A 144,179-nucleotide genomic window follows, 5' to 3' on the forward strand; every position below is an offset into this window, starting at 1 on the left:
CACAACTTTATGTATGCTTGGGGTCATTGTCAATTTGGAAGACTCATTTGCAAACAAGATTTAACTTCCTGACTGATGTCTTGAGATGTTGCTTCAATATATCCACATCATTTTCCTCTTCCTCATGAAGCCATCTATTTAGTGAAGTGCATCAGTCCCTCCTGCAGCAAAGCATACATACAACATGATGCTGCCACCCCGTGCTTCACGGTTGGGATGGTGTTCTTTGGCTTGCAAGCCTCCCCCTTTTTCCTCCAAACATAACGATGGTCATTATGGCCAAACAGTTCAATTTTTATTTCATCAGACCAGAGGACATTTCTCCAAAAAGTACGATCGTTTTCCCCATGTGCAGTCGTCTGGCTTTTTTTATGGCGGTTTTGGAGCAGTGGCTTCTTCCTTGCTGAGCGGCCTTTCAGGTTATGTCGATATAGGACTCGTTTTACTGTGGATATAGATACTTTTGTACCTGTTTCCTCCAGCATCTTCACAAGGTCATTTGCTGTTGTTCTGGGATTGATTTGCACTTATCACACCAAAGTACGTTCATCTCTAGGAGACAGAACGCATCTCCTTCCTGAGCGGTATGATGGCTGCGTGGTCCCATGATGTTTATACTTGCGTACTATTGTTTGTACAGATGAGCGTGGTACCTTCAGCCGTTTGTAAATTCCTCCCAAGGATGAACCAGACTTGTGGAGGTCTACAATTTGTTTTCTGAGGTCTTGGCTGATTTCTTTTGATTTTCCCATGATGTCAAGAAAAAGGCAATGAGTTTGAAGGTAGGCCATGAAATACATCCACAGGTACATCTCCAATTGACTCAAATGATGTCAATTAGCCTATCAGAAGCTTCTAAAGCCATTACATCATTTTCTGGAATTTTCCAAGCTGTTTAAAGGCACTTAGTATAAGTAGACTTCTGACCCACTGGAATTGTGATACAGTGAATTATAAGTGAAATAATCTGTATGTAAACTATTGTTGGAAAAATTACTTGTGTCATGCACAAAGTAGATGTCCCAAATGATTTGCCAAAACTATAGTTTGTTAACAAGAAATTTGTGGTTGAAAAACAAGTTTTAATGACTCCAACCTAAGAGTATGTAAACTTCCGACTTGAACTGTACATGGACCCCCCCCTTTGTTTTTACACTGCTGCTACTCACTGTTTATTATCTATGCATAGTCACTTTACCCCTACCTACATGTATAAAGTACCTCGACTAACCTGTGTCCCCGCACATTGACTCGGTACCGGTACCCCCTGTATATAGCCTCGTTATTGTTATGTAATTTTATTGTTTTACTTATATAAAATGTTTTACTTCAGTTTATTTAGTAAATATTTTCTTAGCTCTATTTCTTTAACTGGAGTGTTGGTTAAGAGCTTGAATATAAGCATTACGCGGTAAGGTCTACACCTGTTGTATTCGACCCCCCCTCAGAATAGTCTCAATTTGTCGGGGCATGGACTCTACAAGGTATCGAAAGCTTTCAACAGGGATGCTGGCCCATGTTGACTCCAATGCTTCCCACAGTTGTGCCAAGTTGGCTGGATGTCCTTTGGGTGGTGGTCCATTCTTGATACACACGGGAAACTGTTGAGCATGAAAAACCCAGCAGCGTTGCAGTTCTTGACACTAACTGGTGCGCCTGGCACCTGCTACCATACCCCAATCAAATTCACTTAAATCTTTTGTCTTGCCCTTTCACCCTCTGAATGGCACACTTACACAATCCATGTCTCAATTGTCTCAAGGCTTAGAAATCCTTCTTTAACCTGTCTCCTCCCCTTCATCTACACTGACTGAAGTAGATTTAACAAGTGACATTAAGAAGGGATCATAGCTTTCACCTGGATTCACCTGGTCAGTCTATGTCATGGAAAGAGCAGGTGTTCTTAATGTTTTGTATCCACAGTGTACTGTACATCATAAAGTCTGGGTGGTGAAGAAGGAAGAACATTCTGGCTGTGCCCACAATTACACAATAATCTATCAACTCTTCTCTATTTCAAAGAATACAATATAGTGTCATTTAATAACCCACACCATCTGAATCAAATCAAATGTATTTATATAGCCCTTCTTACATCAGCTGACATCTCAAAGTGCTGTACAGAAACCCAGCCTAAAACCCCAAACAGCAAGCAATGCAGGTGTAGAAGCACAGTGGCTAGGAAAAACTCCCTAGAAAGGCCAGAACCTAGGAAGAAACCTAGAGAGGAACCAGGCTATGAGGGGTGGCCAGTCCTCTTCTGGCTGTGCCAGGTGGAGATTATAACAGAACATGGCCAAGATGTTCAAATGTTCATAGATGACCAGCATGGTCAAATAATAATAATCACAGTTGTCGAGGGTGCAACAAGTCAGCACCTCAGGAGTAAATGTCAGTTGGCTTTTCATAGCCGATCATTGAGAATATCTCTACCGCTCCTGCGGTCTCTAGAGAGTTGAAAACAGCAGGTCTGGGACAGGTAGCACGTCCGGTGAACAGGTCAGGGTTCCATAGCTGCAGGCAGAACAGTTGAAACTGGAGCAGCAGCACGGCCAGGTGGACTGGGGACAGCAAGGAGTCATCATGTCAGGTAGTCCTGTGGCATGTTCCTAGGGCTCAGGTCCTCCGAGAGAAAGAAAGAAAGAAAGAAAGAAAGAAAGAAAGAAAGAAAGAAAGAAAGAAAGAAAGAAAGAAAGAAAGAAAGAAAGAAAGAGAGAAAGAGAGAAAGAGAGAAAGAGAGAATTAGAGAGAGCATACTTTACCTTTTAGGGACAGACGTTCCGCTAGCGGAACGCCTCACCAATATCCAATGGTAGAGTGTGGCGCGAAATACAAATACCTCAAAAATGCTATATCTTCAATTTCTCAAACATATGACTATTTTACACCATTTTAAAGACAAGACTCTTGTTAATCTAACCACATTGTCCGACTTCAAAACGGCTTTACAGCGAAAGCAAAACATTAGATTATGTCAGGAGAGTACCCTGCCAAAAATAATCACAGAGCCATTTTCAAAGCAAGCATATATGTCACAAAAACCACAGCTAAATGCAGCACTAATCTTTGATGATCTTCATCAGATGACACTCCTAGGACATTATGTTATACAATACATGCATGTTTTGTTCAATCAAGTTCATATTTATATCAAAAACCAGCTTTTTACATTAGCATGTGATGTTCAGAACTAGCATACCCACCGCAAACTTCCGGTGAATTTACTAAATTACTCACGATAAACTTTCACAAGAAACATAACAATTATTTTAAGAATTATAGATACAGAACTCCTTTATGCAATCGCGGTGTCAGATTTTAAAATAGCTTTTCGGCGAAAGCACATTTTGCAATATTCTGAGTAGATAGCTCGGCCATCACAGGCTAGCAAATTTGACACCCACCAAGTTTGGTGCTCACTAAACTCAGAATTACTATAAGAAAAATTGGATTACCTTTGCTGTTCTTCGTCAGAATGCACTCCCAGGACTTCTACTTCAACAACAAATGTTGTTTTGGTTCGAAATAATCAATATTTATATTGAAATAGCTCCGTTTGTTCGTGCGTTGAGGTCACTATCCGAAGGGTGACACGCGAGCGCATTTCGTGACAAAAGAATTCAAAATATTCCATTACCGTACTTCGAAGCATGTCAAACGCTGTTTCAAATCAATTTTTATGCCATTTTTCTCGTAAAATAGCGATAATATTCCAACCGGGCAACGTTGTATTCATTCAAAGACTGAAAGAAAAAAATGGAGTAGTCTCGTGGATGCGCATCTCCAGTGTCACTGTCCCCAGGCAGGCCAGTAACAAACAGAGCTGCTGTACTTAGCCCAGAGACTGCAGACCTCTCATTCCACTTTCTGGCGCCTTCTGAGAGCCAATGGAAGCCTTAGAAAATGTCACGTTATAGCACAGATGCTGTATTTTCGATAGAGAGGCTACAGAAGGACAATAAATTGTCAGACAGCGCGTTTCCTGTATGGAATCTTCTCAGGTTTTGGCCTGCCATATGTGTTCTGTTATACTCACAGACACCATTCAAACAGTTTTAGAAACTTTAGAGTGTTTTCTATCCAAATCTACTAATAATATGCATATTCTAGTTTCTGGGCAGGAGTAGTAACCAGATTAAATCGGGTACGTTTTTTATCCGGCCGTGAAAATACTGCCCCCTATCCCAAACAGGTTAAATTCACACAGGACACCGGATAAGACAGGAGAATTGCTCCAGATATAACAGACTGACCCTAGCCCCCGACACATAAACTACTGCAGCGTAAATACTGGAGGCTGAGACAGGAGGGGTCAGGTGACACTGTGGCCCCATCCGACGATACCCCCGGACTGGGCGGAAGGATTATGAAGGATTATGCATCAACATGAAACATGATTCACAACATTGGTGTACTACATTTGGACTTTTGAATGTGAGGGGAAATACATTTAAATCCCTAGATTCAGCCAGAGCCACATAGAAGTCTTTCTGACTGAGAATAAACACTAAAATCATATTGGTTTCATTATGAAACCATCCTTTCATTTTACTGTGCTTCATTGTGCTACTGGAGTCACGAAGGCTTTCTTTCTTTATTTCTGCTGAACTAAGTCTCCTGAACAACTTTCTTTCTTTCTCTTTTCTCAACGTATACATGGCTTTATTAGTCAACATGAGATGGACATTTGTCTTCTGCTTTAATCTAACCCCCAAATACACACACACACCCACACAAACATTAGGTTGGTGAGGCTGGAGCAGAGGGTAGCCTCAGGGCAGCCGCAGTGCAGCACCCAATGAGCAGTTTAGGGGGAACACTCGGGAACATCGGTGGTAGGTGGCCGTCTCCCCACCACACCTCATCAGCACTGGGATTCAAACTGCTTCTCTAACCTCGAGGCTACTGCTACCTCCTAAAAATGATCTCATCTTAAAATGGCTTAAACTGATCTCATCTGTAACTCTACTGTAAACTTCTCTAAAGTTTGGATTTGTTTGGACATTGTTGGATGATGTTAAAAACCTTTCATGAGAAACATCCCATATTTCCAAACATGATTCATTCTGTCAATAACATTGCCGATGTTCTGATTACATTCTACAATTTCTTTGATTATATAGTGAGGATTGTGGCAGGGCGTTGTGGTGTGTGAGTGGATTGCATGCCAGACAGTATTCTGGAGCATGATCTCATATGCTGACAACGTGTGGTTTACAGTAACACACAGACACACACGCGGAAGAGGACGAGACACAGCTCAGCACACAACTCCCTCGCTCTCCATGCGTCCATGCATGTGTGTGTGTCGACCATGCGTACTTGTATCCATGCTTGGTTGTGTGTGCGTCAACCGTGAGTCCGTGCATCCATTTGTGTGTGCGTATACACATGATTTGTGTGAGAGAGAGCAGTTCCAGCAATTTTTAAGAATTCATCCTTTCTCCATGTGAAATAGGTTACGTAGAGATGCAGTCTTAGGGGCAGATATTCAGGAGGCAGAAAGTTCAGGTGCAAAGGTGTCCACATTTATTGTGTTCAATAGTGACAGCCAGCGATTAATATTTACAAAACAGTTAGACAATAGACTTCTCAAGCAAAATAACAAACCGCACTTAGCTTAAAACAGGCTTACCCTTTACCTACCATAGGTATTACAGGTTGGGGGTGTACCTGGCTCACACAGTCTCCCCACTTGCTCTTCTTCTTCTTCTTCTTCTTCTTCTTCAGTTTTTAAATGGTGGTTGGCGATCACAAGGTGCATTACCGCCACTAACTGGACTGGAGTGTAAATCCATTACAAAAAAAACACCCCTCCGACTAACCCTACACTCATTATATACCCACTACCACATTCCACTACTTTGACCCTCTCTGCTCCTACACCACTGGGAGGACGGAACACCACCACTCAGAACACCCTGTAACTCTTCTGAAGTCAAATCTCGTACACCCAAGTACTTCTCTGTCGCTGCCACCACAACATCTATTTTCTGTGATTTACGTTCCATTTCTGCGGTACAGTTGATAACTATTCCAATGCACACTAAGATGCTAAGCTGTTTCTGCCTGGAGACAACGGGCTGGGAGATGGGGGTTTAATTGTAGATACATGGAAATTGGGATCTATACAGAGGGTGAGGGGCAACAGAAGGAAAATAGCAGAGGGGTTAAGGACCTTAAAGATGGGGAAAGGGCCAATAAAATGGGAGAATGTTTGCGGGACTCCACCCGGAGGGGCAGATCCCAAGTGAAAAGCCATACGTTCTGCCTAAGCCGGTAGCAGGGAGCAGGGGTCCGGTGGCGGTCCGACTGTTGTCGATACCTGGAGGTGGTCTTGAGAAGAGCAGCCCAGGCTCTCTTCCAGGTCTGGCGACAGTGATGGATGAACATCTGGACAGAAGGTATGCTGACCTCTCGCTCCGGGAAGAGCGGGGGCTGATTTCCCAGGGAACATTCAAAAGGTGCGAAACCAGCAGCAGAACAGGGAAGGGTGTTGCGAGCATATTCCACCCACATGAGTTGCTGGTTCAAAGCGGTGGGATTGGTGGAGACGAGGCAACGAAGAGTCGTCTCTAGGTCCTGATTGGCTGGCTCCAACTGGCCATTAAACTGGGGATGAAAAGCAGAGGACAGGCTGGCCGACGACCCACTAAGGGTGCAGAACGCCTTCCAGAACTGGGATGAGAACTGAGGACTGCGATCAGAGACCATGTCGACTGGAAGTCTATGGATCCGGAAGACATGCTGCACCATGAGCTGGGCTGTCTCCTTAGCGGAGGGCAACTTAGGAAGCAGGATAAAATGGGCGGCTTTGGAAAACCTATCCTCCACAGTAAAGATGGTGGTGTTGCCATCAGACGGAAGGAGACCCGTGACGAAGTCCAAGGATATATGCGACCAGGGGCAGTGAAGTACAGCGAGTGGTTGAAAGAGGCCAGCCGGAGCTTGCCGCGGAGTCTTGTTCTGCGCACACACAGTGCAGGCGGCAACGAACGCGGAGATGTCAGGAACCATGGTGGGCCACCAAAAACGTTGACAGACGAAACCCAAGGTCCAACGGGAGCCAGGATGACAGGTGAGTCTCGAGGAATGTGCCCATTCCAGGACCGGAGCATGGGCAGAGTCCAGGACAAACATCAGGCTATCCGGAAGGCGCAGGGGTGCAGATGGAATATCGGGAAAAATGCACCAAATTATCTTTTAATCTTCAACATAGAAATACTACCAAAAATGATTTACTGAAACTTGTTACAAGTGACAATAACACATGACTAAAATCCAAGATGGTGTAGCAGTGCAGACATTTTTGTCATTGTCCCATGTAAAAAAAAAAAGGTTTGTTTTTTGTATATATTTCAATCTCTTTTTCCATTTTTTATTTAAATATACCATCCGGCAACCAGCCTCAACCAATGTGATACGTATCTGCTATTTTTAGACCCTATAACTGGAACCGCCATCAGAAGCTAGCCATCAGATGCTAGCCATCAGATGCTAGCCATCAGATGCTAACCAGCTAATTAGCTACTAGCTATTTAGTCAATGTTAGCCACTGCTCAGACACCAGATGCTTTTAGCCTGGATAATACCCGCCAGTCTGCACAGCGCGATATCAACCCTGAGCATATCGGACTGCTTTTCTCCACTACATCACCAGATTCCTGCCATAAGCTCTGGACCATTACTCCAGATCATCACAGCTAGCTAGCTGCTACCGAGTGGCCCAGTCCCGAAGCTAGCTTTGAGCCAGGCCCATCTCCCGGCCTGCTCAGTGGACCCTATGATCACTCGGCTACACAGCTGATGCCTCCCAGACTCTTCACTAACACGACTAGAAGCCACTACATCACCGGATTCCTGCCGTAAGCTCTGGACCTTTGCATCGAATCATCGCAGCTAGCTAGCTGCTACCGAGTGGCTATAGTGGTTAATGCCCTTGTCCCAAAGCTAGCACCAGTTAGCCTCGAGCCAGGCGCATCTCCCGGCTAGCAAACAACATTTGTCGACACGGAGCCCCGCCGATCCATCACGACTGGTCTGTCGACATATTTCCATCCGATGTGCCCTCAACCGGCCTTTGTTGTACATCGGTGAAGACGCTTCTGCTAGCCCCGGCCTGCTAACTTTATGAACACCGGGTCTCCCGCTTGCTAGCGTAGTAACGACTACCTAACAGCTTCCCTGTTTCATCTATTGCTGTTCACTGGACCCTATGATCACCTGGCTACATAGCTGATGCCTGCTGGACTGTTCATTAATCACGTACTCCATTTTTGTTTATTTTGTTTATCTGTCGGTCCCAGCCTTGAGCTCAGGCCCTGTGTGTAGTTAACTGACCCTCCCTGCCCATTCATCGCCATTTTACCTGTTGTTGTTGTCTTAGCTGATTAGCTGTTGTTGTCTTACCCGTCGTTGTCTTAGCTAGCTCTCCCAATCAACACCTGTGATTGCTTTATGCCTCACATTATGTCTCTCTCTAATGTCAATATGCCTTGTATATACTGTTGTTTACGGTAGTTATCATTGTTTTATTTTACTGTGGAGCTCCTAGCCCCAATCAACATGCCTCAGATACCTCTTTTGCTCCACCTCCCACACATGCAGTGACCTCACCTAGCATAACTAGTGCCTCCAGAGATGCAACCTCTCTTATCGTCACTCAATGCCTAGGTTTACCTCCACTGTACCCGCACCCTACCATACCCCTGTCTGTACATTTTATCCTGAATCTATTCTACCACGCCCAGAAATCTGCTCCTTTTATTCTCTGTCCCCAACGCACTAGACGACCAGTTTTGATAGCCCTTAGCCGTACCCTCATCCTACTCCTCCTCTGATCCTCGCGTGATATAGAGATTAACCCAGGCCCTGTGTGTCCACAGGCGTTCTCATTTGTTGACTTCTGTAACTGTAAAAGCCTTGGTTTCATGCATGTTAACATCAGAAGCCTCCTCCCTAAGTTTGTTTTACTCACCGCTTTAGCACACTCCGCCAACCCTGATGTCCTAGCCTTGTTTGAATCCTGGCTTAGGAAGGCCACCAAAAATTCTGAGATTTACATCCCCAACTACAACATTTTCCGTCAAGATAGAACTGCCAAAGGGGGAGGAGTTGCAATCTACTGCAGAGATAGCCTGCAAAGTTCTGTCATACTTTCCAGGTCTATGCCCAAACAGTTTGAGCTTCTAATTTTAAAAATGAATCTCTCCAGAAATAAGTCTCTCACTGTTGCCATCTGTTATAGACCACACTCAGCTCCCAGCTGTGCCCTGGACACCATATGTGAATTGATCGCCCCCCCATCTATCTTCAGAGTTTGGTCTGTTAGGTAACCTAAACTGGGCTATGCTTAACACCCCGGCCATCCTACAATCTAAGCTAGATGCCCTCAATCTCATACAAATGATCAAGGAACCCACCAGGTACAAACCTAAATCCGTAAACATGGGCAACCGCATAGATATCACCCTGACCAACTTGCCCTCCAAATACACCTCTGCTGTTTTCAATCAGGATCTCAGCGATCACTGCCTCATTGCCTGCATCAGTTATGGGTCCGCGGTCAAACGACCACTCCTCATCACTGTCAAACGCTCCCTAAAACACTTCTGGGAGCAGGCCTTTCTAATCGACCTGGCCCGGGTTTCCTGGAAGGATATTGACCTCATCCCGTCAGTAGAGGATGCCTGGTTGTTCTTTAAAAGTAATTTCTTCACCATCTTAAATAAGCATGTCCCTTTCAAAAAATGTAGAACTAAGAACAGATATAGCCCTTGGTTCACTCCAAACCTGACTGCCCTCCACCAGCACAAAAACATCCTGTGGCGTACTGCACTAGCATCGAATAGTCCCCGCGATATGCAACTTTTCAGGGAAGTCAGGAACCAATACACACAGTCAGTTAGGAAAGCAAAGTCTAGCTTTTTCAAACAGAATTTTGCATCCTGTAGCTCTAACTCCAAAAAGTTCTGTGACACTGTAAAGTCATGGAGAATAAGAGCACCTCCTCCCAGCTTCCCACTGCACTGAGGCTAAGAAACACTGTCACCACCGATTAATCCACGATAATCGATAATTTCAATAAGCTACCCCAACCCCGGCCAACAGCTCCGCACCCCCCGCAGCTAGTTGTCCAAGCCTCCCCAGCTTCTCCTTCACCCAAATCCAGATAGTAGATGTTCTGAAAGAACTGCAAAACCTGGACCCGTACAAATCAGCTGGGCTAGACAATCTGGACCCTCTCTTTCTAAAATTATCTGCCGCCATTGTTGCAACCCCTATTACTAGTCTGTTCAACCTCTCTTTCATATCGTCCGAGATTCCTAAAGACTGGAAAGCTGCTACCAAGTTAACAAACAGATCACTGACCATTTCGAATCCCACCGTACCTTCTCCGCTCTGCAATCCGGTTTCCGAGCTGGTCACGGGTGCACCTCTGCCATGCTCAAGGTACAAAACCATATCATAACCTCCCTCGTTAAAAGACAGTACTGTGCAGCCGTCTTCATTGACCTGACCAAGGCTTTCAACTCTGTCAATCACTGTATTCTTATCGGCAGACTCAACAGCCTTGGTTTCTCAAATGACTGCCTCGCCTGGTTCACCAACTACTTCTCAGAGTTCAGTGTGTCAAATCGGAGGGCCTGTTGTCCGGACCTCTGGCAGTCTCTATGGGGGTACCACAGGGTTCAATTCAACTCTTTTCTCTGTATATATCAATGATGTCGCTCTTGCTGCGGGTGATTCCTTGATCCACCTCTATGCAGACGACACCATTCTGTAAACATCTGGCCCTTCTTTGGACACTGTGTTAACAAACCTCCAAACGAGCTTCAATGCCATACAACACTCCTTCCATGGCCTCCAACTGCTTTTAAACGCTAGTAAAATGAAATGCATGCTCTTCAACCGATCGCTGCCCGTACCCACCCGCCCGCCCAACTAGCATCACTACTCTGGATGGTTCTGACTTAGAATATGTGGACCACTACAAATACCTAGGTGTGTGGCTAGACTGTAAACTCTCTTCCAGTCTCACATTAAGCATCTCCAATCCAAAATGAAATCTAGAATCGGCTTCCTATTTTGCAACAAAGCCTCCTTCACTCACGCTGCCAAACATACCCTCGTAAAACTGACTATCCTACCGATCCTCTACTTTGGCAATGTCATTTACAAAATAGACTCCAACACTATACTCAATAAACTAGATAAAGTCTATCACAGTGCCATCCATTTTGTCACCAAAGCCCCATATACCACCCACTACAGCGACGTGTATGCTCTCGTCGGCTGGCGCTCGCTACATATTCGTCGCCAGATCCACTGGCTCCAGGTCATCTATAAGTCTTTGCTAGGTAAAGCTCTGCCTTATCTCAGCTCACTGGTCACCATAGACACACCCACCCGTAGCACGCGCTCCAGCAGGTATATCTCGCTGGTCGTCCCCAAAGCCAACACCTACTTTTGCTTCCTTTCCTTCCAGTTCTTTGCTGCCAATGACTTGAACGAATTGCAAAAATTGCTGAAGTTGGAGACTAACTTTAAGCATCAGCTATCTGAGCAGCTTACCGATCGCTGCAGCTGTACACAGCCCATCTGTAAATGGCCCATCCAACTACCTACCTCATCCCCATATTGTTTTTATTAACTTTTTTTTGCTCTTTTGCACACCAGCATTTCTGCTTGCACATCGTCATCTGCACATCTATCACTCCAGTGTTAAATTGCTAAATTGTAATGACTTACTACCATTGGCCTATTTATTGCCTTACCTCCTTACTCCATTTGCACACACTGTATATAGATTTTTCGATTTTGTTACTGACTGTACTTTTGTTTATCCCATGTGTAACTCTGTGTTTTTTGTCGCACTACAAGTTCTCATTTACAACTGCGACCTGGCCAAGATAAAGCAAAGCAGTGCGACACAAACAACAACATAGAGTTACGCATGGAATAAACAAACATACAGTCAATAATACAACTGTTTCATCATACCAGAGGACATTTCTCCAAAAAGTACGATCTTTGTCCCCATGTGCAGTTGCAAACCGTAGTCAGTTTTTTTATGGCAGTTTTGGAGCAGTGGCTTCTTCCTTGGTGAGCACCCTTTCAGGATATGTCTATACAGGACTCGTTTTACTGTGGATATAGCTACTTTTGTACCTGTTTCCTCCAGCATCTTCACAAGTTCCTTTGCTGTTCTTTTGGGATTGATTTGCACTTTTCGCACCACCAAAGTACGTTAATCTCTAGGAGACAGAACGCGTCTCCTTCCTGAGCGGTATGACGGCTGCGTGGTCCCATGGTGTTTATACTTGCGTACTATTGTTTGTACAGATGAACGTTGTACCTAAAAAGCGTTTGGAAATTGCTCCCAATAATGAACCAGACTTGTGGACGTCTACAAAACGTTTTCTGAGATTTGGGCTGATTTATTTTGATTTTCCCATGATGTCAAGAAAAGAGGCACTGAGTTTGAAGGTAGGCCTTGAAATACATCCACAGGTACACCTCCAATTGACTCAAATGATGTCAATTAGCCTATCAGAAGCTTCTAAAGCCATGACATCATTTTCTGGAATTTTTCAAGCTGTTTAAAGGCACAGTCAACTTTGTGTATGTCAACTTCTTACCCACTGGAATTGTGATACAGTGTATTATAAGTAAAATAATCTGTCTGTAAACAATTGTTGGAAAAATTACTTGTGTCATGCACAAAGTAGATCTCCTAACCGACTTGCCAAAACTATAGTTTGTTAACAAGAAATTTTGGAGTGGTTGAAAAACTAGTTTTAATGACTCCAACCTAAGTGTATGTAAACTTCCGACTTCAACTGTATATAGTATATATCAGCTGGAAGTAGTAGCCTAAGTGTTGTTTTCCATTAGTTTACTCCTATTAGGGGAGGGGTGGTAGGGTAAGGAGAACATAATAAATAACAAATATTTACATTTATTTACCAAAATATATATACACTGCTGAAAAAAATAAAGGGAACACTTAAACAACACAATGTAACTCCAAGTCAATCACACTTCTGTGAAATCAAACTGTCCACTTAGAAAGCAACACTGATTGACAATAAATGTCACATGCTGTTGTGCAAATGGAATAGACAACAGGTGGAAATTATAAGCAATTAGCAAGACACCCCAATAAAGGAGTGGTTCTGCAGGTGGGGACCACAGACCACTTCTTAGTTCCTATGCTTCCTGGCTGATGTTTTGGTCACTTTTGAATGCTGGTGGTGCTTTCACTCTAGTGGTAGCATGAGACAGAGTCTACAACCCACACAAGTGGCTCAGGTAGTGCAGCTCATCCAGGATGGCACATCAATGCGAGCTGTGGCAAGAAGGTTTGCTGTGTCTGTCAGCGTAGTGTCCAGAGCATGGAGGCGCTACCAGGAGACAGGCCAGTACATCAGGAGACGTGGAGGAGGCCGTAGGAGGGCAACAACCCAGCAGCAGGACCGCTACCTCCGCCTTTGTGCAAGGAGGAGCAGGAGGAGCACTGCCAGAGCCCTGCAAATTGACCTCCAGCAGGCCACAAATGTGCATGTGTCTGCTCAAATGGTCAGAAACAGACTCCATGAGGGTGGTATGAGGGCCCGACGTCCACAGGTGGGGGTTCTGCAACACCGTGCAGGACGTTTGGCATTTGCCAGAGAACACCAAGATTGGCAAATTCGCCACTGGCGCCATGTGCTCTTCACAGATGAAAGCAGGTTCACACTGAGCACGTGACAGATGTGACATAGTCTGGAGATGCCGTGGAGAACGTTCTGCTGCCTGCAACATCCTCCAGCATGACCGGTTTGGCGGTGGGTCAGTCATGGTGTGGGGTGGCATTTCTTTGGGGGGCCGCACAGCCCTCCATGTGCTCGCCAGAGGTAGCCTGACTGCCATTAGGTACTGAGATGAGATCCTCAGACCCCTTGTGAGACCATATGCTGGTGCGGTTGGCCCTGGGTTCCTCCTAATGCAAGACAATGCTAGACCTCATGTGGCTGGAGTGTGTCAGCAGTTCCTGCAAGAGGAAGGCATTGATGCTATGGACTGGCCCGCCCGTTCCCCAGACCTGAATCCAATAGAGCACATCTGGGACATCATGTCTCGCTCCATCCACCAACACCACGTTGCACCACAGACTGTCCAAGAGTTGGCGGATACTTTAGTCCAGGTCTGGGAGGAGATCCCTGAGGAGACCATCCGCCACCTCATCAGGAGCATGCCCAGGCGTTGTAGGGAGGTCATACAGGCACGTGGAGGCCACACACACTACTGAGCCTCATTTTGACTTGTTTTAAGGACATTACATCAAAGTTGGATCAGCCTGTAGTGTGATTTTCCACTTTAATTTTGAGTGTGACTCCAAATCCAGACCTCCATGGGTTGATAAATTGGATTTCCATTGATTATTTTTGTGTGATTTTGTTGTCAACACATTCAACTATGTAAAGATAAAAATATTTAATAAGATTATTTCTTTCATTCAGATCTAGGATGTGTTGTTTAAGTGTTCCCTTTATTTTTTTGAGCAGTATATATATGGGGGATTGGAAATAATGCAGACAATTACATTGATGGAAGCTACAATCTATCTGCAATATTAAAGCTGATCTACCTCCTACCCCCCCAAAAAAATAAATAGGACTTACTGAAGCAGACAGTGCCTTTGGGAACTATTCAGACCTCTTGACTTTTTCCACATTTTGTTACATTACAGCCTTATTCTAAAATGTATTTTTTTTATCACACAATACACCGTAATAACAAAGCAAAAACAGGTATGTAGATATTTTTGCAAATTTATTAAAAATAAAACAACAGAAAAACCTTATTTACATATGTATTCAGACCCTTTGCTATGAGATTCGAAATTGAGCTCAGGTGCATCCTGTTGCCATTGATCATCCTTGAGATGTTTCTGCAACATGATTGGAGTGTACCTGTGGTAAATTCAATTGATTGGACATGATTTGAAAAGGCACAGACCTGTCTATATAAGGTCCCACAGTTGACAGAACATCAACTGTTCAGAGGAGACTGCTTGAATCAGTCCTTCATGGTCGAATTACTGCAAAGAAACCACTACTAAAGAACAACAATAATAAGAAGAGACTTTCTTGGCCTAAGAAACACAAGCAATGGACATTAGACGGTGGAAATTTTTCCTTTTGTCTGATGAGTCCAAATTTGAGATTTTTGGTTCCAACCACCGTGTCTTTGTGAGACACAGAGTATGTGAACGGATGATCTCCGCATGTGTGGTTCCCAGCATGGAGGAGGAGGTGTGATGGTGTGGGGGTGCTTTGCTGATGACACAGTCAGTGATTTATTTAGATTTCAATGCACACTTAACCAGCATGGCTGCCACAGCATTCTGCAGTGATACGCCATCCCATCTGGTTTGTGCTTAGTTGGACAATGACCCAACACATCTCCAAGCTGTGTAAGCGCTATTTGACCATTCAGGAGAGTGATGGAGTGTTGCATCAGATGACCTGGCCTCCACAATCACCCAACCTCAACCCAATTAAGATGTTTTGGGATGACTTGGACCGCAGAGTGAAGGAAAAGCAGCCAACAAGTGCTCAGCATATGTGGGAACTCCTTCAAGACTGTTGGAAAAGCATTCCATGTGATGCTGGTTGAGAGAATGCTAAGCGTGTGCAAAGCTGCCATCAATGCAAAGGCTGGCTACTTTGAAGAATCAAAAATCTATTTTGATTTGTTTAACACTTTTTTGATTACTACATGATTCCATAATGTGTTATTTCATAGTTTTGATGTCTTCACTATTATTATACAATGTAGAAAATAGTCACAAAAAAAACTTGAATGAGTGGGTGTGTCCAAACTTTTGACTGGTACTGTATATTTGGACTCGTGTTTTAGTTAATTGTTGAATTGCAGAAAGGTGAATTCGTCAGCCAGTGTCAGTTGGAAAGCAGATTAAATCAGGTTTTCAGGGTTTTGCCTGTGCTTCTCTCCATTCCATAACATTTTTTATTTTGAAAACTCCCCAGTTCTTAATGATTACAACCATACACATAACATGATGTAGCCACCACATTGCTTGAAAATATGGAGTGTGGTACTCAGTAATATGTTGTATTGGATTTGCCCCAGACATAACACGTTGTATTCAAGACAAAAAGTTACTATTGCTTTGCCACATTTTTTACAGTAGGTCTTTAGTACCTTGTTGCAAACAGGATGCATGTTTTGTAATATTTTTATTCTGTACAGGCTTCCTGCTTTTCACTCTGTCAATTAGGTTAGTATTGTTGAGTAACTACAATGTTGTTGATCCATCCTCAGTTCTCTAATATCACAACCATTAAACTCTAACTGTTTTAAAATCACAATCGGCCTCATGGTGAAATCCCTGAGCAGTTTCCTTCCTCTCTGGCAACTGAGTTAGGAAGGACGCCTGTATCTTTGTAGTGACTGGGTGTATTTATAAACCATCCAAAGCCTAATTAATAACTTCACCTTGCTCAAAGGGATATTCAGTGTCTGCTTTTTTTATGTTTTACACATCTGACCTTGAAAAACCTCCCTGGTCTTTGTGGTTGAATCTGTGTTTGAAATGGCATGATATCCAATATTATTGAACACAGAATGAGTCCATGCAACTTATTATAAGATTTGTTAAGCACATTTCTAATCCTAAACTTATGTAGGCTTGCCATGACAAAGGGGTTGAATAATTATTGACTGAAGACATTTCAACTTTTCATTTTTAATTAAATTCAAACATTTCTAAAAGAAAATCCACGTTGACATTATGGAGTATTGTGTGTAGGTCAGTGACACAAAATCTAAATGTAATCAATTGTAAATGCTGGTTGTAACAAAACTACATGTGGAAAAATTCAAACGACAGGGACAGACAGAGACACACGGAACTCAGACACAACATGGGAAATATGAACAAAGGAAAACATTAACAGAATGAAATAAACAGAGATTTTAGCTCCTAAGTGTTACGATGATTATGTTCACCAAAATAATGTTTCACTCTGGTAAGCTAGACTCAGGTAAATAACCGCATTTATTTGGGGAACAGATTATACTAAAATACCTTTCCATACAAACATTTTCCTTCCCAACTGGGCATGAACTATAAACGGTAGCTAACAAAGGAGCTAAAGAATAATATGGTAATGTGCAGTATAATGCTTCTAGAAAGAAATTGCAAAATATATAAGGGAAATAGGACACATTATTTCAGACAGTACATGTTCATTACGAGGGCATGAATCCACTTTGTCACACTCCAGATCAGCATACCTGTCAGGTGATGGCAGTCATTACAGTAAGTCAGACAGTCTTATACAGAACTGCTGATGATAACAGCCTTCAATGGAGAAGCTGGCTAAATGAAATGTGCCCTGAAGTCTGCATGGACATAAATCATTCACATAAATCGTGCATCGCTATCAGTGGAACACTTGCATGGTCATCGCAAGGATTTCACCCTCTATCCCCGTCAGTCTACCTGTTCATCAGTCAGTGTAATCTACTATGGTATGTTACTGCTCAAAGTGTGTTTGTATATCTGTCTGAGCAATTATTATCTGTCTAGGTCATGGTCTGGTTGTGTATGCTATGAGGGCTGATGGATAATGTCTGGTAAGCTACTGACAGATGAGTGATGTTCTGTCTTACAGCCTTCAACAAAAGACCTGTCTCAGATGTTTAAATGTAGAACTCAAGACAATCCACTTGTCATGGTCACTTTTCCCAGAGGCAAAGAAAGCAGCCAGAAAGAAATCAAATCAAATCAAATGTATTTGTCACATACAAATGTATTTGTCACATAGCAGATGTTAATGCGAGTGTAGCGAAATGCTTGTGCTTCTAGTTCCGACCATGCAGTAATATCTAACAAGTAATATAACCTAACAATTTCACAACAACACCTTATACACACACAAGTGTAAAGGAATGAATACGAATATGTACATACAAATATAAGAATGAGTGATGCCCGAACGGCATAGGCAAGATGCAGTAGATGGTATAGCGTACAGTATATACATATGAGATGAGTAATGTAGGGTATGTAAGCATTATATAAAGTGGCTAGTGATAAATTGATTACATACATTTTTCCATTATTAAGTGGCTAGAGTTGAGTCAGTATGTTGGTAGCAGCCACTCAATGTTAGTGATGGCTGTTTAACAGTTTGATGGCCTTGAGATAGAAGCTGTTTTTCAGTCTCTCGGTCCCTGCTTTGATGCACCTGTACTGACCTCGCCTTCTGGATGATAGCAGGGTGAACAGGCAGTGGCTCGGGTTGTTGTTGTCCTTGATGATATTTTTGGCCTTCCTGTGACATCTGTTGGTGTAGGTGTCCTGGAGGGCAGGTAGTTTTCACCCGGTGATGCGTTGTGCAGACCTCACTACCCTCTGGAGAGCCTTACGGTTGTGGGCAGAGCAGCTGCCGTACCAGGCGGTGATACAGCCCGACAGGATGCTCTCGATTGTGCATCTGTAAAAGTTTGTGAGTGATTTTGGTGACATGCCGAATTTATTCAGCCTCCTGGACTTCCTGCGGCCCGTCAGGAAGTCCAGGACCCAGTTGCACAGGGCGGGGTTGAGACCCAGGGTCTCGAGCTTAATGACGAGTTTGGAGGGTGCTATGGTGTTAAACGCTGAGCTGTAATCGATGAACAGCATTCTTACATAGGTATTCCTCTTGTCCAGATGTGTTAGGGCAGTGTGCGGTGTGATGGCGATTGCGTCGTCTGTGGACCTATTGGGGCGGTAAGCAAATTGGAGTGGGTCTAGGGTGTCAGGTAGGGTGGAGGTGATATGGTGGTTGACTAGTATCTCAAAGCACTTCATGATGACGGAAGTGAGTGCTACAGGGCGGTAGTCATTTAGCTCAGTTACCTTAGCTTTTTTTGGGAACAGGAACAATGGTGGCCCTCTTGAAGCATGTGGGAACAGCAGACTGGAAAACTTTAGTACAGCCCCATGTTCTTCCAGGAATGAGGTGGATTAAGTGAGTCAGTTACAGGCTTGAGCTGTCATCCTACATGGTTAGCCCCTCTGTCTGGCTGTGGCATAGATGAGCTTCAGTGGGAGGTCCTACAGTCTTACAGCATGCTCAGCAGAGGATCACCAATCCTGCAGACACAGATGTTGAATTTCTGTCCGACTAGATGAGCAGGACGTTGCACTGCATCAACCAATGGTTGTGTGCCACGTCATCGACTCTTCAGTCGGGCATCAGATTGCTACAGTGCCTTCAGAAAGTATTCACACCCCTTGACCTTTTCCACATTTTGTTGTGTTACAGCCAGCATTTAAAATGGAGTCAATTCAGATTTTTTTTCTCTGACCTACACACAGTACTCCATAATGTCAAGGTGAAATTTGGTTTTTCGAAATCTTTGCAAATGTCTTGAGTCAATAAGTATTCCAACCCTTTGTTATGGCAAGCCTAAACAAGTTCAGGAGTAAAAATGTGTTTAACAAATCACATAATAAGTTGCATGGACTCACTCTGTGCAATAATAGTGTATAACATGATTTTTTAATGACTATCTTATCTCTGTACCACACACATACAATTATCTCATACAATTATCCCTCAGTCGAGCAGTGAATTTCAAACACAGATTCAACCACAAAGACCAGGGAGGTTTTCCAATGCCTCGCAAAGAAGGGCACCTATTGGTAGATGGGTAAAATAGTAGACACTGAAATTCCCTTTGAGCATGGTGAAGTTATGAATTACACTTTGGATGGTGTATCAATACACCCAGTCACTACAAAGACACAAGCGTCCTTCCTAACTCAGTTGCCAGAGAGGAAGGAAACTGCTCAGGGATTTCACCATGAGGTCAATGGTTACTTTAAAACAGTTACAGAGTTGAATGGCTGTGATAGGAGAAACCTGAGAATGGATCAACAAAGTTGTAGTTACTCCACAATAATAACCTAATTGACCGAGTGAAAAGCAGGAAGCCTGTATATAATAAAAATATTCCAAAACATGCATCATGTTTGCAACAAGGCAAAACATTTGGCAAAGCAATTCACTTTTGTCTTGAATAAAAGATGTTGTGTTTTGCGCCAAATCCAATAGAACACATTACTGAGTACCACTCTCCATATTTTCAAGTATAGTGATGGCTGCATCATGTTATGGGTATGCTTGTAATTACTAAGAACTGGGGAGTATTTCAGGATAAAAAAGAAACGGAATGGAGCTAAGCACAGGTAAAATCTTAGAGGAAAACCTGGTTCAGTCTGTTTTCCACCAGACGCTGGGAGATTAATTCACATTTCAGCAGGACAATAACATAAAACACAAGGCCAAATCTACACTGGTGTTGCTTACCAAGAAGACAGTGAATGTTCCTTAGTGGCCGATGTAACAGTGTAGGTTCCGTCCCTCTCTTCGCCCCAACCTGGGCTCGAACCAGGGACCCTTGCACACATCAACAACTGACACCCACGAAGCATTGTTACCCATCGCGCCACAAAAGCCACGGCCCTTGCAACGCAAGGGGAAACCCTACTTCAAGTCTCAGAGCGAGTGACGTCACTGATTGAAACGCTATTAGCGCGCACCACCGCTAACTAACTAGCCATTTCACATCAGTTACACTCACTCCCCTTTTGACCTCCTCCTTTTCCGCAGCAACCAATGATCCGGGTCAACAGCATCAATGTAACAGTGTAGGTTCCGTCCCTCTCTTCGCCCCAACCTGGGACCCTTGCACACATCAACAACTGACACCCACGAAGCATCGTTACCCATCGCGCCACAAAAGCCGCGGCCCTTGCAACACAAGGGGAAACCCTACTTCAAGTCTCAGAGCGAGTGACGTCACTGATTGAAACGCTATTAGCGCGCACCACCGCTAACTAACTAGCCATTTCACATCGGTTACACCGAGATACAGTTTTGATTTAAATTTACTTGAAAATCTATTGCAAGACCTGAAAATGGTTGTCTAGCAATGATCAACAACCAATTTGACAGAGTTTGAAGAATTTTGAAACGAATAATGTGCAAATGTTGCACAATCCAGGTGTGGAAAGCTCTTAGATATTTACCCAGAAAGACTCACAGCTGTAATCACTGCCAAAGGTGCTACTACAAAGTATTGACTCATGGGTGTGAATAATTACACTACCGTTCAAAAGTTAAATGTTCTTGTTTTTGAAAGAAAAGCTACATTTTTGTCCATTAAAATAACATCAAATTGATCAGAAATACAGTGTAGACATTGTTAATGTTGTAAATGACTACTGTAGCTGGAAACGGCTGATGTTTTATGTAATATCTACATAGGCGTACAGAGGTCCATTATCAGCAACCATCACTCCTGTGTTCCAATGGCACATTGTGTTAGCTAATCCAAGTTTATCATTTTAAAAGACTAATTGATAATTAGAAAACCATTTTTCAATTATGTTAGCACAGCTGAAAGCTGTTGTTCTGATTGGGGTATGTCTCTATAAGCTTGGCAAATCTAGCCCCTGGAAATTTTACAGATTCTTCAAGGCAAACTGCTCCAGCTCCTTAAAGTTGGATGGGCTCCGCTGGTGTACAGCAATCTTTAAGTCATACCACAGATTCTCAATTGGATTGAGGTTTGGGCTTTGACTAGGCCATTCCAAGACATTTAAATGTTTCCCCATAAACCAGTAGAGTGTTGCTTTAGCAGTATGCTTAGGGTCATTGTCCTGCTGGAAGGTGAACCTTCGTCCCAGTCTCAAATATCTGGAAGACTGAACCAGGTTTCCCTAAAGAATTTCCCTGTATTTAGCGCCACCCATTCCTTCAATTCTGACCAGTTTCCCAGTCCCTGCTGATGAAAAACATCCCCACAGCATGATGCTGCCACCACCATGCTTCACTGTGGGGATGGTGTTCTCGGGGTGATGAGAGGTGTTGGGTTGGCGCCAGACATAGCATTTTCCTTGATGGCCAAAAAAGCAACATTTTAGTCTCATCTGACCAGAGTACCTTCTTCCATATGTTTGGGGAGTCTCCCACATGAACACCAGAAGTGTTTGCTTATTTTTTTCTTCAAGCAATGGCTTTTTTCTGGTCACTCTTCCATAAAGCCCAGCTCTGTGGAGTGTAGACTATGTGGAGTGAAGACCCCAGCCACCCCAGTCATAGACTGTTCTCTCTACTACCGGAGCGCCAAGTCTAGGACCAAAAAGCTTCTCAACAGCTTTTACTGTCATGCTCGTCGTACGAACTGGAAGCATACTCGGACCAACGTGCAGCGTGATCTGGGTTCCACATCTTTATTAGTGAAACGCACAAAACAGTAAACAGCAAACGAAATGTGAAGTCATGGAGTGCTCACAGGCAACTACACAGAAACAAGATCCCACAAAACACAGTGGGGAAATGGCTGCCTAAATATGATCCCCAATCAGAGACAACGATAAACAGTTGACTCTGATTGGGAACCATACCAGGCCAACATAGAAATAAATAACCTAGACTAGAACACCCCCCCCAGTCACACCCCGACCTAACCAAAATAGAGAATAAAAAGGCTCTCTATGGTCAGGGCGTGACATTTACCCCCAAGCCATAAGACTCCTGAATAGATAATGAAATGGCTACCCGGACTATTTGCATTGTGTCTCCCCCCCCCACAACCTCTCTTTTACGCTGCTGCTACTCTCTGTTTATCATATATGCATAGTCACTTTAGCTATACATTCATGTACATACTACCTCAATTAGCCTGACAAACCGGTGCCCCCGCACATTGGCTACCTGGACTATCTGCATTGTGTCCCACCACCCACCACCCACAACCCCTCTTTTACGCTACTGCTGCTCTGTTAATCATATATGCATAGTCATTTTAACCATACCTACATGTACATACTACCTCAATTAGCTTGACTAACCGGTGCGTGTATATAGCCTCGCTACTGTTATAGCCTCGCTACTGTATATAGCCTCGCTACTGTTATTTTTCACTGTCTTTTTACTGTTTTTTATTTTTATTTCTTTACTTATCTATTGTTCACCTAATACCTATTTTTTACTTAAAAATTGCACTGTTGGTTAGGGCCTGTAAGTAAGCATTTCACTGTTAGGTCTACACCTGTTGTGTTCAGCGCACGTGACAAATAAACTTTGATTTGATTTGTACGGCTTAAAGCGGTCCTATGGACAGATTCTCCAATCTCCGCTGTGCAACTTTGCAGCTCGTTCAGGGTTATCTTTGGTATCTTTGTTGTCTCTCTGGTTAATGCCCTCCTTGCCTGGTCTGTGAGTTTTGGTGGGCAGCCCTCTCTTGGCAGGTTTGTTGTGGTGTCATATTCTTTCCATTTTTTAATAATGGATTTAATCGTGCTCTGTGGGATGTTCAAAGTTTCGGATATTATTTTATAACCCAACCCTGATCTGTACTTCTCCACAACTTTGTCCCTGACCTGTTTGGAGAGCTCCTTGGTCTTCATGGTGCCGCTTGCTTGGTGGACTCCGGCGCCTTTCAGAACAGGTGTATATATTTTGAAATCATGTGACAGATCATGTGACACTTAGATTGCACACTTCATTTAACTAATTATTTGACTTCTGAAGGTAATTGGTTGCACCAGATCTTATTTAGGGGCTTCATAGCAAAGGGGGTGAATACATATGCACGCACCACTTTTCTGTTTTTTATTTTTGAGAATTGTTTTTAAACAAGTACATTTCTTCATTTCACTTCACCAATTTGGACTATTTTGTGTATGTCCATTACATGAAATCCAAATAAAAATCTATTTAAATTACAGGTTGTAATGCAACAAAATAGGAAAAACACCAAGGGGGATGAATACTTTTGCAAGGCACTGTAAGAGGGATGGTTGCGGATAATATGTTGATATATTCCATAAAAAAATCTCCTGTTTCCATCTACAATAGTCTTTTACAACATAAAACATTTCTACACTGTATTTCCCATCAGTTTGATGTTATTTTAAAGGACAAGAAATGTGCTTTTCTTTCAAAAACAAGGACATTTCTAAGTGACCCCAAACTTTTGATGAGAGTTTTCTGTATTTAATTTTCAATACATTTGCAAACATTTCTAAAAACATGTTTTCACTTTTTATTATGGGTTATTGTGAGTAGATTCCATTTTGAATTCAGGCTGTAACACAGGAAAATGTGAAATAAATCTTGCGGTGTTGGCTGTAGTTGTCACACCTAGGGTGGGCATTCTATGTCCTTTTTTCTATGTTTTGGTATTTCTTTGTTTTGGCCGGGTATGGTTCTCAATCAGGGACAGCTGTCTATCGTTGTCTCTGATTGAGAACCATACTTAGGTAGCCTTTTCCCACAGGGTGGGGTGGGTAGTTGTTTTCTGTTTGGTGTGTTCACCTGACAGAGCTGTTGCGTTTTGTTCCACTTTGTTTTTTGTTTCAGTGTTCAAGTTATAATAAACATCATGAACACGTACCATGCTGCGCTTTGGTCTACTCCTTCTTCCACAGACGACCGTTACAGTAGTCAATCAGTCAGTGTGTTTTTCCATAGACAACATCTCGAATGCCTCTGGCTGTAACCCACAAGACTCTAAGACTCCCAAATTGCACCCTATTCCCTACCCCCATGTGCACTGGTCAAAACAAGTGCACTACATAGGAAATAGGGTGCCATTTAGGACTCAGCCTAAGTTCATCAGCTCTGGGCTCTGAGATGTATTCATTTTTTAATTTATTTAACTAGGCAAGTCAGTTAAGAACACATTTTTATTTACAATGACGCTTACCCGGGAACAGTGGGTTAATTGCCTTGCCAGATTTTTACCTTGTCAGTTCAGGGATTCGATCCAGCAACCTTTCGGTTACTGGCCCAACGCACTAACTACTAGGCTACCTGCCGCCACAAAGCACAGATAGAGATCTAAACAGTGGAATCATCACAATCATCTTCGAAATGACAGAACAGAACGTTCCTGCAGCACTTTTACCCAGTTGACCTGATTATGGCTGGCCTATGATTTGGAAACGGCTGCTGGAATAGTGGGGATAAGGTGCAGAAACTGTAACATTGGGGGTTATAGTTGTGATATTGGTGTAGGGATGTAGTAACACTGGGGTTTATAGATGAGATATGGGTGTTGGGTGCAGTAACACTGGGGTTTATAGTTGAGATATGGGTGTAGGGTGCAGTAACACTGGGGTTTATAGATGAGATATGGGTGTAGGGTGCAGTAACACTGGGGTTTATAGATGAGATATGGCTGTAGGGTGCAGTAACACTGGGGTTTATAGATGAGATATGAGTGTAGGGTGCAGTAACACTGGGGTTTATAGATGAGATATGAGTGTAGGGTGCAGTAACACTGTGGTTTATAGATGAGATATGAGTGTAGGGTGCAGTAACACTGGGGTTTATAGATGAGATATAGGTGTAGGGATGCAGTAACACTGGGGTTTATAGATGAGATATGAGTGTAGGGTGCAGTAACACCGGGGTTTATAGATGAGATATGAGTGTAGGGTGCAGTAACACCGGGGTTTATAGATGAGATATGGGTGTAGGGATGCAGTAACACTGGGGTTTATAGATGAGATATGGGTGTAGGGTGCAGTAACACTGGGGTTTATAGATGAGATATGGGTGTAGGGATGCAGTAACACTGGGGTTTATAGATGAGATATGAGTGTACGGTGCAGTAACACTGGGGTTTATAGATGAGATATGAGTGTAGGGTGCAGTAACACTGGGGTTTATAGATGAGATATGTGTGTAGGGATGCAGTAACACTGGGGTTTATAGATGAGATATGGGTGTAGGGTGCAGTAACACTGGGGTTTATAGATGAGATATGAGTGTAGGGTGCAGTAACACTGGGGTTTATAGATGAGATATGGGTGTAGGGTGCAGTAACACTGGGGTTTATAGATGAGATATGGGTGTAGGGATGCAGTAACACTGGGGTTTATAGATGAGATATGGGTGTTGGATGCAGTAACACTGGGGTTTATAGATGAGATATGGGTGTAGGGTGCAGTAACACTGGGGTTTATAGATGAGATATGGGTGTAGGGTGCAGTAACACTAGGGTTTATAGATGAGATATGGGTGTTGGGTGCAGTAACACTGGGGTTTATAGATGAGATATGGGTGTAGGGTGCAGTAACACTGGGGTTTATAGATGAGATATGGGTGTAGGGTGCAGTAACACTGGGGTTTATAGATGAGATATGGGTGTAGGGTGCAGTAACACTGGGGTTTATAGATGAGATATGAGTGTAGGGTGCAGTAACACTGGGGTTTATAGATGAGATATGGGTGTAGGGATGCAGTAACACTGGGGTTTATAGATGAGATATGGGTGTAGGGTGCAGTAACACTGGGGTTTATAGATGAGATATGAGTGTAGGGTGCAGTAACACTGGGGTTTATAGTTGAGATATGAGTGTAGGGTGCGGTAACACTGGGGTTTATAGATGAGATATGGGTGTAGGGTGCAGTAACACTGGGGTTTATAGTTGAGATATGAGTGTAGGGTGCGGTAACACTGGGGTTTATAGATGAGATATGGGTGTAGGGTGCAGTAACACTGGGGTTTATAGATGAGATATGGGTGTAGGGTGCAGTAACACTGGGATTTATAGATGTGATATGAGTGTAGGGTGCAGTAACACTGGGGTTTATAGATGAGATATGGGTGTAGGGATGCAGTAACACTGGGGTTCATAGATGAGATATGGGTGTAGAGTGCAGTAACACAGGGGTTTATAGATGAGATATGGGTGTAGGGTGCAGTAACACTGGGGTTTATAGATGAGATATGGGTGTAGGGTGCAGTAACACTGGGTGTTATGGAGGGTTGAAAGAAAGAAGGAGAGAGGGAGTGAGTGAGTGAGTGAGTGAGTGAGTGAGTGAGTGAGTGAGTGAGTGAGTGAGTGAGTGAGTGAGTGAGTGAGTGAGTGAGTGAGTGAGTGAGTGAGTGAGTGAGTGAGTGAGTGAGTGAGTGAGTGAGTGAGTGAGTGAGTGAGTGAGTGAGTGAGTGAGGGGGAGAGCCTGAGGGATAAGAGAGAGTGAGGGAGAGAAAGGGCTGAGGGAAAGAGTTCTCCACATGTGTTCTCCTCGTTACCCTGAGCTGCATGCTGCTCATTCTGCAGGAATGTGCTGCTAACGTGTCTGTAACCTCCACCTTCACACACACAGAGATGTACGCGCGCGCGCGCACACACACACACACACACACACACACACACACACACACACACACACACACACACACACACACACACACACACACACACACACACACAATGGTGTAAAAAGTACTAAATTGTCATACTTGAGTAAAAGTAAAGATACCTTAATAGAAAAAGTGAAAGCCACCCAGTAAAATACTACTTCAGTAAAAGTCTAAAAGTTTCTGGTTTTGAATGTACTTAAAGTACAGTGGTGGAGAAATTATTCAGTCGTCATACTAAAAGTACAAAATACAAGTAAATGCAATACATCAGATTCCTTATATTAAGCAAACCAGATGGCACTATTCTTGTACTTTGATTTATTTACAGACAGCCAGGGGCACACTTCAACACTCAGACATAATTTACAAATGCGGTATTTGTGTTTAGTGAGTACACAATATCAGAGGCAGTAGGGATGACATTGTGTTATATTGATAGATGCATGAATTGGACCATATTGCATCATGGTCACCTAATCTTCCATTTGGCTCATTCATCCCTCCTCCTCTCCCCTGTAACTATTTCCCAGGTCGTAATTTACAGTTGAAGTCAGAAGTTTACATACACTTAGGTTGGAGTCATTAAAACTTGTTTTTCAACCATTAAGTTCTTGTTAACACACTATAGTTTTGGCAAGTCGGTTAGGACATCTACTTTGTGCATGATATTGTTTACAGACAGATTATTTCACTTATAATTCACTGTATCACAATTCCAGTGGGTCAGAAGTTACACTAAATTGACTGTGCCTTTAAACAGCTTGGAAAATTCCAGAAAAGGATCATGGCTTTAGAAGCTTCTGATAGGCTAATTGACATCATTTGAGTCAACTGGAGGTGTACCTGTGGATGTATTTCAAGGCCTACCTTCAAACTCAGTGCATCTTTGCTTGACATCATGGGAAAATCCAAATAAATCAGCCAAGACCTCAGAAAAAAAATTGTAGACCTCTACAAGTCTGGTTCATCCTTTGGAGCAATTTCCAAATGCCTGAAGGTACCACGTTCATCTGTACAAACAATAGTACGCAAGTATAAACACCATGGGACCACGCAGCCGTCATACCGCTCAGGAAGGAGACTTGTTCTGTCTCCTAGAGATGAACATACTTTGGTGCGAAAAGTGCAAATCAATCCCAGAACAACAGCAAAGAACCTTGTGAAGATGCTGGAGGAAACAGGTACAAAAGTATCTATATCCACAGTAAAACGAGTCCTATATCGACACAACCTGAAAGGCCGCTCAGCAAGGAAGAAGCCACTGCTCCAAAACCGCCATAAAAAAGCCAGACTACGGTTTGCAACTGCACATGGGGACAAAGATCGTACTTTTTGGAGAAATGTCCTCTGGTCTGATGAAACAAAAATAGAACTGTTTGGCCATAATGACCATTGTTATGTTTGGAGGAAAAAGGGGGAGGTTTGCAAGCCGAAGAACACCATCCCAACCGTGAAGCACGGGGGTGGCAGCATCATGTTGTGGGTGTGCTTTGCTGCAGGAGGGACTGGTGCACTTCACAAAATAGATGGCATCATGAGGAAGAAAATGATGTGGATAAATTGAAGCAACATCTCAAGACATCAGTCAGGAAGTTAAAGCTTTGTCGCAAATGGGTCTTTCAAATGGACAATGACCCCAAGGGTACTTCCAAAGTTGTGGCAAAATGGCTTAAGGACAACAAAGTCAAGGTATTAGAGTGGCCATCACAAAGCCCTGATCTCAATCCTATAGTTAATTTGTGGGCAGAACTCAAGAATCGTGTGCGAGCAAGGAGGCCTACAAACCTAACTCAGTTACACCAGCTCTGTCAGGAGGAATGGGCCAAAATTCACCCAACTTATTTGTGGGAAGCTTGTGGAAGGCTACCCGAAACATTTGACCCAGGTTAAACAATTTAAAGGCAATGCTACCAAATATTAATTGAGTGTATGTAAACTTCTGACCCACTGGGAATGTGATGAATGAAATAAATGCTGAGATATATCATTCTCTCTACTATTATTCTGACATTTAACATTCTTAAAGTGGTGATCCTAACTGACCTAAGACAGGGAATGTTTACTAGGATTAAATGTAGGAATTGTGAAAAACTGAGTTAAAATGTATTTGGCTAAGGTGTCTGTAAACTTCCGACTTCAACTGTAAATTAAAAACGACTTAACAAACACACACATGCACACACACAGAGCATGGTGAGAAAACATCCTCCAACAGTGTAGATTTTAACACTTTATTTTGGATAGTCTACAAACTATCTAGTAACCCTAGCTCTAACCCTAACCTTAACCTTTAACCTAACTCTTATTCTAAACCTAACCTTGCTTATCAACAGATAATTTGTGGATAGTATGACCATCTGTAGAGCCACTACAGATGGAATATCCTGACTATCCAAGTAGTAAAGTGTGACTGAGATTAATTGTTGATCTCTGCTGTGGAGGGCCAGAGAGAGGGAGGGAGGGGAGGGGAGGGGAGGGGAGGGGAGGGGAGGGGAGGGGAGGGGAGGGGAGGGGAGGGGAGGAGAGTGGGAAACACTATGACTTTCAGAGGGAAAAATAGCCAGGGAACCAACCCAATAGGAGGCTTGTCCACTGAGAAGGAGAGAGGGAGGGAGAGGAAGAGAGGGGTAAGGGTAAGAGAAGGGTAAGAGAGATAGAGAGCAGAGAGACAGAAAACTCTCAACTTGATTAAAGAGGGCAGGTACAATTGGCAGGTAAGACAATATTTGTTGTTTCTTTTCTCCAGGAGGGATGCTATTAGATGTGACACGCTCGATAACAGCATGTAAACAGAGCAAGACCAGGAGAGAGTGTGTGTGTCTTACAGTGTGTGAGGTGTATGTGGGACGAGGAGTGTGTGTTTGTGTGTGCGTGTCTGGGCAGAGAGGCGGACGTGAACAGAGCCTGACAGTGTGTGTTTCTATAGAGATGCTGAATGAGAGTGGTACTGTCCTCTCCTCTCAAAGAGAGAGCTTGCACTAGAGCGTTTGTTGCTTCTGCTAAAGTTCTCTCACAAAGCAGATTCTAGAACGCTGCTGCTCTGCGACATTCAGACAAATAGCGACACACCTCTCCATTTAGTTCAGCTAAACATGCTGCTTTCTTGTTGCAAGTTGATAGAAGGGTAGTACTGTGTGGCAAAAAGACTGAACTGAAAGTAAAGTTATGTTTCACAGTCAGACTTAGGAAAACATTGCTTTGCTGTGTTTGGCTATATCACGCTACTTTCTACAGCTCTAAGCTTTAAATCAGATAGGGCTTGACAACTGTCCAGGTGTCTGTCTGTCTGCTAGGATTGGTAGGTCACAATTATATACAGATTTTTGTTGATCAATGTCTTTGAAAAGAGAGGAGAAGCTTTCTGAAATTTCCAGAAACATCTCAGGAATGTTCATTCCTTCATAATGGTCTGTGGTCTGGACTGGTTCTGTTGAATTGGATGTCTGTTTTTACACAGCAATAAAACTGTCAATTGAATTCATTATTGACAAAATTTTGGCTGCATGGGAAACATTGTTAAAACGGATCATTGTTGATCATACAACATTATCTGTTGTCTAACACTTGCTATAAAATATCTATATCATTCTGCCAAAACAAAGTTTCTTATTTGACATTTGGCGATATTTCCTTTTGAATGTGGGTCACCCAGGAGTTTAGACATCCAGGCTATATATCTGCCTGCCATCTCAACCAGGCTTAATAGTGCAGACAGTCCAATGATTTTCCTTGCATGTCTGCAGACCCTCCTCTGTCTGTCTCAGTATTTTCCAAATGGTATTTCAGAGCCAAGCGTTCTTGGGCTGGAGCTATAGCCTGTAAGGTAAACCAGTAAGGTTGACGTGTTACCAGTCACATTTCTGCCTAGACTTTATAGCGCCCCTTAATAGAGTTGCCAACCCTCTTCTCCAGTGGAGCAGAAAAGATATTCCGGGAGATTTAATCGACAATGGAAAAGTGAATAAAGTTGAAGGATTCTTATCATCGTTCCAGGATGAACTTGGAGCAAGTGGGCAACGCTTACTCAGATGTGCTGAACCCTGAGTATTAGAGTGCTATTTATCTATACGGGTGTTATCTATCTATATACTTTATATATATATACAGTACCAGTCAAAAGTTTGGACACACCTACTCATTCAAGGATTTTTCTTCATTTTTACTATTTTCTACATTGTAGAATAATAGTGAAGACATCAAAACTATGAAATAGCACATGGAATCAAGTAACCAAAAAAGTGATTCTTCAAAGTAGCTACCCTTTGCCTTGATCACAGCTTTGCACACCCTTGGTATTCTCTCAACCAGCTTCAGGAGGTAGTCACCTGGGATGCTTTTCCAACAGTCTTGAAGGAGTTCCCACATACACTCAATTTGGTTGAGGTCGGGTGATTGTAGAGGTCGGGTGATTGTGGAGGCCAAGCCATCTGATGCAGCACTCCATCACTCTACTTCTTGGTCAAATAGCACTTACAAAGCCTGGAGGTGTGTCGGGTCAATGTCCTCTTGAAAAACAAATGATAGTCCTACTAAGCGCAAACCAGATTGGATGGCGTATTGCGGCAGGGTGCTTCACATTGGGAACCACACATGTGGAGGTCATCTATTCACCTACTCTGCATCTCACAAAGACACGGCGGTTGGAAGCAAAAATCTCAAATTTGGACTCAACAGACCAAAGACAGATTTCCACCGGTCTAATGTCCATTGTCCGTGTTTCTTTGCCCAAGCAAGTCTCTTCTTCTTATTGCTGTCCTTTAGTAGTGGTTTCTTTGCAGCAGTTCTACCATGAAGACCTGATTCACGCAGTCTCCTCTGAACAGTTGATGTTGAGATGTGTCTGTTACTTGAACTCTGAAGCATTTATTTGGGCTGCAATCTGAGGTGCAGTTAATACCGATTTCTAAGTCTGGTAACTCAAATGAACTTATCCTTATATATATATATATCTTGATGACTAACAACCCTAAGTCACAGACACATAGCTGTGACAGTAGTATAGATGTGCAGAACTCTGTCATCTCTCCCTTGTTGTCTACCAACAGCCCTAGTTCTCTGTCCTGAAGTCGTAACATCTGATTATAGCTGTTGGAGTTCTGGACTACTGAGAGAGGAAAAGTGAAATCACACTCTGGGCTGAGTGGCATTGCCAGGAACATGATTCGTTTGGGAGGAAGGGAAGTTCAGAACTGTTTATCCTGGACTGGACAAACTCTGGCTAGGAGAATAGTTTTGCAATGACTCTCAGCTATTTATCAGACTCGACAGAAGGCTTTCTCACAACAAACAAAGCACAGAAAAACACAGTCAATCCCACACTGTTGTAAGATGCTGATCCATAACACCTTGTATTTTTGTGAGTAGTCACTTGTTGTATCTTGGGAACTCTGTCAATTACTAACTAATGACCAACAGCTGGTTTGATGTGGTCTCCTGTATGCTAGGTTGTAAGATTGCCAGAGAGTGAGAGAGACCAAGAGAAAAGAGAGGCAGACAGAGAGAGAGATGGAGAAAGAGACTACTTAGGGTCCCCTGCTGGGCTGGGCGTCTCAGAACTCCAGCCACTCTGTTCCCCCTCGTTAGGATCCCCTCACACTAGACCAAGAGCTCTATTCAATTCGCATCTCAGAAGTTCAGCTTTACAGTGTGATTGAAAGGCAATGTTCCCGCTTTACCGTAAACTGCATTCACAGTAAATGCTGCACGTGTCGGCTCAATCTGAAATGACCTTAACATTTCTAGCACGGGAATCTGTAATGCTGCAGCGATCCAGATTGAATAGAGCCCCAAAACACACAATGGAGACTTTATCGTTCAGCTCCCTCTTAAAACTAACCCTTCACTTCTTTCTTTCTTTCTCTCTCTCTTATTTTTAACAGCTGTAAAGGAAAAGCTAGTGCTTCACCCAGTCATTAATGAGAACCATGTTTGTGTGCTTTGCCTGCACAGGTCACTGCTCTCAACTCAGCCTTTATATAAGCAGATTACCAAAACCCTGCAAAAGGCTAGAGGAAAACATTTACTGTAGTGGCTGCTAGCAAGTAATCCACTTTTAACTGTGATCACTTTTAAGGTTTAACAACGCAATCATAACTCCCATTTAAACTGCATCATAAACGATTTAGAAACAAAGTCATACTAAATAAAGGGGCATATATAAAAGGTGCTTATATCTGGTTCTTTACCAAATATCACATTTCCCATAACCCTTTTGCCACAATCTCTTTTTCCTCCCTCCCACTCTCTGTCTCGGTCTCTCTGTCTCTCTGTCTTTCTGTCTCTCTCTCTCTGTCTCTGGGTCTCTGTCTCTGGGTCTCTGCCTCTCTGTCTCTCTGTCTCTGTCTCTCTGTCTCTGGGTCTCTGTCTCTCTGTCTCTATCTCTCTGTCTCTGGGTCTCTGTCTCTCTGTCTCTCTGTCTCTGTCTCTGGGTCTCTGTCTCTGGGTCTCTGTCTCTGTCGCTTTGTCTCTGTCTCTAGGTCTCTGGGTCTCTGTCTCTCTGTCTTTCTGTCTCTATCTCTCTGTCCCTCTGTCTCTGTCTCTGGGTCTCTGTCTCTCTGTCTCTATCTCTGGGTCTCTGTCTCTATCTCTTGGTCGCTCTGTCTCTATCTCTCTGTCTCTCTGTCTCTGTTGCTTTGTCTCTATCTCTCTGTCGCTCAATCTCTGTCACTCGGTCTCTGTCTCTGTCTCTCTGTCTCTGGGTCTCTGTCTCTCTATCTCTGTCTCTATCTCTGGGTCTCTGTCTCTCTTTCTCTATCTCTCGGTCGCCTTGTCTCTATCTCTCTGTCTGTCACTCTATCTTTGTCGCTCTGTCTCTATCTCTCTGTCTCTGTTGCTTTGTCTCTATCTCTCTGTCGCTTTGTCTCTGTCTCTGTCGCTCGGTCTCTGTCTCTGGGTCTCTGTCTCTCTGTCACTGTGTCTCTGTCTCTGGGTCTCTGTCTCTGTCTCTCTGTCTCTGGGTCTCTGGGTCTCTGTCCTCTCTGTCTCTCTGTCTCTGGGTCTCTGTCTCTCTGGCCCTGTGTCTCTGGGTCTCTGTCTCTGTCTCTCTGTCTCTGGGTCTCTGGGTCTCTGTCCTCTCTGTCTCTCTGTTGCTCGGTTTCTGTCTCTCTGTCAATTCAATTCATTTCAAAGTGGCTTTATTGCCCTTGGGAAACATGTGTTTACATTGCCAAAACAACAATGACAAAAACCAACAAAGGGAATTAAACAACACAAAGACAAAAGCAATCAGACATTAACAGTAAACATTACTACACAAGCAAAAAGTTTCAAGAGAGTAGCATGGGAGGGGGCGTGGGGGGGATTGTCACACATTTCGCTGCTGGGATTGATTTGTGTTCGAATTCTTTGTGGGTTTGTGTAATTTGAGGGAAATATGTGTATCATATCATTTGACAGGAGGTTAGAAAGTGCAGCTCGGTTTTCCACTAACTTTATGGACAGCGGTCACATATCTTGTCTTCTCTTGAGAGCCAGGTCTCACTGAGTCTGTACATAGTGAAGGCTTTTCTTAGTTTTGGGTCACTCACAGTGGTCAGGTATTCTGTCACTGTGTACTCTCTGTTTAGGGCAAGGTAGCATTCCAATTTGCTCAATTTTTTGGGTTGATTCTTTCCAATGTGTCAAGTAGTTCTCTTTTAGTTTTTTCATACTTTGGTTGGGGCTAATTTTATGTCTGTTAACAGAGCGACATAACCAGCTGGCTGAGGGGACTCTTCTCTAGGTTCATCTCTCTGTAGGTTAGGGCTTTGTGATGTAAGGTTTGGCAATCGATTTCCTTCAGGTGGTTGTGGAATTTAACAGTTATTTTCTAGATTTGGATAATTAACGGGTATAGTCCTAATTCTGATCTGCATGCATTATATGGGTTATGCATTGAGGATATTTTTGAAGAATTCTGCATGCGGAGTCTCAATTGGGTGTTTTTCCCATTTTGTGAATTCTTGGTTGGTGAGTGGACCCCAGGGCTCACCACCATAGAAGGCAATGGGTTCTATAACTGAGTGGAGTATTTTAAGCCAGATCCTAATTGGGATGTCAAATTGTATGTTTCTTTTGATGGCATAGAAGGCCCTTCTTGCCTTGTCTCTGTCTGTCTGTCTGTATTTGTCTCTCTCTCTTGCTCTCTCTCCATCTCTCTGACTCTCTCTCAATTCAATACAATCTCTCTCTCTCTCTCTTTCCTCCACCCCTTCTCTCTCCATCCAGGACAATGAAGGCAGGTGTGGGACTCTACTCTGCCCTGGTGCTCTGTCTCCTGATGGGGGCAGTGTTCTCCCAGAGACCGAGACCTAAAAAACCTCCTAAGCCTCCTAAGGCCACCAAGCGGCCTTCTTTCAAGCCTAGCCTGCACCCTGATGAACTGGAACCCCAGGAGCCCACAGACTTCCCCCCTCCCATCCTTGGCCCCCCCTCCATATTCCCTGACTGTCCCCGCGAGTGTTTCTGCCCCCCCTCCTTCCCCAACGCCCTCTATTGTGAGAACCGGAACCTCCGTACGGTCCCTGTGATCCCGTCGAGAGTCCACTACCTTTACCTGCAGAACAACTACATCTCTGTGGTAACAGCGGAACCCTTCAACAACGCCACAGAGCTGCGATGGGTTAACATGGCCAACAATCGCATAAAAAAAGTAGAAAAGCAGGTGGGAGCTTTTTTCTATTTATTTATTTAGTTAATTTATTTAGTCATGCATTTGCTTATTTTCATTATTCCATCTTTCTTTTTTCTTTCGCTATTTGTCTCTGTCTCTCTTTCTCCCTCTCTCCCTCTCACTCTCTCTCTCTTTCTCTGTCTCCCTCTCTCCCTCTCCCTCTCTCTCTCTCTCTCTGTCTCTCTCTCTCTCTCTCTGTCTCTCTCTCTCTCTCTCTGTCTCTCTGTCTCCCTCTCTCTCTGTCTCTCTATCTCTCCGTCCGTCCGTCCGTCCGTCCGTCTCTCTCTCTCTCTCTCTCTCTCTCTCTCTCTCTCTCTCTCTCTCTCTGTCTCTCTCTCACTGTCTGTCTCTATGTATCTCTGTCTCTGTCTACGTCGCTATCTCTCGTTCTGTCTCTCTGTCTCTCTGTGTCCCAGGTGTTTGAGAAGGTACCTGGTCTGTTGTTTCTCTACATGGAGAGGAACCAGCTGAAGGAGGTTCCTGATGACCTGCCAGCTGGGTTGGAGCAGCTCATTCTCAGCCACAACCAGATCTCCAAGATCCCCTCTGGAGCCTTTGGCAAGATGGAGCACCTCGCTCTGCTCGACCTGCACCACAACAAGGTACATACACACACACAAATGCACAAACATACACACGCATGTATGCATGCACACACACACACATACAAACGCATGCACACAGGCATGTATGCACACGGACTCGCACAAACACATGCTTGCACGCGTACACAAATGCACTCACTCTCACGCTCACTCAATGATAATTCTCCCTGTGTATTCTCTGTTGTGTTTAGTTGAGTGACAGTGACGTGGGGAAGAACACTTTTAAAGACATGAAGAACCTGGTTCAGCTGAACTTGGCCCACAACATCCTGAAGAAGATGCCAGCTAACATCCCCAACGGCATCACACAACTATTCCTGGACAGGAACAACATCGAGGACATCCCTAAGTAAGCACACATGCATGCACACACAATGCAGGTACGCACACGTACGCACACACACATTATCTATTGACCGAAACATTGGTGTGAGATCCAGTAAAGCACACAAGAATGACAGTGTGCTGAACTCTCTATCCTCTAAGCACTTGGAAAATACTGCATCATCCCACTATTTACAGTAACCCACTTGTCTTCCCAATCCAGAGACTACTTCCAAGGCTTCTCCAACCTGGCGTTTGTGAGGCTCAACTTCAACCAGCTAAGTGATAAGGGAGTACCTAAGGCTGTGTTCAACGTTTCCACCCTGCTAGACCTTCACCTGGCCCACAACCAGCTCACCTCCGTCCCCCTGTTCAACCCCCAGCTGGAGCAACTGCACCTCAACCACAACAGCATTGAGAGTGAGTAGCCTAACATAAGGCCATAATAGGTCTGTAACATGACCACGACACAACCACATCACAACTTTAACAGCATTGAGAATGAGTAACATGCAATGGAGATGCAACCATTAGTAACATAACCACGACAGCATTGATTAACTTATATGTGTGTGTGTGTGTGTGTGTGTGTGTGTGTGTGTGTGTGTGTGTGTGTGTGTGTTCATGTGTCAGGTATTAACGGGACCCAGCTTTGTCCATTTAGTCTGTCCTCTGAAAGTCTGACTGATGAGGCTCTGATGCCCAGACTCAGGTAATATAAATATTCACGACACAATAGGTACGATAGATGGATTGATTTATTGATTTGTGTCTTTGATTGATTGATTGATAGTTTGTTTGATTGATTGATAGTTTGTTTGATTGATTGATAGTTTGTTTGATTGATTGATAGTTTGTTTGATTGATTGATTGTTTGATTGATAGTTTGTTTGATTGATTGATTGATTGATAGTTTGTTTGATTGATTGATTGATTGATTGATAGTTTGTTTGATTGATTGATAGTTTGTTTGTTTGATTGATTGATTGATACCCAACAGGTACCTACGTCTGGATGGGAACCACTTGAGCCCTCCTGTCCCTCTGGATGTCATAATGTGTTTCAGACACCTTAAGTCTATTGTCATCTAGAGTCAGGCCTGGAGTTAGTACACACACACACACACACACACACACACACACACACACACACACACACACACACACACACACACACACACACACACACACACACACACACACACACACACACACACACACACACACATGCAGCAAACGGCAAAAAACACACACTGATGCACGCAAGGCCACACACAGACACACAAACATAGGCAGTCACACGCAAACGCACAACATCACACGCACACACACACACACACAACCACACACCACACAACACACACATAACCACACACATACACATTAGTATTTTAGATGGGTGAAATGGTGCCAGATAACCTGAGTAAAATGCTAACTGTATGGCTTTGACAACATCAGGAATATTTCACAGCTGAAAGATTTTAAAGGGTTCAAATAAATATTTATAAAACTAGGTCTTTGGTGCATGGATGTATATGCAGTTCCAGTAAGATAGGAGTTGTTTTGTCTGTAAGTTGTGTTTCTAATATTAAGGCAGTATAAGTACCATAGAATAATGGAACAAGTGGCAGATGAAAAATAAAGGTAGATTGACTGACATGCTACAAATATAGTGTAGTTACAATTAGGGTATGATTACTCTTTGCATATTATGAATGTACTGTAACACTACATCTGGGGTAGGAACGAAGCATAATAATGGTTTACAAGGGCCAATACACAGGTAAGGCATTTGGTGAATGAAAAACAGGTTAAAAACGTGACTACCATGTAGTTTAAAAGGTCCTTGGTGTATTTGTGTTTTGGAGGTACTTTCGATAAAAGTAATTGTATCCCTTTGTTTTGTATGAAGCAGTTCTATACAAATAAAATAAATAAAATGTGCTCTTGGGCTGATCATGTATCCTTTCCTAGCCACATCCTTCCTATCCTTCTGAGTGTGTTCACTGTCCTCCTCTGAAAGCACAGCCTCCACTACCTCCTCATGACCATGAACCTATTATCACTGTCATCCCTGTTCCTGGCAACCCATTCTTGCTATATCGTCTGGAAAACCCAGAATATGACTGCTGCTGTTATAGGGAGCCAGCGAGAGAGCCAGGGAGAGAGCCAGCGAGAGAGCCAGGGAGAGAGCCAGCGAGAGAGCCAGCGAGAGAGCCAGCGAGAGAGCCAGCGAGAGAGCCAGCGAGAGAGCCAGGGAGAGAGCCAGGGAGAGAGGCAGTGAGAGAGGCAGCGAGAGAGCCAGGGAGAGAGGCAGGGAGAGAGCATATTGTGCTGCATGTTAGAGACAGACAATTTGCCCATGTGAAGTGAATTATTATCTCCTTATCCACCTGTCTGTCTGTCGAACCATACTGTATGTACAGAATATATAAACAGACACACACATGTATGTGCATACACACAGGAGAATGAGTCAGTTTGTTGTCTTTTAGAAAGAGATGTTTTGGAAGGGTTTTCTGGGTGAGGAACGACCAATTGGTGAGTGTCCCTGTGGGTGCTGCTTTTTGTTACTCATCCATGGGCTTATCAACACTACAGATAACAATTATATCATTAATATAACATTCATTTCTGAAAAACAATGGCAACACTAGGAATTCTGTCTTGGAATTTGAAAGGCCTAAATTGTCCTATCCAATGTTACAACTGTATTGATATACTGTAGCAACGCTCCAAGAAACACACCTGCTCCATAAGGACTTTGGCATCCCGTAATCCGAGCCATCAAGTTATACATTTTACATTTGTTCACAGACTATGTATCACAAAGGAAACATTTTACAATGAAATTGGACCCATCTCCAAGCTGTTCAGTGTCCCCTAAATGATGTGGTAGTGCCTTGCAGTTAAATGCTTCTGGGACAAAGTAAAAAAATATTTTTTAGAAGTGCATGAACTTAATATATTCAAACGCGTTCTTAAATGGAAGAAGTTTGGAGCCACCAAGGCTGTTCCTAGAGCTGGCTGCCCGGCCAAACTGATCAATCGGGAAGAAGGGCCTTGATCAGGGAGGTGACCAAGAACCCGATGGTCACTCTGACAGAGCTCCAGAGATTCTCTATGGAGATGGGAGAACCTTCCAGAAGGACGATCCTCTCTGCACCACTCCACAAATCAGGCCTTTATGGTAGAGGAGCCAGACGGAAGCCACTCCTCAGTAAAAGGCACATGACTGCCCACTTGGAGTTTGCCAAACGGGACCTAAAATTGTCTCAGTTATTGAGAAACAAGATACTCTGGTATGATGATACCAAGATTGAACTCTTTGGCCTGAATGCCAAGTGTCACGTCTGGAGGAAACCTGGCACCATCCCTATGGTGAAGCATGGTGGTGGCAGCATCATGCTTCTGAATGTTTTTCAGCGGCAGGGACTGGGAGACTAGTCAGGATCGAGGGAAAGATGAACGGAGCAAAGTACCTCAGGCTGGGGCGAAGGTTCACCTTCCAACAGGACAACGACCCTAAGCAAGCCAAGACAACGCAGGAGTGGCTTCGGGACAAGTCTCTGAATGTCCTACAGTGGCCCAGACAGATCCCGGACTTGAACCCAATTTAACATCTCTAGAGAGACCTGAAAATAGCTGTGCAATGATGCTCCCCATCCAACCTGACAGAGTTTGGGAGAATCAGCAGAGAAGAATGGGAGAAACTCCCCAAATACAGGTGTGCCAAGCTTTTAGCGTCATACCCAAGAAGACTTGAGGCTGTAATCGCTGCCAAAGGTGCTCCAACAAAGTGCTGAGTAAAGGGTCTGAATACATATGTAAATGTGATATTTCCATTGTTTTTTGTTTATAAATTAGCAAACATTTCTAAAAAACGTTTTTGCTTTCTCTGTCAATGGTGTGCGTGCAGGGAGCGGAGTCAGGTGCAGCAGAGCAGAGAGTTGTGAACAGGCGCACACTTTATTTAGGCAGGCGAAACCAACAGACGGACGCCACTGCATCAAAACCTCCATCCAATATGCCACAGTGCAAAAACGCGCAAACAGTCACAATAATAAAGTACAAACAAATAAACATACCTCGTGATATAAAACACAGAATAAACGCACACCAGAAATAGCGCGTCAAAAATGACACAACACGAAACAATCACACACAAAGACATGAGGGGAACAGAGGAATAAATACATGTAGTGTGATTGGGGAATGAAAACCAGGTGTGCAGGGAACAAGACAAAACGAATGGATAAATGAAAAATGGAGCAGCGATGGCTAGAAAGCTGGTGACGTCGACTGCCGAACGCCACCTGAACAAGGAGAGGAGCCGACTTCGGCGGAAGTTGTGACATTCTCATTATGGGGTATTGTGTTTAGGTAGAATTTTTTGTATTTAATAGATTTTAGAATAAGTCTAACCTAAAAAAATGTGGAAAAAGTCAAGAGGTGTAACGGGTGTCGTAAGGATTAGACCAAGGTGCAGCAGGAAGGTGTATACTCATCTTCTTTAATTGGTAAAAAGAAGGAAAAAAACAAACATAACACGTATACAAACACAACAAACGACACTAACAGTCCTGTCCTGTCCTGTCATGTCCTGTCATGTCCTGTCCTGTCCTGTCCTGTCCTGTCCTGTCCTGTCCTGTCCTGTCCTGTCATGTCATGTCATGTCATGTCATGTCATGTGCTCAGACACTAAACAAGGAGACAACTACCCACAAATCCCATTACAAAAACACCCCTCTTAAATAAGACCTTCAATTAGAAGCAACGAGAGGCAGCTGCTTCCAATTGAAGGTCAACCCCATTAACTAACATAGACATAGAAAGACTAGAAATAACATAGAAATAAACTAACAAGAACATAGCCCAAAAACCCCGGAACACTCTAAGCAAACACCCCTCTTACATAATACATAGCCCAACAAACCCCGAACCACATAAAACAAACACCCCCTGCCACGTCCTGACCAAACTACAATAACAAATAACCCCTTTACTGGTCAGAACGTGACAAGAGGTCTGAATACTTTCCGAAGGCACTGTAATTGTTAAGGACTGGGGAGTTTTTCAGGCAAAAAAAAAAGGAATGGAGCTAAGCACAGGCAAAATGGGTGGAGACTTGGGATTGTGGGAATGAGATGGGAGTTGGGGGTGGAGTCTCACTTTTTTAGTTTTTTCCCTTTACATACTACATCTATTATTATTTTTTTTTATCATAATGATCAATACTTTGTATGTATGTAAAACATGTTTCTATGTTTTTTATTTTTAAGTGGAAGCTCACAGGTGAATATGAACTATTACCCCCCAAAAACTAAAATAATTGGTCCCAAAAAGAGAAGAACACATGTATGCAGTCATGAGAAGTTCAGTCTACACCTGAAAAACAAAGGAAGGAAGAATGAGTCCTTGCTGAGGATGCATATGTGTCTCATATGAAGAAATATTTTAAATTCATACCGCACCATTCATTGTGCTGAAAAGGGTGTAGTTTCACAGGTCAAAATGACTGCAGAAAATGGCAGCTTCTCCACAAGCTGTCTTGGCCATCCCTGCTTACCTGGATCCTTGTGATGAGTAGTATAAAAGGTGAAACTACAGCACAAGGAAAGGAGAAAGATCATTTCCATAAGTTTTCAAATGTAAACCTCCACCCACACCTATTCACATAAGCATAAACTCACACCTATCCACGTACTGAGTGAATTAGATGACGTCCTTCAAGACTTAGGTCTAACCTTTCTCCTCATGACACGCCAGCAAAAATAAACTGATCACCCTTTGTTACTCGACAGTTGACGTAGACGCTTTCTTCCTTCTCTCTTGTTGTGCCATAGCTATGATCTTTTGCCAAGTTCTATATACTTCTATTAAATGCCAAAACATACCAGCTAATCCAGCATGAGTCCTGGAAATAACACGTTTTACAACAGTAACTGTAAGCGTCTCGTTCACTCCAGGAATCCTGTATAGCTTGGCCTTAGGGCTTAAATACCGTCAGCCCAACAGCCCAACCTTATTTGTGTCTTGAACTATGAGATCAGTCTGCTGCCAGGAAGTGGTTTAGTGAGGAAGACTCTTTTAGGGACACATTACGGTAAACCTATTCCTAGACTAAAAAGCACGTTCAATGGAGTAAATGAATGAAAGCGTTGTAAACCTTCATGTTCATGTCACAGTGAGACTGTCAAATAAAGTATAACCAAAGTGCTTTAGAGTCCAGGAGTAGTCTTTATTATTCTGGGTTCCGCAAAACTGGCCTAGAGAGTTCTAATCAGAAGTTTTCAATCTCACGAAGCTGCAATGGGCTACAATACCCTGAGGGGCCAAACAGCTTTTATTCAAGGGAACTGTAACTCACTCCCATAAACACAGTAAGGCTGACCTCTTATGGTTAGGACATGTATTACATCAATGGAAAAGGAAAGAAAAACAGCACACCCTCAAGGTGATGTGCTGACTAATTGAAGACAAACTATGCAATGAAAAAATAAAGTTTCACACTAATTTTGGTAACACTTTACTTGACACCCAGCATCATAACACGTTATGACACAGTCATAACCATGTCATAAGATTTCATAACAGCTGATATAACTTGTCATAACCTGTCATAATATGGTCATAATATTGTCATGACACATATATTTACACCTGTAGTGACATATATTGCATTATTTTATGGCTGGTTATGACACCTACATAAGAGTGACAAAACATGCCCTTATGTCAGTAATCAGTCAAAATGAAGGTGTCTTGTCCTGCTCCTGAAATCTGCTCCTGCATTCATCCCAGTCATCAGCGACAGAGCACTGGGGTAGATGCATGTCTGGCATCAATGCGTGCACAATTACAATTACAATTTAATATGGTCTATTTCAGGAAATGTTATATAACATAAACATACTGTTGATAAGTAGTTTATGGTGTCATGGAATGTTTTGCCTTGTGTGGTACGTGTTGTGGGTTTTGACAAGCTTATGTACACTACCGTTCAAAAGTTTCGGGTCACTTAGAAATGTCCTTGTTTTTGAAAGAAAAGCACATTTTTGGGCCATTAAAATAACATCAAATTGATCAGAAATACTGTGTAGACATTGTTAATGTTGTAAATGACTATTGTAGCTGGAAACAGCAGATTTCTTATGGAATATCTACATAGGCGTACAGAGGCCCATTATCAGCAACCATCCCTCTTATGTTCCAATGGCACGTTGTGTTAGTTAATCCAAGTTTATCATTTTAAAAGGCTAATTGATCATTAGAAAACCCTTTTGCAATTATGTTATCACAGCTGAAAGCTGTTGTCCTGATTAAAGAAGCAATAAAACTGGCCTTATTTAGACTAGTTGAGGATCTGGAGAATCAACATTTGTGGGTTTGATTACAGGCTCAAAATGACTAGAAACAAAGTACTTTCTTCTGAAACTTGTCAGTCTATTCTTGTTCTGAGAAATGAAAGCTATTCCATGCGAGAAATTGCCAAGAAACTGAAGATCTTGTACAACGCTGTGTACTACACCCTTCAAGGAACAGCGCAAACTGGCTATAACCAGAATAGAAAGGGGAGTAGGAGGCCCCGGTGCACAACTGAGCAAGAGGACGAGTACATTAGAGTGTCTAGTTTGAGAAACAGATGCCTCACAAGTCCTCAACTGGCAGCTTCATTAAATAGTACCCGCAAAACACCAGTCTCAACGTCAACAGTGAAGAGGCGATTCCGGGATGCTGGCCTTCTAGGCAGAGTTTCAAAGAAAAAGCCATTGGAACACAGGAGTGATGGTTGCTGATAATGGGCCTCTGTACGCCTATGTAGATATTCCATTAAAAAATCAGCCGCTTCCAGCTAAAATAGTCATTTACAACATTAACAATGTCTACACTGTATTTCTGATCAATTTGATGTTATTTTAATGGACAAAAATTAGCTTTTCTTTCAAAACAAGGACATTTCTAAGTGACCCCAAACTTTGGAATGGTAGTGTAGGTGTCATAACCAGCCATAAAATAACGCAATATATGTCACAACAGGTCTAAATATATGTGTCATGACAGTGTTATGACCATATTATGAGAGTTTGACACGTTATGTCAGCTGGTATGACATACTATGACATGGTTATGACTGTGTCATAAATGTGTTAAGTAGTGTTACCCTAAGTTTTCCTTGAACGTGGATTTATGAGGGGATGATAGCTATTGAGCCAAACCGGCAAGGAGAGATGAGTCCGCAACTTTCTTTTTTCTTTGCTCATGTATTACACCAAACATGCATCAAATGTTCTGCCCTACATTTCCTAGAGGAGCGCTGAGTCACTTCTTTACAGTTAGAGAGGAAGTACTTTTTTCTGTTATAGCAGTATATTCTGGTTCCACTGTGTGCTTTGATTTCCTGGACCTGCAGCCTGCTTCCTATAGACTTCTTCTCATCCCACATAGCTGAGCAGGTGATGGCTTCCCATAAGCACCTGTCTGGTGGGAGAACACGTCGAGAGCTACAGGCAGAAGGGTGTGACATCATACAGAGAGCTCTGCTGTGGGTGGATGGAGATTCCGTACATATTTATGTCACAAGATGACGAGATGACAATCATTCAATAATGCCATTTTCAGTTCATGGAGGAAAGAGATGCTGCTGGGAAATGTTCTGAAAATACAGCAGAGATGGAGCCAGAGCTTTCTAGCCCCAGCCCCAGCTCAAGCCTCAGCCTGAGTTCCAGCCTCACACCCAGACCCTTGGCCTTCTTGGAAGGTCAAAGAAAGTTAGGGAAGCACCTCACTGGGGCAGTGTATTGTTGTGTGCTTCATGGATGTGTTCTATTTAGGAAACAACATGGAAAGTTACTGTACGCAGAGGTGAAATTGGGGTGGAATAGCAGGGAACGGAATTCTCAAAGTGAAATGATTTTGATTTTGACAGAAACGTACAGTTGTTAGTGGTTAAGGCCTGCAATATAGTAATAATGTGGGTGCTTATATTTGTCCTAGTTCACACATGTACAAGTGTGTGTTTTTGCATCTCCCAACTCACCATGAGACACCCTTGGAGAGTGGAGTCACATCCAGGGTCAGCCATTATCAATGGCAAACCTGGAGCAATTAGAGTTAAGTGCCTTGCTCAAGGTCACATCGACAGATTGTTCACCTTGTTGGCTCAGGGATTCAAACTAGAGATGTTTTGGTTACTGGCCCAACGCTCTAACCGCTAGGCTACAGGCTGTCCATAGACAGGCTGTCCATATATATCGTTAACTGACGAGGATATATTACGCAAGCCTTGATATTAAATCCCAGAACTGTCATCAGTTCCTTCCTCTTCCTTAAAATTACTCATGTAGAGATGAGCTGTTATTCCTTCCTATGCTGCTGTATTTCCTTCTACCTATTTCTGTGTGACTGTGCATGTGAACACCTTGTGGAGTATCTGGCGAAATTCCCCTCTCTGCCCTATAAGAGCCAGACATGAGAGCCAACATGGACACAGAGGACTGCTCATCAGATAGATCGAGGACACACACACAGAGGACTGCTCATCAGAGAGATAGAGGACACACACACAGAGGACTGCTCATCAGATAGATCGAGGACACACACACAGAGGACTGCTCATCAGAGAGATAGAGGACACACACACAGACACACAGACAGGTGAGTTGGAACACCTGCCACACACCTAAGGATTTGTTGGGGGCATGTGGTCGAAGGGGGGGAAGGGGGGGGCGCATGGCGTAGAGGCCGGGGGAGATTTTGACTTGGACGCGGGGAAGACTTTTTAAATTGATTACTGGATGCTGCACTGAACTGACAATACGCTATAAACATGGATATGTCACAAATTATAAAAATGTAGCCACCGAGTCATTTCAGGAGGCTTGAAGCAGCGTTACTGTAGCAATAACTCTAAGCAATAACTTAATAACTCTAGCTAACTTAGACTGAGAAGACTTAACATGAATGTGTATGTTGTGATGTCAGTGATGCTCTATCTAAAAGTTGGACTTTTCCTTTTATCAAGTATACTTTTTACTCCATACACCTGTCAGTAAAAAATTGTTTTATAGTCACATACACCTGAAAAGTGTTGTTTTGTACAGTCTCAGCCATAGTAGTACGGCACCCCTGGAGCAAATTAGGGTTAAGTGCCTTGCTCAAGAGTACAACAACAGATTTTGTTACCTTGTCGGCTCAGGTAATCAAACCAGCAACCATTTTGGTTACTGGACCTACGCTCTAACCTCTAGGCTATGTGTTACCAGTACGTAAGGTGTGTGAGTTTACTTTCTAAGTGATGCTCTGTCTGTCTCTAGGTTGACATAGAGATGAAGCTGCTGTTAAGCCCCACCCTCCCCAGGCTCCTCTTCCTGTTAGCGTGTCTCAGTGGGTGTGGCTTGGGACATGGCACACACCTGGGAACCTGCTCTGTCACCGTACACACTCACGAACTACGCAAGCACTACACAGAGATACGGAGCTCTGTGGTGAGCACACAAACACACACACAAACACAGTCATTTCCATGTCACTGTATTAGAACAAGAAGCCTACCCTGAGGCTCTCAGTCTCTACCTCTCTTTTACTCTCTCTCTTCTCACTCTCTGTCACACTGTCTGTTTTACATATAAATATTTTATTAGAGTGAATAGAATTTTGTATTGACTGTGTTGTTGTCGGTTAAATGTGTGCAGATAGCAGCAGACAGTCAGATGGGAGTGAGACTGCTGAGGGGAGACATGATGAGTAACATACAGGTAAATTGTTCTCACTACCTTAATTTGCATATCAATGTTCTTTAAAAGGCACTCAGTCTAGTGTTGTCCATTACGGGAGGACTTTTCCTGGTGCAAAAAAACACATACATGTATCTGTACAAAAAATACAGTAAACCCTCATAACCTAGCAGCATGATATAATTTGGAACATTTCTTTAACAACGTGCTGCAGTAAATGTAACATGTAGTGTGTCCTCCCTTTCAGGAGGGGGAGCACTGTTGTTTCCTGCGTCTATTGCTGCGTTTTTATGTGGAGAGAGTGTTTGTTAGCCACGGCTTGTCTCAGCCACTGCACCGACGCTCAACCAGCGCTCTCGCTAATAGTTTCCTCACAATCAACAAGGACCTGAGGCACTGTGTAAGACACGCACACACTCAGGCATGCACACATGCACACACACATACATATTAACACACAACAGCACACATTTTACACCTAAAATCTCACACATAAACAAAAGCTACTACTATAGTTATCTAATGACATCTCTTTATGTCCTCCAGCACTGCCACTGCGGAGAAGACACCAGGAGAAAAATGGACTCCCTACAGGCCCAGTTTGACAAGGTAACTACACACACTGACATATAAATATACATATAAATATAGAGAGAGAGCGAAATAGAGAAAATACTGTTTGGCGAGTGTATGGTGAAAGAGGCTTAGACAGTCCAAGAGAGGAGAGTGAGAGAGAGGAGATGAATCAATAAGATCCAATGTTAACCTCTCTCCGCCTCTTCTCCATCCTCTCACCCTCATCTCTCCCTCCTCTCCCCCTCTTTTCTCAACCTCATCTATCCATCCTCTCCCCTCATTTATCCCTCCTCTCCCCCTCACCTCTCCATTCTACCACCCCTCATCTCTCGATCCTCAACTCTCCATCCTGTAGCTGGAGATCTACCAGGCAGCAGTAAAGGCTATAGGAGAGCTGGACTCTCTACTGGACTGGCTGGAAGAACTCAAGCACAACTCACACACAACTCACACAGACAGATAACACAGTCATATATATGTTTATATGAAAATGTGTAAAGGTTGCAGTACAGATGATATGTTACATTTCTGTTACCACATGTAATTTATTTGATGAGATAAGTTTACCTGAAAGGAATATTTATTAATGTGTGTATTCATGCTTCTGTATGTATTAAAGCAGACATATGTCAGTCTCAGATGGTTGTCTAAGTTCCAGAAATAATGGTTCTGTGATAGTATTATTAACCAGTGTGAATTTGACCAAATTGTCGATTTTCACTACAAATGACATGTACAGTGCCTTCGGAAAGTATTCAGACCCCTTGACTTTTTCCACATTTTGTTAGGTTCAACCTTATTCTAAAATGTATTAAAAAAATTTACAAAATCATCAATCCACACACAATACCCCATAATGATGAAGCAAAAACTGTTTTTTAGACATTTTTGCTAATTTATTAAAAATAAAAAATAAAAATATCACATTTACATAAGTATTCATACCCTTTACTCAGTACTTTGTTGAAGCACCGTTGGCAGCAATTACAGCCTCGAGTCTTCTTGGGTATGACGCTACAAGCTTGGCACACCTGTATTTGGGGAGTTTCTCCCATTCTTCTCTGCAGATCCTCTCAAGCTCTGTCAGGTTGGATGGGGAGCATCGCTGCACAGCTATTTTCAGGTCTCTCCAGAGATGTTTGATCGGGTTCAAGTCCGGACTCTGGCTAGGACACTCAAGGACATTCAGAGACTTGTCCCGAAGCCATTCCTGCGTTGTCTTGGCTGTGTGCTTATGGTCATAGTCCTGTTGGAAAGTGAATCTTCGCCCCAGTCTGAGGTCCTGAGCGCTCTGGAACAGGTTTTCATCAAGGATCTCTCTGTACTTTGCTCCGTTCATCTTTGCCTCGATCCTGACTAGTCTCCCAGTCCCTGCCACTAAAAAACATCCCCACAGCATGATGCTGCCACCACCATGCTTCACCGTAGGGATGGTGCCAGGTTTCCTCCAGACGTGACGCTTGGCATTCAGGCCAAAGAGTTCAATCTTGATTTTATCAGACCAGAGAATCTTGTTTCTCATGGTCTGAGTCTTTAGGTGCCTTTTGGCAAACTCCAAGCGGGCTGTCATGTGCCTTTTACTGAGGAGTGGCTTCCGCCTGGCCACTCTACCATAAAGACCTGATTGGTGGAGTGCTGCGGAGATGGTTGTCCAGAGGAACTCTAGAGCTCTGTCAGAGTGACCATTGGGTTCTCGGTCACCTCCGGTCACCTCATGTCCAACTGCTGAGGATTTCTTTGTTATTTGATCAATTTTAAAATATGACTGTAACGTAACAAAATGTGTAAAAAGTCAAGGGGTCTGAATACTTTCTGAAGGCACTGTAAGTGTGCAATTGCTGGTACCTGGGCTGTCGTCCTTAAATGTAGTTGATTATAATTTGACAGGCACCTTGCCCTCATTAAGCTCTCGGAGTGCACACTGGATGCTCTGGCCGAGGAGTAGGGTTGTTCTGAGCGTTCTGACCTTACAATGGCAGTCAAGCACCCAAGCTTACTGGCTAAATGTTGGCTAACTAGCTAACTACTTCCAGACAAATGAGAGAACACCTCACTCGGACCATTTTACTCGCCCTAGCAGAGCTGGTTAGGCTGTTTTTATGTTATCCAGAGCGTTGATTACTGTATCTGTGCTGCTGGCAACAATTTAATTACTCTTTTTTTGCCAACGTTTATTGACACTGGCCATATTCAACGGGTGTTGAACCTTCGTAAATGAATCAGTTATTCAGACGAGAGTGCTCTGATATTGGAGTAGATAGCCAGAGTGAATTTACGAACGCACCATCTGGCTGTCCCTTCGCCACAGAACGCAGTAAACGTAGTGAGCGAGGCTAAAAAAGCTGCATTCTGAAGCTGCCTTACTCAACAAAAAAAATACCAAAACAATAATACCAGAGGTGTGGAGTATGCTGCTTTATTAACTCAATCAATGATTTTGTTTACATTGTTTTCTAACTGATATGATATAATATTGTGACATGAATTAATGCGAGAAGTACACGCAAAACACCGCCATCTCCTGGATACTGTTGGTCCCAAAACAGATGCCGCTCTAAAGAAAAAAGGTATACCCAAACACGCTTCAGCCCAATTGAAACGAAAAAGGGGGGACCCGGTGCTCGACTGAGGGACTTGAAAATCCCCAAAACATTCCATACCTCAGGATACTTAAACTGGTGACTATCCGGGAGAATAAAGAAAAAGGAGCACTCTAACCCAATTGTTTGTACTGTCAATAAATCAGATTTATGCAGAAACATGTTTATTCTCCGCGATAGTCACCAGTTGAAGTATCTGGGATAAGGAATGTTTTTGGGATATGCCAATCCAACACACAGCAAAAGTTATGCAGTAATGTGAAATATCATACATCTGTACCTGATAGTATTTATAATAATAAATAAAGGTTGAGAACCTATATTTATTTGAGAGAAAAAAAATGGCCTTCTTTAACAAAGCCTGAAATGAAATCAAATTATTAAAAATAAAAAGCTTTATTTACAAGAAGCATGATATACCAATCCACTCTAAGATGCTCACAACAACATAGCATGACATTACATGGACTGGGGCAATGTCAGGTTTATGAGAAAGAACACCATGCAGTGGTGTCAAACCCACTACACAGACATTAGAGGTAATGGCAGACTAGAGCTGGTGAGGTGACACTCCAACATTTGAACAAGGAGCCTTGTTGAAACCAAATATGTGCTGCTTTCAGTACAGCTAGAAGACAGTCACTGATATGCTTTGTGTATAATTCAAAACTAAATGAGATGGCAACTACATATGCTTAAAAATGTATGGTTCTGTTAGGCACACTATTTTGGGCTTCTACAATGTTGTGCATGTTTATTCCTCAATACATTCACAATATAAAATGCCTTTGGAAAGTTTTCAGACCTGTTTACTTTTTTCACATTTTGTTGGCTACAGCCTTATTCTAAAAATGTGTTTACATTTTTTTTTTTTATCCTCATCAATCTACACACAATACCCCATAATGACAAAGCAAAAACAAGCTTGGTCTGAGTATTTAGGTGCCTTTTGGCAAACTCCAAGCAGGCTGTCATGTGCCTTTCACTGAGGAGTGGCTTCCGTCTGGTCACTCTACCATAAAGGCCTGATTGATAGAATGCTGCAGAGATGGTTGTCCTTCTGGAAGGTTCTATCTCCACAGAGGAACTCTGGATCTCTGTCAGAGTGACCATCGTGTTCTTGGTCACCTCACTGAACAAGACCCTTGTCCCCTGATTGCTCAGTTTGGGCGGGCGGCCAGCTCTAGGATGAGTCTTGGTGGTTCCAAACTTCTTCCATTTAATAACGATGGAGGCCACTGTGTTCTGGGGACCTTTAATGGTGCAGAATTTTTTTGGTACCCTTCCCCAGATCGGTGCCTCGACACAATCCTGTTTTGGAGCTCTATGGACAATTCCTTTGACCTCATGGCTTGGTTTTTGCTCTGACATGCACTGTCAACTGTGGGACCTTATATAGAAAGTATTTCCAAATCATGTCCAATCAATTGAACTTACCACAGGTGGACTCCAATCAAGTTGTAGAAACATCTAAAGGATGATCAATGGAAACAGGATGTAACTAATCTCAATTTTGAGTCTCATAGCAAAGGCTCTGAATACTTATGTAAAAAATGTATTCTTTTTTTTATTTGCTAAAATTTCAAAAAACGTGTTCTCGCTTTATCATTATGGGGTATTGTGTGTAGATTGCTAAGGATTTGTATTTACTTAATCAATTTTAGAATAAGGCTGTAACGTAACAAAATGTGGAAAAAGTCAAGGGGTCTGAATACTTTCCAAAGGCACCGTATATTTAACCAAGATCATTGACCTGATGGGTTTGTTTGTCCTGCCACTACAGGTATAAGGTAGCATGTCTTCAAATCTGAAGCACTTTCCCATCAAAATGTAAACATCCTTTATGTATATAGATAACACCAATGTACTAGTTTGCTGTGACTTTAAGGTGTAATCCAAATGGGGGACTCATATGTTGGGAAAAACTTTAAAAGCTTACTGTGTAAACTAAAAATACTAGTTCTACAAAACATACTATCCACTTTTGTGCCATGCTCAGATGGGTTATGAAACATCATCTTTTTACTATCGAAAGGTCTTACTGCACAAGTGAGAGAAAGATTTTGCCCTAAGCAGCAATGTCATGTTTCTCACTCTGTGTTCATCCTCATCCTCAGTTCTTACAAGTGAAGCATTAACCACAAAAAGTCAGCAACGTGGTTGTTCTCTGTGAATCTGTTGGTGCTGTTTTAGAAATCGTGCTGCCCTGAAGCATTTTACACACATGGGGCACTTATATGGTTTCTCACCTGTGTGAATACTAATATGTTCTTTCAGGCTAAACTTCTGAGTGAAGCATTTGCCACAATAACAACACTGATATGGTCTCTCTCCTGTATGACTCCTCATATGCTTTGCCAGGGATTTGGTGTAACCAAAGCATTTGCCACATTCTTTGCACTGATATGGTTTCTCTCCCGTGTGTATCCTCATATGGACTGTTAAGTTATGCTTGAGGCTAAAAAATTTACCACAGTCTTCACATTGATGTGGTTTCTCTCTTTTGTGAGTCACCATATGTTCTTCCAGGCATATCTTCTGGCTGAAGCATTTGCCACATTCACTACACTGATATTGTTTTTCTCCAGTGTGTGTCCTCATATGATCCCTCTCTCTGTTCTCCGCCGTTTGGGTTTGGTAAAGATGTGAGAGCTGAGGTGGGTCCTGATCACAGTCACTTTTCACAAAGGAAGGATTGTTTATGAACTCTTTGATATCAGACTCCAGCCCCTGAAGCTGCTCTTCCTCCTGACCTGTCCCAAACTCCTCCTGTTCCTCTTTAATCTGAGTGGGCTCTGGGTCCTCCTGCCCCAGACTGGTGCACCACCACTCCTGCTCACAGTGCTGCTGCTCCTCCTCTTCAGGGACAGGGAGTATTAGCTGCTGGGGATCTAAAAGGAAAAGGAAAGTCAATCAATCAATCATTATATTACAATCGATCATGACATTATTTTCAAGAAACAATTGTCTATTGGTTGTTTATTGGCAATGTGGCTTGCCTGCTTGATTGATGTGATAGTCGCTACCAACCTGCTTTATGCAAATGTATCTTTGGTTGGATAACGACATCCAGCAGCATCCGTAGACGATCGATCTCCTCCTTTGAACGGGAGATTTCTTCCTGGTACTCTGATACCGTTTTTTCTACGACCACAAATATCTCAACAGCCGCCGCTGTCAATCGCTCGGTAAGAAACACATTCAGCAGATGAAGTTTGGACATTTTGTAGAATGAACGTGTATCAGTTCCTATTGTTTAACTCACGTGGATTAGTAGTATTATGTTGTGTGTGTAAACCGTGAACCATAGACTGGGAAAGGAAAGCGGATGAACGTCACAAGAGTAGCAGAGATTGCAATACCGCCCCCTTTTGTGTGGGTTGATTACGATAATGTTGCTGTCAATGAATGGATGTCTACAAACGTAAGTGCTGTCAAAAATATGTGGAATATTAAAGAGTAAGGTTAAGTCATATTACATTTAGGATTACTCAGCGCTGCATCCATCCAAAATGTGTGGTTGGTTTGTTTATGGCTTTATCTCACTCCAGTCCGACAGGTGGCGGTATACCAATAGCGACCAATGAACAAAGAGCGGTAAGGAAGCATGCACTGTTTACTACCACATACCGTAGGACAGCATTTCTCTGGACATTTTTTTGTACACTATCATAATGTCTAAACTACATCTGCTGAATGTGTTTGTTACCGAGCAATTAACAGAAGCAGCTTTTGAAATGTTTAGGGCCGTGGTTAAAACGATATCGGAGTACGAGTAAGACATCTCCCGATCAAAGAAAGAGATCGAACGTCTACAAAGGCTAACGTTACTAACGTTAGATGTCATCACACAGCCTGACATAGTAATATAAAGCAGGTCTGTAGCGTATACTGATGTTTCCATAACTTTTTACCTTCACATATCATAAAGACGTTTCAGATAAACCATACAATATTGTGACCAGACGTGCATGTGCGCAGTCGGATCTTCAGTGTCAGATGAAAATAACTATATATCATAATATAGTTCGAGATATTTATTTTTTCATCTCTACAGATCCCCAGCAGCTAGTAACTCTCACTGTCCGAGAAGCAGAAGTTCCCCCTGAGGAGCAGCACTGTGAGCAGGAGTGGATCCCAGGTCTGGGGCAGGAGGACCCAGAGCCAACACAGGTTGAAGAGGAACAGGAGTTGTTTGGGATTGGTCAGGAGAAAGAGCAGATTCAGAGGCTGGAGTCTGATACCAAAGATTCATATTAACTTCTCCCTTTGTGAAAAGTGATTGGGATCAGTACCCACCCCAGCCCTCAAGTATTCACCAAACCCAAACCGTGGAGAATGACTTACTACCCACTAAAACAACAGAAGAGATCCAAATAGAACATGGAGAGGGCTATGGAGTATCAGAACCAAACAGTGAATTACAGCCCCTCTCCAGTAAATTCAGACTGTTCTCCAGCTCAGAATAAAAACAGTGAATGTGTCGATAGTTGTACATCAACTCTGAGAAAACAAAAGATCTCTGGGGAGAAACCGTTTAACTGCCATGTGTGCAGTAAATGTTTCCTTACAGAGGAATACTGTCAAAGACATGCAAATACATACAGGGGATAAATATTTGGGACAAAATAACTTTTGACTAATAGAAGTGAAATACTTATTCAAATTGGGGAACTTGATACATTTCATGCTTTCATTTTTAAATGACAAAACATATGAAAATGCCCTCAAATATAAAGGTGACATTCTGTACTGTCGCCTCATATGGAACATTTGATCCCAAATACAAAATGCTGGCGTATGGAGCCGATATTAAAATGTGAGCTTCACTGTCCAATACATGGAGGGAAGTGGACATGCTCACATGCTGACCATATACATGCTTACTGTGTGACCAGTTTTATAGCTCAGAATAGACTAAACATCCACCAGCTAGTTCACACAGGGGAGAAGTTTTTTAGCTGCAATGGGTGTGGCAAATCTTTCCCTAGGAAGGGATATTGACATACATATGAGGATACACATATGGTAAAGAACTGTGTTGCCGTGTTTGGCATAAAGGCTTCCATCAAACAGAGCATATGAAGACAAGACCCAAGGCTGGAGGTGCTCTGTGAGGGAAATAGGATTCAGTCAGAATATCTGAAGGAACAGTTTAACAATGTAGGACATTCTCCTCATGTCACTACTGTTAGTTGATTTAATCTAATGTATTGATTGATGAATGAGGGTAATTGACAATTTGCTATTTTTGTGTCCAAGGATAATATTTTATATATAAAAAACAATCTTATTACAACACATTTCTATATGTTCTCTTCTGTTTGGCACTGTATAAATGTATCACAAAGAATGATACATTTGTACAGTTTTTGCATATCAAAAGGGTGAAAATATATTGGGCAACTGTCCACGGTTGAATTTGAACAACTAAAATGGGATATTGGTGTCGTTCATAAGAAAACTGCAAGTATTGACACTTGTCCATACAGTTAATAAGAAAGAAAAAAAAGTTCAGCCTTAAAAAAAAAAAAGACGCCTTCATCCAGCAAGGAGAGGGCTGCACGTCACAGGTCACAGGTCACGGATAAATTCTGATCCTCTAGCAACGGAGGAATACCTTGCCAAGAGAAGAGTATGGTAGCATTTTCTGAATTTCATTGTACATTTCAACTTTAGTTAATTGTATGGTCAGTGTAGAGTGATTTACATCTGGTATCAGTTATTGTTTTGCTTTTAGTTATCAAAGAAGGGCTCAAGGGAAGAAGGATCAACCTCCAATGGAATTGATGTCCGAAACAGCCAGGGAACAGTGGAGGGCAACAAATGCTCTTATGGACCAAAGCGGGACCTTCAACCAGAGTAGTCCTCAGTCTCAACACATGACAAAGCAAAGAAAAGTGCAGATTGCAGAAACAATGCAAAAGAAACAACTACGGAGGGTTAAACAGAAATTGCAACAAAGCAAAAGGGGGAGAAATTCCCAAAATATTTATAGAGGTCAAACAAAACCAGAAAGCAAGTAAGCATACAATAGAGGAAAAAAACTATTTGGAGAAAAAAAGTTGAGTTATGAAAACAGTGGGATGAAAACAGTCACCTGCTGTTTAAAATACTGTAACCAAAAACAATGTCAAAGTTCAGAGCAGAGGTCTTGTTTAACCTCACAGAACTGCAGCATTCAATGAATGGGTGAGCTCTCCATGTTGTACAGGCAGGCAGTTAGTCACACATTCAGTTATATAAAATGGGCACAAACACTTGTACCTGTTATAAGGCTAACCTGAAAGTGCAAATTGTGAGGGCTCATGCCAGTGTCCTGTGTGGAAAACGATTTTAAACATCATTCATGTAAAAACACCAAGTTTCTGGGAAGAAACCATTTCAGTGTCAAGATTGTGGTAAACATTTCAGTCGAAAAGGAAGCTTGCAGATGCATGCGGACACACACGAAGGAGAAGCTGCATCGTTGCCATATTTGTGGAAAGAGCTTCCCTGACCACACGTATGACGAGTCAGAGGGTTGAAACCACATCGCTGTGATGAATGTCACAAGGTCTCCGCTGAGTGAAGCCCTGACCGTGCATATGAAGACTCACCTAGAGGAGAAACCGCATCCGTGCCATGAATGCAGCAGACTTCAATCAGATGGGATCACTTAGAAGGTATATGAGCTTGTTTCAAACTGGAGGAATCATGATTTGCGTGGGGAAAATGTGTCAGTTTAAACTAGATTGAAAGATACTAACTGATATCTAAACATACATACTGTATCTCAGAGGCACTGCTTTAGGTTGAAATTGGTAGTCACACACGGTGCTTCCCATCCCATACACACAATGCTACCCACCCACCCCACACACACACACACACACACAGTGCTACTCACCCACCCCACACACAGCTACCCATCCACGGTGCTACCCCCCCACACACACATTGATACCCACACACGGTGCCCCCCCCACACACACACACACGGTGCCCCCCCCACACACACACACGGTGCTACCCACACACGGTGCCCCCCCCACCACACACAGTACTGCAGCCTGAATGGTAGAAGATAAAATAATCCTGATCTTAAAACATTTGACCAATTATTTATTAAAAACAGTTAACATTCAGTACAGAACACTACATTTTTACACAGTAATTTCATCAGGGATAACTGTCAAGACCCTAATAGGATAGTCATACAGCCCAGCAGTCATGTCCAAGTCCTAAGGGGAAATAGATGAGGATGATCAAATTAATTGATTGGTCTGCATCTACTAAAACAGGTGATATCCTCTGCTTCCTGTAAAATGTGTAGTGTAATTACAAAAACAACAACATCAGTGAACATATATATAGCTACTAGCAGTATTCATATCCTCATGCTGGCACTGAACCAAGCATGGCTTCAGATGATGACGCATGCAGCAACACAATCACATGGATCAGTGAAAAACAGTAACATTTTCATTACTCAAAGTTATTCCCATTCCCCACTGTATTGTAATGCATTGTTCAAACATCAATCACTGATTCTTCTAGTGTTTTAAATCCTGGCCAATAATTAAACTGCCCAGATTTACATGTCACTCTCCTTCTGTGCTCAGAACTTAATTTCGAGAGAGCGTAAATGTCTCTGCTGTTAACGTTTTGACCGAGCCATTTTCCAGCCATGCGGTCTCTCCCCTGGGTGAATTTTAAAGTGAGTGTTCAGGTGAGCCGACTGATTGAAACATTTCCCACAGATGTGACAGCGGAAGGGCTTCTCTCCAGTGTGAATGCGGTGGTGCCTCCTCAACATGCTGATGGTTGTAAAGCCTTTTCTGCACACAGAGCAGCTGAATGGTCTTTCCTTGGTGTGCCATCGCATGTGGACCTCTAACTGACAGGAGAAACTGAAGCATTTCCCGCACTCTCTGCAACGATACACTCTCTGTATGCCCTGGGGTTGATAGGGGGATCTCTGTTGAGGCAGCTTTGAGGTGTTCTGGCCTCTAACATCTATGTGTAGACCGATACTTTCTCTTTCATATGCACTGCTTGTTCCCTGTGGATGTGGGGCCTTATATCCTGAGAGTCCTTCTCTCTGAATTCTATTGTTGATATTGGGTTGGGCACCGTTTTCACTCGAAGCTGCAAGACAGTCGGAATTCACGTTGAAGATGGTCTGTAAGTCACTGGTTGGTTCTGATGTGCTGTAGCCTTCTTCATTTTCTATTTTGATCTGCTTAGAAGATATGGTTCTGGCTAAAGAGTCTCCTCTGATGTCCACAGTTTGGGTATGTAGAAGATGTGAAGGCTGAGCTGGGTCCTGATCACAGTTACTTTTAACAAAGGGAGCAGTTAATATGGACTCTCCTTTGGTATCAGACTCCAGACCCTGAAGCTGGTCTTCCTCCTGGCTGATTCTGAGCTCCTGTTCCTCTTTAACCTGTGTGGGCTCTGGGTCCTGGCCCAGACCGGGGCTCCACTCCTGCTCACAGTGCTGCTGCTCAGGGGAAGATGCATCTTCAGTGAGATGGATAGCATGGTGGTCTAGAGGGAAAGGAAAGGAAGAAAGTCAGCTGAAGGCAATTCTATCTTGTCATACATGTACTGTGGTGCTATGTGTAGCCTGCATGTGAACCAGAATCTGGGTTTACAGGAGACGTTGAATATGGAGATTCTCCTTTAAGCCCAGGAAGCAGCCATTCAACTTGCTATTCACCAGCTTTGCAAGCCTAAATGTCAAAATACATTCGGTACTTACCAAAGACAAGTGTGGCAGAGCAACCATTGTCATTACTGCCTTTACGTCCAGTATGTACTTCCAAAAAAGTTCTAAATAAAAAGTTAAATGCAACTGAAAAAAAATGGCTTGTCTGGAAAGAATCTAAGAATTGTTTTTGACCATGTGCCAGATCTACCTCTTCTGCACCGCCAGTAAAATCACTCAGTCTATCTAGAAATATAGAATCCTTGTCTACTTACATAAAATATTATTGCATTCCGTGTAATATATGGGTGAAACAACAGATTGATATGACGTTCAAACTGTTGTCGGTGACAAAATCAATGACCTTTCCTGCTGCTGGATCAGCCGACCTGCGTGTGGCAGTAATGAGTGATTTTATTGGAGGCGTAGAAGAGTGGATGATTTGGCCAAAAACAATACACTTACACGGAACCCAAACCGTCTGCACGCGTGCGCCATCGTGCACTATCGTGCATAAATGTATTTTGTCCCCCCTACACCAAAGGCGATCACGACACGCAGGTTAAAATATCAAAACAAACTCTGAACCAATGACATTAATTTGGGGACAGGTTAAAAAGCATTAAACATGTATGGCAATTTAGCTAGTTAGCTTGCACTTGCTAGCTAATTTGTCCTTTTTAGCTAGCTTGCTGTTGCTAGCTAATTTGTCCTGGGATACAAACATTGAGTTGTTATTTTACCTGAAACGCACAAGGTCCTCTACTCCGACAATTAATCCTCACATAAAACGGTCAACCGAATCGTTTCTAGTATCTCTCCTCCTTCCAGGCTTTTTCATCTTTGAACTTATATGGTGATCGGCATCTACACTTTCATAGTATTACCACGACAACCAGCAAAACATTTCATCTTTCAATCACCCACGTGGGTATAACCAATGAGGAGATGGCATGTGGGTACCAGCTTCTATAAACCAATGAGGAAATGGGAGAGGCAGGACTTGCAGCACGTCAGAAATAGGAATTACTTCTATTTTAGCCCTTGGCAACGTAGACGCTCGTTGGCACGTGCGAGCAGTGTGGGTGCAATAATTGAATAACATGGATTTCTACATTTATTTTGCGATGCTCGCGCAGGCAAAATAAATTTAGAAATCCATGTAGAAGGTGTGGTCAGCCTATAATGCTGCATTTAGACAGTCAGCCCAATACTGGTCTTTTTTCACTAATTGGTCTTTTGACCAATCAGATTGGCTCTGAAAAAGATATGGCCTCCCAAGTGGCGCAGCGGTCTAAAAATGTTTTTATCAAACTATTTGTCACAAGCGTCAAATACAACAAGTGTAGACCTTACTGTGAAATGCTTACTTACAAGCCCTTAACCAACAGTGCAGTTCAAGAAGAGTTAAGAAAATATTTACCAAATAAACTAAAGTTAAAAAATTAAAAGTAACACAATAACATAACAATAACGAGGCTATATACAGGGGGTACCGGTACCGAGTCAGTGTGCGGGGGTACAGGTTAGTTGAAGTAATTTGTACATGTAGGTAGGGGTGAAGTGACTATGCATAGATAATGAACAGTGAGTAGCAGCAGTGTGCAAAACAAATGGGGGGGGGGGGGGGTCAATGTAATAGTCCGGTGGCCATCTGATTAATTGTTCAGCAGTCTTATGGCTTGGGGGTAGAATCTGTTAAGGAACCTTTTGGTCCTAGACTTGGCGCTCCAGTACCGCTTGCCGTGCGGTAGCAGAGAAAACAGTCTGGGAGACTGGAGTAACTGACAATTTTACAGGAGTCTCTGACACTGCCTATGTACACTGCTCAAAAAAATAAAGGGAACACTTAAACAACACAATGTAACTCCAAGTCAATCACACTTCTGTGAACTCAAACTGTCCACTTAGGAAGCAACACTGATTGACAATACATTTCACATGCTGTTGTGCAAATGGAATAGACAACAGGTGGAAATTATAGGCAATTAGCAAGACACCCCCAATAAAGGAGTGGTTCTGCAGGTGGTGACCACAGACCACTTCTCAGTTCCTATGCTTCCTGGCTGATGTTTTGGTCACTTTTGAATGCTGGAGGTGCTTTCACTCTAGTGGTAGCATGAGACGGAGTCTACAACCCACACAAGTGGCTCAGGTAGTGCAGCTCATCCAGGATGGCACATCAATGCGAGCTGTGGCAAGAAGGTTTGCTGTGTCTGTCAGCGTAGTGTCCAGAGCATGGAGGCGCTACCAGGAGACAGGCCAGTATATCAAGAGATGTGGAAGAGGCCGTAGGAGGGCAACAACCCAGCAGCAGGACCGCTACCTCCGCCTTTGTGCAAGGAGGAGCAGCACTGCCAGAGCCCTGCAAAATGACCTCCAGCAGGCCACAAATGTGCATGTGTCTGCTCAAACGGTCATAAAACAGATTCCATGAGGGTGGTATGAGGGCCCGACGTCCACAGGTGGGGGTTGTGCTTACAGCCCAACACCGTGCAGGACGTTTGGCATTTGCCAGAGAACACCAAGATTGGCAAATTCGCCACTGGCGCCCTGTGCTCTTCACAGATGAAAGCAGGTTCACACTGAGTTCATGTGACAGACGTGACAGAGTCTGGAGACGCCGTGGAGAACGTTCTGCTGCCTGCAACATCCTCCAGCATGACCGGTTTGGTGGTGGGTCAGTCATGGTGTGGGGTGGCATTTCTTTGGGGGGGCCGCACAGCCCTCCATGTGCTCGCCAGAGATAGCCTGACTGCCATTAGGTACCGAGATGAGATCCTCAGACCCCTTGTGAGACCATATGCTGGTGCGGTTAGCCCTGGGTTCCTCCTAATGCAAGACAATGCTAGACCTCATGTGGCTGGAGTGTGTCAGCAGTTCCTGCAAGAGGAAGGCATTGATGCTATGGACTGGCCCGCCCGTTCCCCAGACCTGAATCCAATTGAGCACATCTGGGACATCATGTCTCGCTCCATCCACCAATGCCACGTTGCACCACAGACTGTCCAGGAGTTGGCGGATGCTTTAGTCCAGGTCTGGGAGGAGATCCCTCAGGAGACCATCTGCCACCTCATCAGGAGCATGCCCAGGCATTGTAGGGAGGTCATACAGGCACGTGGAGGCCACACACACTACTGAGCATCATTTTGACTTGTTTTAAGGACATTACATCAAAGTTGGATCAGCCTGTAGTGTGGTTTTCCACTTTAATTTTGAGTGTGACTCCAAATCCAGACCTCCATGGGTTGATAAATTGGATTTCCATTGATTATTTTTGTGTGATTTTGTTGTCAGCACATTCAACTATGGAAAGAAAAAAGTATTTAATAAGATTATTTCATTCATTCAGATCTAAGATGTGTTATTTTAGTGTTCCCTTTATTTTTTTGAGGAGTGTATATACAGTATCTCACCAAAGTGAGTACACCCCTCACATTTTTGTAAATATTTGAGTACATCTTTTCATGTGACAACACTGAAGAAATGACACTTTGCTACAATGTAAAGTAGTGAGTGTACAGCTTGTATAACAGTGTAAATTTGCTGTCCCCTCAAAATAACTCAACACACAGCCATTATTGTCTAAACCGCTGGCATCAAAAGTGAGTACACCCCTAAGTGAAAATATCCAAATTGGGCCCAATGTGTCAATATATTGTGTGGCCACCATCATTTTCCAGCACTGCCTTAACCCTCTTGGGCATGGAGTTCACCAGAGCTTCACAGGTTGCCACTGGAGTCCTCTTCCACTCCTCCATGACGACATCACGGAGCTGGTGGATGTTAGAGACCTTGCACTCCACCTTCCGTTTGAGGATGCCCCACAGATGCTCAACAGGGTTTAGGTCTGGAGACATGCTAGGCCAGTCCATCACCTTTACCCTCAGCTTCTTTAGCAAGGCAGTGGTCGTCTTGGAGGTGTGTTTGGGGTCGTTATCATGTTGGAATACTGCCCTGCGGTCCAGTCTCCGAAGGGAGGGGATCATGCTTTGCTTCAGTATGTCACAGTACATGTTGGCATTCATAGTTCCCTCAATGAACTGTAGCTCCCCAGTGCCGGCACCACTCATGCAGCCCCAGACCATGACACTCCCACCACCATGCTTGACTGTAGGCAAGACACACTTGTCTTTGTACTCCTCACCTGGTTGCCGCCACACACGCTTGACACCATCTGAACCAAATAAGTTTATCTTGGTCTCATCAGACCACAGGTTCCAGTAATCCATGTCCTTAGTCTGCTTGTCTTCAGCAAACTGTTTGTGGGCTTTCTTGTGCATCATCTTTAGAAGAGGCTTCGTTCTGGGACAACAGTCATGCAGACCAATTTGATGCAGTGTGCGGCGTATGGTCTGAGCACTGACAGGCTGACCCCCCACCCCTTCAACCTCTGCAGCAATGTCGGCAGCACCCATACGTCTATTTCCCAAAGACAACCTCTGGATATGACGCTGAGCACGTGCACTCAACTTCTTTGGTCGACCATGGCGAGGCCTGTTCTGAGTGGAACCCGTCCTGTTAAACCGCTGTATGGTCTTGGCCACCGTGCTGCAGCTCAGTTTCAGGGTCTTGGCAATCTTCTTATAGCCCAGGCCATCTTCATGTAGAGCAACAATTCTTTTTTTCAGATCCTCAGAGTTCTTTGCCATGAGGTACCATGTTGAACTTCCAGTGACCAGTCAGTATGAGGGAGTGTGAGAGCGATGACACCAAATTTAACACACCTGTTCCCCATTCACACCTGAGACCTTGTAACACTAACGAGTTAAATGACACCGGGGAGGGAAAATGGCTAATTGGGCCCAATTTGGACATTTTCACTTAGGGGTGTACTCACTTTTGTCACCAGCGGTTTAGACATTAATGGCTGTGTGTTGAGTTATTTTGAGGGGACAGCAAATTTACACTGTTATACAAGCTGTACACTCACTACTTTACATTGTAGCAAAGTGTCATTTCTTCAGTGTTGTCACATGAAAAGATATACACAAATATTTACAAAAATGTGAAGGGTGTACTCACTTTTGTGAGATACTGTAGGTCCTGGATGACAGGAAGCTTGGCCCCAGTGATGTACTAGGCCGTACGCACTACCCTCTGTAGCGCCTTATGGTCAGATGCCGAGCAGTTGCCATACCGGGCGGTGATGCAACCGGTCAGGATTTTATTTAATTTTTTATTTCACCTTTATTTAACCAGGTAGGCCAGTTGAGAACAAGTTCTCATTTACAACTGCAACCTGGCCAAGATAAAGCAAAGCAGTGCAACAAAAACAACACATGGGCTAAACAAACGTACAGTCAATAACACAATAGAAAAATCTGTATACAAATTAAGTAAGGAGGTAAGGCAATAAATATGCCAATTGCGGCGAAGTAATTACAATTTAGCAATTTACACTGAAGTGATATGTGCAGATGAGGATGTGCAAGTAGAAATAATGGTGTGCAAAAGAGCAGAAAAACAAAAACAAATATTGGGATGAGGTAGGTAGTTGGTTGGGGTATTTACAGATGGGCTGTGTACAGCTGCAGTAATCGGTAAGCTACTCTGACAGCTGACGCTTAAAGTTAGTGAGGGAGATAAGTCTCCAACTTCAGTGATTTTTGTGTTGGCTTTGGGGATGACCAGTGAAATATACCTGCTGGAGTGTGTGCTATGGGTGGGTGTTGCTATGGTGACCAGTGAGCTGAGAAGGTGGAGCTTTACCTTCGATTTTACCTAGCAAAGACTTATAGATGACCTGGAGCCAGTGGGTTTGGCGACGAATATGTAGCGAGGTTGCAGTGGTGGGTAGTATATGTGGCTTTGGTGGCAAAACGGATGGCGGATAGACTGCATCCAATTTGCTGAGTAGTGTGTTGGAGGCTATTTTGTAAATTATATCGCCGAAGTCAAGGATCGGTAGGATGGTCAGTTTTACGAGGGTATGTTTGGCAGCATGAGTGAAGGAGGCATTTGGGAAACATAGATCAAGGAGAGCAAGCAGGATTTTCATCCAGCACTATTTTAAAGAGTTCACCAAAATACTAAATGTGTGTGTCCTTACCTTGAAAGCAGTCTACGACAAAACTGCAATCTATGATTTGGTTACCCACTGCCATCAACCATTAATATTAGTATTTCCTGTGCAGAGCATTCTCACTGACCTTCCCACTGTTTCCTCATCTAATTTCATTACTGAATTTTTTTTTTTTTTAAGTGTCAAACCACCTAAAGAATAAAAAAAAAAGCCATACTTTTAATTCCATCCCCCCCAAAACCTAAAAGTAACAATGTCGTAGAATTTTGAGTGTTCATTTATTGTTTAAAGCATTCTGAATACAGCTGACCTGTTGTTGTTTTTTTACCCTGGTCATAGGCCTAAACCATGTCGAAATACATAGAATTACAGGAGATTAGCTTTAAAACAGTAACATTTCACAGGCCCCGTCTAGGCAAAATCTCACTCCAAGCTTTCTTCAAAGTTGGCAGCACTGTGGTCGGCTTTTCATATTCTCAGGCTAGTGTAACGTTAGTCCATTAGAACAATTCTGGTATTTTGTATAGATTTATTTGTGGAGTCTAGCAACAACCAAAACAATTCCCTCGTTTTGAGAAATAAAAGTAGGTTCATATCCTAGCGTTACTTAGCTAGTTACCTGTTTGAAGTAGAACGCGCTGAACAGCGATATCCAGCAGCTTTCGGAGACGATTGTTCTCCTCCTTGGAGCGAACGATTTCTGTCTGGTACTCAACTATAGTACCCTTCACAGCCCCAAATATCTCCTCGGCAGCCGCGGTTAATCTCTTCGTAAGAAATATATTCAACAATTCCAATTTTGTCATTTTGTCTGCTGTGCGAGTAGTACCACAAATGAAAGATGTTACTTATCTTTCAGGTAGTATTATTATTTTTAACAATCCACCATCTTTGTTTATAGCTATCTAGTTTCACGAATGTGACGACACAGATAAAACAATGAGCCAGATATTTCACCGGATGTATAAATGTGAAGCATCCAGTTGGCGTTTCCACTTACTACCAAATCTGATAATGAGAGGAAACCCAGTGGCCGGCAGTGGGAGAAGATGGAGGGAGATGGGTTTTGGACGACATTCTGCAAATGTTCTCATCGATGAAACATTTGATCTACATAGTTTTATTTTTCCAAAACTAGAATCTGTTACGAACAGAGTGGACTAATCTTTGTAGACTTTGCCATAGTTTTTAAAAAATCGTTTTTTAGGAGCGCAAGGGCGTATTGAGCTATTGCACACGCGCACTTCAGAGTAGGCGTTCTCTTACGGAAACATGCAAGGACATGCTAGCTCTGCCTATATCCTTGCTTGTTCTGGCTACTTTGATTAATTTGTTCCCATTGGAAACGCAGGCCATGGTCTATCTTGATTTATAAAAAATCTTCGGCTACGATTCGTCTGATATTTCTGCTCAGATAGCACTGACCAAACTTTAGAGCGCCGTCTACTGTATCGGAGGGGAAACCAATTTGTATTGAAAAACACACAGTTCAAGAATTATAAAATCAACAGTAGTTGATTGCTCCAGGTAAGTTTAGGGCACATAATGAACTGAAATGACCCTGGCACTCAGATCTTTCCAATGTAGCTGTAACAACCACTTTCTTAGATTGACATGTCTTTTGAATGTCTTCAGTCATCCTCACGCCATTTGCACACTGTATATAGACTTTATTTTCTTATTGTGTTATTCACTGTACGCTTGTTTATTCCATGTGTAACTCTGTGTTGTGGTTTGTGTTGCACTGCTTTGCTTTATCTTGGCCAGGTCGCAGTTGTAAATGAGAACTTGTTCTCAACTGGCCTACCTGGTTAAATAAAGGTGAAATAAAAAAATAAAGAAGTCCTCGAGACTGGGGAATAGCAACTTGTCATGAAAGCCTTTTTATTATGTACAACACCCTTTAGACATTTACATCAGAACAGGCTCAAGCAGGTACAGATACACAACCAACAGGCTCATCATCCAACTCGGATCAGCAGATATCTGATCGCAGTTGACATGGGACAGGACCAACTGGTACTCCGGCCAGTTGTCACATGCTAGCAGAGGAAAGTGGAAAGCGTCAGTTGAATTCAGACATGGTGTATGAACATTACAAATAGGTTCAAAGTCATACAGCAGATTCATAGTCCCTGAGAAGCTGCTTTTTCACATTTTAAGACTAGAAAACACTATTTGTAACAAAAGGTTGAACAAAGAGCAGGCTGGATGTTAAACAGTGTGTAATGTTTCATATTCAACTGTGTTGAATTGTTCAGTCAAATAATTGGGTAGGTTTAAAACATTGTCCAAAATGGTGTGTTGACCAATGTACAATACAAATAAAAAAGGGGGGGAAAAATAGGTAGGCGAAGCTAGAGGAAGATGGTAGTTGTATTTAAAAAGGGACTAATTCCAAAGTTAACTTATGTAATACGAAACTGAAAAACAAATCTTACTTTTAGGTCCAAATACTTGAGGGTAAACATTCACTTCATACTTCAACCCATATTTTCATTTAGTTCATCTCAAATATAGCTAACTCAAAGTTCCCACAACCACTTTACATTTACCATTTTATCAGTTCAGAACTTTAGGTGAACAAAACTTTGTACATGATTTTTGGAGCGTCAGTCTGACAGTAGACATGAGCTCAAGGCAAACGCAGGAGCAGGCTAAAGATTGGAATTGCAGCAGCAGTCTGACACCCTGCTACAACAGTTAGTTATTGTAGCTCTTCCATTTAAAGCAGTCTAAGCATACACAGATTCAGTCTGTGTATGCAACAAACAATGATACATTTTTATTTTTTTACCTTTATTTAACTAGGCAAGTCAGTTAAGAACAAATTCTTATTTTCAATGACGGCCTAGGAACAGTGGGTTAACTGCCTTGTTCAAGGGCAGAACAACAGATTTTTACCTTGTCAGCTCAGGATTCGATCTTGCAACCTTTCGGTTACTAGTCCAATGCTCTAACCACTAGGCTACCTGCCGCCCCATGGGTGACAGGCCTGGCAGGTTAAGACCACAAGCTCGTCCTTAAAATGCAAGATGGTAATTCCTGAGGATGTTTGAAAAATATATTTGTATGTCATTCAACAAAATGTTAGCTTTTTCCATGTTATCTTTCGGGACAAAAAAAGGAAAGACAAAAAAAAATAAAACCCTTAGACGAGTATATCACTACTAGTGTCAAATAATCAAAAAGGTACAGAAATTAAAATACATAAAGGATCATTTTCCCAGGACAAAAAGGTAACCATGAATTAAATAGTAAAGAGTAAAAACAATACCATCTAAAAATGTAAAATACAATGCATTTTATTTTTTCTTTAATTAACATAAGTCCCCTCTGACATGTTTGCGCGAGCAACCAGTCTACTATCATGAAATGGGCTGAGAGATGGTGAAGGTGGTTGGGGATCTTCAGTAACATTGATGCCCTGCAAGTTTGTCTGGTAGGTTAAAGTTCAACTGGTGTTAGTTCAGGTGGTTGACTGAGGGTTTTTGATTAGTTCCGGTGGTGAAATTCTATTGGTGGTGATGAATGTAGGAGTTACTCTAGGTCAAGGGTCAGTCAGGGCTCATGAATGGGGTATCAGGTTACATGAATATTTGCGTTACTCAAGGTCAAGGGTCGGTCAGGGGTTGTGAACGGGGTATAAGGTATCAGGTGACATGAACATAAGCGTTACCCAAGGTCAAGGGTCGGCCAGGGGTCGTGATTGGTTTAGCAGGTAGGCCAGTCTAGCTGTCAATCATCTCAGACAGCTCCAGCAGGTAGTCGTCCTCTCCCTTGCCGGGGTCCAGCTCCAAGTCGTCTTCCAGACGGTCATCTGTGAACTCGATCATCAGTTCGTCAAATTCGTCCATGGCGGAGGAGCTAACAGTGGACCGCCGAGTCTTGGGCTGGGTGGGCGTCTTCACCAAAGAACTGGTGAGGAGAGCAAGACGAGCAGAGTTCATTTAACCTCATTCAGCCATGGAAATTTGGGTTTATTTTAGATTTAACCATATGACAGTATAAAGGAGAGTTGTAACCGTAGCGCGGTTTGCCAGTGTTACCTTTGTGGGACTATGTAGGTATCTGGGGCTGCTGTGGGGATGGCTGGGCTGTGCTGTTTGACAGGGACCACCTGGAACTCCTCTCTCAGGGGACTGGAGCTGCGGCCCAGGCCCGGGATAGTGGGAGGACTCCTAGGAACCATCGGACTTATTTGGGCCTGTATTCTGGAGGAGGGAAAGGACACCTGGAGAAAACACACAAGGTTATCAACACAGTATATAATAACAGTGGTTTTATAAAGTACATCTCCATAACATCAAAGAAATCCTGTCACAGAGAGAGCTTGAGGTTTGAGACCTACCTCTCTCAGTTTGCAGGGCAGCTCCTGCGGTGGCTCGTCCTGTGCTGTGGAGGTGCAGTTGAGGGGTTTGACTGCAGCAACAGCAGATCTTTCTGCTGCTCTCCTTTTCTGGCCTGGCTTTACCTGGGCAGCCGGCTTTATCACAGAAGGCCTCACGTTCAGCTTGGGCCTCACTGAAACAGCACACAGGAGGTAAGACTAATATTTGAGTTGATCTTTGCATAAACTTTGGGGATTTTCTTTTTTCTGCAGGCACGTACCTTTAGCTTCAGTAGCTTGCCCAGCCTTCTCAACTGGAGCCTCTTCCACAGAGGTCCTAGGGGAGGTAGCTGATGCTAAGGCAGCCTGCTTGGGGGGACTGGAACCTCCTGGGGAGCCTCTCTCCCTCTTGCCTGGGGCAGTGCTGAAGCTCCTGGGGCTGAGGGAGGGGGAGTCTGGTTCGGCCTGCCTTAGTGGAGTCCCCTGTTGGGGGGATAGGGTGGCACAGAGCAGAGGGGAGGGGGCCTTGGGAGCCTGGGCAGGTGCCTCCAGGGTGATGGTGGGGTGTGAGGAGGCGGCAGAGGGGCTCACCCACACCCTCTTCTCCCTCTGGGGGGCAGGGCCTCCGGCCTGTTTCTGGGTAGATTCAGCCTTGGCGAAGCCCTCTGAGTGGCTGGTGGACGAGGCCTGCTCTGAGTGGCTGGTGGACGAGGCCTGCTCTGAGTGGCTGGTGGACGAGGCCTGCTCTGAGTGGCTGGTGGACGAGGCCTGCTCCTCCTGCAGCCGTTGCCTGCGAAGCCTCTTCTCATGCATGATCTCCTCAAAGGTCTTCACATTCACGCTGCTACCGTTAGCAGGGGTGGCCTAAAGGAACAGAGATATTCAGTTATTAACCGCTCTGATTCAGAGTAGGACTACATATTTGGATCTAAGGTATTCAGACAGGACACACATGATAGAAGGTATGGAAGTCTTACCTCAGTAGCAACAGCAGCAGGCTCAGCTGGCTTCTCCTTCTTGGTCACCTCGGATGTCTTCTGGGTGGTAGTAATGGCAGCTGTAAGGACAACAAAATAATGTCTTAGAATAATATATAACACTACAGCTAGAGGTTGTTATGAGCAATTGGAAAAGGGTTCCTGAATCAATCTACAAATAATTCACTAATCAAAAATATTTGGGATGCACGATAGATCGGTGAACATATCGGAATCGGACGATATTAGCTAAAGATGCCGGTAGCGGCCCGATGTCTAGTTAACGGCGATGTGCAAAACCGATGTCAAAGCTGACGTGCATACCAAAATAACGTAGGTATATGACGCCACGTAAAATTTGGCACTACGCAGCATTCCTAACCTAGCCCACAATGCGTGCTGTGTGGATCGAGCAGTCAACAAGTCGAGCAGCCATTTGAAAGACTAAGAGCATTTCAGCAAGACAACTCAACGGCGAAATCCATTAACGCCAAGATAATGGAATTCATTGCCCTTGACAATCAACTGTTCTGTTATGGGTGATGTTGGCTTTCGCAACTGGTCGAGCACCAGTACACACTACCAAGTGCGCTATTTTTCAGATGTTGCCCTACCGGAGTTACACAGTAATAGCGTCACTGCTGTTAGCTTCACGACATACTATGGAATGCCGTTTGAGTCTTTGCGTGTCAAAAAAGATGCACGTCAAATAACATTATTTGACAATAACACAGTTCTATTATAGAATGTTGTGTGTTCTGAATTTGCACGTGCAAGCCAAGTGCCACCACTACCATCAGTAGCACTTAAAGCAGTACAAAAAAGTCTGCAAACAAGCAAACACCGGCCACGAACGATGTGTTTACAATACCAAGTTGGTAATAAAGCATTATTTGTTCGACCGCAACTTCTGGGATAGATAGCTAGCTAGCTTTAGCTTGGTACCTAGCTAGCACCAATACATCCAGCCTGAAAACAATGACCAGTAGAAACTGCAGTCATTTTCATTATTAGCAATGATTTAGGAATCCTTGTAAGTATTAGCTAGGTTGCCACTTGTTGTTCGCCTATTGAAATTGAACTTCAGTTCATGAAAATAAATAGCTAGCCAGCTACTTAACCCTGTTTCCCAAAGCTAAAGTTATAAGCAGCCAGTTAGCTTTATCTGGCTAGTGAGGCTGGACCAGACTGGGTTGTGTTGTGAAGCTAGCCACAATAAGGTTTAGGCACAATAGTGGAATTTGCGGTTTGCCTTCAAAATAAAAGTACCTCTTTGAAAGTGATGCAGAAGGTTACAATTGGTGGAATCATGTCATATTTAGACTAGATAATGTTAAACAAGGTTGGAATGTGAAACAAAGAAATGGGGTATCAGTCTACTCGGTGACACCCACAGAACACAACTGTGAAGAGTTTACGCAAATATTAGCGTTGTAGCTCTTATCGTGGGACTGTGACCTTTTGAAATCACCCCCCCCAGTCAGCCTACTGTGTGTATTGACATTCATATTGCACTGTACAGCTTTACCTAAGGATTGGGGATCAATGAAATGGGCTAACAGTCTACTCAATACCCAAGCAATTTTTTCCTAACATCCTCCTCAGAGTTATCAGACTCCAAAACATCCACGCAGTATTGTTTTCCCCCGGGAATAGTGTTCAATACACACAGGTTGACAATAAATGTGGGTCAATTCACAGTTGTTTCAGAGTCCCGCAATAAGAAATATGACGCTAATGTTCTCTGGGTGTCACTGAGTAGACTGATACCCCATGTCATTGATCCACAACCCATAGGAAAGGCTGTACAATGAAATAAGTGCAATACATCCAGTGTGATTAACAGATGTCAAATTAACAAATAATTGTCTTTTGTTGATTTATATAACATTCCAACCTCATTTAGCATGATCTATTCAATTATGGCATAATTCGCTGTCAATTACATACTTTTATTGAAGGCTAACTGCAAAGTCCTCTTGTGGCTAATTCTTAGTGTGGCTAGCTTCACATAGATGGGTCCGACCACCATTAATCAAATAAGAACTGTCTTATAAATTAGGGTTATTTTAGATTACACCTAGCTATATAGATAGCTAGCTAACTATAGCTACTGAAGCAGTTGTTTTGCTATGTTTTTGGGGAAGAACATTGTTTGCGTCCATGAGCTAGCTAGCTTCTTTTTTTTTAATGACCAGCACTGTAGGTGTGCAAGACAACTTACCAGCATCATAGCATACATGTCAATGAATCGTTGTGACATATGAAATACGAGTGATAGTGTAATCATTGTGTAATAACTACGTAAAACATTTATGAACGCATTAAATTATTATCTGACAGGCAGTCATATTCAGGTCCTGATTGGTCAACAAGCTTATTTGACATGTCAAATTGTGTTATTTGACACGCAAAGACCCAAACGGCTTTCCATAGAAATCCTGGTCAAGAATGAAATGACTGAACAAATGAACAACAAAACAGCACAGCAAGTAAGTGAAAGAAACAGGTTTTGATTATGTTTTACTGGTAATGGGGATATACGTAAATGCCAACAAAATAACTTTTTGGTCAGTGTGGTGACTGTGTGTATAACCTTTATTTAACAAGTCAGTTAAGAACAAATTCTTATTTACAATGACGGCCTACCCCGTCCAAACCCGGACGACGCTGGGCAAATTGTGCCCTATGGGACTCCCAATCATGGCCGGATGTGAAACAGCCTGGATTCGAACCAGGGACTGTAGTGATGCCTCTTGCACTGAGATGCAGTGCCTTAGACCGCTGCGTCTGTGTGTGTTAACTATTTAACTGTACTAGAATGCTTAAAAGGCCGCAAACATTTTAAATATTGGTTATCGGTATAGTTTTTTTTTGCAAGGAAAATATTGGATATTGGTATCGTCCAAAAATGGCATATCAGTGCATCACTAAAAATATATATACTTACCAGAAGCTGGTTTGTTGATACGCAGTATGCAGGACTTCTTGGCACCTTCCTCTTTGGAGGCCAGGGCAGAGCCTGGGATTTTCCCGTTAGACGCCTCCTGTCCCAAGGCCTGCATCCTGGCTGCCTTCTCCCTGCGGATTTCCTCCAGGGTCTTCACCTTAACTCTTCCCCCAGGAGGGACCACCCGCATGGGCATGGCTGGCTCTGGGGGTCTCTGGGAGTTACCCAAAGCTGCTTCCACAGCCAGCAGCTTGGTCTTCCTGAGGCTGGGCCCCTGGTCTTCCTCCAGCTTCCTCTTGGCGTGGAGGATCTCAGAAAAGGTCTTCACATGAAGACCAGCTGCAGATTTGACAGCGGCACTTCTCTTTGAGGCCTTGGAAGCGGTGGTATCAGGGACTGAAGGACGATGGTCGTCCCCTTGACCCTGAGTCTTGGCTAACTTTTCATGCCTAATCTCCTCCAGGGTTTTGATGCGGATTACTTCAGACGCTGTAGTCTTGCTGTTGCTCTCAGCTGAGGGAGAGGTTAGTTATCAACATTGACAAAAGGAGAATAGCTGTATACTTCAGATTGATACTGCTAAACCGTTTAAATATTGTATTAGCTACCCAAAGCTCTTTACAGAAGAATATACGAAGTAACTAAATAATGAAAATATTAAAATCACATCAATAGAATGACTAAGCAATTTTGAGACATTTCAATTAATAAATCAAATTTATTTATGAAGCCCTTCTTACATCAGCTGATGTCACAAGGTGCTGTACAGAAACCCAGCCTAAAACACCAAACAGCAAGCAATGCAGGTGTAGAAGCACGGTGGCTAGGAAAAACTCCCTAGAAAGGCCAGAACCGAGGAAGAAACCTAGAGAGGAACCAATTAACAAGTATCAAGAGATACTTGTTAATTGTGAGAGGTGAGTTAATTAATACCTGATTCAGATGCAGCAATGGGTTCAACAGGTAATCCCAGTCTGTCCCTGACAGGTTTCACAGCTAAGGGTTTGGAGATGAAAATAACATGAAAACCAGTCCAAATTAGGCACGGAGGACAGACTACCCATAAGAAACCAATTTTTTTCCCCCATTGCCAAACATTTTTTACATGTTCTTTGTTGCGTGCCCTAATGAACACGACCCAAGTATTTAAGGAATATTTAGTTCAAGCCCATCGACACAACATATAACATCAAGAACAAAGGCTAAATATACCAGTTCAATTACATACACTTAAGAACTAGTATTCCTATATAGTCTGAGGTATTTCAATCCACTGTGGATATATTAAAGTTTCCCTTCGCTCACCTTTCCGAGGCGGCAGGTCCATTTCATCCTCCTCCATGTTCCTTCCGAGGCGCTCGGCCAGACGGCGGTTCATTGGGATGTCACCCTCGGCAGGAACTTCTAAAAGGTCAGAGGTTAATGGTCATGGAAGTTTAAGGTGTTGGTGGTAGCACAACTAATAACGCCCAGTGTGATTTTGTAGCTCATGATTGTACAGTTGTGTAGCTACATGGACTGTCAGCGTTGTACATGTATACGCTCACTACTGTAAGTTGCTCTGAGTAAGAACATCTGCTAAATGACAAATGTAATGATTAGTGATTCTCAGATAGGAAAGAGTGCAAACATTACTCCGAGTGATTCTTTAACTACGACAATACAAGACATTGGAGTTTCCAGAAGTCTCCTTTGACTATTCTCTTCCTGAGCCTGTCCACAAAGTTGTCTCCCAGTCTCTTCACCAAACACCACAGTGTCTGAGGGGGCAGCATGCATATGTTACAAATTACATGTACATGTACATGCCATGTAGCAAGTGTGTGTTCATATGCACTTGTGGGATTCACTTCAACAATATTCAAACTGGGAAAACATCTCATCTTGTTAATCAATGCATACACAATGGGGGCTCAGCTAGATCAGTGTTCAATGATTCTTACCATCCTTAGCTGTGAAGAGAGATGGACGGATAAAGGATTTCATGTTCTCCTTCTCGCTGCTCATGCCGTTGTTTCTCTGGTCTGAGCCCTGGCCAGGAACTGGATAACCTGAGAGACAAGGACAGTTGATAAACTCACACCATATCACTAACAGTAGGAGAAAAGATAAGTGCTCACTTATGAACAAACCAATTTTTTTTTATCACAACCAGAGTTTGTCAATAGTTTCTGAAATGACAGTTTTCTAATATTGACGACGATACAAAAGGCAATGGTCGATGCATTGGGGAGGAGAGAGGAAGGATGAACTCACCAGCTATCCTCATACTGGCTTTCAGGGCTTTCCTCAGTCTGATCTCCTCCAAGGTTCTGACACCAAAGTTGAGCGAGTCATCTGTGTCCCCCAAAAAATAGTTAGCCAATCACAGAGAGTCAAAGGGGTCAAAGACAATGACGTCCCCTGACCAAGGTTTTAAAAGAGGGTCTTTCTCTACCCCTCTGTAATGGCCACTTGAGACACACACAGCCTTGAATGGGCAAAGCTTTAAGAGGATTGTTCTTTCAAATACAAGACCTTTGAAATATATCCCTGTTGTCACGGAGGCATTCAATTATATTGATGTTATTCTTGAAGAATAACGTAAATGCCAATGACCTTAGTTCAACTGTTGTACCCCATCAGAACCTAAAATATTATCTTGTTTTACGCCAATGTTTGTAAAAGTAAACGTAAACCAATACTGTATAGTCTCAAACCATGGGTAAAACATCCATAGCTCTATCTGAATTTAAGAGTGGTTACATTTCTCCAGCCCCATCACTCAGCTTTTAAATGAAACGGTGGGGGGAAAATACGCTTTGTTATTGATTCAACTGCTGATTGACGCTTTAAAAAAACAGGCATTGCGTTGGATGTTCATCTGTTCTATTTCTTTGTCCTCCTCATACCGGAGTTGGAGGCCACGGCCATCTTCCTGGGAGAGACCACTCTGGATCCGTCTGAGCCGTACCTGCTGTCCTCCCCCTCTGAGAACTGATCTGCGTAGGTACACACACACACAGGAACCTCCCTTAGTCAAATGGTAGTTCACAAATTAAATCTCAAACAAAAGTACTGTATTTCCTAACCATCTCCACCTTCAAATATAATTTACACCTAAAACTTTAATCACCTTGACGGTCTGCTCCATGTGTCTCTGCGCTACTGCCCCTTTAAGAGCTCCATTCTGTCTCTGCATTGTGTATCTTTCCACTGTGTTTCTTTCCACTGCCCTACTCCTTCTTGTCCTATGGACTATTTGCTCCTTAATTGTTGTTTATATTGCCTTTCTATATTTTAGTCTAACTTTTTAGTTATGTTAACTGTGTTGTGACCTTTGTAAATTGCACTTGAAATAAACTTGACGTAAATACACTACACAAATGTAATTGTCCTAGTTAAGATGTAAGAACAGTGTGTTTCTCACCATCTTCATCCTCATCATCATCTGCCGGATTGATGACCACAGGCGGGTGGGTCGGGCTGGGAACGTTCTCCTGTGTCTCCGCCTTAATGACCCCACGGAGCTGGGGGTTGACTGGGATCGGGGCAGAGACAGGAGGCAAAGGATCCTCATGAGGCTCCTCTTCCTCTTTCAGGGCGAAACCTAAGTGACAAAACCATCCAGTTCAGAAACTATTGACAAACTCTGGTTCTGATAAAAAATAGGTTTGTTCATAAGTGAGCCCAAATATGCTATTCATCTCAGTCCTGAATTTATATATATATACATAAACACACACATACACATGCATACACACAGCTAAAAAAAATAAAGGGAACACTAAAATAACACATCCTGAATGAAATAATCTTATTAAATACTTTTTTCTTTACATAGTTGAATGTACTGACAACAAAATCACACAAAAATAATCAATGGAAATCCAATTTATCAACCCATGGACGTCTGGATTTGGAGTCACACTCAAAATTAAAGTGTAAAACCACACTACAGGCTGATCCAACTTTGATGTAATGTCCTTAAAACAAGTCAAAATGAGGCTCAGTAGTGTGTGTGGCCTCCACGTGCCTGTATGACCTCCCTACAATGCCTGGGCATGCTCCTGATGAGGTGGCAGATGGTCTCCTGAGGGATCTCCTCCCAGACCTGGACTAAAGCATCCGCCAACTCCTGGACAGTCTGTGGTGCAACGTAGCATTGGTGGATGGAGCGAGACATGATGTCCCAGATGTGCTCAATTGGATTCAGGTCTGGGGAACGGGCGGCCCAGTCCATAGCATCAATGCCTTCCTCTTGCAGGAACTGCTGACACACTCCAGCCACATGAGGTCTAGCATTGTCTTGCATTAGGAGGAACCCAGGGCCAACCGCACCAGCATATGGTCTCACAAGGGGTCTGAGGATCTCATCTCGGTACCTAATGGCAGTCAGGCTACCTCTGGCGAGCACATGGAGGGCTGTGCGGCCCCCCAAAGAAATGCCACCCCACACCATGACTGACCCACCGCCAAACTGGTCATGCTGGAGGATGTTGCAGGCAGCAGAACGTTCTCCACGGCATCTCCAGACTCTGTCACGTCTGTCACATGAACTCAGTGTGAACCTGCTTTCATCTGTGAAGAGCACAGGGCGCCAGTGGCGAATTTGCCAATCTTGGTGTTCTCTGGCAAATGCCAAACGTCCTGCACGGTGTTGGGCTGTAAGCACAACCCCCACCTGTGGACGTCGGGCCCTCATACCACCCTCATGGAGTCTGTTTTATGACCGTTTGAGCAGACACATGCACTTTTGTGGCCTGCTGGAGGTCATTTTGCAGGGCTCTGGCAGTGCTCCTCCTGCTCCTCCTTGCACAAAGGCGGAGGTAGCGGTCCTGCTGCTGGGTTGTTGCCCTCCTATGGCCTCCTCCACGTCTCCTGATGTACTGGCCTGTCTCCTGGTAGCGCCTCCATGCTCTGGACACTACGCTGACAGACACAGCAAACCTTCTTGCCACAGCTCGCATTGATGTGCCATCCTGGATGAGCTGCACTACCTGAGCCACTTGTGTTGGTTGTAGACTCCGTCTCATGCTACCACTAGAGTGAAATTCAAAAGTGACCAGCATTCAAAAGTGACCAAAACATCAGCCAGGAAGCATAGGAACTAAGAAGTGGTCTGTGGTCCCCACCTGCAGAACCACTCCTTTATTGGGGGTGTCTTGCTAATTGCTTATAATTTCCACCTGTTGTCTATTCCATTTGCACAACAGCATGTGAAATGTATTGTCAATCAGTGTTGCTTCCTAAGTGGACAGTTTGATTTCACAGAAGTGTGATTGACTTGGAGTTACATTGTGTTGTTTAAGTGTTCCCTTTATTTTTTTGAGCAGTGTATATCACACACACACAGTGGGGGAAGAAAGTATTTGTTCCCCTGCTGATTTTGTACGTTTGCCCACTTACAAAGAAATTATCAGTCTATAATTTTAATAGTAGGTTTATTTGAACAGTGGGAGACAGAATAATAACAACAAAAAATCCAGAAAAATGCATGTCAAAAATGTTATAAAATGATTTGCATTTTAATGAGGGAAATAAGTATTTGACCCCTCCGCAAAACATGACTTAGTACTTGGTGGCAAAACCCTTGTTGGCAATCACAGAGGTCAGACGTTTCTTGTAGTTGGCCACCAGGTTTGCACACATCTCAGGAGGGATTTTGTCCCACTCCTCTTTGCAGATCTTCTCCAAGTCATTAAGGTTTCGAGGCTGACGTTTGGCAACTCGAACCTTCAGCTCCCTCCACAAATTTTCTATGGGATTAAGGTCTGGAGACTGGCTAGGCCACTCCAGGACCTTAATGTGCTTCTTCTTGAGCCACTCCTTTGTTGCCTTGGCCGTGTGTTTTGGGTCATTGTCATGCTGGAATACCCATCCACGACCCATTTTCAATGCCCTGGCTGAGGGAAGGAGGTTCTCACCCAAGATTTGACAGTACACGGCCCCGTCCATCGTCCCTTTGATGCGGTGAAGTTGTCCTGTCCCCTTAGCAGAAAAACACCCCCAAAGCATAATGTTTCCACCTCCATGTTTGACAGTGGAGATGGTGTTCTTGGGATCATAGGCAGCATTCCACCTCCTCCAAACACAGCGAGTTGAGTTGATGTCAAAGAGCTCCATTTTGGTCTCATCTGACCACAACACTTTCACCAGTTGTCCTCTGAATCATTCAGATGTTCATTGGCAAACTTCAGACGGGCATGTATATGTATTCTTGAGCAGGGGGACCTTGCGGGCGCTGCAGGATTTCAATTTATAACATTTCTGACATGCATTTTTCTGGATATTTTTGTTGTTATTCTGTCTCTCACAGTTCAAATAAATCTACCATTAAAATTATAGACTGATCCTTTCTTTGTCAGTTGGCAAATGTACAAAATCAGCAGGGGATCAAATACTCCCCCCCCCACTGTATGTATATGTATATGTGTATATATATATATATATATATATATATATATATATATATATATATATATATATACACATATATATACACATATACACATATATATATATATATATATACACACATATACACACACACACACACACACACACACACACACACACACGAACAAAAATATAACATGCAACAATTTCAAAGATTTTACTGAGTTACAGTTCATTTAAGGAAATCAGTCAATTGAAATAAATTCATTAGGCCCTAATATATGTATTTCTCATCACTGGGAATACAGATATGCATCTGTTGGTCACACATACCTTTTAAAAAAAAAAATAATAATAATACATTATTTTTTGATTTTTCAGATGGCGCTGCAGCACCCTCAGCACCCCTACCTCCCACAGATATGGCAGCGTGGATCAGAAAACCAGTAAGTATCTGGTGTGACCACCATTTGCCTCATGCAAAGTGACACATCTCCTTCACATAGAGTTCATGAGGCTGTTGAATGTGGCCTGTGGAATGTTGTCCCACTCCTATTCAATGGCTGTGCGAAGTTTCTGGATATTGGCGGGAACTGGAACACGCTGTCTTACACGTCGATACAGAGCATTCCAAACATGCTCAATAGGTGACATGTCTTGTGAGTATGCAGGCCATGGAAGAACTGGGACTTTTTAAGCTTCAAGGAATTGGGTACAAATTCTTGTGACATGAGACCGTGCATTATCATGCTGAAACATGAGGTCATGGCGGCGGACAATTGGCACAATGGGCCTCATGATCTCATCACAGAGATAATACACGTGGTCATACATGTGGTCTCCGGTTGTGAGGCCGGTTGGACGTACTGACAAATTCTCTGAAACAACGTTGGAGGTGGCTCATGGTAGAGAAATGAACATTCAATTCTGGCAACAGCTCTGGTGGACTTTCCTGCAGTCAGCATGCCAATTGCATGCTCCCTCAAAACTTGAGACATCTGTGGCATTGTGTTGTGTGACAAAACTGCACATTTTTGTGGACTTTTATAGTCCAACACAAGGTGCACCTGTGTAATGATAATGCTCTTTAATCAGATTCTTGATAATCCATCCACCTAACAGGTGTGGCATATCTTAGCAAAGGAGAAATGCTCACTAACAGGGATGTAACAGATTTGTTCACAAATTGAGAGAAATACTTTTTTTTGGCATATGGAAAATTTCTGGGATCTTTTATTTCAGCTCATGAAATGTTGCATTTATATTTTTGTTCAGTGTATATCTGCTGATACACAATATCATGTCAAGTGAAAATTCTGTCACGATGCTGAGGAGATGAAGATCAGCAAGTTAACAGTGGCTGGGCCAGAGTCTACTCACTTTTGTTAGGCGGTACGTATTGGCCGTCTATGAAGTGTGGTTTCTCATGGTGGAACGCACAGTGAGGCTTCTGGCAGCCAGCAGGCTGGTTCTCCCAGTAACACGCCATCTCCTTCCTGTTTTTCTGTATGAGAGGAAGAGGTAGAGAGGGGGCATGTCAGAAGACGTAGTAGCATGCCTTGCAACATACTAGTATTTTTAGTCAATATTTTATTATTTTAGTTTTTGTTATTAAACGTTAAAATTAAGTTGGAATCCTTAACCTGGCTACATTTGCGAGGCATGCAAGAAAATTAAGACATTGCGAGACGCAGATTTCCAAGAGATATGCGCACGGTTCTGCCTGTCCCTCCTCTCTCTCCCTCGCACTGGCCTGCCTGCTCTTTCTCTTCGCTAATGACACAAATGTGTCTTCGGTCTGTTGCATGTAGAATATCTTAGCTTAGGCTACTCATGGGACCGATTTGTCACCGGGTTACAGTATCTTTGAGCCAGCACGGTGTACAGATGCGGCACATTCTTTTTTTAATTGTCTGAAAAGTTATCATCAACCTGTTACTATAACTGTGTTCTGTCTGTAAAGGGTCGCAGTAGATAGAACTTCATTGCCCGACCCCTAGAGGTCATACATACATAATAGGACAATTTTTCTGCATTGTGAATTGACCTGGAATTTCAGGATTTTTTTGTGTTTTAACAAAAAAAATGGCAGTTTAAACGATAAGAAAATGTTAATTTGTCACATCCCTACTTTATACCGGGGTATTATAAATACCAACAGTATGATTTTTCAATACTGTTTTTAAAAAAAAAGTTAGAAGCAGCCCCCTCCAAAACCTAAGCTAAGTATAACTAAGATGTGAAAAATGATATCCAGCTCAGGACTCCAGCTATAAATTTGGTTTGTTGACATCTAGCCACTTAGCTAGCAAGTTAAGATCAAGCTTCTTGGTTACAGCAGAGACATTCGATCCCCTTCTGGAACAAGATCCCAGTTTCCTAAACTGTTTTGTGAGTTTTTTTTTTAAATAGCGCCCCATGTGCACATACCCAGGTATGGTACAGAAATGGAATGAAAATCTGGATACCGCCCAAACCTCAAGGGGATATTCCTGATATACTTTTTTTGTTTGTGTGACAAACCTCAGGCAAAGATGGTCTAAACACACACACACACAGAGCGAGGAGATCTATCCTTACCTTAATCTCCATGTGGCGGAACTTGCAGACCTGTCGGAAGCAGCGGCTCTCCTGCCACAGGCTGCAGACAACCTCACTGCCCTTGGCGGCATCACAGTGTCTGAAGGGGCAGCGATCACCCTGCACCAGGAAATACAAACCACAACCATTTCAATACTTACACATCTGAGCTTACACATTTACCCCCCCCCAAAAAAAAAAATGCTACAGTGCCCGATGCCGTTTTTGTTATGACTCCTACTTTAGCACAGTTGGAGTAGTAGAAGAAATAGCAGTCATCTCCATGGTTAGTCATGTTCAGGCTGGTGGACTGGATTCACTTCCGGGTCAGGGGTGTTCTCTTCAGGGCCAACAGGACTCTCCCTGGGCTGGCAACAGTGAAACAGGAGCCATGGTCATTTCTCTGGCAAGAGTGGATTTGATTGCTTCACTGTGGCGGCAACAGACAGTCCCTCCAGGATTTTGCAGGGATTTTTTGTTATATTTGCAGGTAAAAATGCTTGATTTTGCTGTGGAAATTCTGACATTTTGCATAGCAATATGCAATGATTGTCAAATGTCACAACTGCACTGACAAGGGAAAAAGTTTGTTGACGTGTGGCTTTATTGAACCATAATATGCAGTAAATGTGTGGTGATTGGTTGAAATTGCGAACCTTCTTTGTACTGCGGTAATGGGTCAGTTTTATGCAATAATATTGCTATGATTTGACTGTCTTATGGAGAAATAGTGCAGTGATATTTGCAAGCCCTCGCATAATGTGGGGTATTGGTGATTTTGCAAAAGATTGTGATAACAGAATCGCTGAATCCTGGAGGAACTGAACATAACTCTACAGAGTTTAATTCTAAAGAATTAGAATTCCTTTGTGGTCCATTGTGACATATGTCCACGAAAGGAATGTGACTGAGTATAAGTTGCAGAGAAATTAGACTCTGCTTCAGGTTTGTTCGGCTAAATTCACCTGGCGTGGCTGAGAAGATTCCTCCCTTCCTCAAGCACTTCTAATAGGGTGTCTCCGTGACTATCATGGTCCTGAAGGAACACTCGATCCGTGAGATAAGAAGGAAAGGGGAGGTCCAGAGACACTTGTCGTCCTACGACCTTCCTTCTGACTCTTTCCAGCCAGACTGCTAAGCATTACAGATGGATGGTGCAAGAATGGGGGGAATAATGTGAGAGAAGTGAGGGATTGCACTCCCAGCAAATCATCCAAAAAGACTAGCAGGAGAAAGAAAAGAGGCTTTGAGAGAATTTCTTTTTTTTTGTCAGCTTCATAAAGGATGATGTCAAAAAATATAGGTGGGATGGGACTTCTAGGGATTCCAGCAGGCGACAATGAGTGGCTTTTTTAGTTGTTGCATGAAATCTTCAGTAAATCTACTTTTCTTTATAATAAACTCTTATTCCCCATCCAAAGAGCTAAAGGAATGGACAAGAAGATGCTTCTTAACCTAGATTTAAATAAAACAAACACTCCCCTGGAAAACTGAAAAGAAACTGGTTTGAGTACAGGACAGAGACTTACAAACAGTCATAACAGAACTGCAGTTTCTCACCCAAGTGTAACGAGAGAAAATGTAGAACATAACAAGGATGTGCCAACACCATCCACAATAGCATGTGATAGAGCATAGGTCAAACTGAATTATATCATAAAGGACTAACTACACAACTGAGTATTGTATAATCCATTATTGGGAGCTAAATCAGCGCATACTACTCGATACGTTTGGATATCATCCTATTCCTTCACATTTAATGTATTTAATTTGGAATTATAAATGTGAAACTGCATATTGTGCGTCATTTGACATCTGTCCAGAGGCCCCCACAACATCAGGGACAGGCATTTCAAATCATGTAAGCCGCTAAACAGCTTAATACAGCATCCCAGATTAAAACATACAAATATAAAACACTAAATAAATTACACTGAACAAAAATAAATGTAACATGCAACTATTTTACAAGTTACCGTTAATATAAGGAAATCAGAACATTTATTTTCTTACAGACAGTTATATCCGTCCACTAATACAGGACTAGTAGAAGAACAAAAAAATCCTCCGATTTTCCAGATGGTGCTGCAGCACCCTCAGCACCCCTACTTTCCACAGCTATGGCGGCGTGGATCAGAAAAACAGTAAATATCTGGTGTGACCACCATTTGCCTCATGCAGTGCAACAAATCACCTTCGCATGGAGTTGGTCTGGCTGTGGATTGTGGAATGTTGTCCCACTTCTCTTCAATGGCTGTGCGAAGTTGCTGGATATTGGCAAGAACTGGAACACGCTGTCGTACACGTCGATCCAGAGCATCCCAAACATGCTCAACGGGTGACAAGTCTTGTAAGTATGCAGGCCATCAAAGAACTGGGTCATTTTCAGCTTCAAGGAATTGTGTACATATCCTTGCGACATGGGGCCGTGCATTATCATTCTGAAACATAAGGTGATGGCGGTGGATAAATGGCACGACAATGGGCCTCAGGATCTTGTCAAGATATCTCTGTGCATTCAAATTGCCATCAATAAAATGTAATTTTGTTCGTTGTCTGTAGCTTATGCCTGCCCATACCGTAACCCCACCACCACGGGGCACTCTGTTCACGTTGACGTCAGGAAACCGCTCGCCTACACGACACCATACTGTCTGCCATCTGCCCGGTACAGGTGAAACCAGGATTCATCCGTGAAGAGCACACCTCTCCAGCGTGCCAGTGGACATGATCATTTGCCTACTGAAGTCGGTTACAACACTGAACTGTAGTCAGGTTAAGACCCTGGTGAGGACGACGAGCATGCGGATGAGCTTCCCTGAGAACGTTTCTGACAGTTTGTGTAGAAATCAGCTGTCCGGGTGGCTGGTCTCAGACGATCCTGTTGGTGAAGAAGCCGGATGTGGAGGTCCCGTGCTGGTATGGTTACAAGTGGTCTGCAGTTGCGAGGGCAGTTGGACGTACTGCCAAATTCCCTAAAACAACGTTGGAGTTGGCTTATGGTAGAGAAATTAACATAAAATTATCTAGCAACAGCCCTGGGGAACTTTCCTGCAGTCAGCATGCCAATTGCACGCTCCCTCAAAACTTGACATCTGTGTCATTTTGTTTTGTGACAAAACTGCACATTTTAGAGTGGCCTGTGTAATGATCATGCTGTTTAATGATCTTCTTGATAGTCCATCCACCTGAGGTGTGGCGTGGCGTATCTTGCCAAAGGTACAATGCTCACTAACAGGGACGTAAACACATTTGTATGGTTGATTTCTGTGATATTTTATTTCAGCTCATGAACCATGGGACCAACACTTTACATGTTGTTTATATTTTTGTTCAGTGTAGACAGACGAATTAGCTACTAGAATTATTGAGCGAATACGATTTTCATCTTCAGTGCGTGCTAGTTACTGAAAAAACAAAACTCATTGGAACATTTAGTTTACCATTTTTACTCCACAACATGTATGATTTAAACTAAATTAAAATAATGTTCCAAATGACAATACCACAGGTTACTAAAACAGGACTAGCATGTATAAATAATTAGCTAACGTTACTGTATGAACTGTATCTAGCCCCACATGAAAATAACTTAACTAAGATGCCGTTAGCTAGACACAATACGCCAACGCCAAGTTACCTGACTAGCTAAGAATTTTTTTCTTGAAAACAATAGCTTTTGTATTGCAAATAGTTAGTTAGCCCTAGCTGGTTACCGTTACTGTGTCATCGTTTGGTTATTAGCTAGTTAATGTTAGATGAACTGGGTGGTCATTTTTCTTTATTATCTAACGTTAGTTTGTAATTTAATGTTACAGCTAGCTAGCTTTAGAATATGGTTAAAGGGCGTCGATGCAAGCAACTAACGTTACATTTCCGAGGCCTGGCCAAACTGGCCTGGCTGCTAACGTCAGCTAGCTAGCTCTCTGGCTGTTACTATAGTAAGCGAGCCTCGTCCAGACGTTTTACACCTCACTTCCAGTTAACGATTTTCCCTTACATACAAATGCAATCACAAAAACATTACTGAATAAAGCGAATTAGTTACCAGTAATACTAAAAATGAGAAAATATGTTCCACTACAAGAGAGAAACACGTCCACCAGCGTCGGGTTCCTCCTGGCTGCGCAAGTCTGAAACACGGCCAAAAGAACGCTGGCTGGGCTGGAACACTAGCGCAAGGACAAAACAAATGAATTGAAACTAACATTCACTGAGCCTCTTCTGATTTGAGTGATGTTTAGAATTATATTTTCCCTCAATTGGCCAAAAAATTCCAGAGCTGTCAATTTTTGAAGAAGACTTGGAGTGAGATTTGCCACCTGCTATGTGAATTTAATTGCCCATTGGCACAACCCCCAATAAAATTGTACAGTTTTAAAGCTAATTTCCTGCAATTCTACGTATTTTGACATGGTTTAGGCCTATAACCTGGGTAGTGAATAAAACAACTACAACCACAGGTCAGGTGTATTCAGCATGCTTTGAACATTAAATGAATACTCACAATTCAACGACTTTGAGATTTTTGGGGGGATGAAATTTTAAAGTATGCTAATATTTAGTAAAAAATTTTTGGGTGGTTTGACACTCAATTCAGGCAGTAATGAAAAGAGAAGGGAGGTGGCAAATGTTAGAAATAATTGGAAGGTAGGAAGCCAGGTTTGATCCCTGTTCTCAGGTTGAAAGTTATATGCAACATGTGCAGGGGAGTTTTACCATTACACCAAGGCTGTGTACAGGAAATGTTTATATTAATGGTTGATGGCAGTTGGTAAGCAAATAATAGATTGCAGTCTCCTTGTCCATAGACTGCTTGCAAGGTGAGGACACAAGCATTTTGTAATTTGGATGAACTATCTCTTTGAAATAGGTCTGGAAGAAAATCCTGCTTGCTCTCCAGGAGGGTTGGCCACCCCTGATCTATGTTTCCCAAGTACTGGGTGTTTGCAGATGTTATTCTTTTAATAAAAATGTATTTCTCAAAATGACCCAACCTTCAAGAAAAATTGAATGAATACCAATATTCAGGTGGTTTATGCCTACATAGACAGAATATGATGCCTTTATGAGTTGTGAGTCCCTCTACCATATCTGCCTAGCATGTGCACAATACTAAAATGTCAAAAATGGTATTTGATTCGTGGAGCATTTAGTATCCTATACTTATTTGTATGACTTATTCAAAACTGTCCATGAATGGCTGCAAAAATACATAGCCTCATATCATTCATTTTCAAAGACAAGTAGGCATATCAGATTTCAAATACGTTATTAGTTTGGCAAAATTGGGAAGTGGGATAATAAAATAAGTTTGGGGAATAACAGCAGTGTTCTTGCTGACAAGTACAGTGATTACCCTATATTTTAGCCCATTGTTAATAATGATAATTGTTCCACTGATCAGACTAAATAAAGTAAATAGAAAATATAATTTCCTGAAGACAGGATAACATAAATCTACCCCAACACCAATGATTTTCATAATTACAAATCAAGTCACCTTTCCAAACTTCCCTGCTAAAACATACTGTAGGCCTGTCTGCTGCCTTTTCATTGTCAGAGTGTAAATGCCAATCACCAAAACAATGGTACTAATGTAAGTGTGGATTAAATCAACATTAGTACATGCTGTCAAATTGCTGCAATCTGCAATCGATTCATGGACGGGAGTAACAGGAACCTCATTTTGTTGACAATATTTACATAAAACAGCTCTACCGTGCTGCTCTTTTTTTACCGTTTTATAAACAGCTGAGAACGGTCTCACTCTCCATTCAGCTCCACTCTAATCTTAAAGGGCGTTTCTTTAAAATATGCATCCAATCTCCTTGATCCCTCATATAACTAGGCTAATCACGTGCTTCATTGTGCCGCGGTTCACAGTGCTGTGGCAAAACAGGACAATGATAGAGATTCCGCTTGTGATGTTAAATTGCAGGCACAGATGCTCCAATTTCAACACGATTTGGGTTGAATAGTTAACGTGCTGACTGGACTAATTAGAAAAATTAAACCAACAATTTTCAATGCGTGAGATAAGAGGGTCAAATGCTTGTTTCACTGCCAATGCGTGAGAGTTGGCAGCTCTAAAAATGTGTACCTTTTTATTTGACCACTACAATCGGTTCTTAGGAGGAAACGGAACAATAGCAACTCGTGTAGAAAGTAAACATCTGCACTTCAATAGTGTCAAGTGTGCTTATTTCCAAGTACCCCTGACTGCAGTGTGCTTATTTCCAAGTACCCCTGACCGCAGTGTGCAGTTCGGGGCGGGGCTCAATGTGGGCGGAGTCAAACGTTTGACTCCGCCCACCGTTTTTGTTGTTGCAGTGTGCTGTTCCAAGTACCCCTGACTGCAGTGTGCTGTTCCAAGTACCCCTGACTGCAGTGTGCTGTTCCAAGTACTCCTGACTGCAGTGTGCTGTTCCAAGTACCCCTGACTGCATTGTGCTGTTCCAAGTTCCCCTGACTGCAGTGTGCTGTTCCAAGTTCCCCTGACTGCAGTGTGCTGTTCCAAGTACTCCTGACTGCAGTGTGCTGTTCCAAGTACTCCTGACTGCAGTGTGCTGTTCCAAGTACCCCTGACTGCATTGTGCTGTTCCAAGTTCCCCTGACTGCAGTGTGCTGTTCCAAGTTCCCCTGACTGCAGTGTGCTGTTCCAAGTACTCCTGACTGCAGTGTGCTGTTCCAAGTACCCCTGACTGCAGTGTGCAATTCGGGCTGGGTTTAATGTAGGCGTAGTCAAACTTTTGACTCCGCCCACGTTTGATCCCGCCCACTTTTTTTGGTCCAGCTGATGTTTGACAGTCACACACTGAATACAAACACACACATTGAATTACAAACGTATTTCATTTTTGAAGATCGTAAGAAATATTATATAAAGTACCAGCAGATGTGTTGTAACACTTTTTGCTTCATGCTATATTTGAGACAATCTACTGATATTATTGCAGTGAACAACAGACTTGTTATGTATGTCATATACTGTTAAAATTGTGTTAATATAATTACAAAGTTATAACATCATTTAATTGAGCATATATATATATATATATATATATATATATATATACACAGTTACTGTCTATCCTGATTTATAATGCTATTTACTTTCCTCATGAGAATGGAGACAGACTGCCATATAGACATACTAACAAGCTGAATGTCCTTTGTACATTAAGTTATACCAGTTCCAGTAAAGAGATCAGAGACTCGGCTGACTTCTACATCATCTTTACTAAACAACACAAATAATTAACACAGCAGACAAAAACAATGTTTGACCACTCCTCAAAAATGGCTTCACTCCTGCTGTTCACACCACCTGGCTGCCTCTAGGGTGTCCCTTAGAAGAACATCTGCTTCCTTGAAGAAAAATGAAGAATGCATATTAAGAGTAGTCCCTCATTGGATGATCAAGTCAAATTACACCCCAATTTCACAATACCACCATGCAAACAAAAGCCACTATTACTAATTTCAGTGATATCTATAACTACTCAACAAGTCATCACAACTATTATATCTTGCCATGCATCAAGCCTTCAGCTTTACACACAGTAGACTACATACCCAGTTCACAGCTCGCTGTGTATTTTGTTTTCAGTATCGTCTAGAAAGAAAACAGATGGTGGTCATTAAGTAATGTAAGGGAACCTCTAGGGATGTGTGTACAAGAATGCACCTTACTTTAGCTAATAGCCTATACAGTACCTGATCCTGCAGAGCTGGATGCTGATGTGACATGCTGTGTCTTCTTGGGGGGGACATCTTCTACATCATCCTGAAATATATTGGAGAAGGGGGGAGGTTAAGTCTTTAAACATTGGTTTAAGACCATACCACTCATCATATGACACCTAGCTGTAGTGTGTTTTGTTTTCGACGCCTTTATCCATCTTTCAACCTCTCTTCTTCAGACCTTAGTGAGTGAATGACATACATTCAATATGAAAGTGAAACTGGCTAGAGTGAAACAAGTGATTTTAAGGATGCAAATGAAAAGACTTATGGCATGGAAAAGTTCTGCAGGAGAACTAGGCACCACCATCGTCTAATTTGCTGCATGTTTTCCTTTGAAAAGAAAGAAAATCACACAATCGGATGGGTATCCCAAAAAACCTTATATCCACTAGTGATGAGAATTTCATAATTTATACATACCTCAGTGAAATCACACTGCTTCCATTGCAATTTACAGAGCGTGCTGTAAGTTAAGAAAGAGTAGGTTGTTAAGTTTGATAGTTATGATAACAACAATAATAATGATAATGGTAAATAATAACAATACCATCCCCCCCAGGAATATATTTCAGTATGTCGAAAACATCCCCCGCCAAGAAGTCACAGCATGTCACATCAGCATCCAGCACTGCAGGAGTTTGACGTATGAATTGTGTATGCAATGTAAAAACTGTATGAAATAGGTCCCAAAAAGTGTCAAGAATAATAAACAAGAAAAGTATGAGCAATAACAATTGTGTGCTTTGCATGCTGCCAGCACAGAAATAATAATAATAATAATCATATGGTATAACAGAAAATAGGACTAATTAGAATATACTGAACAACCAGCATCTTACCATCAAAACAAACACCCCACAGTTGTTTGAGAAACCTGGCTTTGGTAGGCCCTGTGGTGTGAACAAGGTACAATTTTCTATAAAGGAATGACAATCAAATGGTACAGTTCAGTGGAATCATTTAAAGAAATATCTAACCTGAACATCATCCACACCAAAAGTCCTCCAAGGTCTAGGGGACAAGATCTGAGCACTGTTTCTGTGAACACAGTGTATGTGAAAGTAAAGAAAAAATACAATTCAACAGCTTTTTATACTCGAGCATGCATAACAGTTTTGAACACAGTTGACTCGAACTCACTTTTTTTTTTTGGGGGGGGTCATAATGGGTTCAAAGAGAACATTATCAGTGGAGCAAATATCTATGGTTCTGTTTCCATCTGTTTAATGCACCGAATGGGAAGTTACGCATCATACATGTATGTAAGTACATAGACATTTTACATAGTTAATTTTCCTTTAAATAAAAGAGCCATAGATTAAAAAAAATTAAAAAAACGGAATTGTTGGGTGTGATTTTCATCTCTCCAGCCAGTGCCATGGAGGGGATCTAGAATGAAAATCTCCCTAGCTTGTGAAAGAGAGGAATAACAGTAAAGTAACAAGTTATACAATTAAATTAAATACACTGATGTAACTGAAAAAAATAGGGCAAATCAAAAAATGTGAACGTCAAATATATTCAATCAACAAAGAAAGAATTAGTACCTCTGTGCCCCACTGAAGCATGACCTTTGATGTGGTTGTTGACCATATATTGTTCAGCCTTACATGTGCAGAAGGGGCAGTGATGAAGTTGACTGCTGCCACATTTTTACATTTTGGGACTCTCGCCCTCCAATAACACACTAACGTGTTTCTATACATCAAAGAAAATAAGTATAGACATAAAATAAGCAATAGGCATTTAATTTCATTATTGTATATGCTATGTGTAGGCTGTGTAGACTCGCTATGTGCAATTTAGGGAATGGCCGTCGGCATTAACGATACACATTTAGAGCCAGCCATACACAACAAGGCATACATTGAAGAAACATAGAAAATCCAATATAAAATTGATTACAACTGTACATGTAAACCTAGGCTTACTGCTCAAGTAGGCAAATTTGTCCAAATAAGATTCCCTCATTCTAAGCAATTAGCTAGCTCACGTGCAAAAGGGTGCTATTGCTAATTAGCTAGCTCACGTGCTAATTAATGCTATGCTAACATCGGTGTGGTAGTTGGTTATATAAAAATATACCACTGCACTGGTATAACATGAATATTACAAAGTGCATAATGACAGTCTCACTTACTTCCATGGTTTAAATTTGTATCCATGTAGGTTAGGTTCGATTAAGATTTGCTTTCGTTGACGTTGATACCTTCGATGTGAACCTCAATTTGGGTGGCCTTGAATGAGACGGGAAGGGTTCGGCCCACATTGAGCTCGGCCCCGAACTGCACACTGCAGTCAGGGCTTCTCCTTATGTCTGCTTAATGAAGAATGTCTATTTCTAGTCTACCGATTGATGACAGCAGAGTACGCAGCCCAACTTTATGTCATTAGAAAAAGGAGATTATCCAGATTAAAATGGTGCCCGACTTGAGAAAAAAAAATATATATATATATTTTGAGTGTGAGTTTTTGTCACAACGTGGGTCGTGGGAAGTGACAAAGAGCTCTTATAGGACCAGGGCACAAATAATAATATAATAATAATCAATAATTTTGCTCTTTATTTAACCATCTTACATATAAAACCTTATTTGTTTATCGAAAATTGTGAATAAATCACCACAGGTTAATGAGAAGGATATGCTTGAAAGGATGCAAATAACTCTACAATGTTGGGTTGTACTTTGAGAGAGTCTCAGTCTTAAATAATTTTCTACACACAGTCTGTGCCTGTATTTAGTTTTCATGCTAGTGAGGGCCGAGAATCCACTCTCACATAGGTACGTGGTTGCAAAGGGTATCAGTTTCTTAACAGCGCGATTTGCCAAGGCAGGATACTCTGAGTGCAGCCCAATCCAGAAATCTGTCAGTGGCTTCTGATTAAATAACATTTTCACATAACCGCCTGTTCCAATTTCGATGAAGCTCTCTTGTTCAGATATTGGTAAGTGGACTGGAGACAGGGCATGAAAGGGATAATGAATCCAGTAGTTTGTGTCGTCCGTTTCGGGAAAGTACCTGCGTAATTGCACACCCAACTCACTTTGGTGCTTCGCTCTTATCACATTTGACATTGTCCGTAAGCTTGAGTAAATTTGCACACAAAAAATCATACAATGATGGAAAGACCTGTGTGTTGTCCTTGTTAATGCAGATAGAGAAGAGCTCCAACTTCTTATCCATAGCCTCAATTTTGTCCCGCACATTGAATATAGTTGCGGAGAGTCCCTGGACTCCTAGATTCAGATCATTCAGATGAGAAAAAACATCACCCAGATAGGCCAGTCATGTGAGAAACTCGTCATCGTGCAGGCGGTCAGACAAGTGAAAATGATGGTCAGTAAAGAAAACACTAAGCTCGTCTCTCAATTCAAAAAACATGTCAGTACTTTGCCCCTTGATAACCAGTGTATGTTGTAAAAGTGTTACATGGTCACTGCCCATATCATTGCATAGTGCAGAAAATACACAAGAGTTCAGGGGCCTTGCTTTAACAAAGTTAATCGTTTTCACTGTAGTGTCCAAAATCTCTTTCAAGCTGTCAGGCATTCCCTTGGCAGCAAGAGCCTCTCGGTGGATGCTGCAATGTACCCAAGTGGTGTCGGGAGCAACTGCTTGCACGCTCGTTACCAATCCACTATGTCACCCGTTACCAATCCACTATGTTTCCCTGTCATGGTTTTTGTGCCTGTCAGTACAGATACCAACATGAGCAGCAGCTACGTTTGGCTACATACGGACAGTTAGTGGAATTCCTGCGAGAGAGTAACAGTTCATTTGAGTGGATGTTAATTATTTGACTAGGCTACCTGTATTTGACATTGTGTTGTTATTTCGCTGAACACTAGATGGTTACATTTTATTTTTGTCAGTGAACTGAGGCTACTCAGGCGACAAAAAAACCTCACCCAAATGTATAGCCCCATTGGAAAATATAAATGGACTGTTTGAAAATGTGAAGATTTTTATTTAAAAAAAAAATGTGAATCACATTTTATTTGGCCTACCCCCGACGGCATACCCCAGTTTGGGAATACCTGATCTAGACCAAATTAAAATGGTAAAATGAAACTGAACATATTAAAATCATAACAGGGCATTAAAACAACAGTGAAACCAGAGAGACTGATGAGAGACTGATGACATCTTAAAAATGTTTACTGTCTCTGAGGCCCTCAGATCCTCCAGCAGGCTGTTCCAACTGGTCTGGTCTCATAGACTAGACATAACATAGTAAATGTAAATCAGGGACACTCAAATTAGTGTGATATGATACTTTTGGTATGGTTACATAAGACAGGTGGTTGCTTAAGTCAAAAACTAAAACAGGGTGGTTGTTTGGGGTGGATGGGTGGACGTATAACACAAAAGGTTGTGAGTTTGATCATTTTGACTAATTAGCAACTTTTCAACTGCTTACTACATTTTAGCTACTTAGCATGTTAGTTAACCCTTCTCCTAACCCTTTTAGCTAACCCTTCCTCTAACGCTAACCTTAAGGGGTTAACTTTAAACCTAACCTTAATCCTAAAACCTAGCCAAGCTAACATTAGCCAGCTAGCTAACATAAGCCAGGTCGGTCCGGCTGGCCAGGTATATAGGCAGGTCTGGTCAGCCTGCCTACCAATCTAGCCACCTAGCTAGAATTCATAACATATAGCACCTGTTAACAGTTTGGACACACCTACTCATTCAATTTTTAGTATTTTTTTTTTTACAATTTTCTAAATTGTAGAATAATAGTGAAGAATAAAGAAAAACTCTTGAATGAGTAGGTGTGTCCAAACTTTTGATTGGTACTGTATTGTCACGTCCTGACCATAGAGTAGTCTTATTTTCTATGGTAGAGATGGTCAGGACGTGACTAGGGGGTTTATCTAGTTTATTTTTCTATGTTATGTTCTAGTTCTTTTTTTCTATGTTGGGGTTTTGGTATGATCCCCAATTAGAGGCAGCTGGTCATCGTTGTCTCTAATTGGGGATCATATTTAGGAAGTTGTTTTTCCCACCTGTGTTTGTGGGAGATTATTCTGAGTTTATGCATGTAGCACCTCTTTGTCACGGTTTGTTGTTTTTGTTTATAGTTTGTCTGTCTTGCATAGTTTCACATTAAAATTTAAATGTGTTGGACGATACCCACGCTGCGCTTTGGTCCATTCCTATACACAATCGTGACATGTATACCATATGTTTTGAGAATTCGTAACATATAGTAAGTTTTGCAAAGTCGTAACATATCATTTGAATTGATGTGATGGACATCCACAAATTAACACATACCACACAAAACTTTACATATCATACTAAATTGAGTGCCCAGATTTACATACAGAATAATACTAAATGTTTTGAGACCAGGTTGGTTTCAATGGCCCGACCATAATGACTGAACATGTCCACACCAAATGATTTAAAACAAATGTTTCAAAATGTTGCATCCTGCTGAACGCAACAGAGAACAGCAGAGTGGAGTAGACTCAGAGTCAGGATGTTATAAGAGATTAGGTCAAACATGAAAACAATTAACTGTAAAATAGACATGCTCCAGAACACATGGAGGTAGAGTAATGTCATTGTCACGCCCTGACCTGAGAGAGACGTTTTATTTCTCTATTTTGTTAGGTCAGGGTGTGGGGTGGGCAGTCTATGTGTTATATTTCTATGTTGTCTTTTTCTTTATTGGCCTAGTATGGTTTCCAATCAGAGGCAGCTGTCTATCGTTGTCTCTGATTGGGAATCATACTTAGGCAGCCCTTTTCCCACTTTCAGTTGTGGGATCCTGTTTTTGTACAGCTCAGTTAGCCTGCAGAATGTGACGATAATTTTCCGTTGTTTATTGTTTTGTTTTAGTGTTCTGAGTTAAATAAAGAAATATCATGAGCACTTACCACGCTGCGCTTTGGTCTACTCCTTTCGACGACGATCGTCACAGTCATGTTGCTATTTTATCAGAAAGTATTATGTAAGATAAATGTACATACAAAAATGAAAAAAATTCTAACCCAGTCAATGATCCTATCAATAACGATTTTTACAGTAATGAAAGTCTGTATTTATTTTTCACAAAAATATTCAGACAAAGGGATAAACATAAATTATCATAAATGATACAGTAAAATATAATTATAATATCAACAAAATATAATTATAGCTACAGTACGCATTATATTGAAAAAAAAAGATGTTATGAGACTACTGCAGAATAATGGCCATAGATTGTTTGATGACAACAAGATTGATACATTTACATTTACATTTAAGTCATTTAGCAGACGCTCTTATCCAGAGCGACTTACAAATTGGTGCATTCACCTTATGATATCCAGTGGAACAACCACTTTACAATAGTGCATCTAAATCTTTTAAGGGGGGGGTTAGAAGGATTACTTTATCCTATCCTAGGTATTCCATAAAGAGGTGGGGTTTCAGGTGTCTCCGGAAGGTGGTGATTGACTCCGCTGTCCTGGCGTCGTGAGGGAGCTTGTTCCACCATTGGGGTGCCAGAGCAGCGAACAGTTTTGACTGGGTGGGCTGAGTGGGAACTGTGCTTCCTCAGAGGTAGGGGGGCCAGCAGGCCAGAGGTGGATGAACGCAGTGCCCTTGTTTGGGTGTAGGGCCTGATCAGAGCCTGAAGGTACGGAGGTGCAGTTCCCTTCACAGCTCCGTAGGCAATCACCATGGTCTTGTAGCGGATGCGAGCTTCAACTGGAAGCCAGTGGAGAGAGCGGAGGAGCGGGGTGACGTGAGAGAACTTGGGAAGGTTGAACACCAGACGGGCTGCGGCGTTCTGGATGAGTTGTAGGGGTTTAATGGCACAGGCAGGGAGCCCAGCCAACAGCGAGTTGCAGTAATCTAGACGGGAGATGACAAGTGCCTGGATTAGGACCTGCGCCGCTTCCTGTGTGAGGCAGGGTCGTACTCTGCGAATGTTGTAGAGCATGAACCTACAGGATCGGGTCACCGCCTTGATGTTAGTGGAGAACGACAGGGTGTTGTCCAGGATCACGCCAAGGTTCTTAGCACTCTGGGAGGAGGACACAAGGGAGTTGTCAACCGTGATGGCGAGATCATGGAACGGGCAGTCCTTCCCCGGGAGGAAGAGCAGCTCCGTCTTGCCGAGGTTCAGCTTGAGGTGGTGATCCGTCATCCACACTGATACGTCTGACAGACATGCAGAGATGCGATTCGCCGCCTGGTTATTAGAAGTGGGAAAGGAGAAGATTAATTGTGTGTCGTCTGCATAGCAATGATAGGAGAGACCATGTGAGGATATGACAGAGCCAAGTGACTTGGTGTATAGCGAGAATAGGAGAGGGCGTAGAACAGAGCCCTGGGGGACACCAGTGGTGAGAGCGCATGGTGCGGAGACAGATTCTCGCCACACCACCTGGTAGGAGCGACCTGTCAGGTAGGACGCAATCCAAGCGTGGGCCGCGCCGGAGATGCCCAACTCGGAGAGGGTGGAGAGGAGGATCTGATGGTTCACAGTATCAAAGGCAGCAGATAGGTCTAGAAGGATGAGAGCAGAGGAGAGAGAGTTAGCTTTAGCAGTGCGGAGAGCCTCCGTGACACAGAGAAGAGCAGTCTCAGTTGAATGCCCAGTCTTGAAACCTGACTGATTAGGATCAAGAAGGTCATTCTGAGAGAGATAGCAGGAGAGCTGGCCAAGGACGGCACGTTCAAGAGTTTTGGAGAGAAAAGAAAGAAGGGATACTGGTCTGTAGTTGTTGACATCGGAGGGATCGAGTGTAGGTTTTGAATGGATGTTATAGTTAGTGTAGGTTTTGATAAGATGTTATAGTTACTACCATACTATAATTATAACTGTGTGCAACATAATTTCTAACATTATGCATTATAAACTGGGTGGTTCAAGCTCTGAATGTTGATTGTCTGACAGCCGTGGTATATCAGACCGTATACCATGGGTATGACGAAACCATTTATTTTTACTGCTCTAATTCCGTTGGTAACCAGTTTATAATAGCAATAAGGCACCTCTGGGGTTTGTGATATATGGCCAATATATCACGGGTAAAGGCTGTATCCAGGCACTCCGCGTTGCGCATAAGAACAGCCCTTAGCCGTGGCATAGAGGCCATATACCACAACCCATCATGTTTTATTGCTTAATTATACCATTACAATATAATGCATAATCTAACCAATGATATTGCTACTGCTACAGTAGATCGCTGGCCTTGGATCTAGAGTCTCTAAGACAGTATGAAGTATTCTCTCTGACTGATGAGTTCAGACAGATTTTCCCTGAACTCCCTGAAATGCTCTCACACCTGTATAATTTGAGGATATTTTAAAACATCATCAACCAATGCCTTTAGTATTACTTGTGGATGAGGCCAAGGGTTTGAATCAAATGGATAAGTTGATAAAGATCCACTCCAAAAATATTTACCAATGTCTTCCATCGGACTGTACATGATAGGGCCTGGACTGTGTTTAGGCATGTATTTGACACAATAGTTTAAGGTTTACACTGAACAAAAATACGCAACATGTAAGGTGTTGGTTTCATGAGCTGAAATAAAATATCCCAGTAATGTTCCATATGCACAAAAAGGTTATTTCTCTCAAATTGTGTGCACAAATTTGTTTACATCCCTGTTAGTGAGCATTTCTCCTTTGCCAAGATAATCCATCCATCTGTTTTGTCACATAACACCATGCCACAGATGTCTCAAGTTTTGAGGGAGTGTGCAATTGGCATGCAGTCTGCAGGAATGTCCACCAGAGATGTTGCCAGATAATTGTATGTTAATTTCTCTACCATAAGCTGCCTCCAACGTCATTTTAGAGAATTTGGCAATACGTTCAACTGGCCTCACAACCGCAGAACACATATAACCATGCCAGCCCATGGCCTCCACATCCGGCTTCTTCACCTGTTTGATCATCTGAGACCTGCCACCCGGACAGCTGATGATACTGTGGGTTTGCAGAAGTGAAGAATTTCTGCAAAAACTGTCAGAAACCATCTCAGGGAAGCTCATCTGTGTGCTCGTCATTGTAACCGTCTTCAGTGGACAAACGCTCACCTTTGATGGCCACTGGCACACTGGAGAAGTGTGCTCTTCACGGATGAAACCCTGTTTCAACTGTACCTGGCAGATGGCAGACAGCATGTATGGCATCATGTGGGCGATCGGTTTGCTGATGTCAACGTTGTGAACAGAGTGCACCATGGTGGCGGTGGGATTATGGTATGGGCAGGTACAAGCTACGGACAACCAACGCAATTGCATTTTATTGATGGCAATTTGAATGCACAGAGAAACCGTGACGAGATCCTGAGGCTCAATGTAGTCCCATTCATAACCTAATGTTTCAGCTTGTTAATGCACATCCACATGTTGCAAGGATCGGTACACAATTCATGGAAGCTGAAAATGTCCCAGCTCTTCCATGGCCTGCATCCTCACCAGTCATGTCACTCATTGAGCATGTTTGGGATGCTCTGGATCAACATGTACAACAGTGTGTTCCAGTTCCTGCCAATATCCAGAAACTTCCCACAGTCATTGAAGAGGAATGGGACAACATTCAAATACTTATTTCCCTCATTAAAATGCAAATCATTTTATAACATTTTTGACATGCGTTTTTCTGGATTTTTTGTTGTTGTTATTCTGTCTCTCACCGTTCAAATAAACCTACCATTAAAATTGTTGACTGATCATTCCTTTGTCAGTGGGCAAACATACAAAATCAGCAGGGGATCAAATACTTTTTCCCTCACTGTATCTATACCTACACAGAAACTATCTAGGTCCAATAGGGGAGAGGTGTTGTGCCATGAGGTGTTGCTTTATGTTTTTTTTTAACCAGGTTTGATGTTTATTTTTGCAATATGAGATGGAATGGAGTTCCATGCAATAATGGCTCTATATCATACTGTATGCTTTCTTGAATTTGTTCTGGATTTGGGAACTGTGAAAAGAAACCTGGTGGCAGTGTAGTCTGGTGGGGTAAGTGTGTGTGTCAGAGCTGTGTGCAAACAATTTGGGATTTTCTTATAAAAATAAGAAGTGACGCAATCAGTCTCTACTCAACTCTTAGCCAAGAGAGACTCGTATGAATAGTACGTATTTATATCAGCCCTCTAATTACAATAAAGAGCAAGACGTGCCGCTCTGTTCTGGGCCAGCTGCAGCTTAACTAATGTCAGTCTTTCCTTGCAGCACTAGACCACATGACTGGACAATAATCATGATAAGACAACACTAGAACCTGCAGGACTTGCTTTTCGGAACGTGGTGTCAAAAAAGCTGAGCATCTCTTTTTTAACCGACAGACTCCCCATCTTTACAACCATTGAATCTATATGTTTTGACCATGACAGTTTACTATCTAAGGTAACGGCAAGTCATTTAGTTTCCTCAACGTGTTCAACAGCCACACCATTCATTACCAGGTTCAGCTGAGGTCTAGAACTTAGGGAACGATTTTTACCAAATACAATGCTCTTAGCTTTAGAGATGTTCAGGACCAGTTTATTACTGGCCACCCATTCCAAAACAGACTGCAACTCTTTGTTAAGGGTTTCAGTGACTTCATTAGCTGTGGTTGCTGATGTGTATGTGGTTGACTCATCAGCATACATGGACAGACATGCTTTGTTTAATGCCAGTGTCAGGTCATTGGTAAAAATTGAAAAGAGTAGAGGACCTAGAGAGCTTCCCTGCTGTACACCACACTTTACATGTTTGACATTAGAGAAGCTTCCATTAAAGAAAACCCTTGGAGTTCTATTAGATATAATTCTCTGAATCCACGATATGGCAGAGGTTGAAAAGCCACAAAACATACGTTTTTAATATCATACGTTTTTAATGTCAATAATATCAAAGGCTGCACTGAAATCGAACAGTACTGTGAGGACAGACGCTGGGAGACGAGAAGCAAGTACAGGGAGTGAATATATAATAAATAACTGACAAGAAACATAACAAGGACAGCGTCTGGACAGGGGAAACAAAACAGCATCAATGCTGACACGGGGATGAAACTGAGGAATAGACAGATTAAGGGGAGGCAATCAATAAGTGATGGAGTCCAGGTAAGTCCAATGAAGCGCTGATGTGCGTAACGATGGTGACAGGTGTGCGTAATAATGCTCTCGAGCACCAGAGAGGGGGAGCGGGAGCAGGCGTGATAAGTACAGCTCCCACAATCTTCTTATTATCAATTTCTTTCAACCAATCATCAGTCATTTGTGTCAGTGCAGTACATGTTGAGTGCCCTTCTCTATAAGCATGCTGAAAGTCTGTTGTTAATTTGTTTACAGAGAAATAGCATTGCATTTGGTCAAACACAATTCTTTCCAACAGTTTGCTAAGAGCTGGCAGCAAGCTTATAGGTCTGTTAGACCCAGTAAAGGCCACTTTACCAGGCTTGAGGACAAATACTTTCCTCTAGGCTCAGATTAAAGATATGACAGATAGGAGTGGCTGTAGAGTCAGCTGCCATCCTCAGTAGCTTTCCATCTAAGTTGTTAATACCAGGTTTGTTATTATTGATCATTACCAATAATTTTTCCACCTCTCCCACACTAACAAAATTCAAACTTGCAATGCTTTTCTTTTATTACTAGTTTTTTTTATGCATGAATACGATGGCTCGCTGTTCATTGCTGGCATTTCCTGCCTAAGTTTGCCCACTTTGCCAACAAAGTAATTGTTCAAATAATTGGCCACATCAAATGGTTTTGTGATGAATAAGCCATTTGATTCGAGTTGAATTTGTCTTTCTGCCATCAATTCATTTAAAGTACTCCAAAGTTTTTTTTCCCATCATTCTTTATATCATTGATTTTGACTTCATAATACAGCTTCTTCTTTTTTGTTGTTGAGTTTTGTCACATCATTTCTCAATTTGCAGTAAGTCAGCCAGTCAGATGTGCAGCCAGAGTTATTAGCCACTCCTTTTGCCCCATCTCTTTCAACCATACAGTTTTTCAATTCCTCATCAATCCATGGAGCCTTAACAGTTCTAACAGTCAGTTTCTAAAAAGGTTCATGTTTATCAATAACTGGAAGAAGCAATTTCATAAATTCATCAAGTGCAGCGTCTGGATGCTCCTTATTAATCACATCAGACCAACAAATGTTTTTAACATCTTCCACATAAGAGTCACAGCAACATATTTTGTATGATCTGTTATACACTATTTTAGGCCCAGCTTTTGGATGGGTATGGAGACAGCTTTAGAACAAAGTTCTACAGCATTAGTAAAATAGTGATTGATACATGTGGATGATCTTGTTCCTGTAGTGTTTGTAAACACCCTGGTAGATTGATTAATAACCTGAACCAGATTACAGGCACTGGTTACAGAGAGAAGCTTCGAGCCATGTGGATAGGCATCTGGACATGGAAGGCCACTCTGTTGATCCAGCTCTTGAGAGAAGGAGTGCTCTTGTGACCATCTACCAGCATGGAGTTCTTCAGTTGCGTCAGAGCAAAACTAAGTTTGCGTTCCCCGTGCTTGATGTCACTCTTAATCTTGGCCACATCATGCATGTTCATCATCTGTCTCTTCAGGCCTTCCTTGATGACATCGTGCACAGTAAATGCCTCATCTGCAAACACATGGCACAGAATGTCTGCATTGCTCAATAGGGGTTCAGGGTCTTGAAGGCCAACGTGACTATATCTATCAGTATAGATATTGCTAAAGCCCTGAAGTCTGCTACCTTTGGTACATTGGTGAGTCCTCCTAGTTTGCTCACTAGGTCCTTAGTTCAAGCTGGTATGTTGCTCATTATTCCAGTTTCTGTGCATGGGACTGCTTGTTCAAATGATCCAGGGAGTTTTGGCTTAAGAATGTCAGGAAAGTATTGGTTATTCCCAAATCCCAGGGATTGGTGTTGAAAATGTGTGTCACTTTGACTGCAGCCACCTTTTTGTGTGTGTGTGACATGTGCTTATTGTTGAGCAATTAAAATATCAGACACACACATAGACAATGTAATCTTCCTCAACTGGTTTTGGCATTTCTCTGGCCCGTCAGCACAGCAGAGCAACAGGATTCACCCAGCCTTACAACACAGTCAGTAGAACAAGACACTTTAATATAAACACAGACAGTAGAAGAGTAAGGGGTGCGTTCTAGCGGCAGAGAAGTCAGACGCAGGAGAGCAAAAACTGTTTCCAACGGCGCAGTTTAATAATAAAAAACCACCGGAAAACAGAACAATCAATGAATGGGTACAAAACCCGACGCACACCAGGCATAACGTGCACAAGCATTTACAAAAAACAATACCGGACAAGGACATGGGGGGAACAGAGGGTTAAATACACAACATGTAATTAATGGGATTGAAACCAGGTGTGTGGGAAGACAAGACAAAACAAATGGAAAATGAAAGGTGGATCGGCGATGGCTAGAAGACCGGTGACGTCGACCGCCGAACGTCGCCCGAACAAGGAGAGGGACCTACTTCGGAGGAAGTCGTGACAAGAAAGACAGACAGTAGAAACACAGACAGCAGAAACACAGTCAATAGAAACAGTCAGTAGGACAAGACAGCAGAAACAGTCAGTAGAAACAGTCAGTAGGACAAGACAGTAGAAACACAGCCAGTAGAAACACAGGGAGTAGTACAAGTCAGTAGAAACACAGTCAGTAGAAACACAGTCAGTAGGACAAGACATATAATATTATACTTCAGACACCTGTCACGCAGACAACCGTGGGACCCAATCAAGCAGCCATAAGAAAACTGCATGTGGCTATGTACCCCGGCCAAACCCTAACCCAGACGACGCTGGGCCAATTATGCGCCGCCCTATGGGACTCCCAATCACGGCCGGTTGTGATACAGCCTGGAATCGAACCAGGGTCTGTAGTGACGCCTCTAGCACAGAGTGCCTTAGACCAGCGGTCCCCAACCACCGGGCCGCACGTTCGCTACAGATTTTGAACTTGAGTAACGCTCGTGCCGCAAATTCATCACGGTCTGCGTGAGCTGTGTTGCCCGCCAACTTTGTACAGAGGCCAAGACTGCAAAAAAGAGAAAGCCTCATTCAATAGAAAATATGATGAGTCCTACCTAGAAAATGGTTTTATTGCGACAGGTGACTCGCATGCTCCAAGCCCCCTGTGTGTAGTATGTGATGATAGGCTATCTAACAAGGCAATGAAGCCTTCAAAACTGCTTCGGCGCATCAAATCAAAGCACCCTGCACTTAAAGACAAACCTGTTGAATTCTTTGAGTGAAGAAAACGTGAACAAGAAGGACAGAAGCAAGTCTTGAAAGCCACCGCATCAACAAACGTGGCTGCACTGAGAGTGTCATACTTAGTGGCTAGCCGTATTGCTAAGGCCAAGAAGCCTTTCACTATTGGCGAGGAGTTGATTCTACCTGCTGCTACGGACATTTGCCGTGAACTCTTAGGAGAGGCTGCAGCTAAAAAGATAGCTCAGGTTCCTCTTTCGGGCTACCACCACCACTAGGCGAGTTGATGAAATAGTGGAGGACGTTGAGGCACAATTATTAGAGAGGCTTAACGAGTCACTGTGGTATGCATTCCAGGTTGACGAATCTACCGATGTCGACAATAAGGCAATACTGCTTGTTTATGTGCGATATATATTTCAGGATGATGTGCATGAGGATATGTTGTGTGCGCTGTCCCTGCTGACTAACACAACGGCCACAGAACTATTGAAGTCTTTGGATGATTACATGTCAGGAAAGTTGGATTGGTCATTCTCTGTTGGCGTATGCACGGATGGGGATGCTGCCATGACTGGATGCCTGTCTGGTTTCACTACCCGGGTTAACCTGATGTGTATAGGGGGCAGTATTTTCATGGCCGGATGAAAAAACGTACCCGATTTAAACTGGTTACTACCCTTGCCCAGAAATGAGAATATGCATATTATTAGTAGATTTGGATAGAAAACACTCTGAAGTTTCTAAAACTGTTTGAATGGTGTCTGGCAGGCAAAAACCTGAGAAAAAGTCAACCAGGAAGTGTGGGATCTGAGAAATGTAGTTCTTTCTAGTCCCTTTCGAAACTACAGATCTGTGCTGTTACGTTGCACTGTCTAAAGCCTTCAGAAAGTGGATTGAGCCTTCTCCTGTCTCTGGGCAGAGTTTAGGAGCTCAGTTACTGAGTGGTCTGCCTGAGGACAAAGAGATTGGATATGCCCGTTCCCGCGAGCATGCCATTTTTTTATTTTTCTCCTTGAATGAATACACTATTGTCCGGTTGGAATATTAGCGCAAATACCATACATTTTTTTTTAAACAGCGTTTGACATGCTTCTAAGTACGGTAATGTAACATTTTGACTTTTTGTGTCTCGAAATGCGCTCGCGCATTACCCTTGGATAGTGACCTGAACGCACGAACAAAACGGAGGTATTTGGACATAACTATGAATTATTTCAAACAAAAACAAAATTTCTTGTGGAAGTAGCAGTCCTGGGAGTGCATTCTGACGAAAATCAGCAAGGGTAATACAATATTTCTAATACTAATTCTGAGTTTAGGTTGCCCCGAACTTGGCGGGTGTCTGTATAACTTGCTTTGATGGCGAGCTATGTACTCAGAATATTGAAAAATGTGCTTTCGCCGAAAAGCTATTTTCAAATCTGACACATCGGTTGCATAAAGGAGTACTGTATCTATAATTCTTAAAATAATTGTTATGTATTTTGTCAACGTTTATGATGAGTATTTTTGTAAATTGATGTGCACATTCACCGGGAGTTTTGGTGGGAATACATTTTCTGAACATCACGCGCCAATGTAAAATGCTGTTTTTGGATATAAATATGAACTTTATCAAACAAAACATACATGTATTGTATAACATAATGTCCTAGGAGTGTCATCTGATGAAGATCATCAAAGGTTAGTGCTTCATTTAGCTGTGTTTTGGGTTTTATTGACATATATGCTTGCTTGGAAAATGGCTGTGTGGTTATTTTGGTCTATGTACTCTCCTAACATAATCTAATGTTCCAAACATCAGTAGGGATTTTGGGAGAGACTGAGACTGGGCCATCTTTCTCCCAGCTGGTACACGATCACCTAGCTTCACTGTCAACGGAGTTTAGCGTTACTTCCCAACTGCCAAAGACCCACGAAGTGCGAAGGAATGGATCCGCGACCCATTTTTGAATGTCCCAGGTGAATCGTCCATGTCCGTGCAGGAAGAAGATCAACTCCTTGAGGTTGCAAATGATGGTGTCCTTATAAGTATGTTTGAGATAACTTCATCTCTGTCGATCTACTGGATTAAAATCAAGGCTGAATATCCTGAGATAGTCACAAAAGCACTGAAAACATTGCTTCCATTTCCAACATCCTATCTCTGCAAAGCGGGGGTTTCCTCAATGACGGCAACAAAAACAAAATTACGCAGTAGACTGGACATAAGGAACACCCTTGGTGTGTCACTGTCTCCCATCACCCCTAGATGGGTTCGTCTTGTTGCCGGGAAACAAGCTCATGGCTCCCACTGATTCAGCGACATGGTGAGTTGCAATGTTTTTATTATATGGTCATTAGGGAAAAATATGCAGTTTATGTTTTTAGAATATCATCACGTTAGACCTACTTAAACTAAAATGTTACGAAAAAGCAGCTATACTAAACTTGTAGGCCTAATCAATATTCGGGTCGTATATTGTCTATATGAGACCGGTCCATGGTGCAAAAAAGGTTGGGGACCGCTGCCTTAGACAGCTGTGCCACTTGGGAGTCCGAGGGGCACCCTATTCCCTATATACAGTAGTACACTACTTTGGGCCCTAGTCAAAAGTAATGATTGAGGAGATTCATGCAGCACTTTTTTGGGGTGATGTGTTTTCGAAACCAAAGAGATTTCACTGAATTTAAGCTAGTACTTAATAAAACATTAATTGAAGTTGGGCTTTATGGTCATTGAACTACTTGTAATCCCTACCAATCATTTCCTGTTCTATTCTTGTCAAAAAAGCTACATGATATCTGTATGCATCATTGTTTGTCATACTTTTCTGCTTATTTGTCACTGAATTTGTCACTGAAAGTACTGATTATATAAAAGACATGTACCACTGTCTCACCCTGCACTGTACAGGGCCAAAGAGAGGGTTGCGTCTTCTATAGTTGATGGGTAAATCACCATAGTACCAGTTTGGTAACACTTTACTTGACACCCAGCATCATAACACGATATGGCATGGTCATAACCATGTCATAATATGTCATAACAGCTGACATAACTTGTCGTAACCTGTTATAAACTTGTTGTAACCTGTTATAATATGGTCATAACAATGTCATGACACATATATTGTGTTATTTTATGGCTGGTTATGACACCTACATAAGAGTGTCAAAATCCACGAAAGCTATCACATAAGGCAAAACATTCCATTACACCTACATGTCAAAAGTATGTTTATGTTATAATTTTTATTTATTTATAACATAATGTCCTAGGAGTGTCATCTGATGAAGATCATCAAAGGTTAGTGCTTCATTTAGCTGTGTTTTGGGTTTTATTGACACATGTCCTTGCTTGGAAAATGGCTGTGTGATTATTTTTGTCTATGTACTCTCCTAACATAATCTAATATTTTGCTTTCGCTGTAAAGCCTTTTTGAAATCGGACAATGTGGTTACATCAAGGAGAAGTGTATCTTTAAAATGGTGTAAAATAGTTGTATGTTTGAGAAAGTTGAATTATGACATTTTGTTGTTTTGAATATGCCACCCTGATATTTCACTGGCTGTGTCGACGACGCTAGTGTCCCACGTAGCCCATAGAAGTTAACTTCTTTGGGATAGGGAGCAGTATTTTTACGGCCGGATAAAAAAACGTACCCGATTTAATCTGGTTACAACTCCTGCCCAGAAACTAGAATATGCATTGGATTGATTACCTTTGCTGTTCTTCATCAGAATGCACTCCAGGACTTCTACTTCAACAACAAATGTTGTTTTGGTTACAAATAATCCATAGTTACATCCAAATACCTATGTTTTGTTTGTGCGTTCAGGTCACTATCCGAAGGGTAACGCGCGAGCGCATTTCGTGACAAAACTATTAAAAATATTCCATTACCGTACTTAGAAACATTTCAAGCGCTATTTAAAATCAATTTTTATGCTATTTTTCTCGTAAAATAGCGATAATATTCCAACTGGGCAACGTTGTATTCATTCAAAGGCTGAAAGAAAAAAATTGAGAAGTCTTGTGAACGCGCATCTCAGTCTCAGCCTGTCCCCAGGCTGACCACTTACAAACTCTGCTGCTGTACTTTGCCCAGAGACAGCAGACACCCCATTCCACTTTCTGGCGGCTTTAGAGAGCCAATGGAAGTCTTAGAAAGTGTCACGTTACAGCACAGATGCTGTATTTTTGATAGAGATGCAACAGAAGGACCACAAATTGTCAGACAGGGCACTTCCTGTATGGAATCTTCTCAGGTTTTGGCCTGCCATATGAGTTCTGTTATACTCACTGACACCATTCAAACAGTTTTAGAAACTTGGGAGTGTTTTCTATCCAAATCTACTAATTATATGCATATTCTCGTTTCTGGGCAAGAGTAGTAACCAGTTTAAATCGGGTACGTTTTTTATCCGGCGTGAAAATACTGCCCCCTAGCCCCAAAAGGTTAACTAGAAAGTCGGGGCACCACGAAAGAGTGTTTATAGAGCTGTTATCTTCCGAATAAACTCTTAAAGACCTAGTAATATTTTACATCAATAGCAGTCAATATTAATCGTCACCTTATTTCAGTCTCACCAGAAAGTTGTAAATTCTTGAACCTTGGCTAACAAGTTGAATCAGCAATACAAATTTTGGTTTAATTATTTATTTACTAAATACCTAAATTATCACACAGAATTACATATACACAGAATGCAAATTTTGTCATACAGAAAACGTCTTTGGTGGACGGAGCCGACATGATGGCTGGTTACACAAAGGAAAGGGGGTTGGGTTTGAGTGAAAGAGCGGGAAGACTGAGGAACAAAGGGAGAAGCTATGCTATCGTAAATACAGTATCTTATGCATTCTCAATTACCGCCCATTTGGAAAAGGAAAATGCAATAAATATTTACTCTGAGCTGCGGTAGGTTGGTCGTAGATGCTGGCCAGGTTGCCCAACAGAGATCTTCCTGTCCTCGGAAGAATGTCTCTGGTGGTAAATTGGATACGTTGTAGTATCGTCGTTGTGTGTTAGACTGGATCCGTTGTCCATCCTTTCCTAGCCCATGTTTACAGTGGCCGCCGCTAACTCAACGGCTAGGAGGTATCACTTATGTAGTGAATAAGAATTCAAAGTTCATACCACTTTTCTAGCACCATTTCAACTTCATCAACATCATCAAATCACCTATGCTTAGTCTAATACAGTGACAACTAAGAGATACCAAAAACAATTTTGTCTAATCAACATGAGCTAAATATGATGTGGCGGTCTATGTTTCTGATATCTCTCTCTGTGTGTGTCTGTGTGTGTGTGTGTGTGTGTGCATTTGTGCAAGTAGAAAAAAATAACATGTTGACCCTTCTTGTAGAGAAAGGCCAATGACATCTTCCACTCTTTCATGTTGATGAAACACGCTTTTATATTTTGCTATCCTAGGCTACCTGGCTAAAATGCTTGAATGCTAGCCTAACTTCCTTTCATGGGCAACAATGCGCCAGGCCACTAAGTTAACATTAGCCTACTACATCTAGCTCCAAATTGAACTTCCATCCTCTCAGGCCAAGGGCACAATGTATGTTGGATCAGAATCACATTTAAAACCATTGGCCATTATGGAGAATTAAGTAAAACCACAAGTCAAAATCCCTATCGCCATCCATGGCTAATTTAGTAAAGGTACAAAAGCTGAAGAACATACGCACATCCAGGTACTTTCCGCAGGTGCTGGAGTTGTAGGCAAACTCATGGAAACCAGAAAGGAAAACACCTTACACTGCTGCTCATGCTCCCAGGTGATATTTATTAAAACCTCTTTGGGCTAGGGGGCAGTATTTTCACGTCCGAATGAAAAGCGTGCCCAAAGTAAACTGCCTGTTACACAGGCCCAGAAGGATATGCATATGCATGGTAGTATTGGATAGAAAACACTAAAGTTTCTAAAACTGTTAAAATAATGTCTGTGAGTATAATATAACTGATTTGTCAGGCGAAACCCCAAGCACAATCTATCCAGGGGAAAAAAATTGAGGTCATTGTGTTTTCCAAGGATTTTCTATGGGAAACTTGATATATTAGGGCCCAGATTGATTGACTAGATGTCAACCAACAGTCTTTAGAAATTGTTTGATGTTTTTATTTTGAGAAATAAAGAAGTAGTCCTATTCTTTCCATGTGTCACTCAGATAGACTCAAGTCTTTTGGTGCACGTGAACAGGAGCGCTCCTCGTTATTTTTCTACGGTTTTGGAAACAGTTTATCCCGTCTTAAATTTCAGTGATTATTTACATTTTAGGGTACCTGAGATTGGATTAGAAACGTTGTTTGAAATGTTTGGACCAAGTTTACAGGTAACATATTAGATACTTTGTAGTCATGTTGGGCGAGTTGGAACCAGTGTATTTCTGAATGAAACGCGCCAAATGAATGGACATTTTGGGGATATAAAGAAGGAATTAATTGAACAAAACGACCATTCATTGTGTCACGGAGACATTTGGGATTGCAAAAAGATGAAGATCTTCAAAGGTAAGGCATTTATTATATTGCTATTTCTGACTTTTGTGTCGCACCTGCCTGGATGCAAAATGGTTTTCATGTTTTTGTATGCGGGGCGCTGTCCTCAGATAATCGCATGGTGTGCTTTTGCCGTAAAGCCTTTTTGAAATCTGACACAGTGGCTGGATTAACAAGAAGTTAAGCTTTATTTTGATGTACTACACTTGTATTTATGTGAATGTTAAATATTTATATTTCTGTAGTTTGAATTTGTCGCTGCAATTTCACCTGATGTTGTCAAATCTATCCCGGTAACAGGATTCGAGCGGGATTCGAGCTTAAGGGAACCCTAAGAGGTTTTAAACAATTTAAAGGCAATGCTACCAAATACTAATTGAGTGTATGTAAACTTCTGACCCACTGCGAATGTGATGAAAGAAACAAAATCTGAAATAAATCATTGTCTCTACTATTATTCTGACATTTCACATTCTTAAAATAAAGTGGTGATCCTAATTGACCTAAAACAGGGAATTTTTACTAGGATTAAATGTCAGCAATTTTGAAACTGAGTTTAAATGCATTTGGCTAAGGTGAATGTAAACTTCCGACTTCAACTATTTATGCTATCTAACTACCCAATGGTTATTGACTTGATTATTCACTTCATTCTTAGCTTAGCTAAATGGTATAGTTGTTGTGCGTTCTCAATGGACATTTTTAATTCGGATGCTTTGTAAATTCGGCCAACTTTGAATCACGCCGCATTGAAACAATCGCTAATGTCACGTCGTTCGTCGGAAGGAGTGGACCAAAGTGCAGCGTGTGTATCGTTTCATGCATTTTATTGAACTGTGAAACTATGCAAGATACACAAATAAACTAAAGAACAAAAACAACAAACCGTGACGAAGAGGTGCAACATACACTAACTCAAAAACAATCTCCCACAAACCCAGGTGGGAAAAACATCTACTTAAGTATGATCTCCAATTAGAGACAACGATGACCAGCTGCCTCTAATTGGAGATCATCCCAAAAAACAACAACATAGAAATACAAAAATCAGAACATAACATAGAAAATCTAAACTAGTAAAACCCCATGTCATGCCCTGACCTACTCTACCATAGAAAATAACAGCTTTCTATGGTCAGGACATGACAGTACCCCTCCCCCCCTTAAGGTGCGGACTCCGAACGCAACCTAAAACAAAAAAAAGGGAGGGTTAGGGTGGGTGACTAATGTCAGTGGCGGCTCTGGTGCAGGACGAAGAACCTTCTCATCCCGTGGATCCTCCAGCAGAGGAGGTGGCTCCGGTTCGGGGCGTAGCCCCCGCTACGCCCGCTGATCCTCCGCTTTTGTGTCACCGGACCCTGGATCGTCACCGAAGGACCTGGACCGTGGATCATCCCCGGAGACTCCGGACTGCAGACCGCTGCTGGAGACTCCGGACTCCGGACTAGAGGCCGTCTCAGGAGGCTCCGGACTGGGGGCCGTCTCAGGAGGCTCCGGACTGGGGGCCGTCTCAGGAGGCTCCGGACTGGGGGCCGTCTCAGGAGGCTCCGGACTGGGGGCCGTCTCAGGAGGCTCCGGACTGGGGGCCGTCTCAGGAGGCTCCGGACTGGGGGCCGTCTCAGGAGGCTCCGGACTGGGGGCCGTCTCAGGAGGTTCCGGACTGTGGGCCGTCTCAGGAGGTGTGTGTGAGTTCGCTAATTCTCTCTATGTCCATTCAGAAAGTTTCCTAAAGTGGCCTGTCTTGTAAAAATGTGTAAGATAGTCATGATGCGATGAATAACAACAGGTGCTAGTTTTGCATTTCTTTTCTCTCATTAAATGTGATGCAACTGAAGAAAACGCAGCTCGATTGAATCTTGTATGCGACTATTTGCCATATTATTATTTCTCTCTCTCATTACAGAGTCCTCTCTAGTCACTTTGAACAACATAATCTTGCATTGACACTGCCTTCTCACAAGGGAATTACTGCAGCAGGTCGTGACAGTATTGTTTATTGTCATTCTTAAAATTCTAATTCTATATTGCGACAAATATGTTCTCACCCCATGCTCCATAACGTTGTCATAGCAAATATGAATGTTACCAATCAGCAACTGCACCGTAAATCCAGCTTGAATGTTGATCTTGCCGAAAGGCTAGTCTATTTGACAATGACAAGGAGTGGAATGTTAGCTAAAGAGATTGGTACTCAGGCTACTGTGCTGTACCTTTCCACAACTTTGTCCCAGAGTTCATTTACAAGCTCCTTTGTGTTCATTGTTGAGTGTTTGCTCTGCAATTCAATATCCCGTAGAGGGAACCAACAGGAACTGCTGAATGTATCCTGAAATTATGCGAATCACTACAATTTAACACAGGTGGAGGCCAATTAACTTGGTGTGTGATTGTTCAAGGCGATTGGTTAAACCTAAACTAATTTAGGATTTCTATTACAAGGGGGGTGGACACTTATCCAACCAAGCTATTTCAGTCTGTATTAGGTGTGCATGCAAAGCAGTGCTCAACTCTAGATTTCTGTCACGGGCTGGCTCAAGAAAGCAGGAGAGGTAGAGTCAGGCGCAGGAGACAGAATTCTTGACCACACTTCTTTATTCCAGAAAGTAGATATGGTCGCCAAAAAATAGGGACGCAGCCCTTAAATACTTCTGCGGTGGTGAACACAACGAAACCAACCACAGGCAGAGGAAAACCAGCACACGTTCCTCAAGCACACAAAACGGACAAGAAACATAATCACGCACAAACACAGACATCCTACGCTAAACTAAATAACCCCCCCTACTAATAACTAACCCAAAACAGGTGCGTGCCTACCTAGACCTAACCAACAGAAAGTGAAACAAAAAAGGATCGATGGCAGCTAGTAGGCCGGCGACGACGACCATCGAGCTCCGCCCGGCCGAGGAGGGGCGCCACCATCTGGTGGTGTCGTGACAATTTCTTACATACTGATATTATTATTTGATTTATTCTTCTCGCGCTATCGCTTAAATGACAAACTATTGACATGAAACCAATTTCCAAATGTGCAGACTGCCCCAAAGTAGATTGCTTGATAAAACCATTATATTATTTATATGTTTTGTACTACAACAATATGTAAATGAGATCCCTAAATGAGCCCCCAAAGCATTTCAATAGCAATAAAAGTGCCTTAGACTTACATGGGGAAAACTTTGACATTTTTGGGCGTGTATCTACTCCTACACCATTTAACCTCTTACATCTAGATGTTCCGCTAGCGGAACACCTGCTCCAATATCCAATGATGGGCGTGGCGCGAAATACAAATTCCTCTAAAATCCGAAAACTTCCATTTTTCAAACATATGACTATTTTACAGCATTTTAAAGACAAGACTCTCGTTAATCTAACCACACTGTCCGATTTCAAAAAGGCTTTACAGCGAAAGCAAAACATTAGATTATGTCAGCAGAGTACCCAGCCAGAAATAATCAGACACCCATTTTTCAAGCTAGCATATAATGTCACAAAAACCCAGAAGACAGCTAAATGCAGCACTAACCTTTGATGATCTTCATCAGATGACACACCTAGGACATTATGTTATACAATACATGCATGTTTTGTTCAATCAAGTTCATATTTATATTAAAAAAAAACAGCTTTTTACATTAGCATGTGACGTTCAGAACTAGCATACCCCCCGCAAACTTCCGGGGAATTTACTAACAATTTACTAAATTACTCACGATAAACGTTCACAAAAAGCATAACAATTATTTTAAGAATTATAGATACAGAACTCCTCTATGCACTCGATATGTCCGATTTTAAAATAGCTTTTTGGTGAAAGCACATTTTGCAATATTCTAAGTACATAGCCCAGCCATCACGGGCTAGCTATTTAGACACCCGGCAAGTTTAGCCTTCACCAAAATCAGATTTACTATAAGAAAAATGTTATTACCTTTCCTGTTCTTCGTCAGAATGCACTCCCAGGACTTCTACTTCAATAACAAATGTTGGTTTGGTCCAAAATAATCCATCGTTATATCCAAATAGCGGCGTTTTGTTCGTGCGTTCTAGACACTATCCGAAATGGTAAATCAGGGTCGTGCGCATGGCGCATTTCGTGACAAAACATTTCTAAATATTCCATTACCGTACTTCGAAGCATGTCAACCGCTGTTTAAAATCAATTTTTATGCAATTTATCTCGTAAAAAAGCGATAATATTCCGACCGGGAATCTGCGTTTCGGTAAATAGAGGGAAAAACAGAAAGACGGGGGCGGCCCGTGCACGAGCCTAAGCCCTTTGTCCTCTGATAAACCACTTAGCAAAAGCGCTCGTGTGTTTCAGCCAGGGCTTTGAATTACGTCATTCAGCTTTTTCCCGGGCTCTGAGCGTTCATGGAAGCCGTAGGAAGTGTCACGTAACAGCAGAGATCCTGTGTAATGGATAGAGATAATCAAGAAGGGGAAGAAATGGTCAGACAGGGTACTTCCTGTACAGAATCTTCTCAGGTTTTGGCCTGCCAAATGAGTTCTGTTATACTCACAGACACCATTCAAACAGTTTTAGAAACTTTGGAGTGTTTTCTATCCAAAGCTAATAATTATATGCATATTCTAGTTTCTGGGCAGGAGTAATAATCAGATTAAATCGGGTACGTTTTTTATCCAGCCGTGAAAATACTGCCCCCTAGCCATAACAGGTTAAAATTGTCCTACTCCTTTGCCAATTATGCTGTAAGACCAACTTTAAAACAATAAAGCTACCCTAACTTCAAATTCTTCAAAATCTTTATCAACTTTAACTATACACATTTGCATAAAATAAATCACCAACAGTAACTCTTGAACCGTTCAATCTAGAGACACCAAACCAACTTGGTTATGTTCAGTCTATCATAACTTCAAATTCTTAACTTTTATCAACTATAATTATATAAATGTGCATGAATTTGCATAAAATAACCAAACAACAGCAACTCTTGAACCATTCAAACTAGAGACAACAAATCAGCTTTCACATGTTCAGGCAATCCTAACTTAAAATTCTTAAAAACTTGTATCAACGATAACAATACAAATGTACATACGTTTGCATAAATAACATACCAACAGTAACTCTTGAACCGTTCAAGCTAGAGATACTAAATCAACTTCCTCATGTTCAGACTATCCTAACTTCAAATTCTTTACTACTTTTAACTCTTAGGGCTAGGGGACAGTATTTTCACGGCCGGATGAAAAACGTACCCAATTTAAACAGGTTACTACTCTGTCCCAGAAACTAGAATTTGCATATTATTAGCAGATTTGGATAGAAAACACTCTGATGTTTCTAAAACAGTTTGAATGGTGTCTGTGAGTATAACAGAACTCATATGGCAGGCAAAAACCTGAGAAAAAGTCAAGCAGGAGGTGGAAAATCTGAGGTTGTAGTTCTTTCAAGTGATTGCCTTGACTGTATACATTTACATTTACGTCATTTAGCAGATGCTCTTATCCAGAGCGACTTACAAATTGGTGCATTCACCTTATGATATCCAGTGGAACAACCACTTTACAATAGTACATCTATATATTTTTTGGGGGGGATGGGGGGGGGGTTAGAAAGATTACTTAATCCTATCCCAGGTATTCCTTAAAGAGGTGGGGTTTCAGGTGTCTCTGGAAGGTGGTGATTGACTCCGCTGTCCTGGCGTCGTGAGGGAGCTTGTTCCACCATTGGGGTGCCAGAGCAGCGAACAGTTTTGACTGGGCTGAGCGGGAACTGTGCTTCCGCAGAGGTAGGGAGGCGAGCAGGCCAGAGGTGGATGAACGCAGTGCCCTTCTTTGGGTGAAGGGACTGATCAGAGCCTGAAGGTACGGAGGTGCCGTTCCCCTCACAGCTCAGTAGGCAAGCACCTTGGTCTTGTAGCAGATGCGAGCTTCAACTGGAAGCCAGTGGAGTGTGCGGAGGAGCGGGTTGACGTGAGAGAACTTGGGAAGGTTGAACACCAGACGGGCTGCGGCGTTCTGGATGAGTTGTAGGGGTTTGATGGCACAGGCAGGGAGCCCCGCCAACAGCGAGTTGCAGTAATCCAGACGGGAGATGACAAGTGCCTGGATTAGGACATGCGCCGCTTCCTGTGTGAGGCAGGGTCGTACTCTGCGAATGTTGTAGAGCATGAACCTACAGGATCGGGTCACCGCCTTGATGTTAGCAGAGAACGACAGGGTGTTGTCCAGGGTCACGCCAAGGCTCTTAGCACTCTGGGAGGAGGACACAATGGAGTTGTCAACCGTGATGGCGAGATCATGGAACGGGCAGTCCTTCCCTGGGAGGAAGAGCAGCTCCGTCTTGCCGAGGTTCAGCTTGAGGTGGTGATCCGTCATCCACACTGATATGTCTGCCAGACATGCAGAGATGCGATTCGCCACCTGGTTATCAGAAGGGGGAAAGGAGAAGATTAATTGTGCGTCGTCTGCGTAGCAATGATAGGAGAGACCATGTGAGGATATGACAGAGCCAAGTGACTTGGTGTATAGCGAGAATAGGAGAGGGCCTAGAACTGAGCCCTGGGGAACACCAGTGGTGAGAGCATGTGGTGCGGAGACGGATTCTCGCCATGCCACCTGGTAGGAGCGACCTCTCAGGTAGGACGCAATCCAAGAGTGAGCCACGCCGGAGATGCCCAACTTGGAGAGGGTGGAGAGGAGGATCTGATGGTTCACAGTATCAAAGGCAGCAGATAGGTCTAGAAGGATGAGAGCAGAGGAGAGAGAGTTAGCTTTAGCAGTGCAGAGAGCCTCCGAGACACAGAGAAGAGCAGTCTCAGTTGAATGAGCAGTCTTGAAACCTGACTGATGTGGATCAAGAAGGTCATTCTGAGAGAGGTAGCAAGAGAGCTGGCCAAGGACGGCACGCTCAAGAGTTTTGGAGAGGAAAGAAAGAAGGGATACTGGTCTGTAGTTGTTGACATCGGAGGGATCGAGTGTAGGTTTTTTGAGAAGGGGATGCAACTCTCGCTCTCTTGAAGACGGAAGGGACGTAGCCGGCGGTCAAGGATTAGTTGATGAGCGAGGTGAGGTAAGGGAGAAGGTCTCCGGAAATGGTCTGGAGAAGAGAGGAGGGGATAGGGTCAAGTGGGCAGGTTGTTGGGCGGCCCGCCGTCACAAGATTTCATTTGGAGAGACAGGGGAGAAAGAGGTCAAAGCATAGGGTAGGGCAATGTGAGCAGGACCAGTGGTGTCGTTTGACTTAACAAACGAGGATCGGATGTCGTCAACCTTCTTTTCAAAATGGTTGACAAAGTCGTCCGCAGAGAGGGAGGGGCGGGGGGGGAGGAGGATTCAGGAGGGAGGAGAAGGTGGCAAAGAACTTCTTAGGGTTAGAGGCAGATGCTTGGAATTTAGAATGGTAGAAAGTGGCTTTAGCAGCAGAAACAGAGGAAGAAAATGTGGAGAGGAGGTAGTGAAAAGATGCCAGGTCCGCAGGAGGCTAGTTTTCCTCCATTTCCGCTCGGCTGCCCGGAGCCCTGTTCTGTGAGCTCGCAATGAGTCGTCAAGCCACGGAGCAGGAGGGGAGGACCGAGCCGGCCGGGAGGATAGGGGACATAGAGAGTCAAAGGATGCAGAAAGGGAGGAGAGGAGGGTTGAGGAGGCAGAATCAGGAGATTGGTTGGAGAAGGATTGAGCAGAGGGAAGAGATGATAGGATGGAAGAGGAGAGAGTAGCAGGAGAGAGAGAGCGAAGGTTGCGACGACGCAATACCATCTGAGTAGGGGCAGAGTGAGTAGTGTTGGAGGAGAGCGAGAGGGAAAAGGATACAAGGTAGTGGTCGGAGACTTGGTAGAAGAGCAGCATCTAGTAAAGATGAGGTCAAGCGTATTGCCTGCCTTGTGAGTAGGGGGGGACGGTGAGAGGGTGAGGCCAAAAGAGGAGAGGAGTGGAAAGAAGGAGGCAGAGAGAAATGAGTCAAAGGTAGACGTAGGGAGGTTAGTCACCCAGAATTGTAAGGGGTGAGCCATCCTCAGGAAAGGAACTTATCAAGGCGTCAAGCTCATTGATGAACTCTCCAAGGGAACCTGGAGGGCGATAAATGATAAGGATGTTAAGCTTGAATGGGCTAGTGATTGTGACAGCATGGATAGACAGCAACAAAGGAGGAGATAGACAGATGGGTCAGGGGAGAAAGAGAGAATGTCCACTTGGGAGAGATGAGGATTCCAGTCCCGCCACCCCGCTGATCAGATGCTCTCGGGGTGTGCGAGAACACGTGGTCAGACGAGGAGAGAGCAGTAGGAGTAGCAGTGTTGTCTGTGGTAATCCATGTTTCTGTCAGTGCCAAGAAGTCGAGGGACTGGAGGGTAGCATAGGCTGAGATTAACTCTGCCTTGTTGGCCGCAGACCGGCAGTTCCAGAGGCTGCCGGAGACCTGGAACTGCACGCGGTTCGTGCGCGCTGGGACCACCAGGTTAGAGTGGCAGCGGCCATGCGGTGTGAAGCGTTTGTGTGGCCTGTGCAGAGAGGAGAGAACAGGGATAGACAGACACATAGTTGACAGGCTACAGGAGAGGCTACGCTGATGCAAAGGAGATTGGAATGAAAATTAACTAAACAACTGGGGAAGCGAGAGAGCAGGGCCTCCCTCACTAACCATTCATTGAAACACTCAAATATAACTATTCCAACTTCCACTTAGAAATTATAATTGATGTAAACTACAGTGGTTCAATGTTTCCAGGAATAGGCTCAAACTTAGTTTATTCAGCTAGATAACTTGGTACAGTATTCTTCCGTGAAACCCACCCAGTGCACCGTGTCTTATGACGCCGTAGCTAACTAGCATGCTAGCATCCAATAACACACGGTTAGCACCAATACATGGTTACAACAAACTATCAAATGGATCATTTGTGTCCGTGTCTAGTTCCTTTCATAACGCAGAAGTAATTAAACGTTGGCTAGCTAACACAAAGTCAGTCCTGCTAGCTACACAAGTGGACTACACAACTCGAAAGCTTACGTTGCAAAAATCGTATCGAGTTGGCTAGCTAGCAGTGGCTGCGTTTACCTTTATCTTTGATACAAAGACAACTATGTAGCTAGCTAACGTTACACTAATCAAATCGTTCCGTTGTAATGTATTTCGTTTCTACAGTACTGCTAGTTGGTGAAGTTTGTTAGCTAGCAGTGGCTGTGGTGTTCACTTTGTTTGGAAAACGGCGTCGCTGCGAACGAACACAGCTGGCTAGCTAACCTTGTTAGTTTCTCAGAGCTACACCTTTATCCTTGATAGAAAGGCAGCAAAGACAACTAGGTAGCTAGCTAACAATACACTAATCAAATCGTTCCGTTGTAATGTAATGTAATGAAATGTAATATTACCCGTGGTGTTGTGATGTTGACGCCGTTTGGAAAACGGCGCAAACGAACGAATACAGCTGGCTAGCTAACCTTGTTTGTTTCTCAAAGTTAGTTTCTCAAAGCTACACCTACACCTTTAGCTACACCTTTATCCTTGATGCAAAGACAACTATGTAGCTAACTAGCAAACATTACACTAATCAAATCGTTCCGTTGTAATGTAAGTAATGTAAGGAAATGTAATATTACCCGCGGAGCGAAGAACAGCACGACTACTCACTCCAGCATCCGGAAGTGACTTAGAGTTCATTTTGCACTTCCTAAAGCTTCCACTAGATCTCATTGTGCTCATTCACCGGGTGGTTTGGAGGGAAAACATTTCTCAACATTACGCGCCAATGTAAAATGCTGTTTTTGGATATAAATATGAACTTTATCGAGCAAAACATACATGTATTGTGTAACATAATGTCCTAGGAGTGTCATCTGATGAAGATCGTCAAAGGTTAGTGGTTCATTTAGCTGTGTTTTGGGTTTTTGTGATGCATCTAGTTGCTTGGAAAATGGCTGTGTGGTGTTTCTTGTGAAGTTTATGTCCTAACATAATCTAATTTTATGCTTTCACCGTAAAGCCTTTTTGAAATCGGACAATGTGGTTAGATTAACGAGAAGTTTATCTTTAAAATGGTGTAAAATAGTTGATTGTTTGAGTAAATGGAATTATGAGATTTTAGCTGTTTTAAATTTGGCGCTCTGATTTTCCACTGGCTGTTGTCAAAATCAATCCCGTTAACGGGATAAGAACGGGAAGGGGTCACCAACAGGTTACAACTATACAAATGTACACACATTTGCATAAATAACTCACCAACAGTAACTGTTGAACCGTTCAGGCTAGAGACACCGAACCAACTTTCTCATGTTCAGTCTTTCATAACTTCAAATTCCTCAAAACTTTCATCAACTACAATTATAAACATTAGCATAGATTAGCATAAAATAACCAAACAACAGTAACTATTGAACTGTTTAAGGTAGAGACACCAAACAAACTTTCACGTGTTCAGGCTATCCAAAATTCTTTAAAACTTTTATCAACTAATACAAAACAAATGTACATACATTTATGTACAAATGCACATAAATAACTCACCCACAGTAACTCCTGAACCGTTCAAGCTAGAGGCACCAAATCAACTTTCTCATGTCCAGTCTATCCTAACTTCCAATTCTTAAAAACATGTATAAATTATAACTAAATACATTTACACACATGTGCATAAAATACCTCACCAACAGTAACTCTTGAACTGTTCAAGCTAGAGACACCAAACCAACTTTCTCATGTTCCCTCTGAGCATGGTGAAGTTATTAATTACACTTTGAATGGTGTATCAATACACCCAGTCACTACAAATATACAGGTGTCCTTTCTTACTCAGTTGCCAGAGAGGAAGGAAACCGCTCAGGGATTTCACCATGAGGCCAATAGTGACTTTAAAACAGATACAGAGTTTAATGGCTGTGATAGGAGATAACTGAGGATGGATCAATAACATTGTAGTTACTCCACAATACTAATCTAATTGGAAGAATGAAAAGAAGGAAGCCTGTACAGAATATATATGCCAAAACATGAATCCTACTTGCAACAAGGCACTCAAGTAATACTGCAAAAAATGTGGCAAAGCAGTTACATTTTTGTCCTGAATACAAAGTTTTATGTTTGGGACAAATCCAATACAACAAATGACTGAGTACCACTCTCCATATTTTCAAGCATAGTAATGGCTACATCATGTTATGGGTATGCTTGTAATCGTTAAGCATTTCTGAGATTTTAAGGATAAAAATTAAAGCTAAGCACTGGCAAAATCCTAAAGGATAAGGGCTCAGTCTGCTTTCCACCAGACACTGGGAGATTAATTCACCTTTCAGCAGGACAATAACCTAAAACACAAGGCCAAATCTGCACTAAAGTTGCTTACCAAGAAGACAGTGAATGTTCCTGAGTGGATGAGTTACATTTTTTACTTAAATCTACTTGAAAATGTATGGCAAGACCTGGAAATGGTTGTTGAGCATTGATCAACAACCAATTTGACAGAGTTTGAACAATTTTGAAAAGAATAATGGGCAAATGTGGAATCCAGGTGTGGAAACCTCTTAGAGACTTACCCAGAAAGCATCACAGCTGTAATCACAGCCAAAGGTGCTTATACAAAGTATTGACTCAGGGGTGTGAATACTTAGGTAAATAACATTTCCGTATTTATTTGTAAACATTTCTAAAAACATGTTTTCATTATGTCATTATTGGGTATTGTGTAGATGGGCGAGAAAAAATATATTTAATCCATTATTAATTCAGGCTGTAACACATCAAAATGTGAATAAAATCAAGGGGTATGAATACTGAACATTGGCATAAATTAGCATGACAAAACTCACCAATAGTAACTCTTGAAGCGTTCAAGCTAGAGACACCAAACCCACTTATCCAATGAGCACTTTTTTTCTCTCAAATACTTCATTACAGTTGATGGTCAACTAGCTAGCAAGTTTTTTGCCATATTAGCATAGATGTGACATGGTATCAAAAACAAGATACAACTAGCTGAAACGAGCTACATACAATTCCCCACATGGCAGTTTCTTGTCATTGTTGCTAGCTATCTGGCCATCCAGAATCCCATCATCAAACGACCTTCTGCTCCATTGAGGCATGCACATCATTGTTGTGATGATCTCAGCTAACCCGTCTATACTATCCAAGCAGAAGATACTGTGTGTGATAAATGCGTTGTTTGCTCTATAACCCCTTTAGTTCATATGCCTTGTGACCGTGATGTATAGGCCTAAGGCAGAGACAATAAGAATACACAGTGGCAGAATAAATTCAATCACACCTTTGATTCATCACAGTACCAGAGAGCGACCTCTGTCCGGTGAAGTCCACAAAGTATATTGCATGTAAAAAACAGTTACATGACCTACAGCATGGTCAAGCAAGTTAATGTTTCCACATTTTTTGGACTACTAAACAACTCTTTATTTAGAATCACAGAGAGTTACTGCAAGCTTCAAAGAAGACAGGAGCTGCCTCCACTTTTCTAGCACCATTTCAACTTCATCATCATCAACATCATTAAATCACCTATGCTTAGTCTAATACAGTGACAAAATATACCAAAAACAATTTAGTCTAATCAACATGAGCTAAATATGATGTGGCTGTCCATGTTTCTGATTTCTCTCTCTGTGTGTGTGTGTGTGTGTGTGTGTGTGTGTGTGTGTGTGTGTGTGTGTGTGTGTGTGTGTGTGTGTGCAAGTAGAAAAAAACATGTTGACTTGCCCTACTTGTAGAGAAACGCCAAAGCCATTTTCCTCTCTTTCATGTTGATGAAACAGTCTATGACTCTGTGTTACGTTCCCCAGTTTCTGTGTTGTTGTGGGTTTGTATGTGTGTGTGTATTTCAGGAAATGGAATCCTGATTCCTCAAGCAGCTGATTGGTCGGCCCCATCGCTGATTGAAGCTCTGACTCGCCCTCTCGTCAGGGGAAACAGCTGGCTCTCAATTACCAGCTCTTTCTCCATCTTGATAAAAGCCAGTGTTCCTTTGTCAGAAAGAGCTTCTTTGTATGTCCTGTGTTGGTTGTTGGTCAGTAAAAGTTTTGTTGAAATGATTTTGTAGCCGCTCCTGCAGAGATATGTGTATGCCAATAGGACTTAGTGTTTTTGGTTATTGAAATTGTTCACTTAAAGTATTGGTGAATTATTATTTTTCATTTGTTCCTGGGGGGGAAGGGGAATGCACCTTGGGAGTGTTTAGGCAAGAGGCCTGCGGGCATACATAACCCGTAGTATTTACTCTGTCTATGCACACTAGGTAAGACCTGGGCGGACCACCCCCTGTATTTTGGTTAGCGCACCAGGTGGTGCTAAAGGTTAGGTAAGACGTGGGAAGGCAGGTAAGGTAGGAGAGGGAACACTTTTACTTTCTTTGCTTTGTTGCCGTCCAGCCCCTATTCCCCACATTGCCGTGTTTAGGAATAATAAATAACCTGTAAACTGTATTTTTCTTTGCCTTTGTCGTCTTTCCCCGCACCTACGATCACATACTTTTTTCACTCCATGGGGAGTTGACATGTAGCAGGGTATTGCGTTCCCTCCTCCAAGAGGTCTACGTAACACTCTGTCATACAGTACATGCTTTTAAATTGTGGTGTCCTAGGCTACCTGGCTAAAATTCTTGCTTGCTACCCTAACTTCCTTTCATTAAGATTAGCCTACTACATCTAGTTCCATATTGAACTTCCATCCTCTCAGGCCAATGTGTGAGTTTATAGTTGGATCAGAATCGCATTTGAAATCATTGGCCATTATGGAAAATTAAGTGAAACCAATTTTAGCTAGCTAGTTAGCCACCGGAGGACAACAACACAACGAGACACAACAATTGAAGTTTTTTTCTGTCAACTATGTTTTGCTCTCGATGTGGTGGGACTGAGGTGAAGCCAAATCCAAACTGGCTTCCCATTCACAGTTGAGCTCACTCAGTTTAGCTCAACGCTGATTGGCTCTTATTTTATACTTTTTTATCAAGGGAGACCAAATGGTCACTGGCTTACCTTGCATTCAATGCTACGAGTGACAATATTGTCATACTCTTTTTGACCAGACATCATCAGATAGATGGCGTACACATACAGAGACAGAGGGGTGCTGTTTCACTCACTCGGATGCTTTTTCCAGTGAGATACATTCAGCCTCTTGTGAATTGAAGGACAATTATGAAACACAGAGAGATGAAAGATATATTGTTGTGTATATTTTTTTCTTATTTTCTTGGTAATTGTTTTGAGGGGAAGCCTTCCCTCGACATCTATGAATATACGTCACTGCAAACCCTGCATTGTGTTGGGTGGCAGGATCCTTGTAATCCCCATGTCACTTCCTTAGATCAGGCCTATGGCTACTGGACTGTGCTGTCAGCCCGACTGCTCCTCACCTAGCTACTGGCTGGTGTTCCTATACTGTCCTATACAGAGAAACCTGACCTACTACAATGTCATGATGTCTGTCAGTCCAACATTTTCTGTGAACTGAGGAATATTACGCTGCCATTTATTTATTTCTTAAGGTTTTCTTTTGTGTTTTGTGCTAAATTGCTGTGTATATGTATGTTTGAGAGACAGGAGTGGTTTTAAAAATAATCTCTGTGGGATGTTTTTCATGAATCTTTTGGTTATATGAGGAATTTCAACATTTGTTTTGTACTATATCTAATTTGCAGCCCCATTCCCAAAGATAGTGGATGTGTATTTAAACACCCTTATATTTAACTTAAATGTGTTTTCCACATGTTTTCACTCCCTTTTCACATTGTATTGTGCCAGTAGCAATATAGACTCTTGTATTGTGAATTCTATATGTTGTTTTGATTTTTATATGTTTATTTTGTATTACTAAGCCCCAGTAGTAATAATACATTATTGTATTACTGGTATATTTTCACCTGCCATTTGATGAGGAGTCAGTAAATAAAGGGGAAAATATGTGGATAGTCAAATAGAATAGAGAAAATATACACTGCTCAAAAAAATAAAGGGAACACTTAAACAACACAATGTAACTCCAAGTCAATCACACTTCTGTGAAATCAAACTGTCCACTTAGGAAGCAACACTGATTGACAATACATGTCACATGCTGTTGTGCAAATGGAATAGACAACAGGTGGAAATTATAGGCAATTAGCAAGACACCCCCAATAAAGGAGTGGTTCTGCAGGTGGGGACCACAGACCACTTCTCAGTTCCTATGCTTCCTGGCTGATGTTTTGGTCACTTTTGAATGCTGGCGGTGCTTTCACTCTAGTGGTAGTATGAGACGGAGTCTACAACCCACACAAGTGGCTCAGGTAGTGCAGCTCATCCAGGATGGCACATCAATGCGAGCTGTGGCAAGAAGGTTTGCTGTGTCTGTCAGCGTAGTGTCCAGAGCATGGAGGCGCTACCAGGAGACAGGCCAGTACATCAGGACACGTGGAGGAGACCGTAGGAGGGCAACAACCCAGCAGCAGGACCGCTACCTCCGCCTTTGTGCAAGGAGGAGCACTGCCAGAGCCCTGCAAAATGACCTCCAGCAGGCCACAAATATGCATGTGTCTGCTCAAACGGTCAGAAACAGACTCCATGAGGTTGGTATGAGGGTCCGACGTCCACAGGTGGGGGTTGTGCTTACAGCCCAACACCGTGCAGGACGTTTGGCATTTGCCAGAGAACACCAAGATTGGCAAATTCGCCACTGGCGCCCTGTGCTCTTCACAGATGAAAGCAGGTTCACACTGAGCATGTGACAGACGTGACAGAGTCTGGAGACGCCGTGGAGAACGTTCTGCTGCCTGCAACATCCTCCAGCATGACCTGTTTGGCGGTGGGTCAGTCATGGTGTGGGGTGGCATTTCTTTGGGGGGCCGCACAGCCCTCCATGTGCTCGCCAGAGGTAGCCTGACTGCCATTAGGTACCGAGATGAGATCCTCAGGCCCCTTGTGAGACCATATGCTGGTGCGGTTGGCCCTGGGTTCCTCCTAATGCAAGACAATGCTAGACCTCATGTGGCTGGAGTGTGTCAGCAGTTCCTGCAAGAGGAAGGCATTGATGCTATGGACTGGCCCGCCCGTTCCCCAGACCTGAATCCAATTGAGCACATCTGGGACATCATGTCTCGCTCCATCCACCAACGCCACGTTGCACCACAGACTGTCCAGGAGTTGGCGGATGCTTTAGTCCAGGTCTGGGAGGAGATCCCTCAGGAGACCATCCGCCACCTTATCAGGAGCATGCTCAGGCGTTGTAGGGAGGTCATACAGGCACGTGGAGGCCACACACTACTGAGCCTCATTTTGACTTGTTTTAAGGACATTACATCAAAGTTGGATCAGCCTGTAGTGTGGTTTTCCACTTTAATTTTGAGTGTGACTCCAAATCCAGACCTCCATGGGTTGATAAATTGGATTTCCATTGATTATTTTTGTGTGATTTTGTTGTCAGCACATTCAACTATGTAAAGAAAAAAGTATTTAATAAGATTCTTTCATTCATTCAGATCTAGGATGTGTTATTTTAGTGTTGAGCAGTATAGTTAAATGGCTTTGGGTTTGTAGAAGTATCGCAACACAAAGGTCCAATGTTAAAAAAGGTAGCCTCAAGGTAATATATGTTGTAGGGGTAAGAATGAAAAGTTTTTAAAACCATGTCAAACACAGGGAAAATACAAGAAGATAAAGCAGGAAAAAAATGTTTTATTCATATGCTTCTAATCTAAAGTAAAATGCACATTCAAAACAACCAATTTCCACTACTACTAAACTAAGTGCAAGACTCAACTGAATCCATCTCAACTATTGTCTACAGAAATCATTCTTCCACAAAACCTTTTTTTCAGCACAGTAACACTTGAAGTTGGTAAATACAAAGTTGGTGTTAGCTTTAGCATTAACGATATTAATGGACCCCAGGAAGAATAGCTGTTTTTTCTTCAACAGCTAATGGGGATCTGAAATTAAAATCACAAATCATAAATTCACTCCCTCACAACACGCTCAAGGCCACACACAGCACTTGCAGCTATCATTGAAGACGGTGCCGCTGCCGCATTTGCTGAGGTTAGTGATGCCACCAGCGCACATGTAGAAGGAGCTGTTGTCCTCTGGGTTGGCGTAGATGCCATCAGGCTTGCCGTTGCAGAAGCCGGTCCCAGGGGCATGGGTGGTGGGGCGTGTGGTGGTGGGGCGTGTGGTGGTGACTGAGCCAGGTTTGGGGGTGGTGGTAGGGGGCAGAGGGGGCAGCTCTGGATGGAAGGAAAGAGAAAAGAAGAGAGGGTTTACCATGAGGAACAGAGCTGAGATGATGAAACAGTGATGAAATGTCTGGACATTATTTAATCTGACTGCATTTATCATAGTGACCCCCTCCAGAGTGGGATAATCTGGTCCAGTAGTTGGTTCACTTCAGATTACACTTTAGTTGAGTTTTGGATTATCAAGTTTGTTCCTTCACTGAAACGTCAGACTTACCAATGTCAAGAAGGTTGCGCAGATGTCCCAGCAGAGGGTGGTTACCCTCGGCGCAGAACTGGTTGGCGAAGTCATCAAGATCCAGGGCCCACACGAAGGCACCGCCAAACTTGTTGTCTTTCATGTAGCGGACCTGTGGGATTGAATGAGGACAGAGAAAGGTAGAGACAAAGACAGAGAGAGAAAGGGTATATATTTAGAGGCTATGTCACCCAAGTTTTCACAAACCTTAAGTATCGTACCAGATATTTTGTTTACCACTTTAATGACTGAGCAAGAATGTCTTCTTTTCTAAATTAGTATTATGGTAAATGTTGAGTTGAAAATGACCTTGGTCTCGTAGCTCTGCCTGTTGTCAAATCCAACCCACTCATTGCCCTTGTAGGCATAAGGAACCATCTGGTCTGCAATCATCTCAACTGTTGTGCCCTTCACAAAGGTGCAGATCTGAACAAAACACATGAAACGGGAGATTGTTTTGTGAAATCATCATGCAAATGAAATCACCCTTTTGTACTGCATTCTTGAAATAACAATGAAAAACAAATATATAACTTTGCTTAACATTTTGGTCCTGAGTGTTTGAATGTTTTGGCCCCCAGCTCTCACCTCATAGTAGGCCCAGAAGCCGGCCTCGCGGGTGTAGGGCCCAGCGGAGGCGGGGCCACTAGCTGGTGCTCCAACACCGGTGTCAGATGATGTCAGGCGGAAGGTACGACCATAGGAGGCGAAGCCCATGTTCAGCTTCTCCACTGGGGTGCCATTATCTCTCCAGTACTTCATGGCGTAGTCCTGAGAGAGAAAGAGAGAGATGGAGGGGGGGATGGGGAGAGAGGTGAGAAATATAGCAAGTACCTCAGCAGTGCTAGGGCATTTATTGTTGTAGAACAGGGATGGGCAACTTTGATGGGGATGGGGCCACAAAAAAACGGAACTCATCATTAGGGGCCGCAGTGGCTCGTGGGTCTGCGTACTCACATCCATACCCCACCACCTTGTGAGCAAAACATTTTAGCGGCCCCCCTCGTGACAACAAAGAGAAAACATTTCCTGCAATTCTACTCATCTTGCCATGGGGTGGAGATAAAAATTTGAAGTTTTACAGCTAATTTACTGCAATTCTACACATTTTCCAAAAAAGGTGGAGGCAAATGTTTAATGTGTTTAATGTGATAACAGATGATTACCCCGGTCGGTAATTCGACCATGATTACTACAAGTTTAGATAGCTGGCCGCTAGACTAACTTACCAATCTATAACAAATGCAGCTGACATGGGCTAATTAAGGGATTGCTGATGCACAACCAAACATCAAAATTGCACCTCTTGTATTCTAAGACCCTGACTGAGTCCCCCCCCCAAAAAAATAAATAAATAATGGGTGCCGACTGAGTCCCATCCCTGTTGTAGAATAACCCTCAAAAGTAAAGCGGCACTATGGTGTTTCTTTATCATCGTAGCAAATGTCATAATTATACCACGATAAGTAAATATCATCGGTAAAGCTGTATGATGTATGAAATCTATTTGCCTTCATGAAGATGGTTGGAATGAGAAGGGTTTAAACTTACTACTTTCTTCCTTCTACAGGTTTAGTCACTACAAAAGTATCATTATACACACTGCTAAGCATTCTGTCAGTTTGTGTGGAATCTTTCCTTACAGTGTTGAAGAAGATAAGGTCTCCCGTGTCATGAGCACCACGGTAGAGTGGGCTGTTGTGTCCAGTGAATTGCTCCCAAGTTCCATGGAAGTCATAGGTCATCACGTTGATGAAGTCTAGAGACCTGGAGATACACACACAAGCAGACACATAAACTATAACTATTGAGATCAGAAATGGCACCTGGAAGCTGTTTCTAAAGCTCCAGAGCTCACTATAAAAACTGTTGGAACACTGCTGGAAACATTCATATTCAAAATGGCCTCTAGACTCACTTGGCGATCTCAGCAATCTCATATCCAGCGTCGATGGTTCCCTTTCCAGCGGACACGGCAGCAGTCAGCATGAGCTGTGAATTGCTGGTGGACTTGGCCTCAGCTGCGTAGGCAGCCACGAGCTCCTGTAAAAGGAACATACACAAAGCATCATGGGTCAGAAAGGGTTGGAGATACACGGTAAAGATGTATTATGGGAAACCATACGAGCTTGGGAAAATATATGAATAGGATGCACCCAGTTTCGTAAAGCTCTTTGGATGATTGGAAAAGCACTAATAAATCCAAACCATTATCTACATTGTTTCCATTGACTAATAACTGTAGTGGAGGTGCCACACCGACCTGGCACAACAGAGTGAACCTCTTCTTGTCCTCTGGGGGGCTCCCTCGGGCTCCAGGGTACTCCCAGTCCAGGTCCAGCCCGTCAAAGCCATAAGTCCTCAGGAAGCTGATGGATGACTGGATGAATGTATTACGGTTGGCAGCATTGCTCACCATGATGGAAAACCTGAGGTGAGGAAGAAAGTTTTATCATAAGGCTGTATTACAATACACCATATGGTTTCTAAATACTACCTACTACTGTTCCACTTCCACAGATATACTACTAGCTAATCTCTCATGGACCAACTACGTAAACATAAATCGAGCATCTGACAGAACTAGGTGAGATTTTCGTTCTGGGTTAACTCAGTTTACTACTAGAACACCATGATGGAACACCTGAGAGAAGATCAAGGTTTTATCACAATGCATTAATATAATACACTATGGTTGCTAAAGTGTGCTAAAAGTAAATTAGTACAGATATCAGTAGTCATATAGTACTGATAGTCATGATGAAAGTTATCTTGACAACACAAACGTGTGGCATTGTCCTTCATCAAAAGCACTTTGAACAGCATCTTATCTTCACTTTGCTTGTAAAACATGATCGTTGTGTAATTTCAGGTCCCCTAGTATAGTTAACATACATCCAGACAATCTAAATTCAGCTATTTCACACATGTACACGTGTGTATTAATATGTATGTGTGAATTGGAAATGTATTTTTTGCATATCCCAACTCTTCTTGAAACAACCTCAGGGAGTGGGGTCACAGCCAGGGTCTGCTATTATTAACAGCAACCCTGGTGCGATTAGAGATAAGTGCCTTGCCCAAGGGCACATCGAGAGATATTGGATCTTATTGGCTCAGGGATTCCAACTAGCAACCCTTCGGTTTGCCGCCCTTTCCGCCAATCACTACGATACTGTAGGCACAGTTGAAGATGTACTCTAAACCTAAGCATGGTTGTTTAAGCCAAATGTATGGTGTGTTTCATAGCCCTGTGGCATGACTAAGGAAGGTACTTACTGGGAAGAACCGAAATTCCATCCTCCGACAGCCAGCAGAGTCTTAAGATGAGGGTTCCTGCAGAGAGACGGCAAAAAAAGGCGGGTTTGAGATTAGTCAGCAATTTTGGATATAAGTAGATAGAAAAATCTAAGTGGCTGCTAAAAACTAGCCCCAGTTCAGAGAAATGAATAACAACACCAATGAAATATCCTGGACAATTGGGAAACTAAGTTCCTCATTCAACACCAACACTAATAAGTTGTGAAGCGAGCCACTTACTTGGTCTTCAAGGCGTTGAAAGACTTGTAGAGGACATCATCGTTCCACTCGTAGGTGACCAGCTCATTGCGGCTGTTGATGATGGAGAAAGCGTAGATCAGGTGAGTGCACAGGTGGGGGTCCACGTTCTCGGGCTTGTACTTCCCTTTGTCTGGTCTGTACTGAGACCAATTGGTGAAGTAGCACACCATCTTGGGAGAGGCTGCAGCTGTGGTGGACACTGAGGTGGAAGCGCCCAACTGGCACAGCACCAGGCACAAGCCTAGAGAGAGAGAGAGAGAAAAATCTGAGGTCAATACATGAGTAACTCATGAGAATAACTTTTATGTGCACTGATGTGATAGTGCAGTTTTGAAAGGCAAAGCAAATGCCTGTGTAAATAGCCAAAAAAACATTTGTCAAAGCATATCCTTTTATTAGACAACAAAGGGCAGTGATTGTGCTTGATGTAAACTATGGAGTCGTAGTGGATGAGTTGTATGTTTTCACCTGCTAAGATTGTCAGTGTAGACATCTTGACTTCTGTTTGATTCGAGAGAGAGAGAGAGAGAGAGAGAGAGAGATTCATTAATTAATCTTGAATCTGATATTAATGATTACAGTTGGTATTTACAGTGGGTTATGCCAGCATGGAACTGATGCAAGGTGTCAAACATTTACCTGCTCACTACATCACAACAATAAACTACCCATATCTATCTCCCCATTAAATAAATAAACCTGACCAACTGTACTGTGCATGGTACTGACCTAAACAACATGTCCTACATTATTGAAATTATAGCATTACATGTGTTCATTCACTGACTCTCCTTAATACATTTAGATACTTAGAATGTTTAGTAAACTAATTTAGCAATAGCATTAAAAGCAACAGTGTCTAGCAACTAAAACAAAATAGCAACTAACATCAAAGGTTTTTTCATTCAATTACACAATGAATCATTGGTCAATATATGACAGAATAAACGGTCAGCTCTCAGAGTTTCCTTCCAAGCTTACCTTGGGAATTTCAATGATGAAAGATCCAATGATGAGAAATTTAGTCTGTCCTTTTATATAGTTTATGTGGCCAAATGGGAGGGGGGGTTGATAAAATGATTGCAATACAATCAGATAAGATAACTACAGAATGGTCTGGACTGGGTGGAGATGTATTTATGACAGGCGCATGCCAGGTAATGCACAGTACTCAGCTGAGAAATGCAAAACAAGACAGATAAGACACAGTGCCTATAGAAAGTACACCGCCTTGAACTTGTTTTCAAATGTTGCTGTGTCATTGGCCACGTTTACACGTGCACAGTATTCCGGATAGTAGCGCATACTCTTACAAGTATTCCTGTAACCATGAATAAACAAAATATTCCTAATTTAAGTTTATATGGCTTAAATGGAATGGTAACTGAAATCTGGACACTGACTGTAGTCCTGTAACCTCTCACATGTAGCCTAATAAAATATTAATTACTGTAGAATTATGCATTTGTTGCAGTAAAATGATATAACACATGTTCATTTTGTCTCTGGAACAGAAATATGATTACTTTCTTTAAGCATCTCTTGAGAACATTTTAATATGTGTGTAACAGTTATCTTTGACACTGCTACGCAAGCAGACAGTATTTCAACCACATGAAATATGCACCCAATGCAAACTGAAGTCTTATCAGAAACGTGTAGGCTTCTTTCTACTGTTTTGAAGTCATTGCGTTTACTCCCCGGTCCCTAAACGAAACAGACAAATTTACCAATGTTAACTATTTTACTAATGCATTCATTATATCAATGTAAGACCTTATTCTACTTTTTTTGTGTTCAAGGGCAACATGTTATGAAAGAAGAGAATCTGCATGTATCTAACTATAGTTGACAAACAAATGGCCTTCCATATGTCAGAAGTTATAATATGCCATGCCAAATGTTTAAAACTGTAATCAGAAAAATATCTACATTTGTTGTGAAAGTAGCCTAAGCCAATAGGCTATACGGTCCAGTACGGACTATCAGCAAAATAAATGATTATTGAATTATTATGGTGGATTGAACTGTGCAGGAAGTCTACTTTTTGAACTCTAAGATCAGTATATCCCAGGCACCTTATCCAGGTTTCTCATAGCCGGGATACAAGGTTTTCGGGTTATTATAAACAGGAAATTATGTTTATATGCATCAACTCAAAAACAGAATACTTGAGTATCCCGAATAATAACGGGATATTGGTGTGCATGTAAAAATATATGATCAGTAAGTCAGAGATTCATGCATTTAAATTTAAAGGATTTTTCTCCTACTTATCTACATACCATACTGCACACTTTTAAGGGAAAAATATTTTCAAAATTTATAGTGAAAAAAAAATGTATATAATAAAAATACAAAACTGTATTTTTTTTTGATATTTTTTTATGGATCGCCAGTGGCACACTCCAACACTCCGACGTAATTTACTAACTAAGCATTTACATTTAGTGAGTCCACCAGATCAAAGGCAATATGACCAGGGATGTTCTCTTGATAAGTGTGTGAATTAAACCATTTTCCTATCCTGCTAAGCATTCAAAATGTATCGAATACTTTTCGGTGTCAGGGAAAATGTATGGAGTAAAAAATAATTATTTTATTTAGGAATGTAGTGAAAGTAAAAGTTGACAAAAATATAAATAGTAAAGTAAAGTACAGATACCCCCAAAATAAGTAGTAAGTGGTACTTTACACCACTGTCAGCTAGCTAACATAGCATCCTTGGCTGTTTGAGAAGGCTAAACTAGCTAGCTGCATAAGCAGTTTAGCAATTACACCGGCAGGCTCCATTGGCAATACATGAATAAAACCAAAAGCTTACCTTGACTTGGAAGTGTTCCAGTATTGGATAGCCATAGCCAGCTAGCTAACATACCATCCCTCTCTGTTTGAGCAGGGTGTTTTAGTAGGCTAAACTAGGTAGCTGCATTTTCTAAAAAAATAAAATAACCAAATATCTCTCTCTCTCTGTCCCGCTCTCTCTTGCTTCTCCTTAATTTTGAAGAAATGTATTTGTTCAGAACTGTCAAACTATAGTCTTTCTCTTTGTGTCAACTACTCACCATGGTGCTACCCTACAAAGTGCTGCTGAGAATACTGTAGACCATTGCAAAATCCTGTATTTAATACATTTTTTGGTGACATGAAAAGATTTAGTATAGTTTAATCTAAAAACAAAAACATTTTTAATGTTTAATTATTATTATTTTTTTATGAGGATGATCCTCAGAGGAGGAAGGGCAGGATCATCCTCATAAAAAAAAATTATGAAACATTAAAAATGTTTTCGTTTTAATATTAAACTATACTAGCCCTGAGATAGGGATAGGCTTTTAAAAAAATGTATCCCCAAATACATGATATTGCTTGGTTCGAACATGCAATCTTCAGAACCAGAGGCAGATACTTTTCTATCACTTGATTTGAACATGCAACCTTTTGAACCAGAGCCAGATGCTACCGCCTATCCGCCATCCCTGTCCACAACACCCAACAAAACCGAAACCTACTTGAAGGTAAAAGCACTCACTGTTGCCCCTAGTGGCCAGTTTCCACATCCTCTCCCGACACCCTCAGACATGGACGGACGTCAAATACTGACCTGCCTGTTCGGGAGGCTGCTGGTTCAAGAGATATGGAAGGAAGAGTGGAAGAGTGGATGGAAGAGAGAGAGGCCAGTGGAGATGCCAGCGGAGATGCATGAATTGTGCAAGAAGGGAACATTGAAGACAGAGATGTGTAAATTAGAAGTTAATTCATAGGCTGGGCTATTAATCCACCTTTCATATGCTAGCCTACAGTTGAAGTCGGATGTTTACATACACCTTAGCCAAATACATCTAAACTCAGTTATTCACAATTCCTGACATTTAATTAGAGTAAAAATTCCCTGTCTTAGGTCATTTAGGATCACCACTTTATTTTAAGAATGAGAAATGTCAGAATAATAGTAGAGAGAATGATTTATTTCAGCTTTTGTTTCTTTCATCACATTCCCAGTGGGTCAGAAGTTTACATACACTCAATTAGTATTTGGTAGCATTGCCTTTAAATAGTTTAACTTGGGTAAAATGTTTCGGGTAGCCTTCCACAAGCTTCCCACAATAAGTTGGGTGAATTTTGGCCCATTCCTCCTGACAGAGCTGGTGTAACTGAGTCAGGTTTGTAGGCCTCCTTGCTTCCACACGCTTTTTCAGTTCTGTCCACAAATTTTCTATAGGATTGAGGTCAGGGCTTTGTGATGGCCACTCCAACACCTTGACTTTGTTGTCCACAAGCCATTTTGCCACAACTTTGGAAGTATGCTTGGGGTCATTGTCCATTTGGAAGACCCATTTGCTTCCAAGCTTTAACTTCCTGACTGATGTCTTGAGATGTTGCTTCAATATATCCACATAACTTTCCTACCTCATGATGCCATCTATTTTGTGAAGTGCACCAGGCCCTCCTGCAGCAAAGCACCCCCACAACATGATGCTGCCACCCCCGTGCTTCACGGTTGGGTTGGTGTTCTTCGGCTTGCAAGCGTCCCCCTTTTTCCTCCAAACATAACGATGGTCATTATGGCCATCATTATGGTCATTATGGCCCCATGTGAAGATGCAAACCATAGTCTGGCTTTGTATGGCGGTTTTGGAGCAGTGGCTACTTCATTGCTGAGCGGCCTTTCAGGTTATGTCAATATAGGACTCCTTTTGCTGTGGATATAGATACTTTTGTACCTGTTTCCTCCAGCATCTTCACAAGGTCCTTTGCTGTTGTTCTGGGATTGATTTGCACTTTTCTCACCAAAGTACATTCATCTCTAGAAGACAGAACGCGTCTCCTTCCTGAGCGGTATGACGGCTGCGTGGTCCCATGGTGTTTATACTTGCGTACTATTGTTTGTACAGATGAACGTTGTACCTTCAGGCATTTGGAAATTGCTCCCAAGGATGAACCAGACTTGTGGAGGTCTACAATTTTCTTTCTGATGTCTTGGCTGATTTCTTTTGATTTTCCCATGATGTCAAGCAAAGATGCACTGAGTTTGAAGGTAGGCCTTGAAATACATCCACAGGTACACCTCCAATTGACTCAAATGTTGTTAGTTAACCTATCAGAAGCTTCTAAAGCCATGACATAATTTTCTGGAATTTTCCATGCTGTTTAAAGGCACAGTCAACTTAGTGTCTGTAAACTTCTCACCCACTGGAATTGTGATACAGTGAATTATAAGTGAAATAATCTGTCTGTAAACAATTGTTGGAAAAATTACTTGTGTCATGCACAAGTCCTAACCGACTTGCCAAAACTATAGTTTGTTAACAAGACATTTGTGGAGTGGTTGAAAAACTAGTTTTAATTGACTCCAACCTAAGTGTATGTAAACATCTGACTTCAACTGTATATTAGGCCTAGCCTACTACAGTGAATTTAGGTGACCACCTGTGCTATGCAACCCAGAGACAAAAATGTTTTTTGTCTGACGCATGTTTTGTGCCAATGAATTGAAGCTGAACATCGCCAAACGCGTCCATTGAAATAATTGTGCAATTCCAAAATATTTAGTGCCTAGGCCTATTTTATGAAACCTCGGCTGTTGACATGGACAAACAGATCACAAAACAGAATTTCCAATTCCCAACTGAGCTCCTTTTGGAAATGGGAAGTTCACTTTCTCATCCATAAACAAATATCAAGTGCACTTTCCAGCAGCTCACATCAGCAGGATGGGGGGCCTTTCATTAGGAGGGATGTCTAACGTGGATCTCGAAATGAATGATTTTGATCACATATTAGACCTATGGGGACACCTATATTGGCAGCCAGGCGCAAGTGATCATTGTAGCCTTTTATCATGTGGACATGATGTTGAAATACCTTCACGCCTACCGAATAAAACCACCAGGCTTCCGGCATAGACTCAATTTAATGAACAAATAAAGAATTATGGGAGGCAGTTTGGAAAAAGCGAATCCCATGGAAATCTTCCTTCTGGAATAAGGCAGAAGCTGGGATAATAATTACATAGTAACCAACTTCTCTAGTAATACTATAGCTGTCTCTCTCTCACCCTTTAAACGTTCCTTGTCAATTAATTTGATAGGCAAAATTATTTTAACATTATGCTATACCGCAGTCTAGGCTTACTTTGTGATGGACCTCAGCCAAGAATTGAAGGTGAGTCCGAATACATTTTTAGGAAAGAAGAAATGATTTGTGTGTGTCTGAGGTGCGTTGGTGGCTTTGATTGATGGTTCCTTTTAGTGTGTGAGTGTGTGTGTGTGTGTGTGTGTGTGTGTGTGTGTGTGTGTGTGTGTGTGTGTGTGTGTGTGTGTGTGTGTGTGTGTGTGTGTGTGTGTGTGTGTGTGTGTGTGTGTGTGTGTGTGTGTGTGTGTGTGTGTGTGTGTGTGTGTTTGTGTGTGTGTGTGTGTGTTCACTAATTCTCTCTATGTCCATTCAGAAAGTTTCCTAAAGTGGCCTGTCTTTTAAAAATGTGTAAGCAAGTCATGATGCGAGGAATGATGACAGGTGCCAGTTTTGCGTTTCTTTCCTCTCATTAATGTGATGCAACTGAAGAAAACGCAGCTCGATTGAATCTTGTGGGCGAATATTTGCCATATCATTATTTCTCTCTCATTACGGAGTCCTCTCTAATCACTTTGAACAACATGATCTTGCATTGACGCTTTCTTCTCACAAGGGAATTACTGCAGCAGGTCGTGACGGTATTGTATAGTTGTTCTTAAAATTCTATATTGCGCCACATTTGTGATGTTCCGTAACGTTGACATGGAAAATATGAATGTTGTTTCCAACTACCAATTAGCAACTGCGCCGTAAATCCAGCTGCATATTGAACGTTGAGCTTGCCGAAAGGCTAGTCTCTTTGACAATGACAAGGAGTGGAATGTTAGCTAAAGAGATTGGTACTCAGGCTACTGTGCTGTACCTTTCCACAACTTTGTCCCGGAATTATTTTACAAGCTCCTTGGAGCTCATGGTTGAGTGTTTGCTTTGCAATTCACTACCCAGAAAAGGGAACCAACAGGAATTGTTTCCAGGTTGCAGTTGTTAATGAGAACTTGTTCTCAACTAGCCTACCTGGTTAAATAAAGGGGGATCTTTTTTTTTAAACAATTGTATCCTGAAATTATGCGAATCACTACAATTTAACACAGGCGGAGGCCAATTTACTTGGTGTGTGATTTTGAAGGGGATTACACCTGAGCTAATTTAGGATTGCTATTACAAGGGGGGTGGACACTCATCCAACCAAGCTATTTCAGTCTGTATTAGGTGTGCATGCACAATTCTAGATTTCTTACTCATATTATTATTATCAATAATTGCTCGCTCTAGTGCTTAAACATCTTCCAAATGTACAGACTGACCCAACATTTTAAATGTTAATAAAAGGTGCACAGGCTTTAATGGGAAGTATTTGGATTCTCCACTGCTCTTACACAGTTTAAGCTATCAATGCAAGACTAATATTGAGATGTTCAGTCTTATCCAACTTAGATAGCCTGCATTCAGATGTTTTATAATATTTAACATTTTTGAATTATAACCATTTTCAATTTGCATACATTAACATGGGTTTGAAATAGAACCACAGTAATACAATGGTAGCTATTTAAAATTGTCCTAATCCTTGGCCAAATAAGCTATAAAACCAACTTGAAAAACAATCACGCTATGCTAAGTTCAAATTCTTAAAGATCTTTATCATTTATAACTTTATACATTTGCATAAATTAACTCACCAACAGTAACTCTTGAACCGCTCAAGCTAAAGACACCAAACCAACTTTCACATATTCATGCTGTCCTAACTTCCAGTTCTGCAATACTTTTATCAACTATAATTATATAAACATCGCAAGGTGTGACGTGATAATAGCAAATGACTGAGTCTGATGTACAGTGCGAAAAGGCCTTAAGACATTGATTTGCATCTCTGGCAGGTAGCCCCTACTCAGAGGACCGCTACAAGCCTTTGACGAACCGCTTATGATGTGATTTGCATCTCTGGTAGGTAGCCCCTACTCAGAGGACCGCTAAACTAAAAATCAATAAATATATAATACATACAGGTAACTGCCAAAATAAAGTGTCTTAATAGTAGTGATGGGAAGTTGGACTCTTTTATTGACTTTTCAACTCATTCAGTAAGAGGAATGCATCTTTCGACTAATTTGATTCAGTAATGCCCAGAGCACACAGGACCCACCGGCAAACGATGAACTAAAAACTAGAATAAATCATAATTCTGCAAGCTTCTCATTCACCATAGGGGGCTTATTGGAGATGTTATCTGTGACTGAGACTTATTAAAATGTGCTTCAAACAATGTACATGTATTTTTCTTCTCTATGCATGATCTATTGTTTCTGCACACACATGATAGATGTCTCCGGAGCAGCTGAGCCAGAGGAGCGTGTATTAACCCTGCTGTAGAAATCATTGCGCCCAGCAGGTCAAACTAACGACTAAAGTGAACAAGTCACTCGATCATGACTCTGCAGTCAGAAAAATGAGTGCTTGAAAAATTATGAATTGTTCGCAAACTGCACATTACTACTTAATAGGGCATTTGGCCACCACGAGCCAGAACAGCTGGCTCAATTCTACAAGTGTCTGGAACTCTATTGGAGGGATGCAACATCATTCTTCTACAAGAAATTCCAGCATTTGTTGTTTTGTTGATGGTGGTGAAAAACGCTGTCTCAGGCGCCGCTCCATAATCTCCCATTAATGTTCAATTGGGATGAGATCTGACAACTCGTGCCATGTGGATGGGGATATTGTCATCCTATGGGGGAATAGCCATGGTAGCCAAAATAATTGCCTGCCCAGCATTTTTATACATGACCCTGAACATGATGGGATGGTAATTGATTAAATAACTCAGGAACCAGACCTGTGTGGAAGAACCTGCTTTCAATATACTTTGTATCCCTCCTTTACTCATGTTTCCATTATTTTGTCAGTTAAGTGTATTTGAAAATAAATGGGACCAGGGAGCAGGCATGCTGCTGATTTGACACTGAAAAACAATCAGCTTGCCCTTTGACTGGCAGCTGTAGTGTCACAGGTCAGGAAAAGGGCTGTTGGGGGGTGTGAGGAAAACGGCATGTCAGCAGCAGGAGCACAGCTGCCATGTGACTAAAGCGGCCAATCGCAAGCACTTCACCGGTGAGGCCACCGAGCATCTCGGCTATCTCGCCAGGCGCAATCACTTTGGAGGGCCGCCTTCCTGCTGCCTGCGTGTTGCTATCTGGGTACTTCTGAGTCTACTGATTACAGTAATAGATACTAGTGGTGCAATGTCTTCAACAACCTTTAATAAACTGTCTATCTGTAAGTAATAAAGCATTATCTAAACTGTCCTCATGAAATACAGTACAGCTTGCAGCTATGCATTTGTTTCTTTTTTTCAAACCTTCACTTTTAGGGTTCAGTGACAGCAATGGCAGTTCATATCAATCATGTCACATTTTTTCTTAAAATCTTTACTGAACAAAAATACTGTATAAACGCAACATGCAACAATTTCAAAGATTTTACTGAGTTACAGTTTATATAAGGAAATCAGTCAATTGAAATAAAGTCATTAGGCCCTAATCTATAGATTTCACATGACTAGGAATACAGATATGCATCTGTTGGTAACAGATACCTTAAAACTTCACTAGGGTAGGGGGCAGCATTCGGAATTTTGGATGAAAAGCGTGCCCAAATTAAACTGCCTGCTACTCAGGCCCAGAAGCGAGGATATGCATATAATTGATAGATTTAGATAGAAAACACTCTAAAGTTTCCAAAACTGTTAAAATAATGTATGTGAGTATAACAGAACTGATTTGGCAGGTGAAAACCTGAGAAACATCCATCTAGGAAGTACGATATTTTTTATTTTTGTAGTTCTCTATTCAATGCCATTACAATATCCATTGATTTAGGACTCAAATTGCAGTTCCTATGCCTTCCAATAGATGTCAACAGATGTCAACAGACATGTTTCTATGAACTTTACGGATACAATTTGGATTTTCTGTCTGCCTGTTGTGACTACGTTTGAGCCTGTGGATTACTGAAGAAAACGCGCTAACAAAACAGAGGTTTTTGGATATAAAGAGAGACTTTATTGAACAAAACAAACATTTATTGAGTAAATGAATGTCTGAGTGCAACCATATGAAGATCGTCAAAGGTAAGTGATTAATTGTATCTCTATTTCTGACTTGTGTAACTCTTCTACTTGGCTGGTTACTGTTTGGAATGATTTGTCTACTGGGTGATGTTCTCAAATAATCGCATGGTATGCTTTCGCCGTAAAGCCTTTTTGAAATCTGACACCGTGGTTGGATTCACAAGAAGTTCATCTTTAAACCTATGTATAACACTTGTATGTTTTCAGAATTTTTACAATGAGTATTTCTGTTTTTGAATTTGGCACTCTGCAATTTCCCTGGATGTTGGCCAGGTGGGATGCTATCGTCCCACGTACACTAGTGAGGTTACAAAATGGTAGGGGTGTGGATCAGAAAACCTGGTATCATGGTATCTCTTTGCATTCAAATTGCCATCGATAAAATGCAATTGTGTTCGTTGTCCGTAGATTATGTCTGCCCATAACATAACCCCACTGCCACCATGGGGCACTCTGTTCACAACGTTGACATCAGCAAACCGCTCAACACCATGCATGCTGTCTGCCATCTGCCTGGTACAGTTTAAACCGGGATTTATCTGTGAAGAGCCACTTCTCCAGCATGCCAGTGGCTATCGAAGGTGTGCATTTGCCCACTGAAGTCTGTTACGGCGCCAAACTGCAATGAGGTCAAGACCCTGGTGAGGATGACAAGCACACAGATGAGCTTCCCTGAGACGGTTTCTGACAGTTTGTGCAGAAATTCTTCACTTCTGCAAACCCACAGTTTCATCAGCTGTCCGGGTGGCTGGTCTCAGACGATCCCACAGGTGAAGAAGCTAGATGGGGAGGTCCTGGGCTGGAGTGTGTACACGTGGTCTGTGGTGGTAAGGATGGTTGGACGTACAGCCAAATTCTCTAAAATGACATTTGATGTGGCTTATGGTAGAGAAATTAACATTAAATTCCATGGCAACAGCTCTGGTGGACATTCCTGCAGTCAGCATGCCAATTGCACGCTCCCTCAAAACTTGAGACATTTGTGGCATTGTGTTGTGTGACAAAACTGCACATTTTAGTGGCCTTCTATTGTGCCCAGAACAAAGGTGCACCTGTGTAATGATCATACTGTTTAATATGCCACACCTGTCAGGTAGGCGGATTATCTTGGCAAAGAAGTAATGCATACTAACAGGGATGTAAACAAATTTGTGGCCAACTTTTTTGATAAATAACCTTTTTGTGTGTATGGAAAAGGTTTGGGATATTTTACTTCAGCTCATTAAATATGGGACCAACACTTTACATGTTGTATTTCTATTTTAGTTCAGTATAATTTGTAGACTGCAAATTGACGGCAAGAAGCCCAATACAGTGCATTCGAACCACTTGACTTTTCCCACATTTTGTTATGTTACAGCATTATTTTAAAATTGATTAAATAAAATGTTTTACTCATTAATCTACACACAATACCCCATAATAACACAGCAAAAATAGGTTTTAGAATTTTTAGCAAATTTATAATTTTTTTTAACGGAAATACCTTACATTCATAAGAATTCAGACCCTTTGCTTTGAGACTCAAAATGTAGCTCAGGTGCATCCTGTTTCCATTAATCATCCTTGAGATGTTTCTACAACTTGATTGGAGTTCATCTGTGATAAATTCAATTGATTGGACATGATTTGGCAAGGCACACACCTGTCTATATAAAGGTCCCACAGTTGACAGTGCATGTCAGAGCAAAAACCAAACCATGAGGTTGAAGGAATTGTCCATAGAGCTCCGAGACAGGATTGTGTCGAGGCACAGCTCTGGTGAAGGGTACCAAATCATTTCTGCAGCATTGAAGGTCCCCAAAAACACAGTGGCCTCCATCATTCTTAAATGGAAGAATTTTGGAACCACCAAGACTCTTCCTAGAGCTGGCCGCCGG

The 144,179-nt window shown here is 42.4% G+C and overlaps 6 protein-coding genes and 2 long non-coding RNA genes across 16 annotated transcripts; 3 read left to right on the plus strand and 5 right to left on the minus strand.

Moving 5' to 3' along the window:
* Positions 1-29,793: 29,793 nt before the first annotated feature.
* LOC106583520 (prolargin) lies at positions 29,794-38,750 on the plus strand. The gene is made up of 7 exons (XM_014167798.2): positions 29,794-29,942; positions 35,434-35,869; positions 36,295-36,480; positions 36,675-36,832; positions 37,031-37,227; positions 37,441-37,519; positions 37,808-38,750. The coding sequence occupies exons 2-7, from the start codon at positions 35,438-35,440 to the stop codon at positions 37,896-37,898; spliced, it is 1,143 nt and encodes a 380-aa protein (XP_014023273.2). The 5' UTR covers positions 29,794-29,942; positions 35,434-35,437; the 3' UTR covers positions 37,899-38,750.
* Positions 38,751-47,134: 8,384 nt separating this feature from the next.
* Positions 47,135-48,756, plus strand: il19l (interleukin 19 like). Its single transcript, XM_014167510.2, has 5 exons — positions 47,135-47,293; positions 47,501-47,563; positions 47,790-47,942; positions 48,089-48,151; positions 48,474-48,756. The coding sequence occupies exons 1-5, from the start codon at positions 47,135-47,137 to the stop codon at positions 48,579-48,581; spliced, it is 546 nt and encodes a 181-aa protein (XP_014022985.1). The 3' UTR covers positions 48,582-48,756.
* A 3,499-nt stretch (positions 48,757-52,255) lies between these two features.
* On the minus strand, positions 52,256-54,030 carry LOC106583518 (zinc finger protein 184). The gene is made up of 2 exons (XM_014167797.2): positions 53,749-54,030; positions 52,256-53,609 (listed from the first exon to the last, which is right to left on the minus strand). The coding sequence occupies exons 1-2, from the start codon at positions 53,939-53,941 to the stop codon at positions 52,867-52,869; spliced, it is 936 nt and encodes a 311-aa protein (XP_014023272.1). The 5' UTR covers positions 53,942-54,030; the 3' UTR covers positions 52,256-52,866.
* Positions 53,982-56,017, plus strand: LOC106583519 (uncharacterized). 2 transcript variants are annotated; one of them, XR_001323537.2, is made up of 4 exons: positions 53,982-54,142; positions 54,270-54,315; positions 54,464-54,595; positions 54,776-56,017. It is a non-coding gene; the product is annotated as an uncharacterized lncRNA (long non-coding RNA). The 2 variants fall into 2 exon arrangements; XR_001323538.2 differs by lacking the exons at positions 53,982-54,142; positions 54,270-54,315 and having other exon boundaries at positions 54,322-54,595.
* Positions 56,018-57,801: 1,784 nt separating this feature from the next.
* LOC106583517 (zinc finger and SCAN domain-containing protein 21) lies at positions 57,802-66,430 on the minus strand. Its single transcript, XM_014167795.2, has 2 exons — positions 66,055-66,430; positions 57,802-59,250 (listed from the first exon to the last, which is right to left on the minus strand). Exons 1-2 carry the CDS (start codon positions 66,239-66,241, stop codon positions 58,358-58,360), a joined length of 1,080 nt encoding a protein of 359 aa, XP_014023270.1. The 5' UTR covers positions 66,242-66,430; the 3' UTR covers positions 57,802-58,357.
* Positions 66,431-67,292: 862 nt separating this feature from the next.
* Positions 67,293-86,974, minus strand: LOC106583515 (zinc finger CCCH domain-containing protein 11A). 7 transcript variants are annotated; one of them, XM_014167792.2, is made up of 17 exons: positions 86,702-86,974; positions 83,616-83,784; positions 82,892-83,018; positions 82,651-82,770; positions 81,451-81,574; positions 77,102-77,281; positions 76,584-76,673; positions 75,949-76,029; positions 75,636-75,743; positions 74,998-75,096; positions 74,626-74,688; positions 73,693-74,205; positions 70,743-70,822; positions 70,047-70,629; positions 69,787-69,959; positions 69,485-69,669; positions 67,293-69,353 (listed from the first exon to the last, which is right to left on the minus strand). In XM_014167792.2, the coding sequence occupies exons 3-17, from the start codon at positions 82,943-82,945 to the stop codon at positions 69,167-69,169; spliced, it is 2,640 nt and encodes an 879-aa protein (XP_014023267.2). In that variant the 5' UTR covers positions 82,946-83,018; positions 83,616-83,784; positions 86,702-86,974; the 3' UTR covers positions 67,293-69,166. The 7 variants fall into 7 exon arrangements, with proteins under 7 accessions (XP_014023267.2, XP_014023265.2, XP_014023268.2 ...); XM_014167790.2 differs by lacking the exon at positions 83,616-83,784; XM_014167793.2 differs by lacking the exons at positions 83,616-83,784; positions 86,702-86,974 and adding an exon at positions 84,848-85,409.
* Positions 86,975-89,866: 2,892 nt separating this feature from the next.
* On the minus strand, positions 89,867-92,734 carry LOC106583387 (uncharacterized). 2 transcript variants are annotated; one of them, XR_001323497.2, is made up of 7 exons: positions 92,543-92,734; positions 91,380-91,440; positions 91,242-91,292; positions 90,823-91,072; positions 90,373-90,732; positions 90,232-90,271; positions 89,867-90,024 (listed from the first exon to the last, which is right to left on the minus strand). It is a non-coding gene; the product is annotated as an uncharacterized lncRNA (long non-coding RNA). The 2 variants fall into 2 exon arrangements; XR_006761386.1 differs by lacking the exon at positions 92,543-92,734 and adding an exon at positions 91,950-92,529.
* A 34,985-nt stretch (positions 92,735-127,719) lies between these two features.
* LOC106583514 (acidic mammalian chitinase) lies at positions 127,720-133,192 on the minus strand. Its single transcript, XM_014167786.2, has 11 exons — positions 133,077-133,192; positions 132,564-132,596; positions 132,075-132,336; positions 131,814-131,870; positions 130,798-130,963; positions 130,453-130,577; positions 130,178-130,301; positions 129,123-129,305; positions 128,844-128,960; positions 128,514-128,646; positions 127,720-128,287 (listed from the first exon to the last, which is right to left on the minus strand). The coding sequence occupies exons 2-11, from the start codon at positions 132,586-132,588 to the stop codon at positions 128,040-128,042; spliced, it is 1,440 nt and encodes a 479-aa protein (XP_014023261.1). The 5' UTR covers positions 132,589-132,596; positions 133,077-133,192; the 3' UTR covers positions 127,720-128,039.
* Positions 133,193-144,179: the final 10,987 nt, after the last annotated feature.

Source organism: Salmo salar, chromosome ssa22 (assembly GCF_905237065.1).
Source record: "Salmo salar chromosome ssa22, Ssal_v3.1, whole genome shotgun sequence".
Lineage (NCBI taxonomy): Eukaryota > Metazoa > Chordata > Actinopteri > Salmoniformes > Salmonidae > Salmo > Salmo salar.

Bases quoted from the DNA above. Each gene is read 5' to 3' on its own strand.
- LOC106583515 (XM_014167788.2), bottom strand. From the start codon at position 85,093: ATGATAATGCACGGCCCCATGTCGCAAGGATATGTACACAATTCCTTG. The intron at 81,575-82,650 runs GTAAGGATAGAT...CCTCTCATACAG, and splicing joins TCCGCCACATGGAGATTAAG to AAAAACAGGAAGGAGATGGC. The intron at 75,744-75,948 runs GTGAGTTCATCC...CTTGTCTCTCAG, and splicing joins AGCCAGTATGAGGATAGCTG to GTTATCCAGTTCCTGGCCAG.
- LOC106583514 (XM_014167786.2), bottom strand. From the start codon at position 132,588: ATGTCTACACTGACAATCTTAGCAG. The intron at 131,871-132,074 runs GTAAGTGGCTCG...GTCTCTCTGCAG, and splicing joins TTCAACGCCTTGAAGACCAA to GAACCCTCATCTTAAGACTC. The intron at 128,961-129,122 runs GTGAGAGCTGGG...TGTTTTGTTCAG, and splicing joins GCTTCTGGGCCTACTATGAG to ATCTGCACCTTTGTGAAGGG.
- LOC106583517 (XM_014167795.2), bottom strand. From the start codon at position 66,241: ATGACAAAATTGGAATTGTTGAATATATTTCTTACGAAGAGATTAACC. The intron at 59,251-66,054 runs GTAACTAGCTAA...CTTTCCCTCTAG, and splicing joins GCGCGTTCTACTTCAAACAG to ACCACCATGCTATCCATCTC.
- il19l (XM_014167510.2), top strand. From the start codon at position 47,135: ATGAAGCTGCTGTTAAGCCCCACCCTCCCCAGGCTCCTCTTCCTGTTA. The intron at 47,294-47,500 runs GTGAGCACACAA...AAATGTGTGCAG, and splicing joins CAGAGATACGGAGCTCTGTG to ATAGCAGCAGACAGTCAGAT. The intron at 47,564-47,789 runs GTAAATTGTTCT...CCTCCCTTTCAG, and splicing joins ACATGATGAGTAACATACAG to GAGGGGGAGCACTGTTGTTT.
- LOC106583518 (XM_014167797.2), bottom strand. From the start codon at position 53,941: ATGTCCAAACTTCATCTGCTGAATGTGTTTCTTACCGAGCGATTGACA. The intron at 53,610-53,748 runs GTTGGTAGCGAC...TTTTCCTTTTAG, and splicing joins GATACATTTGCATAAAGCAG to ATCCCCAGCAGCTAATACTC.
- LOC106583520 (XM_014167798.2), top strand. From the start codon at position 35,438: ATGAAGGCAGGTGTGGGACTCTACTCTGCCCTGGTGCTCTGTCTCCTG. The intron at 35,870-36,294 runs GTGGGAGCTTTT...TCTGTGTCCCAG, and splicing joins TAAAAAAAGTAGAAAAGCAG to GTGTTTGAGAAGGTACCTGG. The intron at 37,520-37,807 runs GTAATATAAATA...GATACCCAACAG, and splicing joins GCTCTGATGCCCAGACTCAG to GTACCTACGTCTGGATGGGA.